Below are 121,896 nucleotides of genomic sequence, written 5' to 3' on the forward strand. Positions count from 1 at the left end.
TAATACCCTTATAATATATCAGTAATACATTTGCAATATATATATGTATATGTGTGTGTGTGTGTATGTGTATATATATATATATATATATATATATATATATATATATATATATATATATATATATATATATATGATTTTGGTGGTTTTTCCAGTTACAGTTGATATACATAAATATAAATCTTAAACTTTTTTTTTACTAAATATGTAATAAATAAAACTTAATAGACACATAAATCTTAAAATGAGAGAATAATCTAACTTTTTTTTAATGTTAACAGATTTTGGTGGGCTTAAAGGCACTTGCTGTTTCAGAAAGACCGTAGAGGTTTACATGCATTAAATGCACAACACTCTCTTAACATTAATTCTCATTACTGTTGCACATTTGCTTTCATCCTCTTGCTTCCATCCTTCCTTGGGGTTTAGGCAACATCAGCGATCTTGAGACGGTTGAGTTCAGAAAACTCTGTGCTCAAAAAACTGTCACTTTACCTTGCTCTCTTGACTGAGATAGAACTAAACTAATTGAAGTTATCTGTGTGATCCCAATTAACCTTGTACAAATAATCTTTTAACTCAAGAAAGGATTGACCCCTGGTTAGGTGGTGATGCATTTAAGCATCGGCTCCCTATCAAGGGCTCGTGGGAGTTTGTCAAAGGAGTAAGACACAGTAGAGTAATGCACTAATTGGATCATTAGGACCGCGGCTTCATGGGTATAGTAGCACCCGGGGAACTTGGACTTATTTTTGATTAAAACTAGTGTGTCCGCTGACATATATAGTGTGTTCTTTCCTCTCAGTCTCTTATGTACTGCTGTCAGCTCGATGTGTTTTGGCTGATCGGGCTCAATTAGATGGCCTCTGTAATGAGCTGATAGCACTGGGCTCTTTAGTAGTCTAGTTCTGGATCCGTAATGACTTGCATCTCCCTTCCCAAGTCAGACCATTCAGAGATCTAAATCGCTACAGACAAAAAAAACCCTCCTCATTAAAAAGAGCCGAAGCCTCTTTCTGTCTAGAATCTGCGATCCCCGTTTTGCAGAAACAGGAGCATTTCAGCTCCAAATTGGTTCCAGGTTTCACTGAATGCCTCCTTTCAGTTTAAGCACTCCAACACCTGGATTTTATGCTACACGTATGCTTAATTGCAGGCTGTCTGAAAAATGTTTTATTTGAGGCCACGGTGGCCAGACATCCATGTTGCGGAAGGTTCAATCTTGAGAATTATTCAACAAAACAAGACAGTGGAGAGGGGACATTGTCTGTGGAATGATGCAAATGTTGATTAGTGCCCACCCACTTTTTCAGTGGTGTTGATTCCGTAAGTATTTATTTTTCCATTCATTTTTCCCATAGGGATTTTTAAAAAGTCTTTGGTTCATGGCTTATAACGCTTTAACAATGAACCAGGTACAAGGTGAAAAAGTATTTAAAACTTAGACAAAAAAAGTACAAGATTACAAGGTACAAGACTTTAGTGAGGGGAAAGAACTACAATCCCATGAAGCATTAAAAATGGACAAAATATAAAATGTTGTTGATAAATCATTGTTTATTGCAAAATATACACACAACATTTCTGTAGAGGATCATGGTTAATGTAGTTTCTCACCACAAATTCAGCTTTTAAACTTGATTATTTTAAAAGTAAGTTGAAGTAATGCAAACGGATGACTTCAACAAAAGCGTATAGCATCGATTAACAACCTCGCAACTCAAAATAGGTTTGTCTGTAAAGGTTTATAAGTTATACTGTCTGTTTCTTTCAGATAAACAATAAACAATTAACAAATAAACAGAACTTCCAGAACCTGACCTCTGCACTCTAATCCGTGTTGAGCACTGTTGCGCCAGTATTCTGATATTACCTCGAGATGTTTTGGGTACGTTTTTTTTGGGCTGATAAAGGATGAATTCAGTCGACTCGAGTGTAAAAAGAAAAATTAAAAAAACTTGTTGATGGAATGCTCGCCTGTTGTTTCGTCCAGAAAATATTGTGTTTGGAAGGTAAAACGACTAAAGCTTGTGTTTAAAAGGACTATAATCTCTGTGAGAATGAACTCCAGCATGATTGAAGTGGTGAGTGGGAGTTGAGGTTCTTGCCAAGGCCGTGTCTTGATGAGTCCTCCCACAGCTAAAGCACGGAGCGTGGGGAATCAAGGATTGCAGCGGCACTTTTCTACTCCGCACTCATCAGCCGAGCCATGCTTGGAACAATACGACGGAGGCGGAGGAAAGATGAGGTTAAGTGCCTTTAAAAGCTTTGATTAGTTGCTAGACATTTCCATGCAACTCTTTTCTCACTTTCCCCTGCTGAGAACGGCAGACAGTGCAGCACTTGTTGTGCTGTGTATTTAAACATGGATCAGCAGTCAGTTGAAAGCTTGAAAGGTTAGCATGAAAGAGAAATTCAAGTTGGGTTGCTGTTTTTGTAGTATTTTTTGATGGTTGACACTAGGGATGCACAATCATGATTTCTCATGGCTAAGCAAATGGACCATTTCTGATACCGGTTGCTGAAATGTATTTGTCTATTTGCTCTATTACAGGTTAAACTGGCCTTAAAAAATCTCTTTAGCCATTTGAAATAAGAGGCAACCACTGCATTTTAATCATGATCCAAACAAAGATGCCATATGTAGAATGAGCAGTTTAAAAAAAAAAAAAAAGTAATTGCATTGTATCATTTCTAGATTCAAAGCAAAAACATAATGATATAACTTAAGTTTTATGTAGCATAATTTCACAAAACTAAACTGCAGAAAACAAAAACAGCAGACGGACTGAATGAAAATGCAAATTCACTCTCTGGCAGTAGATGGCGCTTACACCTTGTCCTAACCAGACGCGATGAAATAAGATTTCGGCGACAAGCAATTTGTCTGTCCACACCATATGTGACATGACTACGAGATGCAACAAAATCAATCAAAGACCACAGCCAATCAGAACAGCAGGTGGGCGGGCTCTCGCGCAAGTGCACGGCACCACTCGCAAGGAAATGGATGAGTACATAATCAAATTCATGAATGTTACACCATTATTAAAAATACATACTGAGTTACTGAAATAATATTTGTCATAGAATACATTTGTGTGTTCACAATGAGTTGACAGTTTAAACGTTCTTTCCTGTTATTTATTTTGCAGATCTGAGGTGAATTGTCCATTGTTGCTTTCAGTACGCCTATAAAAGACACACAAAATGATATTCAAACTCACATTAGATGTTTTTAACATTAAATAAAGCACATAAACAGCACCTGAGGTTATCATTATCATACTTGGTTGTGTTGTTCCAGCTGCGTTGTCACAGAAGAATAGAAACATTTTCTAAAATGGAATCTTCGTGTGACTGCGTTGTGGCTAGTTAGGGCAAAATCTCAGATTAACATGGAAAAGATACCTTTTATTCCGTGTCATGGCGTTGCGTCGTTTCCTTGGTTACGGCTGTACACAGCAGCGCTGCGCTTATAAACACTACTTTAGGTAAGAGGAAAAGAAAGTGCCATCAAAACAGTCATTTCCCTTCAGAGATACATTCAGTTTGTTTTCAGTGAGATTTGCGAACAGTGTGAGCTTGCTTTGCCAGGTACGGTATTTTCTCTCCTGGCACGTCTGTGCTCTCCTCTCCTCTTTGCGTCTGATTTAAGCATGTCCCGTCTCTGGCCTGTGTTAATGTACAAACTTTAATGTTTCCACACAAATGACATTTTAGGAAATGATTTTAATGCAGTTTGTGTACAAGTTCGGAACAGAGATTGGCCAAAATAAAAAAAAAATAAAAAAAAACGGTCATCAATTTGAACTTTTTTTTTTAATTTGGCAAACTCTGACTGATGGCCGGACGACCGGTGCATCTCTAATCAACACCCTGAAATCCTATCACCATCTAATGCATGTCGTCTGGAAATGAGTTATGCAGCTGTTGCTATAAAGTTTTGGACCCCTGTCAGGATGCTGGTGAATTTGATGTTTTGACCTTTTGGCTTATTTACAGATAGAAACTAGATCTGTCAGGGTCAACGTCACCCTGCTTGTGTAATTATTCTGTCCTCATGCATGATTAACGGACCTCGGGCCCGTCTCTCACCACGGCCTCTCTCTAGGTTTGCTTCTACCGCCCAAGATAGCTCTCATCATCCTTGCCCAGAACAAGTCCATGAGATTTCTTACCTAAAATGTTCTCTAATATCAGACAAAAAAAAAAAAAAAAAAAAAAAAAGACAGTTGGTGTGATAAAACCACAGATCAGGCCGACACAGGAAGTTACGCCTTTTCTAGCTTCCTTATTAATATACATGCAGTCTGGTCCAAATGACTCTTAAAGGGATAGTCCATCCAAAAATAAAAATTCTGTTATTTACCAACTAACTTGCTTAGAAGAATGTTTTCAAGAATATTTCAAATCTTTTTGTCAATGAGGTCCAAAACAATCACGTTGGACCCCACTGACTTCCATTATGTGAACAAAAAGTTTGGGGAGATTTTTCAAAATGTTATGTTCTACAAAAAGTTAGTCAACAACAGAAAGTTAGTGGAACAATATGAGGGTGAGTAAATGATCTATGAACTATCCCTTTTATGTTTACAGAAACAAATCAATTTTGTTTCTAATGCATCTTTGAAGGCATAACACTCTTTTCATGGTTGGACAGCTATGAAGTGACCAAGTGCTAAAGCACTGTGTTTTTGTTCTTGAAAACTAACCTCCTTTTAAGTGGGCCTTCATTGGGTTGGGTTTTGAGTTCATGCATACAGTATTTTGGTACTTTGATAGTAAAATCCCCCTCCCGTCCTGAGTGCTTCATTTTCACATGCAAATCCACCACACTGAGAGGTTACACATTTTCGCTGCCATTGCTGCAGAAGGGTGTACTCAACCCTCGAGCCAGATAATAGCCCTGTTACTGCTTTAGTTAATACAGGCAAATGAGCAGGTGTTCTTCCTTTATTCTGTCAAGCATGAAAGATTCAGTGTCTTTCTCTTCCTCATTCTGACATACGACAAGACCAACACCCCCTGATGGTTTCTGCCTGAGCAGACTCTGAAGTCATCGAAAAAGTTGATATTGTAAACCCAAATCGATCCTTTACTCCTAATTCAACTATTTTAGAGCCTGGAAGGGTTCTAGTCATCTGAGCTTGAAGCTTTCTTGTGGTCTATCATGCCTGTGGTCCCAGCGCTGAAAGCCGTGGCCGTCGGCCAGACCCACATTCTTCTGGAGAGCGAGTCGTGCCAACCTGGCCTGTGACCCTAGAAGAGAGGATTCCATATCAATGCCAACAGCTGGCCTTCTACCCCACCCTAACTTCAGGACGTAACTTCCCCACTCCTCTTAAACTGGTTTGAATGTTGTGGAATTCCTGCAACTGAAAATAGCTTAAGGCTCGGGGGGTTGCAGAGCAATTCCAGCAGGCATTTGTTTGCATGCCGCCTGCCTCTGCGCTCGCCCATGCGCACGGTGTCTGAATGTAAAATCCCAGCCCCCAGGTTGTCGAGGGTTTGTTTAAGCTGTCTTCTCCACAACGGCAAGGGCTTCATGTCTTCTTAACGAGGCCTGTGCGTGCTGGTTGGGGGAAGGGATGGGACCAGCTGTGGCCATATGTGTTCTGATAACCCACATAGCTTTGTGGGAGAGTCCCAAATTCTGACCAATAACGGTAACTGTTATTACCGTGCATATGTTTCACTTTTAGTTTCTGGCAGGCAGCTTGGCATTGCGTCTTTCAGACAACCTTATTGCAAACTATATGTTTTCAGTTAGCGTCATGAATTGAGTAATAGCTTGTCGTCTTGCAACCATGAAGTTTCACACATCACTTTAATTTGCCTGTATTCAGGGAAAGAAGTTAAAGTGAAGCAATGCTAATTAGTGGTGTTGCATCATGTGTAAGTATCGTTTTAGTTTAGTAATTAGTCCCCCCCCCCCCCCCCAAACCAGTTAAGTGCAAATCATGCCCTGCAGCCGATGTCAATGGTCAACTCATTCACACAGTCACCTACAAAGACTTCATAATTAGAGTTCAGAAAAATCACGTATTGGCTAAAAGTAGCTCCTAACTTGTCGATTTAGGAGAAACTCTTAAAAATAATGGGCGTGTCAGTCCTAATTTTAGGACTCCTATATTTTTGCTCTAAGAGCATTTCACAAAGCATTTTAGTGCTAAAACTAGCTCCTAAATCTGTGAAACGTTAGGAGTAGTCAAGAGGACTCCTAAGTCACTAAGACCAAATCACAAACAATCCTAATCCATCCAAAGACACTGTACACCATTGAGGCAATAGCGATAGAGCCTTGGGTGCTGAACCTTTTCTTCATAAATGCAATACATATTACATATAGATTTGAATCTATGATAAAACGCCAAAAATAAATCTTTAATAAATAAATAAATAAATAATGCCTGATTGCCTGTGGAAGTTGTTTTAATTAGTTCACACTTACAAATGATACAACAGAACATGTACTAGTTTAATTAGTGACACTTAGCCTACATTTTAAAACCTTTAATTGAATATGGCAACATTTTTATTTTAAAACCTTTATTTTAATATAGAAACATGATACCTCATTCTACAATATTTCTATGATTAAATCGCTGACAGAGACTCCTCCCCCATCAGCCAATCACTGTGGGCATAGTCCATAGCAACAAGGTCAACCCCGCCCTTACTCTTAGCTTAAGACTTCAGTCTATTCCTTGGTAAAAGTTTGTCTCAGCAGCTTTGTGAATAGGTTTTAAGAGAAAACTCTTAGCTAAGAACTTTTACTGCTATTTAGGAGAACTCTTAGTGGTAAGATAAAATGTTTTGTGAATACGGCCCCTGATTTTTAAAGGGTTAGTTCACTCAAAAATGAAAATTATGTCATTTATTACTCACCCTCATGTCGTTCCACACCTGTAAGACTTTCGTTCATCTTCGGAACACAAATTAAGATATTTTTGATAAAATCCGATGACTTAGTAAGGCCAGCATCGCCAGCAATAACACTCCCTTTTTCAATGCCCATAAAGCTACTAAAAACATTCAAAACAAATGATTCGTAAAGCTTTGAAGCTTCATGAAGCATAGTTTGAAAATCACCCAATCACTAGATATTGTTGAATAAAGTCACTATTTTGTTATTTTTGGCACACAAAAAGTATTCTGATCAATTTATAATATTAAGGTTAAAGGGATAGTTCACCCAAAAATGAAAATTTGATGTTTATCTGCTTACCCCCAGAGCATCCAAGATGTAGGTGTCTTTGTTTCTTCAGTAGAACACAAATGATGATTTTTAACTGCAACCGCTGCCGTCTGTCAGTGGTATAATGCAAGTCAGCGGGAACTTGGACTATAAGAGTAAATAAAACACGACAGACAAATCCAAATTAAACCCTGAGGCTCGTGACGACACATTGATGTCTTAAGACACGAAACGATCGGTTTGTGCGAGAAACCAAACAGTATTTATATCATTTGTTACCTCTAAAACACCACTGTCCAACGGCATTCATCACTCGATTCGTCAGGTCTGATCGTGCTCTGACAACGGCAGTGATCTCTCGCGCTCATTCATTGAAGTATATGCGCGAGACATCACTGCCGTTGTCAGAGCGCGATCAGACCTGACGAATCGAGTGATGAATGCCGTTGGACATAGTGGTGTATTAGAGGTAAAACATGATATAAATACTGTCATCCAAACCCTTTTTTTTTTTTTTGGTCTGAACCAAACAAGTGTGAACACACCCTTAAACTCATCCTGCACCACTTGTGCTACGGACAGGGATGATACTTCAAAATTGTGTGGCTTATTGTACAATTTTGTCTAGTGGATGATAAAACAGAAGAAAAAAAAAATTAAACTAAAAAGGGATTTTGGAGTGGGCACTTTTCGGCAGCCACCTAGCAGCAATTTAGAACACTTTAGCAACCATATAGCAATGGCATGGCAGCCACCCAGAACACCCTTGCATCATGACATTTTTAGGGTGTGGTGTTTTCAAAGTCCATAATTAAACATTAGCATGTTTAATCATGTGCTGTGGCCATGAATGATCATGTGGCTTATTGTTATTGCTTGTACGTTTTTTTTTGGCTGGTGGACGATAAAACAGAGAAAGCAAATCATATCGACTTGTTCAAAAGACCTTAGCATCTACTCAGAACAGCAGTGCCATGGCAACTACCCAGAACATCCCAGCATCATTGTGGTGAGATTTGCACAGGCAAGCACTAGTGATGTACAAAACTGCATATTTTTCCAACAATTAGTCTTAAAATCTTGAATAATTAGGCTGGTTCAGGTTCTGAAAATGTAAAAAATCTAGTTATTTATATAAGCTTTGATTTACTTTGGATGGAAGCCTGAAAGTGGCATGTTCAGAAAATCTTGGGATGAGATATTTTTATTTGGAGTAACACCCTTCTGCTTATGGCTCAGTACTTTTATCACACACCGTCTGGCTTTGAATTTGTGGAGGAGCTGCACTTCCTTAACTTGGAGACACCGCAGTCAGCAGATGCTATGAGAGACTGTGAGACATCACCACACTGTTATCAACTCTGCATGGTCGTGACTGTAAACATGCTGCTTTAAATTTAGACATTTGTTGCAATGTTCTAACAGGTAGCTCCAAATCAATATGGGGTCTGAATTGCTCTGGCACAAAGCTGTAATCTATTTTGTACAGTCAAAACTGCTAAAAAACACGCATATTGCTTAGTATTTTTCAAATGTTTCAAATGCTTGCCAGCAGGGTTTCCCTGTGACTAACAAGAGTAAAGGATTGGTCTTCCTTTCTCCTCTTTCCCGCAGCGGTGCCGTACCCTCCCACGACGCGGCTCACCATGAAAGAGCTGTACGAGGACGGCAAGCCCAAGGTGGAGCTTTTGAAGAGCCACCTGGTGAAAGAGGGCCGCCTGGAGGAGGACGTAGCCCTACGTATCATCAACGACGGCGCCAACATCCTCCGCCATGAGAAGTGCATGCTGGAAGTGGAGGCCCCCATCACAGGTAGGCTATTGCGCACTCAGCCGTGTGCTGGTTGTTCTGATGACTCATTGCGTGGCGACACTACAAACCTGTCGTGATTCACAATCAGCATTTACATCCAGGATGTGGTTCTCTCAGGATATTCACTACACCTAATGCCGTACGATCACAGACAAGCGTGATGCCCACTGCTGACGATACTCGCCCACATGCCTGCTTCCTCAGAAACAACATGATCAGAGTTAGTTTGCTGGTTCACAGTGATATGGTTCTTATCGTGAAGAATGTTATAAAAGTAGCCTCTAGGTTCTGCGGTTACTTGATCGGGCATCTCTGATATCATCTTTAATCTTTAAGGTTTAATCTTGACCCCGACATAATCCTCAAGCCAGCGAGAAGAGCATGATTATTTTCATATGGAGATAGTCTTCCCCAGCAACCTAATGTGGTTGCTCTATAAAGGTCAGAGAAACAGTTGCATCCTAGACTCTCTCTCTCACACACCCCCACACTTTAATTCCCCAGTGGAGGCCACAGGAAACCCCCAACACTCGCCATACACTCGAGCAAACACACAAACAGGTGTGTGGATATAAATGGGCACGTCTATCCACATCTATCCCCCCTCAACCCCCCTTTGCACACTCTCATGTTTTTCATAACACACGCTATGCGCGTAATAATTGGCCTACAAGAAAAAACGGAAAAATTGTGGCGTGGATAATAAAGATGGTGCCTGCTGTTTTGTACAACTTTTTACCTTGTGGAGGTTTAAGCGGAAATGATGTTGGTTTGGCCACATCCTGTTTGTGGTGGCCACTATTGATATTTTTCACTCTGCTATTTTGAGTGGGCCTGTGCGCTTCTGTTTAGTGGTTTTAAGATTAGTGCACCCTTAGTTACTAAAATCTTAGCATTTATGCTACCAATTTTTTTCCTGCCATCTTCAGATGACCTCTTTGACCTCCTTGCATGTACATAATGTCTGATATTTCTTTGTTTCTTTCCACAAAGCTTTCAGTTTGGCCACATCCTTTCAATGATATCACCCTGTTGTTGTTGTTGTTTCAACTTCAAGTTTTTGTCTTACTGTGTTTTGTCTCCATCTTCAGTGTGTGGAGATGTCCATGGGCAGTTCTTCGATCTGATGAAGCTTTTTGAGGTGGGGGGTTCCCCTCACAACACACGCTATCTATTTTTGGGAGACTATGTGGATCGAGGCTATTTCAGTATTGAGGTGAGTGTTACTCTGTAATGGTCGCAAGTTATTTAAAATAGGGTTAAGTGGTCAACAACTTATATAATAAACCCATATAAGCATATTTAAAGGAATGGTACGGGTTCAATACATATTAAAGGTGCAGTAGGTGTTCTAGGAAAATGCTAGCTTTATCCTGCTAGCATTGAAATCACCATCCGCCACGCCTCCTCCAAAACACATGAACGCACACAGACCAGAAGCGAGACGACCAGAGACAACGTTATTATATTACATCATTTGTCATTCACCGGTGAGAAAACTTTACAGTACAGTAAGTAACAGCAGAGTTTCCGCTAGAAAAAAATTGTGTCGGTCAAAGTGAGAGGTTTCGTTTTCCGGACATTTTGATGATATGCCGGTCAAATATCGCCTCTTAATTAGTCAAGTTGAGGAAAACTGAAAGCAGTTTATGTAACTTAAAAAATGACATAATCAGGCCGTATATGCAACATGTTTATTAGCCTAACTTTCAAATAGACGGAAAAAAAAACATGAACGTCCGATTGGCGTCAATCAACCAATTGTTTTTTACTATGGTTTCACATTTCATAGTTTAACAAACCAACCCCCCTTCCCCACATAAAATATCCGAATATAGCATTGTTTTTACTCAAGCAAACTTAATTATAAACTCAGTATGTCTCATTTAGCTGGTAACATTTAAATTGACCACCGTGTGAAATGACTCCTTGTCAAATGAACTTGAACAAACAAATGACTAGGCCTATAACATTGTCTCGCGTCATTTTTGGCTACTTTTTACGCTTTTTTGCAGTGCTGAATTGTGCAGCTGCTGACTTAAAATCAAAACTTCCCAGTGTCTCTCCACAACTTGCAATGCGCATAAGCCGCGTAACCTTGTTCTCCGCAAGGCGACTTCGCTGCTTCGTCTTGATCCGATTCTGCAGCGAGAACCCCCTCTCTGCAGGAACACTCAAGACAGGGATTACACAGGCTATCTTGGCGAGCTTGGTCCACTCTGGATACATTTTTTCGTTACCATCAACTACCTCACATCTTAGCCATGGGAACTTGTCACTCCATTCCGACCCTACACTTCGGCTTTTTCTCCGGTGGTGGCGGAGCTGTCTGGCTCTGGACATCTGAGGCTTCAGGCGTTCCTGATTCAGTATCCTCCTTCGTGTCTGGCCTCTGAAAAAAACTTTTAAGGCTAGTCTGCCTGGGCCTGGCCATATTTGAAACGTCTCTCAATAGTTCGTGGTTTAGGTCTATATTATAGCCGTTAGGCGTGCGCTTTATTTGAAATGCAACATGCGATGTTGTTTAAAAACTTTCAAACGGTCGATTCAGATTGTGTTAGGGGGGCGGGGCCGGGATTATTAGGCAGTTTTAATCTGACAATTTGACCGGAGAGATTTAATTTTGTCGGACATTTAATTTTTTTCCCGGCCAATGTCCGGTAATTACCGGACAACGGAAACCCTGAGTAACAGTACTTAAATAACAAACGTAAAAAATGAATTGGATGCAGAAAATGGATTTGAACATGTCTAACGTGACAGCGGATGGACAAAATGGCAGCATTGAGCACAAAATAAACCACATCCCTGTCTTTATAACCAGAAAGGTGATAGTATTTCTGGAAAAATACACATTTACACAATGTAAACATTGTCAGAATATCAAGTGATGGAACAACACAAAACTATCTTTCATGCTAAGGACTGCATTCACAATACCCGCAGGGACGCTGAGGGTATTTTTCACTGAAGGAGGAAACGAGACGTTTCCATTGTTTGTAGCAAGACTCATGACTCAACAAATGGTCGAAACATCTGGTGGTGGTGGTGGCCTTACAAATCCATGCACCAAAGGTGTGGATGTTGTAGTTTGCTCGTAACTTTGAAAACATAAAAATAAAAATTTCAACCAGCATAACAAGAAAAATGTTTCTGAAGAGAATTACCTATTGCACCTTTAAGCTCTATCAGCAGCATCAGTGGCATGCTGTTGATTACCATAGAAAATTATTTAAACTTGCCCCTCAGTTCGCAAAAAAATGCATTTACAGTAATGAAGCCTATTTGCCAAGGCATTGTTCAGCTGAAATATTGAGAGGCGGAACATAAAAAGTATTCAAACAACTTTACTTTTTAATTTATCACTTGAAAACACAACACCCTTAACAGCATGCTCAGTTCAGTTACCCAAATTTAACTACCTAAACTTTATTTGGTTTTGGATTTTGGCTAAATGAAAAATTTACTTTTGATAATTAATTTTGGTGCATGCCACAAATATTGTCAATAGCCAAATCTATATTAAAGGGTTAGTTCACTCCAAAATGAAAATTCTGTAATTAAATACTCACCCTCGTGTCGTTCCACATCCGTAAGACTTTCGTTCATCTTCGGAACACAAATTAAGATCTTTTTGCTGACAGAATGCTGTCAGATTTCCTTCTATAGACTCCCTTTGTAACTACCACTTTGAAGCTTCAAAAACTTCATAAAGAGGTCAGAAAAAGTTGTCAGAAAGAGGTCAGAAAGGAGTTGGCGCCAACTCCTGCGAAGACTTCAGAAGACGCAATCATCTGGATCAACATGCACGTTGCCCAATTTCTATAACCTAATTATTGTTAATGTAATTCATTTTTTGCAGGAGCTCATTGCTTCTACCTTCAGTTAAACTGCTAACAGTGATTGTAAATTAATTGCCTAAATTATTACATTATTTGCTAACTGCATTCTTTAAATTATAATGTTGACATGCATTCTCTGTGAAGCTACTTTGAAATATGTATCGTGAAAAGCGCTATACAAATAAATGTGAATTGAATTGAATTGAATTGAAAGAAAACTAATCCATATGTATTGAGTGGTTTAGGCCAAATTTTCTGAAGAGAATCAATCACTTATGATGAAAAGATTTAATTTAGGCTTTTCCTCACATGTAAACATTGATCAGCGAACATAAGCAGAAGCTCAACCGAACCTGAATAATGCACAAGAACAAACCTCTTCAGGAAGCTCAAACATGCGCCGTAACATACAAGAATGAGCCTCATTGATTACACAGCACATTTAAGCTTCCGGAAGAGGTTTGTTCTTGTGCATTATTCAGGTTAGGTTGAGCTTCTGTGAAAGTCTTATGGTGTAGAACGACATGAGGGTGAGAAATTTTCATTTTGGGGTGAACTAACCCTTTAAAGGTGCTCTAAGTGATCCTGGCCAGAGTAACTTCCTGTTGACGTTCGAAGAGTTGTCAAACAAAACAGAGGCTAGCTAGACCCTCCCTCCTCTTCCTCCTCCTCACCCTCCCCTCCGTGCTTCCTGAAACAGTCATGTACGCGCATTTAAAATCATTCTTGTCGGTTATTGGCTGGAGCATGTTTATTATGTTTTGTGGTCCAGGCTGCACCAGTTTGTTTTTATTACTGTTTTCGGAGCTTGTAGCGACTACAGAGACCACTTTTTTTTTTTTTTTTTTTTTTTTTACAGTGTGTTCAGGGGACAGGCAGCTAGCGGATAGTGAGGAGATGTTTGCTGTATGTGACAAAAAATGTTTTGGCCTAAAAATGTGTGACATCACTTAGAGCACCTTTAAATCCAGAATAACTTTTTAAATAAAAAGGCTAATTTTGTGTTTTAAACCACTTTGTAATCACTATAAAAATCTTTGTGAACACATCTTTGCTGAAAGAAGTTACATCTTGCAAACACTTAAGACGATTACATTTAACTTGGCCCTCAGAAGATGCCATGTGGCTGTGCTTTTCAAACAGCCTCTGTTGTACCAGGATGCATTGTGATGATGCAATCAGCATGTCGCCTCTGCCTGTAACACTGTATCATCATTGTAAAGCAACCACAATGATGAAGCAGATGGCTTTAAAGGATTATTGATCCTGCCATCCTGCAGGCCAGAGAAAGCATTTCTCAACATCGAGGTTACGTGTAAATTGTTTCTTGTTTGAGAAAAATTTTGGTCCAGTTTATCAGCTGCAGTCTTTTATATATCGTTGGCCTTGATGTCTGATGTCATTCTGAATCGGCCGGCAAGCGTGAGTCCTCAAAAAGCTTCCACCTCTGCATCACGCTTTGGTTGCAAAGTTCAGGGACGGGAGAAATGTCAGGGTTAAAAGAGGCGGCGTAAGAGAGCAGACATACCGCTGCTCAATACATCAAACACAGCTGAGGGTTCAGGGCCGCGGGCCACCTGAGATGCATAGAAAGGGAGCGTGTGTTTCACAATAAAGGCCACGCTAGGTTCCTACTCCCTCCCTGGACATCACAGACCACAAAGGACTGAACTTCAGTCATCCGCCACACCACCTGCTAATGCCCTCTGACTGGGCCACTGCAGTCATCAAACGTTTCGTAGGTTATGCCACCAGACTTCGCCCCACCCTGACACCCAGAGCTGTGTGGAGAACGCTTTATTTTCACTATTCTTTCAGTTTAATGAAACATCAACTGCTACTGGGCCTTTTTAAAGATAACCGCAACCTAAATGCAGCGTATCCTTCCTGAGAGGATAGAAAAATAAATGTGTATTCTGCAGATTAACACTGCAATCCTGTCCACTGTTATGCAGCGGTGTTCTGTGGTTAATCTACCGAAAGCGAACCAAAAAGCCTTGCAGGTGTTTAATGGGATAGCATGCCTATGACAGACAGGGCAAGTTTTTCAAGAAAACCGTATTGATAACTTGAGACATTTCAGTGCTTTGAGTTGAGAGATGATATCAGAAGCAAATGTGAAAAGATTGAAATCATAGTCTTGCCTAATATAGCAAAATGTTTTTTGTCTGCTCAGATGTGTTAGTGGCTCAGGGTGTTTGGAGTGTACGTGAGCTTCAGTTTCTGAAGTTATCGGTCTAATCTAAGGTCTTAAGTTTGGGGATACTATTATGTTAACTGTATCCTTACTATAAACAGTTACTAAAAAAATACTACACTACCATTTAAAAGTTTGAGGTAAGATTTCTTTGAAAGAAGAAATGTTTTTGATTTTAAGATGTTTTTGAAAGAAGTTCCTGTGATCCAAAGCTGAACTTTTAGCATCATTACTCCAGTCTTCAGTGTCACATGATCATTCGGAAATCATTCTAATATGCTGATTTGCTGCTCAGGAAACAATTATTATAATTATCAATGTTAAAAACGGTTGTGAAATAGAAATCTTTTGTGGCATTAGACATGCCTTTATTGTCCATTTTAATCTTTGCTGAATATGATTAATTTATTTTAAAAAAAATGTACTGACTCCAAACTTTAGTTTTGTGGATTTTTTTCTTACTCCTACTTTACTAACCCATATGTTATATGTAATAATTTACATTGGTGACAAGTGGCCAGTTTACAAAAATGTTTAGTAGATCACAGAAAAAAAAGAGTAGTGGTCCAGTTACCATCTTGAAAATAAATATAAAATAAAATTAATTTATGGGGAAAAAAGTTTTGCGTAAAAATGTAACTCATTTGATTGAAGTACTAAGTTAAGAAATGTTAGAAATTCATTTGTTGATGGTACTATTTGTAAAGGAAGGATGTGTCAACCCAATTGCATTGTGGGATATAGTATTCCTCCCAGTATACTAGCCTTAGTGACAACTGAAGTCAGTCATCTAGGTATTCTTTGCATAAAGGAACTTTGCATACTGTGAATGCTAGTGGTCTGTTATGATAGAATGATTTTCATTTGTGGGTAATCTATTCCTGTAATAAAATATCAGGAGTAATGGAGGTATAATCCTCTTAAATGCTGAACCTGCTTTGTCGTGGTCTTCCAGCATATTAGTTTGAGCTACATCAGAACGCTAATGATTAGAGATGCAGATACCCAAGTATTCAGAATGATATCTGCCGATACCGACAGTTTGGTTTTAAGGAAAAAAATCTCCCCCAAGTAATGTTTAAGCTATTCAGGGAACCCTCTCATTTGGTATGTTACTATAATATTGGAGATTAAAATAACAACACAGCCCTAACTATTATATTCAACTGTTGTTTATTTTCAGATATAATAATTACACTGGAATGTAATTAATAAAAACTGGAATGTTTGTTTACAACTCAGTTGCACATAAGGTAGTTTTCTTAAACACTTGTCTTCATGACAAATTTCTATAAACATATATAATATAATTAACATTTAAATAAGCTCCTCTCTAGTTTTTTTTTTATTGCTAACTAACAAACAGTGAACATTGGATAACTTTCCTGAGGTAAATGCAACATTAAGTGACATAAGCTGAGAAGCTGTTTTATTGACATCTTTAAGTAGTTGAGTACACAAGACATGATATATTTCGGTAAGTGGTACTGTATCTTTAAACATACCTTTTGATGTTCATACATGTTCTTTCGTGCTATAACATGTATTTAAGGGCAAGAGATGACTTGCGCTCTGCGCTGCTGCATGAACTAATCAAAATTAATGGTGACAACCCACACATTGCGAACTGCATGCTTTCAATCACAATTCGTTATCGATTAGTGAAGGCGGGATAGGCGGAATCGCGCTGAATGACACAGACCAGAAGCGCTTTCTCTTTCTTGTGCACAATCCCAGTTCTCTCAGACAGCACGCGATCAGTTCTCCTTGCGCCTGAATGGTCAAATGCATACATAGTTGTCAAAATGTCCATCATGTGGTGTATCACATGTAAATACAGTCGGTTATGGCTTAAGTGGGCATAAACATTTGGGGGAAAACAGGATGTGTGTTAGTATCCATGGATTCAGTCTTAAAGGGACCATAGCCTAATTAAATATTTGTCATTAATGTTAATAAAACAACAAAAGATATTAAATAAATTTATACATGGTATATAAACCTACTGTATCTGAAAACAAGTTTATTTAATTTGTATCTCTATAGTGTTTGTTGTATTGTTTGAAATTTGTAAATTTCTTTTTATATAACAACAATTTTATATATATATATGTAATTATGCTCTTTGAAGGTTATTGGACAGTGACATTTTTGTTCTTTAAGTTTGTGACAAGCACATAAAAATGTATTACTTTTTTCATTAGAGTAATAATAAAGAAGCTGTCCTACATTAGTCTCACTGTGCTTGGAAAACTGCAACATCACCAAAAAAAAAGAGAAATTAATAAATGTGTAGGCATCGGTATCGGTGAGTACCAGAAAAAAAATATCGATACTCGTACTCGGTCCTTAAAAAATGGTATCGGTGCATCCCTAGTGAATATAATTGCTTTTATCGGCTGATACCGATTATTGGCCAGTACATCAGTGCATCCCTACTAATGATTGTTTTCACCTGTATAGTGTGTGTTTATATTTGAAGCAACATTTTTTCCATTTCCACTTGGATATCAATCTCTTTAACTCATGGTCCATCTTGATGTTTAGGGCTGGGTAACTGCAACTACCTTATAATGTGAAGTACGTTGCGATGCGTATGTCACAGTTCAATACAGTGTGATTCATCACATTTTCATAGCTGTATCGCTATTGAAATGGCACCAAATGCACGAGAGACCCAGTCTGCAGGATATCTAGTTTGTCACCTATAGAAATAACTCTGACCACATTGAGAAATAAGAGTTTCAAAGTTTCAGTGACCTATATTTTCATTGTTTGAATTGTAGGAAATGATATACATAAACTGAAGTATCAAAAGTATCAATGCAATTGTGATTAAACAACATCATATATTAAAGCATTGCTAGTGTATGTGGTTAATTTTGGTGATTTGCTTTTTCTTTTTGCATCTGCAGTGTGTGCTCTATCTGTGGGCCCTGAAGATCAACCACCCAACCACCCTCTTCCTCCTCAGAGGCAACCACGAGTGTCGGCATCTCACAGAGTACTTCACCTTTAAACAAGAATGTAAGCTCAGCTCTTTAGAAACTCCGAGCATGTGTGTGTGTGTGTGTGTATAAACGTTATCAAGAGAGCAAAATGAGATTTTACCACATCCTATCATTCAACTCTGTCATGGATATTTTTTCCATGGCATCCTGAGAGAGATCATGTCTTGAGAGTAATGGATGACGGGCCGCGGGCACAGAGCTCAATCACAATCCCTCAGCTCTTGTCAGGGCTCTTCATTCCCCACTTAGATTTACATCAACCATCATCCCAGTCATGACAAACTCTGACAGCTAACTGAAACCCTCACACCGAACGGCTGCCTGCTTTCCACCAGCAGCTGATGATCATAAGCAGACCCACACAGAATCTGTGCAAAATTGTAACACCTGTCATTTATGCAATTTTATAAAGCTCTTGTCCTGTATGTGTTCATTAAATATTTTGGCTAATATAATTATGCTTCCAGCTGGCACTGTGTAGCTTTCTCAGCCCTCTTTTTTACAGTGTTAAAAAACCTATATATGGAGCAGAAAGCCAAATTATTTCATTTTGCCTCAGACCTTGTGTGCATTTGTGAGAACGCACACAAGGTTCAGAGAAATGTCCACTCAGAAGACAGTTAGGGTAATGGAGTATTTTGACCGGAAAGATAACAGAAATGTTTTGCATAGTATTGCATGTTATGTAAAACTGGAATATTACAATCAGGCTTGCTCTTATAGGCTTGTTATACTACTGGCTATGATGTATAATACCAGTATGAAATATTATACCGCTTTAAAGCAGAACAATTATTAATGAAACTAACACAGTGTCCTAACATCACGTGACGCGACACGCAACGAAAGGTATCTTTTCCGTATTAAAGGATTAGTTCACTTTCAAATGAAAATTAGCCCAAGATTTACTCATCCTCAAGCCATCCTAGACCACATATGACTTTCTTCTTTCTGATAAACACAATCAGAGAAATATTAATAATCAGAATCCGAGCTTTATAATGGCATTGATCAGGGTTCACAAGTATGAGCTGAAGAAAGTGCTTCCATCCACATCCATCCATCATAAACGTATACTCCACACGGCTCCGTGTGGTTAATAAAGGCCTTCTGAAGTGAAGTGATGCTTTGTTTTTTAAAAAAAATGTCCATATTTAACAAGTTTTGAAGTAAAATATCTAGCTTTCGCCAGACGGCCTTCCGTATTCAAGTTACGAAGAAAGTCTAAAACTCTTACAGTTCAAAAAGCTTACGCTACATCCTATGCCTTCCCTATTTAACTTACGGAAAAGGTGTAACTGACGTGATGCCAGTTTACTTTCTTCGTAACTTGAACACGGAAGGGGGAAGCTAGATATTTTACTTTATAGCTTAAGTATGGATTTTTTTTTTAAACAAACGCATCACTTCGCTTCAGAAGACCTTTATTAACCCCCCAGAGCCGTGTGGAGTATACGTTTATGATGGATGGATGTGCATGGAGGCACTTTCTGCAGCTCATACTCGTGACCCCTGTTCACTGCCATTATAAAGCTCAAATGTGTCAGGATATTTATTAAAATATCTCCGATTGTTCATCAGAAAGGAGAAAGCCATATACACCTAGGATGGCTTGAGGGTGAGTAAAGCTTGGGCTTATTTTCATTTGAAAGTGAACTAATCCTTTAATCAGTTTTTGTCCTAACCAACGACGCGACGGCAACACGGCTGGAAAAACACCACAAAGTTTGGCAATGATAATCTCAAGTGCTTTTTATCTGTTTTATGTATTTTTAAAAGCGTCTAATGTCCATTTGAATATCATTTTGTGTTCTCAACTTTGTAGCTGTACTAAAAATAACCATGGATAATTCACCTCAGATCGTGAAAATAAATAAATGGGCACAAGAACGTTGAAACTGTCAACTCATTGTGAACAAACAAGTGTATTCTATGACAAAGATCATTTCAGTCACTCAGGATGTACTTTAAAAAATGTTTAAATTGTGTAATATTTATGAATGTCATTGTGACTGCTGTTCACTTCCCAAGAGAGCCCGCCCTCACGCTCTTATGATTGGCTGTGGTTTTTGATTGATTTTTGTCGTGTCTCGTAGTCGCGTCTGGTATGGACAGATAAACTGGTTGTCACTAGAATCTTATTGTATCACGTTTGGTTAGGACACGGTGTTACTTGATAACAACAGATCCTATATCAATATCTTAACAAATAGAATACCCTTAAATAATGTATAGTGCTGGTACACATCAGGCTTTACTTTTTCTTTACTTTTTTTTTTCCTCCTCCTCCATACATGAGAAGAACATTCAAACACGGACCCACAAGCATTGGCCATGGTAACCAACAATGATAACTTGACGTGCTGACTTAATAGTATGTACTAACTTTTGAGGAATTTTGTTTATAATATTTAGTTTGTACTTACTGCTCCTGCACTGCCTATCGATTCAGTTGATTTGTAATAAATAGGCCTTAACTATATCGCTATACGGATAATACAAGGTAAGCACAGCACATGTATATGGGATATACATATGGGATTTGTTGTTTTATTAATTAATAATAGTAGGCTATTTCAGATGGATCTCTTATACAATTTCTTTTTTTTTTTACTGTCTTCTGGGGATTTCTTACTAGTTGGTTACAAAATATCCATTTATACGTTATGGAAATCAAGTCATACTGCACATCCCTAGTTTGTATCAGCAGAATCCTGGCTGTTAATGCGTTCATTCAGCCTAGATCGAGCTTGGCTTTTTCTACAGCCAGTTAATCAAAGAGCCTTTGATAATGATGTGCTACTTCACCAATTGCCGGCGCGTTGCAATGTTGTTCTTTGCTCATCACGAGGCAGCCTGTTTCTCATCTGTCAGTGCTGCTGTTTACAATACGCTGCACGGTTGGCCCATTCTAAAATGTCAGGATTTAACAGCGGTATGCAGCCCTTGTTCCACGTGTAACCTGTCACTGGCCTCAGCCTCCTTTAATCAACCTCCCGCCACGCTGGTTTCTTCAGTTCTTCCCAATTAGCACGCGGATCTGCTGCAACATCACCTAACAAGGCATGCTACATCCTCCTCCTCCATCTATTCCTCCAGCCTTGGAAAGTTGGCAGGCCCCAGTCTGCCCTCACCCACCCAGCATTACTGCGATATGTCAAACGGACAGCGTGACAGCCTTGGCTTGAAAAGCTCATTCACCCCGCTTGCGCCTGTTCGGAGATACATGGGTGTTTTTATTGTGGTTCTCTCATTGCAGGCAAGATTAAGTACTCTGAGCTTGTGTATGATGCCTGCATGGAGGCCTTTGACTGCCTTCCCCTGGCCGCTCTGCTCAACCAGCAGTTCCTGTGCGTTCACGGAGGCCTGTCCCCCGAGGTCACCTGCCTCGACGACATCCGGAAAGTAAGTAAGATGTGGAGCATTGCTTTCTGGCCTGGTTTTACAGACGGGGCTTAGATCAAGCCAGGATTAGACCTTAGCTATTTTAAGATATGTCAGTGCAGTATTTAAGTTGCTGTTCAGTTAAAACGACTCAAACATGCATTTTAGTCTAGGACTAGCTTAAGCCTTGTATGTGTAACCAGGGGAATGTGTCCTGTGCTGTTCCATTGTGTATGCAACAGTCATGGTATGACAGTACCAGAAGATGGTGAATATGTTACAAAAGCAATGCTTTGATCAGTGTAGTGATGATGCTTTTAAAGGGGGTGAATGTAGACATGCAGTTTCTCAGTGGGAGTTGTGCCGTTAAATCTCAGCTAGCTGTCAACATGCTGAAACCCTGTCTGAGAAGTTGCATCTTTAAATGGATCCCCTGTAAATCACTGCCACTAAGAATATTCAAGCTAAAAATAAAACGACAACAAAAAAAAACAATATGAAATCTAGGTAAACTCAGTAGTATACCTCATCATTCGAAATGATGTTGGACAACCCTGACCCATCCCTAATAACAATAATAATAATAATAATAATAATAATAATAATAATAGTTATTGTTATTGTTATTGTTGTTATTATTAATAATAATAATAATAATTGTTATTGTTATTGTTGTTATTATTATTATTATTATTATTATTATTAATGATAGTAATATGTACTAATTTAAACGCTTCAATTTATTATAATTTATGACTTGTATTACTAAATATTCTTCTTCTTCTTCTTCTTCTTCTTATTCTTATTATTATTATTATTATTATTATTAATAATAAAAATGACACTTCAATTTATCACAAAATAATTACATTTTTTATTACTTATTATTATTAGTAGTAGTAGTAGTAGTAGTAGTAGTAGTAGTAGTATTATTTATAATTATTCTACAATTTTTTTTTATATTAATAATGTTATAATAATAAAAATGCTAAATTGAAATGTTTTAGAAGTTTCAAAACAAGTCAAACATCCTGACCCCTCTCTATTTTGTAGTAATAAAAATAATAGTAATAATATAATTAGTGCTGTCAATCGATTTAAATTATCACTTATACCACTACTGATACTGATGTCTCTATTAATTTTTTCTTCTTCTAAATTTTAGCCATCCAGTATTGCAGTATAATTGAAAGCTATCAGTTTTTATACATTTATTAGGCTTTAAAAAAATAACTTTTAATTTAAGTGAACGTAAAACAATCTTTACATAAACCCATTGTAATAAATGTCACATTTAGCTGTGCCTTAAATATGTCAGGGCTCAATTCGAAGTTTTTTCTTTTCTTTTGGCCACAGATTTTTACCTGCCCTGCTAAAATGCACAAAAGAAGTTACAGGTTTATTAGGCTGCTGTCACTTTGGCTGCGTTTACACTGGCACAAAAAATCTGACACATTTGAATTTGTTGCACACGTGTAAACACAAAGTCCACACGAGATCCCATCCGATCTGAGCCACTTCCAAATGTGGTTTTAAATCCGATACATATCCGATATCTGGACATGCGACCTATGTCTAAACATGCATATCTGATTCCCATTTGAATTCCATGCCACCACAAGGTGAGGGCGACACGTTTGCTTACTAAAAAGGTAGCTTTAATGTTGTATTATGAAGCAGACATGCCTGTATGCACTCGCAAAAATTTGCAGCTTAATTATTGAGGTAGAAACTTTATATGTCTATCTATGTTTTTCCTTGAAAGAAATCAGCAGCTGAATTTCAACCTCTGCCCGGTTCATTTAAAAGAGACCACTGTGTTTTTTTATTTTTTTATTTTTTTTATTTTTTTTTATTTTAATAAACCAAAAGCTTCACTGGGTAAGCTACTCTCTCCCTCCCTCCTTCACTCACTCTCTCGTTATCATTCATTCAAATAAATGTAATCTTACCTGCTACTTCATTTCCCTTCAGAATTCTAGATTAAACGACTGTAGATAAAATAACAAACGCAAATTACCTTTATTTTCCAGTCTATATTTGTTCAGTCAGAATTCGCGCTGCAAAACATCCATGACACTGACAGCTGTTAACTTATCCATTCTGGCAGGTAATCATGACCACCCGACATGAAATATATAATAATTTTAATAGCACGGCCATTCAAAACCCGAGGGTCCACCATGTGCATGCAAAGTTATCAATGACAATCATTTTGGGCGGTAATTAATGTAAACGCAGATATCGGATACCTGTCGCATCTAAAGTGAATGTAAACACACTGGCCAAAAAATCGGATATGGTCAAAAGATCGGATCTGTGCATTAAGACTTGCAGTGTAAATGTAGCCTTTAAGACCTGACGCACATGACGCAGATCTGACATGCATCCCATTTTCTCACAACTCCATTTGCTCATTGAACACTTTTTAACCCACTTAAGACTGTGCTTACGAGGATACTCAACAAAATGGGAATTTTGACAATGTTGTGTGTTTTTGTCCGTTCAAGTTTGAAAGAACTCAATGCGGCACTGGCTTGCTGTCTAAAACCGCTTTCGGTGTGCGCGTTATGGGTGTTTGTTCACAGGGAGCCACTACACAGACACCGCGCCAGTACAGATTGTAGCATGATCATATATTGTAGCACACCAAAGGATGCTTTTAAATGTTTTTAACGTGTTAAAAAAAAAAACGCATGCACAAACGTGTTAATTTTGACAGCCATAATAGTAATATAAAATGTAATTTATTTTGTGATACCACAACTACCACCACCACTACTACTACTACATTTATAATATTAATAATTAATAATTAGATATATGGATAAGTACATATATTTAACTAAAACACTTTTTGGTGAAGTTTTTTTCCCTCAGCACCACACCATAAAATGATGTTATTTCCTTTTATTTTAGTTAATTCCTTAATACATGCCTGAACAAGATGATGATTTGTGGATGATTTGTTCAGTGCTTTTGAGTAATCCCTCATCGATCACAAATTCAAACAGATTGAGTTTATATTGTTGCAGTGTTGGATAATATGGTCTGATTGTTTGCTTTGCTTTGCTCTGCAGTTAGACAGGTTTAAAGAGCCGCCAGCTTTCGGACCGATGTGCGACCTGCTGTGGTCTGACCCTGGTGAGGACTACGGCAGCGAAAAGAGCTCAGAGCACTTTTGTCACAACAGTGTGAGAGGATGTTCCTATTTCTACAGGTACTCCAGCTGACAGTCTACCCACATGCACATTTGTTTGATAGCTGCCTACTCAGTCCCTGTTCACAGTCGCACCTCTCAATGTTAGTCATGGCGTTTTGACTGATGGACTGCTGGAATCGCTAATTACACATCTCTCCGTCTCTAACAGCTACCCTGCAGTATGTGACTTTTTGATGAATAATAACTTGTTGTCAGTTATAAGAGCACACGAAGCCCAAGATGCAGGGTAAGTCCACTGCACACTCTTAAACCAGGCTACTTGCAGCAAGAGCTTCAGTTCAATTTTGACTGCTTTTTAAATTAACTGCTGACAATTTCTGTCCCATTTCACTGACCCCCTTAGGTATCGAATGTACAGAAAAAGTCAGACGACAGGCTTCCCCTCATTAATCACAATCTTCTCTGCACCAAACTACTTAGATGTGTATAACAATAAAGGTAAGAGCTCTCAAAAACCTTTTGAGCTTGTGCTATCATGTTGTGCAGTTTAATTTCTAGCCTTATGCTATTTCTCAACAAGGTTAGCCAGTTTTGCTGAAATTAAAAAAAATGTTCTCTTTCTCAAAATTAATTACAATTAAGTCTCACAAAATCAGAACAGACTTTCTAATTATTATTATTTTTTTTTGTCCTTTTACTCAAGCTGCTGTGTTGAAATACGAGAACAACGTCATGAACATCCGGCAGTTCAATTGCTCTCCTCACCCGTACTGGCTGCCCAACTTCATGGATGTGTTCACGTGGTCGCTGCCCTTTGTCGGGGAGAAAGGTAAAGAGAAAAAGGGAATGGCTTAGTCTTTTTCTTTTTTTACATTGATTTTGACACCTTTCTACGGAAGAGGATTAGGGCCAAGCAATAATAAAAAAAATAAAACCATCTCGAGATTAAAGTTGTTAAATTTCGAGAAAAAAGTCGAGATAAAATGTTGAGAATAAACTCGTTAAATTACAAAAAAAAACTCGGTAAATTTCAAGAAAAAAGTCGAGAAGAAATGTTGAGAATAAAGTCATTAAATTACGAGAAAAAAGTCGTTAAATTACGAGAACAAATTCGTTAAATTATGAGAAAAATGTTGTTACATTTCGAGAAAAAAGTCAAGATAAAATGTTGAGAATAAAGTCATTAAATTATGAGAAAAAAGTCGTTAAATTACGAGAACAAATTTGTTAAATTACGAATTTGTTCTCGTAATTTAATGAGTTTCTCAACATTTTATTTAGACTTTTTCTCAATTTAACAACAATTTTCTTGTAATTTAATGACTTTATTCTCATAATTTAATGAGTTTCTCAACATTTTATCTCGACTTTTTCTCTAAATTTAACGACATTTTTCTCATTTAACGAATTTGTTCTCGTAATTTAACGACTTTTTTCTCGTAATTTAATGACTTTATTCTCAACATTTTATCTCGACTTTTTTCTCGAAATTTAACAAGTTTTTTTTTCGTAATTTAATGAGTTTATTCACAACATTTTATTTGGACTTTTTTCTCGAAATTTAACAACTTTAATCTCAAGATGGTTTTAATTTTTTTTATTATTGCTTGGCCCTAATCCTCTTCCGTACCTATCAGATGTGCATTTCCAGGATGTAGTTTTAAAAATGAGTTTTGCAATTTATCAGTTCTGATTGTTTACTTTATTGATCCTCAAAGAAAAATTCTGACAAAATATCTGCAAACTAAAAGATGGGATAAGCAAATACAAATCCGTACAAAACATAGACCTTATGCTGAACACTATGAAGCATGTAATTTATGTAGTATTAAAGCCTAAGCATGTAATAAATAGTAGAAGTAGACCAATTTTTGGTTCAATGAGCATATGCTGGTGGTCTTTGTAAGCCGGTCTTCTCTTGTGTGCTCTCAGTTACAGAGATGCTGGTCAACGTGTTAAACATCTGCTCAGATGATGAGCTTATGTCAGAGGGAGATGACACATGTGAAGGTAAGAACATGTAAAGCTGTTTTACATTTTTATTTATTTTCCTCCAAATAAATTAAATTTGGCTTAAAGTTGAGTTGTTGTTTTTTTTTGTTTTTTTTTTTTAAAGAGGTGAGGGATCAGAGCTCAATACTAAGGATTTTTTTAATACTTGCCTAGTCGGGCCAGTGGTTTTTTTTACTTTGGATTTGATTTTTACTTGCCCCATCACAAAATAAATAAAAGATTATTTAAAATTTCAGATTCCAGTGCAGACCTGTCAACCTGTTTGCATTATGCGGGAACAAAATTTGACCTCAAAGTACAATTTGTCACTCTAAACTAAGCAAAAACCTGGTGACTCCTCTGTGCGAGCGCAGTACTCAAATCAAGCAATAGCAAAAGAAGAAGAGTTCGACCAATCATAGCGCTGGGTTCATAGCCCAAATATCAAGCGGGGATGATTGACAAATGCGTAAGGCCTATCATTAAAAAGAGACTACAGGTCGACAGCAACAAATCCCGCTCAATCTCCCTTCCACTCCCTGATTTGTGGATGACTGACAAGTGCGAGTCTGGAGAAACAGGCATTTATTTATTTATTTATTCTCAGTGTTGAGAAACGTAGCCTATATGTGTTAGGTTATTGTGTAAATAATAACTAAAATACTTAATTATGTTACATATTTATTTTGAATGAAAACCAGTGCGTTAGTTACTTATGGATTAACACGTACCGTTAACACGTACTCTCTCACAAACACAGAGAGAGAGAGAAGATAATTGTAAAATGAAGCTAGGTTTAAAATTTGTTTTCGCTTGTGGTTTATTTTCTGTCAAAATACAAAAGCATTTTGTATTATCCATCTGTGTTTTTACAATTTGCTTTACAGTTAAAACAACCCTTCATTATATGTTGGACTCAGCTAACTTATACTTGATATTCTTGATTAAAGGTCACCTATTATGCAAAAATCACTTTTGCATGGTGTTTGGCTATAAATGTGTGTTGGCAGTGTATGTACACAGCCACCCTATAGTGATAAAAATCCACACACTCCTTTTTTTTTAATCCCCATAAATCATAAGCAGTGTCTCAGAACAAGCCGTTTCCAGATCCCTGGCAGTGTGACGTCACATTAGCCACAGGCCCCACCCACGAATGTTGACAGACACTGCCGTTTTAACATAGAACCGCCCTGAGCGAGTTCACAGCAAGTTTACACAGTCTGCCATTGCTGCACTGACGAGAATGTCTCCCAAGCGTTTTAGGTGTTCTGTAGCTGGATGGATTAATCCACATAGCTCTCTTCATTTACTCCCTAAATCTGAGCTGCTGAAAACGAGGTGGATTAACTTGGTTTTCCAGGGAAATGCTCCCTCAGTTCTACCGAAATTCGTTTATGTCCGCGCAAATCATTTCACACCTAACTGCTTTGTGAATGAATGTCAATACAAAGGGACAATACAAAACAGAGACTGTGCTAATCACGGATATACAAGTAAAAACTGTTTGTGATCCAGCTTACAGTCTCCAGAGTGATACTATATGGCAGTAATGAAGGTAAGGGCACTTTAGTACGGTTCATCTGAGTTTATTTACGGGTATAAAGTTTATTAAGCACCACCCAAAAGGCATAAAGTCTTTATATATTCATTTAGTGTTAGTTGTAACGCTATGTACGTTATGTTGGTGATGATAATACAAGGGAGAGAGAGTTTATGGATAATATTTTAATGCACACTTGCACTGTGTTTTATTAAGCTCTTTCAGAGTTTTTCTAGAGTGAAAATGGATGCTTCATCTTTTGTGTGAAGTACAATAAATGTCATAAAACTCATCTGTATAGTTTTGGCCATCATTCGAACGGTTCAACAGGCTTGTACTAATATAGTGGATAAAAACAAGAAGACAATATAAGTTATAACCGTAATTTAACCAAACTATACTTGATCTATCTCCATGCAGCATATATTCGCAGTTTTTGACATTGTGCGTCCTGACTGAATCAGCTCTTGAAGCTCCGCCCTCTTAGGCCGATCACAGCAGCTCATTTGCATTTAAAGGGCACACACTGAAACGGCTCGTTTTTGCTCAACCACTAAAAGTGGCAATTTTAACATGCAATAAAAAAATATCTGTGAGGTATTTTGAGCTAAAACTTCACATACACACTCTGGGGACATCAGAGACTTATTTTACATCTTGTAAAATGGGGCATAATAGGTCCCCTTTAATCAGTTTATTTTGCTCTTATTGGTCCTGTTTATTCCTTGACATCTGTTTTCTATAAATATGTTTGTATTGGCTAACGTTTATTCAGCTAATGCTTGTCCTGTTTATAATGTGCAGTGATTAAATTTAAAGACAGCACGTCAAAAATATAAAACATTTTTCTGTGGGATTTAGTAAATGAATCACATGTACATACGTTTTTAATGTTTTCTTAGGGTTTCTTAATTTTAGAGCAGTTGTCATCACAGAACCTCCACTTAAACGACCGTCAAGTTGGTCATAGCGCACACCCCTAATTTAAATACTTGAAATTGCAAACAAAAAAATGTTCATTTATATTAAATAATTGAATGCGATTCACTTGTGGTTATCAGTTTGCATAAGCACACATTATGCAATGCAATATTAATCATGAATAAAAAATTGGTTTTGAGCAGGTGTATTGAAACTTTTGACTTTGACTGTATATTATAAAATAAGCCAGTGCAGTGCAAGTGAAATTTTTGAATTGGGTCAAACTGAAAACACTTTAACAGTCAAAATTGGAATTATTAAGATAGGCGTGTGTATGTGTGTGTCTTGCGTTCTCAAAAAATTGAGAATATATATTACCCCCCCCCCCCCCCTCAAACTTTGTGTCCCTTCCCGTCAAACTGGTACTCAAAAAAAATTCCAAGGTTGGCTGGTCTGCCAGTGAAATTTCGCAATTCTTGATTCCAATTTTGATACCACAGCAAAAACTACTAGCCTACCTAATGTTCAAACATTATGAAAAATAAGCTTATAAACAAGTTACAAGCAATAGCACAAAGAAATACAATAGAATTCAAAGATATACTCGAAATAAACAGTGCTTTAAGGTTTTCTTGTAGGTCTAACATTAGTATTGCTGTTCAGAAATAAAGTAATCTAATGTAAAATAACATTGCATATTATAAACATTGTATAAATGAAATATATATTAAAGGGGTCATGACAGATTTTTTTATTTTAATATTTTCTTTGAGGTTCCCTTATGTTAATAAAGTTTTTTGCACACAAAAACAAATATATATGTGGAAAAAATTATTTTCAATGCTCATTCTGTCCCTCTGTCTGAAATGATCTGTTTTTAAATGGCGGTTTCTTTAGGGCTCAGTAAATGGCCACTGTTATGATTGGCTAACATCATTGCATAACGAAAGTGTATCAAGGTCCACTCACTATTGAACATGAATAAATGTTTTGAAAACATCCATATAAAGCTGTTATTTACAGACAAAGCATTATGAAATCATTTACTTATGCTTTGTGTTGCTGCAGTCTATACAGAGACGCAAAAGAGCTGTTTAGACTAGACATGTCAAAGTGTGCGTTTTTCTCTTTTCCATTTGTCCTGTTGTTAACAGACTCAGGTGTGTGGAGTATATCAGTAACTGAACAAGCATCTGTGCACTGTATTCAGTATAGACCGCGTCAGTGATTATAATGGGTTCTAATTGCTTTTGACACAACGCTCACATTCAGTGTAGGCAAATGAAGCCTTTAAGAGTCTGAATGCCAGTGGACGGGGCCTATTGTGCGATGATGTATGACTATTCGTTGATGTCTTGCTCTGGAGGGAGTCATATGCAAATATATTTGCCCGTGTGACATCACAGATCCCGCAATATCAAAACAAGATGTTGTTTTGGCGCTTGATTAAATAAATTAAATTGAATTCTTATCCTCACCAAGGCTACGTTTCTTTGATCAAAAATAAACAAAAAACTGTCGTATTGTGAAATATTACTAAAGTTTAAAATAACTCTGCTATTTGAATATTCAGAGGGGGAGAGAGAAAATTATTCCTGTGATGTCAAAGCTGAACTTTCAGCATTATTACCCCAGTGTCACATGATCCTTCAGAAATCATTCTAATATGTTAATTTATTATCAATGTTGAAAACAGTTGTGCTGCTTAATATTTTTGTGGAAACCATACTTTTTTTTTAGGATTGTTTAATGAATAGAACGTTCAAAAGAGCAGCATTTATTTAAAGTACATTTTTGCAATATTAATAATGTCTCTTATAACTTTTAATCAATTTTAATGTGTTCTTACTAAATTAATTACTCACCCCAAACTCTTGAAACATTTCTGTATATCATAAAAATATTTAATGTTTTTTACTTCCCACTCAGGAATAATAATGTAATCAACATTTACTTGAATTTAAACGTAACAAAAAAGTGTGCTCCATTAGCCATGCTCGCTTAAATGTCTCCTTTCCTCCCTTTTTACTCGAAATGAATTTCAGCTCTGTTAAATATATACCAGCATGCCCCTCTTCTTGTCAAATAATAGTTCTCTGATTAGTGAGTATTAGTCCTCAGTGAATAACCCATATATTTCTATTTAGGACACTATATTCTTGTGTGCAAGTTGCTTTAAAGATGAACTCAGCGTTATGCGTTCAGCGTTGTGTGATTAAATGGGCATCCTGCTTTATTGTTTTATCTGTTTGATGCATATAACACTGCAGAGACAGGAAGTACATAGACAGTGCTTAGTTTGTACTTCATGAATGCCTTTAAAGCCTGTTCTTTTTGTTTCTTTTTAAATGATCAAATTTATTACAAATCTTCTGGCCAAACATGCATTGCCCTTAACGGTTTACCTAAGCTAAGACAAACTGGGTCTCCATTAAGTCACTTCAGTAATTCAAAATGAATTCCTTCTCTTAACGCAAGAGCCATGAAGTACAGTGATGCCTCTCTTGCTGTAATGAAACCAGATGAACCCGTTCTGAGCACCCCCACCCCACATCTGAGGAGCTGTCATGAAGGAATACAGTGTCCCATTTACTGTTCTTGATGCCCATTTGATTTGTCCTTCTTTTTTTTCAATGGTGCATAATTTTAACTTGGCCTGACACACTTCCACTGTGTGTCTGTGAGCCTTTGAGTTCTGAAATAGGGTTTATTTATTCCTTATGGGAGTTCAGGATGTAATGCCTCATTTGATCTGGAGTATGTATGACTCTAGCCATCAGATTAGGACTAGTTTCCAGGTAATGATGTTGATTATCTCTCTTTACTTTATCATTTTTTTTCTGGATAAAAGTAGTTCATAAAATATACGAGGGTTCAAGAAGATGGATGTATAGCAAAATTGTTCCAATGTACCATCGATGAAACTAGACCCTAATCTTCTTTCTCTCTATTTTTATTTTCCTCTGTCCCTCCCCATTTGTGCATGTTTGTGGCAGGTGGCACCCCGGCAGTCCGCAAGGAGGTGATCCGAAATAAGATTCGTGCCATTGGCAAGATGGCCAGAGTTTTCTCTGTTCTTAGGTGAACATACACACTTCACACACAAATCCCTCAAGGATTTTTTTTTCTCAAGGTCATACACTCCTTTCTGCACAACAGAGATGTTGACCACTATTAAAAAATCCTATTACACTTACGGTAAAAAATGTATACATGTTTTACAACTTATAACTGTAAATTTAATTAAATGATATAATGTTCATATACATACTTTAACTTCCAAAATCTGTCTTTTTACCTTAAAACTGATAACCACCAATATAATACAGGTGGCACAATAGAAAGCCACATGATGAATCAGAGTTCATTGTAAGCGGCCTGTCCATAAAAGCATGGTCAATACAATATATAGATGTTGTACAGGGTCATACACACAAAGATGAAACCCTATCAGGGTAAAACACAATAAAATAATGCAATATACATTAACTAAATAACATAAAATTTAACAAAGCACACTAATGTACATTACTGAAAAAATATATATTTATTAAAAAAGGTGTCACGTGATGTGTAATGCAGACTTTTTGGAATGTCCTTTTACTGTTTTTATATATATATATATATATATATATATATATATATATATATATATATATATATATATATATATATATATATATATAAAATATATATATATATATATATATATATATATATATATATATATATATATATATATATATACCGTAAAATTACTTGCAAAAACCAAAATTTACAGTATTTTATAGTAAAATTACATGTAATGTGATGTTAAACCATTTACAGTTTTATATGGTTTAGTTAACCAATTGACATGTTTTTACTGTAGCATTTTTGCAGTATTTTCTGTAAAAATTAAAAACATTTTTGCGGTGTATTCTTAAAAAGCATTAGATGCAAGTAGTATCAGAAGTCGGTAAGAGATTTATAAAATATGAATAATGAATTTTAGGTAGGTCAGTCTATTTTAAAAACTAATGACTGTCAAGGTCAATAAGTCTCTTAAAATATCAGATAATGTGACATTTTTATGAAGCATAGTTCAAGTTGTAATGTCATGTGCTATGACTCCCCAAAAACTTAATGATATTTATAAATTAAATATATATTTGTTAAAAAAAAAAAAAACTTAAAATATATTTTAAAGACTTTTTTGAAAATAAAATGATCACATGTTCAAAGTTTAAGGAAGATATTATTATTTTTACTGGTTGCATCATATGACAATTTAGAATCAATCAATTTATTTTTTTAAAAGATAAAAAAATTGTCCACATGAAGTCCACATGAAACCATTGTGAATACAATGAGTACATTTCTAAGAACTTGGCACATTTTAAAAAATGTTTTCTTTGTGAACCCTTTTATTTGTCATTGACGTAAATGGAGAAAATTATTACACTTCATTTGAAACCAAACCGTAGCTAATTTTGTAGCTATCTCTTAACCGTGCGTGTGGGTGTGTTTTCAGAGAGGAGAACGAGAGTGTGTTGCAGTTAAAGGGCTTGACCCCCACTGGGACGTTGCCTCTGGGTGTCCTGTCAGGAGGCAGACAGACCCTACAGAGCGGTAAGTCTTTCTCCCGGCCTTATTGAGTTGTGGTGGTGTGAGGGTGATACCAGCTCTCCACCAAACCCCTGCTCCTGTTACGCTGTTTCTTTCTGTCTATACTTCTCTCGCCCTTTTTCTGTCACCGCCTCGCCTGGCAGCTTTGCCTCTCACGGTGCAACACACCCATCATCGAAAGTGATATCATTTAGTGAGGGGGAAGATTTTAGAAGGGTTTGGTCATGAAGGGGATTTCAATCAACACGCTTCAGATTTCCTGCCCTGACAAGGACCTGATAAACTTCCAAGCAATGCTGAGATCGTAGCGAGTGCCAAGGAGCTGCTGCGGGTGATGCTTTCACAGTGAGAGGGGCTCCTGTGAGCTTATAACTATGACGCAATATGACCCAATTTAGCCAGCGCCTGTTGGTGTGCCATGCTTCCTCTCCCGGCCTTCAATGTAAAAATTCACCAGCCTGCTGCATCCTGCCACCCTCCTACTAGCAGCCACATTAACATGGTCAGGTTTGTTTTTGACAAAACTAGTTGCCCTTAAATTGGTATGATTCATATTGTTTTGTAAAATATATAGAAAATGCTAAATGTATTTTTTTTTATAAAAAAGAAAAAAAGTGTCACTTATAGCTATTACATATCGCATACTAGGGGTTTGAACAAATGTCTACCCCTAAACGTGCAGCCATATTGGTGAAATTTAAGTGAAAATTTGTGGACAAGTATAGTGATGCATGAAACACACAGCTCACATAATATATCATTTGTGTGACCAACTTCAAAATCTGCATGGCAAACTTTTTTGACCTTACATGAACTAACTGGAATTCGCCTGCAAAGTTTTGTTAAGCAATGGTAAATGTGACCACACCTCAAACTCTGTCTGTAGCATCCTACATTTTTGTGAAAGGTACATCAAAATGTGCTATTATTTTTCAGAGTGGCCAGACTTAAGGTTTCCAAGCCATATCTAGGGTATCATACAAACCTGAGGGGGTGGGCTTTTTTGGCTTGAGCCAGGAAACGGACAACGAGAACATACTAGAATCTTCATAGCACAGTGACTATTTTTCGCATGATCAAAACATTTTTTATTTTTTAGGGTGAATATATATATATGGGACACCATTTTGCCAGAACCGCTAAATTTATATGGTTTTAGTTTTCTAAAGCAGACTTTTAAGTTCTAAGCGAAAATTCTATTTCAAATAAATGCTGTCATGTCACAGGATATGCATAAGTAGGGATCGTAGTTGATCTGTGATCCATATGGACCAGACCCCATGGTTTGGAATGCATGTGATTTAAGGATTAATTGGAAAGTTTAACCATCATAAAGTGAAAGTTTATAATTTCCACATCTTTTTAAGGCTTCTTAGTTTATACATTCAAAGAAATTTAAAGCATTCAAGCACAAGAACACGCAAAAGAGAACTCAATTTGGAACTTGTGTGCTCTTCTTTTTTTTTTTTTTTTTTTTTTTTTTTTTTTGTGCACACGCAGACAGTCACTTGTGTCTTGGTGAACGTCAACAATTGAGAAAGAAGTTGGATGCATATAATTATGTTGGACCGAATCCAAATAAACCTGCTGCCGTCTGTCATTAATATTAATCAAACGACAGAAGACAAAGAGAGTCACATTTGTAGCTTTAACAAATATTTACCTGAAAACTTACCTGAAAAACATAAAGCAATTGCAACTTTGTTCTGTTGCATTTATCTGTGCTTCAATTTGATTTTCTATGCAGATTCACTCGCCTACAAAATCACCCAAATCATTCTAGAAGGATTCATTCTTTCCAAATAGAGCTATTCAAGTCATCTGGTGGAATTGTTTTCGTATATATCAAAGAAAAATAAAATATTGCAAAGTCTGTTTTTTTCCAGTATTGTGCAGCCCTAGTATAAAAGGATATTTATTAGTGGAAAATACACTGAAATGCACTTCTAAGGGAATCTTCATGTTTAGTGGTCTGTGGCATTAAACATTTTGAAAGGCCCTGCTCTTTTGGTCAAACGTCAAAGCACAATAAAATACGATACAGTCTTGTGATTGTAATGTGTCGACGGTGCACTGGGGGAGGGGATGTAAATAAAAGGATTCTTCAGAAGCTGAAAATAGAAATAAAACGACACATCACTCAAAGCTGTCTTGCCTCTCATCTTCCTGTGAAGGCCACAAATAAACTGTCATCATGTATATACAGTACATTGCATGGCGTTTTTACGGCGAAAGCCTCTCCTTGTTTGGCTATTGTATACCTTCAGCTGTAAAAATAGACTTGGTCCATGTCAAGAGTCATTCAGAAGGCCTTGCGTCTCAGGTTCAAAAGCATGGTTTCTCAAAAACAAACCTCACCAAGTAAAACCGAGTTTTGAAATCTGTTTATGTTCTGGATGAAGCAACTAAACTAACCTCTTTTAGGTTTCTTCCTGTGTGGCATGTCAAGCATTTGGGCTGATGGTGGGAGGGGAAGATGAATGAATGGGCAACAGGGAGGGGGTTTGAATGTACTTGTGATTGCATTGATAACTTGACTCACTTTCTTTCCCCGTTCGTTTTGGGCATGGCACTACTACTCATGCTTACACAGCCACCATAGAAGCAGAGGAAGCACGAGGTATGCAAGACATCTGTGAAACCTTCTCAGTGTTGTCTGTCTTTTACCCTCCCCCTGTGATTTTACTGTATGTTGTTTGTGTGCATTTTGTCCTTTTGTAGTCGCCGATGTTATTTATTTGTGTATGTAGTTCACATGCTTGTAAAACTAGCAATTTAGTTTGATTTGCACGTTGAGATATTTGTTTGTTGTTCCTTTGTGTTGTTTTGTTCTATTTTGTCTGTTTGCATTTAAAGGTGACGTAATTTCTGTGCCACTTAACAGATAAAAATTACACACTTGCACTCTTCTGTGGTAAACAAAAATATATTGTGTTTTTTTTTTTTTTTTTTTTTTTTTTCCCCTCTCCATCAAAAAAGTTTTGGCCCCCACTGACTTTAATTTAATGGACAAAAATAGCTTTTCAAAATAACTTGTGTTCCACCAAAAGTAAGTCATACAAGTTTGGAATGACATGAGGTAATGAGTAAATGATGACCATTTTTGAGTGAACTATCTCTTTAACTCAGGATGAACTTTTTGTTGATCTGGCTGTTGAGAAAGGACGTTTCAAAAAGTCTCTCAAACGTGAATGCGACCGCTTCAGTCACAGCTGTTTAAAGGGGGGAAGCCAGAGGCAGGGGTGTGAGCAGACCACAGCATGAGACTGAATCTTTGTTTTTATCAGTTTCACTTCCTGACCAAAGAGCACACAGATAAACTCAAATCTAGGCCTGTTTTTGCCTTTAATGTCAGGCTTGACGTGGGTACACCAGCGTTTCTGGTTAATGCTATCTAAACTAGTCGAAGCCTTACTGTACGCCCTCAACTTCTCTTTTTACTTATTTCAGCTGGATGATTGGTTTGTTTAGCTTTATTTCATCAACTTTTTTGGGGGGGTGCTATTGGGAAGAACAGCCCACCCTTAGTAGTCATGCTCTAAATGATAATATTGTAATAATAGTATTTATCCCTTAATTTCTCATTTTCAAACTTTAAAGCATCAAGCTTTTATTTTTTTTTATTTTTTGTTGACAGCCGGTTTATAAGCACTTCTCATTATTAATTTGGTAAGATGGTTGGCGCATGTTGCACGTTATAAGCAACCTAAACTCAGAGCACGAACAGAGGCGAATTTGTTTGGCATTTCCTGTGAACTGAACTGTTTGCACGTTAAAGACGCACTTCACTCTGAAACACTTAGTGCATGCATTTATTTAATTAAATCACAGCCTTTACATTTTAAAAATTTTGGTTTAATTTCTAATAACTGTGCAGCCCTATTGTGATGTTTTGAAAATAGTCACAAATTTTACGATGCATTCACCCATGTCGTAATTATGGTAATTACGAGATGGCGATTTGTAAAAAGCGTTCATGTCCTTGTAGAACTCGTAATTACAACTTGTAAACTCCGACCCTGCAGATTAATTTTGGCGTTGATAGTGTCCGAGGACATGAACGGCTCCAAGTAGAACGTCAAGTGTTGTCATCTCGTAATTACTGTAATTATGGTGTGAACGCAGCTTATTTCATGTTAAGGCTAATGTAATCTGTAAACTCCTGTCATGACAATGTAAAGACACAGTAATCTGCACAAGAATACCAGTAATGGCCAAAACGAAAGCAAACGTTGTCATTGCTGTATGTCACTTCATAAGCATTGGCTAACTTCCTGCTTCCATATTTCCAGCCATTCAAGGCTTCAACCCTCAACACAAGATCCAAAGCTTCGAAGAAGCACGTGGACTGGACCGGATAAACGAGCGAATGCCTCCGCGCAAGGACAGCGTGCAGCCAGACGGCACTGCCAACTCCATCAACGCAGCCAATTCCCCCGACAAGAACGGCACCAACGCACAGGCGTAGTAACCCAGCAGCTACCTAGCGCACTCCCTCATCCTTTCCTTTCTGTCTCTCTCTCTTTATTTTTATTTTTTTTCCTCTCTCTCCCTTGGTTTTCCTCTCATTCTCTCTCTTTTTGGTAGAGGTGATGCCCCCTACATGCAAAACTCTCCTGGACCATTTCGGGGAGAATCGCACAATACCATGAAGAGGGCGTAGTGAAAAACAAACCATGGTTCTTATTTATTTATTGATATAGATGATAAGAAATTTAAGATCTGTAACGGTGGAAAAATTGAGATGAATGAATACATACATGATGAATATTACATGTGTACATAAAATACAGAATATATATATATAGACATAGCATTGGGGTGGTGTAAGGTCATCTTAGATTCAGTAGTTAAAAAAAAAAAAAAAAAAAAAAAATCCATTTTGTAAATTTACGTTTATAAATTAGATTTATTTCTGACATTTTTCTTTTCTTTTTCTCTTTTTTTTTTTTTTTTTTAACCAAAACTTGCTCTGCAGAATTACTTTATCGTTGTTTGTGCGCTTGGCAAAGGAATTTTTTGCCTGGCATAATTATATAGAATGCTTATTTGTGATTACCCAAAGCAAGTATGATAATTGTTGACGCAAAACAAAAAACAAAGTTTTATTGAAACAATGTGAAAAATTACCTTCATAATGCCAATTATAGCTAAGGGGAGTGCATTAATAACAAGTGTTGACACATTTATATGTAAATGTACATTTTCAAGTGTTCCCTCAACCAAATGTAATGTTTACTTTGTTTCATTTTTTTTTTTTTTTTTCCTGTTCGTAACTCAAACTACTACACTGATTTGTAATCAATAAGGCGAAAAAGCAAAAGCCATCCCGCAAGATGGTTGGGAGCGATCGTGTCTGCTTGTTTTTTTACTTTCTCCTTTCATTTTGTAGTCAGTCACGCTTTTATCGGCCTCTGCCGTAATTTCGCAAACTTTTAGACCATTTAGCAAAAAACACAGTGGTAAAAGGCACAGTTTAACTGCCATGATTTTACATGGGCATTTTTCTTGCCGCCCATAATATATATGTTAAATATGATTGGATGAGGTGAACGTTAAACATCTCAGAAAATAAGCATACATGCCTTACATCTTGCGTCTCATCTCGGCTAAATGAAATTAGTTAAACCGAAAATTGTCTCGCTTGCCTTTTTTATTTTCTGTTTCTACAAAACAATTGTAGCCCACCACTTGGATGTTTTTAACATTAAAAACCCATTTGATTGTTTTTCAATTTGTCTAATTTTTGTACCTATAAAGGATTGCATCAACAAACTTGTAAGTATCTTCAGCGCTAGTATTTCTATAGCTGAGCAGTATGCTCTTCTAAACAGCTGTATTCTCTAGAGTGGACCATTTTCCACGCATATGATTGACTGAAGCCTCATCTTTGCTTTTACCTAAAGTAAAACAATGTTATCTTGATTGCTTTTACTGTACTGAGTGTTTTGAGAAGGACAGGATTTGCAAGAACTGTTTACCAAATCGTCTTTTCAGACCTTTTTGTTTTCTGTTTTTTTTTTTCTACACTGTACCGTTATCTTTGCATAAAATCCGGCGGCTGGAGATTTCGCTGCGCAAAGACTGACTTCCTGTACGTTACACATTTAAGGTCATGTGCCATGCTAATTATGATAGCAAGAGTTCTGTGTGCAGGCATCGAGACTGTTCCTTGCACATTTTTTTGCTTAATTTAACGCCGCAAGCAGTTCAGGTTCTGTATGTCTTGCATAATACTCCATTTTCATGGTGCACATCTTAATACGAGAAATGGCGAGGGTAAACCTACACATTATCATAACTGTATTTAAAGTGACTCTTTCATCCAAAGAAAAATCAGTGTTTTAATGTAATATATGGCTTGATCATTGACAAAAAAACAACAACTGCTGATTGTATATGATCGTTGCCTCTCCATTTGCTTGAGAAGAGGCGTGCGCTCAATTTGGAGATGCAGTCATGTAGACACTCTTTAAAGAAAAAAAAAAACACCTGTTAATGCTTGACCCTTTGCGATATAAAACATACATGAGGGAGGCCTACATCCTTAAACAGGTACCAGAAGTTGATGAGTGAATCATCATGACCCCATGACCACCTTTTCGTGTCCTCTTTTTAAGTGTTTGTCTCTTCAAGTCTTTGTTTTATGTAATGATTCTCTGCAAACTATTATTTTGTTTAGTTTTCTTCATGTTTAATTTAAAAGGGGATGTCTGGTGTGAGAGAGTCAGAGGTTTCGGATTGGGGGGGGAGGGGGGGGGTTGTTTGATTTGGGAGAGGTATTGGGGCTTACGGACCACTGACCTCGTTTTAGGAGGGCTTCTGTTACAAATTCCAAACATATCTTGCAAAATCTACTAAAAATGTTTAAGACCTTTTTTTCTTAATAGCTAATAAAAGAGGGTGAGGAGGAGTTTGTGTCAAGTACTTGTATTGCGAGGCCTCTATAAATCTCGAATTATGTTGATGTATCGCTCCATTAAAAATGAAAAATGAAAGTAAAATGAAATACAAAAAATGTTGGGAAAAAAACAAACAAACCTGGTGTTGTTTCTTTATTTGTCTGCTTTGAATTGTGTGTTTTTGGAAAATGGTTTCCAGATTCTCCATATTGCATCTGCTTTTACCATTTGAGTGGCTGATTGATGGCAGACTAGTGTTTTGTGAGACCGGCTTTGTCATTTTCTCTTCTTTATCCGTGTCTGTGCTCGTCAAGGTTTCCTATGATTGTGACGCTCACATTTTGAACATTCTGTGCTTGAAGGACAAGCGTATTGTTACCTGTCTGAACACAGCCCACACACACAAGCACATGCCGAGCAAGATTGTGAAACTTATGCTTGAGATAAAGAATGCACAGTAATACAGTGTTGTTGACGACAAATCCTTTTTGTTAATTGAAATAAAGCTTAAAATAAAAATGATGAAAGCACATCAAATTACTAAAACTAATATTAGAATGAGAACTGAATATAAATGCCAATTCAAAATATTTATAAATACTATCATGTATATGAATAGTTCTAAAGTAACACTCAGTAACACTGCACTGATTTAAATATTTAGTAGTATTATCAAGCTATTAGATATGTTAATAACTACATCTTTACTACATAATGTTTTCATGTTGTGTTATACCTTTAACATGAGTTTATCATTTGAAAAGCTCAGTTTTCAAATCCGAAGGTCTTGTTGAATGGTGTTTTTAGACTAGTTCACGCACATTTGTGTGAAGGACGCAGCTGAACACAAACTCGCGCTTTTGTTTTATTGAAGCAGGCCCTTGAAATAGCATTTGTTGCACCACAGAATATTTCACAAATGCCTATTCAATGCAATTTTAAAGCCTGCTCGTTTCCAACCAACCTGAATAATTCCAAGAAGTGCTGAAAGGATGAACGTCAGTTTCTTATTACCTGTCAGCAGATCACGTGGAACACATTGAAAGTGCTGCAGGAAAACAATCCACTCACATCATTTTAAAATATATTGGACAACTAGTTATTACTTGTAACTGCTCAACCAAATTATGATTGCAATTATATACAGTTTTTAATTAGTACGTAATAAGCTCTTTTCATGTGGAGTTGAAAACCAATATAATTAAATATGATAATGTATCATTTAAATTTAACTGAGCCTATAAAGTACTACCTCATCTTTCTGGATTGAAAATGTATGTAGACAGAGTATGCTGCTGAATGTGAGGAGGTTATTCATTTTTACTGGATTGCTTAAAGGGTTGGTTCACCCAAAAATGAAATTTCAGTCATCAATTATTTACTCTAATGATGTTGTTCCAAACCCGTAAGACATTCGTTCATCTTTGGAACACAAATTAAGATATTTTTGATGAAATCCGAGAGCTTTCTGACCTCCCTGTAGACGGCAACATCATAACCAATTTCAAGGCCCAGAAAGGTAGTAAAGACATTGTTAAAAGTTAATATGACAACAGAGCTTCAACCTTTGTTATGAAGCGACAAGAATGCCTCTTTGGCATTGTAAACACAGTGCAGCGCTTCTGAGTTCTACATCAAAACATATACTGAGCTTGCGTTCTAACATGAACGGCGTAAGAGACTGACAGGAAAGAGAAGGAATTGTTGAATGAAGTCATTATTTATTTATTTATTTATTTTTATATGCTTTAAGGTAAACCATATGCAAATTCCTCTGTCAACACAATTGCTGAGTTTTTTTCTCCTTAAAATTGCAGTGTACCAAAGATGGGGCAATTTCCAAACTGCATTTTTGCACCCTTGAAGGGCATTTCGACAAGGGGACACCATTTGTAGGGTGTTCCAAACAAAAGTGTACAACTGAATCCTGTGCTGTGTTGTCATGGGAACATCCCAGGTGAAGATAATGAAGAAATGACGTTGTCTTTCATAGAGTACCTCAGAGATGACGTGTTTTTGTAGGCCAACCCGGAAGTTGTCACATATAAAAAGCTAACAGTAGGCTATAAACGGACTACAGCACACCATAGTCGCGGATCAAAGTCACCACCACCAAGCTTCTTCAAACTTTATTTAAAAAACAACTTTATTTAAAAACATGCTCGCTGATTATGATCTGTGCTGTGTATGAATACTTATCCACTTTTTCATGAGAAATGCTGTCCAAATGTCCTGTTTGTCATGATGACGTATAAAGTCCCCACCAAAGGAAGTAGTCCTTTTTAGAAACTTGTTAGCAACCGCCGTTTTTAAGACACAATAAAGGTTTAAAAAATCACAAGCGGGTTATAACTGGTGTGTTTTGTCAAAACGTAAAAATATTTAGAGGCTTTGTTAACCACAGACCTTATTTGAGGCGATTTAGCAAAACCCAATTCAAAAAACTCATTGACTTTGAGGCGATGGAACCGGAAGTCCTAAAATGCTAACTCGCTTCCGGGTTTTGCCTACAAAAACACGTCATCCCTGAGGTACTCTATCTGGTTGTTAAGTCTGACGTCACGCGGCAGCGCTTCCGGGTCCTAACGCTCTATCTCATACCACAAGAAAACAACAAATGGTGCTAATATACATACACAATGTGGTGTAATACTACAAAAAATATATAATTATAACTTTTATCTCCATACCAAAATTCCAGATGGCCAGACAATGATTTATATGTAATTTTATAAATCGTTAAAATATTAATATCTGTGATGCTGTGAGCACGGAGACTGTTGTGTAGACTGTAAGTATTTAAAATGTTTAACTTTTTAAAATGATTGATGTTTAATATGAATAAATAGCACTCATAAACGGCCGTCGATGGCATTCTCAAGTGAAACGAGTCGAGGCTTGGACCCGGAAACGGCGTTCCTTACGTCACGACTTAACAAGCGGATTGCTCCTTTCGCCAAGTGCATTCCAAACGGCTACATAATGGCACACAAGTGTCCTGCTCCCTCAAAAGTCTCCACTTCAAGGTCTCTGCCCTTCGGAGTAGAGCATAGGGATGCTCCTTTCAGTTTGGAATTTGCCCTTGGTCTTAAAAACGCGGTTTATACCCGCCCGTTTCCTACCGTCACAAACATAACCAATCCTGTCAACGTGCAGGGCGGGGCTTTTCTCCACTTACGTTCTGTGATCTTCAAAGCGTTTTCAAGGATACTGATTTTTAGAAGGCAGCTGTCTGATGGCGAACGGGAACATGGTTTGTGTAACATTAGCAACACATTATTAGCCGTTTGATAATATATTCAAGCCAAAGGATAATCCGACGTTGTAGAGAGCGATAGGCCCTGCATAAAACTCATTACCATTTTGATACATCGACTTGTAGACGGACCTGTATAATTCGCTCTTCATCATCATCTTCTTAATCAGTTTCTGGTTCAAAAAAGATATACAGTACCTGAATTAAACCAATATTTCCACTTGCCAGGCATTGTGTAGAGTTTACTACATTTGACCGTGTCGTCCAAGCTAGTGTGATTGAGTGGATGAGGCCGGGGACTAATTTGCATATCCACGGTTCCTCAGTTACATTCAAGCTATTTTAAAGGTTAATATAATTATTTTTAAATATGTAATTTGGGCTATCAAAGATGAGTTTTCTGCAGTGATACTTTAAATAAACTCAAGCGAGTATTTCAAGTGGTGAGCGCCCTCTTGTTGAATAGTGAGGTGTTGCAGGTTCAGGGTCACACTTCACAGTGCAGCTAACATTGCTTTCTCTAGGTAAGGTGGATTGTAGCGGTTTATCAAGCTCGTTGCTGTCAGTGTTGCTGTGATTTGCTTCACAAGCTCATTTTTTATAATCTCCTGAAAGCACATTGTCCCTGCATAGATGTTATTGTACTAACAGCAAACTGGCTTATTTAATGTAAGCCAGTCTCATCCATTATGCTCAATGAGAAATGGGATTATCTAATCCAATAGATGAAAGACAGTCATCATGTCGAGTATTTAATCTGAGGGATCATTTATCTGTACCTGTAATAATGCTTTTGTAATCTGATAACAACGGATGCTTTTAAAAATCTATTTTTTCCCACTTTCATGTCTGATCTCAGTAGCATTGTGAAGGCGAGCGTCACTCATGTTTTCTTCAGTAAATGGAGAGAGAGAGAGAGAAAGAAAGAAAGAAAAGTAATGTGGTCACATTCAATATACTGCACACATCGGCTCCCCTGATGTACAGGAAGATGAGTATAAGAAATCAACCCACAGTCAAAAAAACATTGGTGGTGAGCTATTAGAAGAGCTGAATACAAGAAACATTTCAGGAAGTGAGAGAAGGCCTTCCACATGTAGGCTATAGGAGATTATTAAAAACTGTTTACATTAAATCTGAGCAGAATTGAATTGACAATGAATGTCATTCACCTGATATTTGTTCTCAAGATAATTAACTTAAACATCTTAAGTAATGCATACTGTGAGTGTACTTATAATAACGGCAGGAGGTTTATCATTTGAAAGCACTTAGCCGTTAACTGTTCAAAAGCTTGGCTCAATAATACTTTTTAATGTTTTTGAAAGAGTCTCATGCTCACCAATGCTGTATTCATTTACTGAAAATACTGTAAAATAGTAATATTGTGAAATATTACAATTTAAAAGAACTGTTCGTTTTAAAATGTGATTTATTCCTTTGATGCAACACTTTTCAGCATCATTACTCCAGTATTCAGTGTTTCACATGATCCTTCAGAAATCATTCTGTGTTGCTCAAGAAACATTTATGTTGAATTATTTATAAAAAAATAAAATAAAAAAAACGTACTGACCCCAAACTTTAGAGCTATAGTGTAAATAAATTTAATTTCCAGTTTTTTTTGAATGATCGAATTCTGTGCACATAACATTTTGTCAAAAAGAAGCTTGGTTTTTATTTACTTGAGATGCGTGTGTGCTTAATAGCAATAGCCGAACAGTTGGATTCTAGCAATTGTCCATTTTGGAATAAAGGGTTTGCGTGAGCATTATTGACCACCCACACATACTGGCATGGCTACTTTTGGCTGTTCTTTGTGATGTATTTCTCTTTAAATGGGACTGTCTTTGTCAAGGCTGTTGTCTAGTTGAGAATCCTTCTGAAAGCTCATCCCCCACATGGCCATGTACTGGTGTATCTTACAAGAGAACGAAATTATAAGAGTTTGACTTGTACACAGTAAGTGCAGCTTGCACTCTTGAGGCTGGATTGTGACTGCTAAAGGGTGTTTTTAGGCGAGACATGCACAACAATAGTTACGTGATCCTTCAGCTTCGATTAATGCTTTTAAAAATGTTTTCATTAAAACTATTAAATTCCACCCCTCTGCAAGATGACCTAGTCCCTGACTATTTTACTGTATTACTGAACAAATTATAAAGGATTTTTTAATTTGAAGACTGTTGCTTGATCCTGTTGGAGTTTTTAAAAATATTTTAAGAATGAGATCATGCTTTTTTTTGTGCCGATTTTTAGAATGTTACTACACTGTTGTGGGTTATACTGTGCACACAATTACATTTAATTAATAAAGTGTTCAAAAAATGCTTAGCAGAGAAATCATGTTATCATTTACAGTACAAGCCTGATCTGAGCATTTCATATGTTCAGAGAGAAATGTGTAAACAGCTCCACCTGCTGTCTCACTTGGTGTTTCACTTGCATTTGCTGATTTAGAGATTTTAAAGGTCCCGTTTTTCGTGGTTTTTTTGAATCTTTGATTGTGTTTATAGTGTGCAATATAACATGTGTTCATGTTTCGCGTGTAAAAAAACACAGTATTTTTCACATAATTTACTTATCTGTATACCGCTGTTTCCACTGTCATAAAAACGGGCTGATGACTTCCTTGTTCTATGAAGTCCCTCCTTCAGAAATCCGTAACGAGTTCTGATTGTGCCAGCGGTTCCTGTGTTGTGATTCGACAGCTCTGAGCGCTCCTTGCCCGGAAAGGTCACGCCTCTTACCATAACGTGGAGATGCACGCGCTCAGTGTTATTGTAAACATGTCTTTAATTTTACCCTATCAATTTGAGCCGGAATCAGACCCGGTGATTGGACTGCGGGATGAAAATAACAGCGTTTCGACGACATGGCGACAAACACACTCTACAAACGCAACTCTTGTGTATTCCTGTGGGCGGAGGTTAGTCAAAAAACTGTTTTAGTGACGTCATTAAAGAAGGAAGTAGAGGGATGTAGTCCAAACTGGTCGTTCGATGTAGGCGACTTCTGTTAAATAAAATATCTCGCTTGGCATTGAACTTTGAGCTTTAAAATTTTACAGATTTTATTTATACTCTAACAACAACATTACACACTACACTAACTAAAGTTTGAAACATGGGATCACGAAGAACGGGACCTTTAAAACTGCCAATTGAACAAATGTGGCCTCTTTTCCTACATGTACTTCACTGAGTTAGAAAAAAATTAGAACTGAGAGCCAGTATTTTCATAGATGAGGAAAATACTTCTTGAATCATATGGTAAATAGAATGTTTAATCACTCTTAACAACTTGTTAAAAGATGTTACAAAATCCAATTTAGATGTTAATTTCTGCTATTTGGCATCATGTTTTATAAATGTACGTTGTATTAAATCAAATCACACTGCTGTATCTTAAAGGGATAGTTCACCCAAAATTCTGCATTTACTCACCCCCATGTCATATCTGTCTTCTGTATATTGGCTAATACAACACCTAGCAAACATTATGGAATCACCACACTTAAAGGATGTTAATCAAGGAACATCAAGGATGTTTTGGAAGATCATTTTTGGTCCATCTCTGCAAGACATTTCAGGATAAGAGATGGATTAAAAGTGAACTCCCACACCTTACTGTCAGATTTTGGAAGATAAATTCTTCAAACAGTGGTACAAGAGGATGTGGTGCTGGTCCTTCAGGAGTCACTCTCAAGCTGTCTGTCTATAAGGCCTATAAAAACCCAGTCTTCATGTATTTTATAACACTTCAGCTTGTGATTCTTATTAAGAGCGGGCCATTTTTTAGGATTCTTTAGCTAACCTAAGTCTCTGAGATCCTGACACCTTGCACTTCTGGAGACTCCAGGTAGGTTGCAGTTCTGGAAAATGGTGACGCTGGAGACTAAAGGGTTCCTGATGGTTTCACACTTAATTCTTCACCTTAATTCTTAATTCTTTTGCGGTTAACGTGTCTTTTCTTTTCCACCTGTTTTTGTATGACCCCGCTGACCCAATGAGCATTTTGCTGTCCCTTGGTCATGCTTTAACTTTGCAGTTTCTAGTATTGCATTAGTATTGCATCCTTCTCATGAGTATTTAATCATTTTTGACTTTTCAGTCTGAGTTAAATCTCTTTTTTGGCTCATTTTGCCTGTAAAAGAAAACCTGCCTAATAATTCTGCACACCTGAATATAAGGCATTTTTCATTTCCAGCCTTCATGAACAATTAAATATCACTTATAAATGATTAAAAACAATATTAATTAAAGTATATTTAATATTAATATATACTGTACTCTATATATAGTGTATTAACATATAGGGCCCTATAATACACCCGGCGCAATGCGACGCAAAGCGCAGCGCAAGTGTGTTTGCTAGTTTGCGTCCGGCGCCGTTCGCGTTTTCCCGTTCAGCGCCACGTCCTTAAATTGGTAAATGCATTTGCGCCAGTTAGTGCGCCCATGGGCGTGCTGGTCTAAAAAAGAGGTGTGTTCAGGTGCATTGCCGGCGCATTGCTATTTTAAGGATCTGAAAATAGACTGTGCCATAGACCAACTCAAACCTGATCTAAAGTCTAAAGTCAATGGCGCAATATTTTTTTGTTAGAGCGCGTTGGTAGAAACTGCGCCTCTGGGCGCGTCCACAGTGCGTGTTGACTTTGTTTATTACACACAGGGATGCGCATCACACAAACATGCCAAATATTAAAAACAAAAGGATTACAGTGTAAAAGAATATTATTGTGTAGGCTACATAAATATAAAAATGTAATGATGAATAGTCATTGCGTGTATTAGAATTAGGCTACCTAGTTTCAATTCAGCCTATTACTACTTATAATGATGAACGAAATTGGCTAATTAATTGAACAATCGTGCCAATACACACACAAATATATTAACTGACTCATCGCGCGGAACTATTTGAAAGCCTGCATTTGCAAGCCCGCTTTAACTTCGCGCACGAGCAGATCAGTTTATTCGCTTGAAAATCGTTCAGCTTTTCCGCCAACAAATTCCGCCATGTAAATAGCAATCCGCCATGGCGCGAGCGCATCTCGCTCTTAAAGGGAATGGGAGATGACACTCTGATTGGTTTATTGAACGTTACGCCCATTACTCATTAAGAGAATAGGGACAACCCATTTCAAAAATGTGCCCCGGCGCACGGACCATTTTTCCGTTGTTAAAATAGCAAAAGTGGATTTGGACACGCCCTGAGTGCACCTGCGCCGTGCGCTTTACACTTTGCGTTTAGATCGTTAAAATAGGGCCCATAGTGTAATAATATTAATATATGTGTGTATATATAATATAGGCTATATAATGTATATACAGGTGCTGGTCATATAATTAGAATATCATCAAAAAGTTGATTTATTTCACTAATTCCATTCAAAAAGTGAAACTTGTATATTATATTCATTCATTACACACAGACTGATATATTTCAAATGTTTATTTCTTTTAATTTTGATAATTATAACTGACAACTAAGGAAAATCCCAAATTCAGTATCTCAGAAAATTAGAATATTACTTAAGACCAATACAAAGAAAGGATTTTTTTAGAAATCTTGGCCAACTGAAAAGTATGAACATGAATAGTATGAAAGTATGAGCATGTACAGCACTCAATACTTAGTTGGGGCTCCTTTTGCCTGAATTACTGAAGCAATGCAGCATGGCATGGAGTCTGTGGCACTGCTCAGGTGTTATAAGAGCCCTGGTTGCTCTGGTAGTGGCCTTCAACTCTTCTGCATTGTTGGGTCTGGCATATAGCATCTTCCTCTTCACAATACCCCATAGATTTTCTATGGGGTTAAGGTCAGGCGAGTTTGCTGGCCAATTAAGAACTGGGATACCATGATCCTTGAACCAGGTACTGGTAGCTTTGGCTTTGTGTGCAGGTGCCAAGTCCTGTTGGAAAATGAAATCTGCATCTCCATAAAGTTGGTCAGCAGCAGGAAGCATGAAGTGCTCTAAAACTTCCTGGTATACGGCTGCGTTGACCTTGGACCTCAGAAAACACAGTGGACCAACACCAGCAGATGACATGGCACCCCAAACCATCACTGACTGTGGAAACTTTACACTGGACCTCAAGCAACGTGGATTGTGTGCCTCTCCTCTCTTCCTCCAGACTCTGGGACCCTGATTTCCAAAGGAAATGCAAAATTTACTTTCATCAGAGAATATAACTTTGGACCACTCAACCGCAGTCCAGTCCTTTTTGTCTTTAGCCGCTTCTGACGCTGTCTGTTGTTCAAGAGTGGCTTGACACAAGGAATGCAACAGCTAAAACCCATGTCTTGCATATGTCTGTGTGTAGTGGTTCTTGAAGCACTGACTCCAGTTGCAGTCCACTCTTTGTGAATCTCCCCCACATTTTTGAATGGGTTTTGTTTCACAATCCTGTCCAGGGTGTGGTTATCCCTATTTCTTGTACACTTTTTTTTATACCACATCTTTTCCTTCCCTTCGTCTCTCTATTAATGTGCTTGGACACGGAGCTCTGTGAACAGCCAGACTCTTTTGCAATTACCTTTTATGTCTTGCCCTCCTTGTGCAAGGTGTCAATGGTTGTCTTTTGGACAACTGTCAAGTCAGCAGTCTTCCCCACACTCAAAAAAATGATTCTAGCTGCTTGTTCAGTTTATTTAAATAAAATAAGCTGAACCAACACAAATCTTTAGTTTTTTACTTAATTGGCATTTGCACTCAATTGTATTACGTTAAATGAAATTAAATTTGCAAAATGTTAGGTTAACCTAAACCATTTGTGTTGGGATGACATGAATCATTTATGTTGCATTGATTGAAACTGGGCAGTGGATTTCTAGTTCCCAGCATGCTTTGCGTAGGGAAAGATCAGGACAGTAAATGTTGAACTTAAGTGCTGTTTAATGTGTTTTTAGTAAAGGGAAATACCTTTTAAAGTTTGATGTTCAGTTATATTTGACATTTAAAAGAGTTTGTTATGTCGATTTTTTTGAGGTTACCATTATGCTGAAGTGTAGACCTTGTGGTTAGGCTATGGGTGGCTGCATGAAATAAATCTATGTTGTTCTCAACAAGCTTTAACTGTGCTAAAGCCAGTGATGAGAAGTTCTTTACCTGATCATTACTTGCATGCTATAAATGTTACTTAGCATATGAAAAAGTGATATTTTAGTTTAGTTTTTATAGAAATATAAATAAATTAGTTTGAGGGCCAGCACATAATTTACACAGTCTACATATGGTCATCAGCTTTATTCCTCTCAATGGTCATGAAACATGTATGTCTATGTACAACAGCTACTCACAACCTAAGCACAAGCGCACATCTTCACCATGATGGTAACAAAAAATTTTTTATATATATACGCTACAAACTCTTTTAAATGTTCAAAATAACTAAACATTAAACACTTAAACACTAACAGGTCTTTCCATTTCCTTAAAAGTGCAGAAAACTTGAGCAACACTGCACGAGGGCACCAGTCTGAATTGCAATAGCACTGGTTGGATCAACAAGAATGAATTATGTTCAGGAAACATTCACAGAATATGTCAAATGAAACTGGTGTGATCTCATTCAATTAGCATGAATTTTACTCATCAGTACAATTAACCTATCTTAAGTTCAAATAAATCAGTTCAACTGTGTGGAAATAGGTGTCATAATTGAATTAAGTTAGACCAACAAGTTATTTTTTTGAGTGCATGATTGTGTAGCCTACAGAACTAGACTGAGAGACCATTTAAAGGCCTTTGCAGGTGTTTTGAGTTAACTAGCTGATTAGAGTGTGGCACCAGGTGTCTTCAATATTGAACCTTTTCACGATATTCTAATTTTCTGAGATACTGAATTTGGGATTTTCCTTAGTTGTCAGTTATAATCATCCAAATTAAAAGAAATAAACATTTGAAATATATCAGTCTGTGTGTAATGAATGAATATAATATACAAGTTTCACTTTTTGAATGGAATTACTGAAATAAATCTACTTTTTGATGATATTCTAATTATATGACCAGCACCTGTATATGTGTGTGTGTGTGTGTGTGTATGTATGTATGTATGTATGTGTGTATGTATGTATGTATGTATATATATATATAATATATATATATATTATATTATTATTATTATTATTAATGGCATGTTTTTCTCCAGCTCAAGTATAAGAAAAAAGTATGGAATCACTCATTGTTGAGGAAAATTATGGAAGCATTAACAGAAAACATACATTGCTCCTCCACTGGCTTTTATGGCAGCCTGAATTCTTGGAGGCATGGACTTCACTAATGAAAAACAAAATAATGAATCTTTTTTTTTTCACCATACATTTTCAAATGGATTGAGATCCAGACTGTTCCATATGCCTTTGTCTTTCCTGAGGAAAAGCTTTAACACTCTGCGCTCTGTGGCAAGATCCATTATCATCCTGAAACATGACTTCTTCATCACCAAACCCATTTTCTATTGATGGAATGAGAAAAGTGTCCCAAATATCAATGTACACCTGCACATTGACTGTTGAGGTAATGATTGCCATCTCCCCTGGTCCTTTACCTGACATACAATCCCATATTATAAATTTTTGAGAGTTGGGAAATTTGATTGTTTTCTTCAGGCAGTCATCTTTACGTTTCATCTGAACGGCACCCTCCATGATTGCTTTTCTTTAGCCCACTGTATTCTTCTGTTAAGGTGTTAGTGCTGGTGTTCATTTGACTTTTCTGTATGTAAATCACATTTCATTCAGACAGTTTCTTACAGCTCTGACATATATGCTGACTTACGTTTCCAATTATTTGTTTTTCATTTGTTTTGCATTTTCTATTTTCAGGGCCTATTGCTTTGAGTTTTCTATCCTGACACTTTGGTGTCTTCCTTGGTCTGTTCTTCCTTCTGTTTTCCTTTTATAACCTTGAGTTTATACTATACACATTTTAGACACAGCTCACGGGAGCAACCAACTTCTTTGGCCACACTTCATGTTAAAATTTCTTGTTGAAGGAGTTGTATAATCTTTTCCATCGTTTTAAATGACAACTCATGTTGGGGCCATGTTTCCTTTTAATAAGCCAAGTCCAACAGCTATTCAGCTATTGAACAAAGCTTCTTTTGTGTCATATCTTTGATTTATTTGCTATAAGGTAAAAAAAAAAATAATAATAATTGGGGTGAACATCCTCTAGGGGTTGTAGATAAGACATAGTAGGATATATAAAGGGTTTAATTCTGACTTTTTGTGATGGAGTAACCTTGATTAGCACATCACCGTGTATTCCCTTTCCATTGTTTGCTCCTCTTATATTCAGGCCATAGCAGGAATCCATGGCAACCACAGCAGCTGAAAGAATCCAATCAAAAGTGTTCTTTTTTCTTTCGCGTATATTTTATAATTCAACTGTGAAGAAACTGTTATTCACTACACTGTTTTCATTTGTCAATTCAACTGAAGGCAAAAAAAAACCCCAACATAACCAACACATTTGTTGTTTATATACTTATATTCTTGTGTGTCCTCCAGAGTCAAAGCACCATGAGTTTCCAGTGACAAGTAATTTATCTGTCCACCTTGTGTCACATCCAATGTAGACTTCTTTTTTTAAAATGGCAATATCACAATAATAATAATAGGACATGATCAATCGAAATATCTCAGCTCTGTTTATTAATTTTATTCATTTTGAAGTGTGGGAGACAGTAGATGACAGTAGATGTTTGACCCAAGGTTATGACAGGGAGCTCTGGGACCGTAGTGGGTTCAGAAGAAACAGAAATGACATTTGTAGGAGCCTCAGGGCGACTATATGTCAGGGCGACTATATACATTTATTATACAGTGCTCAGCATAATTGAGTACACCCCCTTTGAAAAGTAACATTTTAAACAATATTTCAATGAACACAAAACAATTTCCAAAATGTTGAAAAGACTAAGTTTTATATAACATCTGTTTAACTTATAACATGAAAGAAAGGTTAATAATATAACTTAGAGAACAACATTTTCAGTTTTACTCAAATTAGGGTGATGCAAAAATGAGTACACCCCACTGAAAGTCTCTGGAGCAAAGCTAAATTTTAGACTACAAATGTCTAATTTAACAAGAATTCATCATCACAGGTGAGACTAATTATTCATTACACAGGTGTCCAGCAGACAGTTGACTATAAAAGGGTGTTAAAACCCCTTCCCATTTCATGCTGTCAGCAATGGCACCACATGGAAGAGAAATGTCACAAGACCTGAGAAAGAAAATCATTTCTTTACTCCAGAAAGGTGAAGGCTACAAGAAGATCAGCAAAGCTTTACTTATCAGTCAGAATACTGTAGCAAAAGTGATACAAAAATGTAAAAAAGATGGAACTGCAACCATCTCACAGAGACGTCCAGGTCGTCCACAGAAGTTAACACCTCGACAGGAGCATCTTCTGATGAGAAGGGTTGAAGAAAATCGGCAAGCAAGTTCACTGCAGTTATCTAAAGAAGTAGAAAGACAAACTGGGGTGACTATTTCCCGTGACACAATATGGCGTACACTGCAGAGGAATGGCATGCATGCAAAGAAGCCTCTCCTAAAGCCCAGGCACAAAAAAGCCACTTTAATGGCAATGAAAAGGACCTATTGCCATTAAAGTGGAATTACTGAAGGCTTTTGCATCTGAAGTCTTCAATACAGGCAGCACATAAAGTGAATTGCAGTTTCTCCAGACTGTCCTCCAAAAAAAACAAACAAACAAACAACCTTATAGGTCGTTTTTCAAGCACCTTATTGCTGGTGTAAAAATAATGACAGTGTCGTGTTACGTCTGTCATCAAGAAATGACATATGACTGTCGTTACCAATCAAAATGCGCGTTCATTTAAATGCAGTGTGTGGACTTTTTACACCTTTTGTCCTATTTCCATTTAGCAAAACTCTTTTTTTTAATTTTTATTAACGAGTACACCCACCCCACCCCTAAACCTAGCCTTAATGATTTATAGTGCATATACATTTTATGATGCAGATAAAAGGGTACAATGCATTAAAATGAAAGTGTCCTGTTGTCGATAGGGGCCGCAACTTTAGTAAACGCTCCTATGGGTCGTATTTCAGGGAAGTGACAAACAACCTATATAGGCATATAGGTTGGAGAACATGTTGCAATTCTCTATGTTTCAAGACGTGTGATTGGCTATTCGCTACTGATGGCACACTGTCACGTGCACACGCACCATGATCAAAGCCTGAGTTGACTGAGAAAGTTGATGATCAGTGTCAAGGTACCAACAAAACCTGATTGGATTGGTTTGCTTTTGTCAACTCAAAGTTAATCCCAAAACACAGAGTTTGTTTAAATACTATCATGGGGTTTACAATGACCCAGTGTTAACTAAAGGCTACTTCGAGTGTGAAAAGCCCTTTCACTTTCTTTCTATGGTCGAGGGTTGTAGGGTCAAAGCTAGCCAGAAAGGGAGGCAGATAACTGGGGAACAGGAGCACTTGGGAGCTTGTCATGCTCCATGCGGCTCCACTTGTGGGCTGAAGCCACCTCAGCTAGTGAGGCACTCGCAGCATAATCCTAAAAAAAAAAAAAACAGGTCACACACATCATTGCTTACTTGACATACACAACAGCAGGTGGTTCTTATCGAATAAATGCAGGCTTGAGTCAGAATCATAATTTATTCTTCCCACAGTGTAAACTAAAAATTCCCTTATCGCTAAAACCATAAAGAGTAGTTCACTAACAAGGGCTGCACTAGTTTCCATAACAACATCCATGGCAACACGTAAGCAACACATTTAACTTGTGTTTTTAACACAGGGTGAATTCAGGTTGATTGGGACACTTTTTCCAAGTCATCTCAATGGTAAAAAGTCTCCCAATCACCCAAATTCACCCCTAGTTATTAACAGATAGTATTAACATATTTGATGTTCAGACAAAAAGAACCTCAACAGAATTACTGACAGAAATTCTTTTAAAAAGTGAAAATCATCGAATAATTCACACATTGTCCTACATCATTTTCAAAATCAGTATATGACTATGCTTCTCAGTCAGCTCCCTAGCTCCTAAATCAGTATATTGTGTACACAAATTTGGGCACTGGTAAGGACAGTAAGGACCCTGGCCTGCTACACATTGGGACACTGATGGTAGCATGACAACAGGCTCCTTGTCAACATCACTACTGGTATTTATGAACAGCAGCAGAACTGATTTTTTTTTTTCTGGCATTTACGTTTTTAATGTAATTTAAAGCAGCCTACACTATGAAAAATACTTTGATTTACATATAGGCCTACCTGCAATATTTCAGCTATAAATTAATGATAAATGTTAGATTATGTTCAGTACCTGTCAAGTGATGTATTTTTATGTTGAAATATAATTAATTGTTTGTTTGTTTTTTTCAAAACATCTATGGCGTGTCATTAAGTGTAGTGAGCTGATGTGCATGTTTCTCTTTTCAGAACTTCCGTTAAAGGTGCCGTAGAACGTCTTTTTGTAATATAAGTTTAAGGTGTCCCGTGAATGTGTCTGTGAAGTTTCAGCTCAAAATACCCCATAGATTTTTTTTTATTCATTTTTTTAACTGCCTATTTTGGGGCATCATTAAATATGAGCCGATTCAGGCTGCTACCCCTTTAATTGCTCGTGCTCCCCCACCCACGGAGCTCGCGCTTGCCTTTAACAGCATAAACAAAGTTCACACAGCTAATATAACCCTCAAAATTGTTCTTTACAAAGTGTTCGTCATGCAGCATGTCTAATCGCGTAAGTATAGTATTTATTTGGATGTTTACATTTGATTCTGAATGAGTTTGAGGCTGTGCTCCATGGCTAAAGCTAACATTACACACTGTTGGAGAGATTTATAAAGAATGAAGTTGTTTATGAATTATACAGACTGCAAGTGTTTAAAAAATGAAAATAACGACAGTCTTGTCTCCGTGAATAAAGTAAGAATCGATGGTAACTTTAACCACATTTAACAGTACATTAGCAACATGTTAACGAAACATTTAGGAAGACAATTTACAAACATCACTAAAAATATCATGTTATCATGGATCATGTCAGTTATTATTGCTCCATCTGCCATTTTTCGCTATTGTCCTTGCTTGCTTACCTAGTCTGATGATTCAGCTGTACACATCCAGACGTTTTGCCCTTGTCTAATGCCTTGAACATGGGCTGGCATATGCAAATATTGGGGGTGTACATATTAATGATCCCGACTGTTACGTAACAGTCGAAGTTATGTTGAGATTCGCATGTTCTTCAGAGGTCTTTTAAACAAATGAGATTTATATAAGAAGGAGGAAACAATGGTGTTTGAGACTCACTGTATGTCATTTCCATGAACTCTTGTTATTTAACTATGCCAAGATAAATTCAATTTTTAATTCTAGGGCACCTTTAAAGGTACAGTGTGTACATTTTTAGCGGCATCTAGATGTGAGGTTGTGAATTGCAATATAGCGAAGCTACGGTAGCCAACACAGGACAAATATGTCATTGTCTGAGACAGAAGAGAGTAGCCAGTCAAGCAAACGCGCTCTGTAGAGCAGTTTGTCCATTTAGGGCTACTGTAGAAACATGCCGGAATAAAATGCCGACTTGACATGTAAGGTTGTTAATGTAGATAGAAATGACTCATTCTAAGGTAATAAAACATAATGGTTCATTAAGGTCTTTATACACCACTGAAAACATAGTTATGTATATAATATTGAATCTCTGTCAATATATCCTCCTAAAATTTACACATTGCTCCTTTAAGGGATCATAGTGAGCTTCGATGCTCCCTGTTTTTCACAGTGCATTGTGGGATTTTTTTTAGGGAGCAAATGTTTAGTGCACTGGAAGGATTTTGCAATTGAGACAGCCTTTAAAATGATCCTTGATCAGTGCCCTGACTTCTGAACTATGGACCTGATTGAGATGGACCCTAAATGTTTTGATGCTTCCTTCGAGTTTTTTCACGGTCAGAAACTGGATGATCACCTATAATTATCAGTAAATGTAACCCCTCTCTTTTCAGCCACTAGAGAGCGCTGTTCTCAAAGCATTAACTGTGTGCACATTGAGGAGTTTATATTTATTCAGTCTGAGTCAGATCAAGTTGTGACAAAGTGTTTAAATTTGCTAAACCAAGTGAGGTAGACAAAATGTAGGCTATTATTTCTAAGAGGAAATAAAAAATAAAATAATACCTAAAAAATAGAATGGCTGAGTGGTATGGGCATAGAAACAGATTTTCCAGCCAGGACTTCTTTTTCATTGTTGACTGTATAGGAAGGGCATGTGAAGGAAATAGAAATGTGGTCGGTACAAAAGAGTCACTGTTAGTTACTGTTGTCATGATTTCATAACAGTGTCCTCCTGTTGATGGTTGTCAGCCCACATTATAAGCAGTAAATAACTGAGACTGTTGTCAACAGAATTAGAGAGCCCTAACAATACAATCAGTAGCGTATGTGCAAATGGGAAGTCAATGTGACGTGATCCTTCCTTCTATTGAAGGAGCAGTACAATTTATATTCTTTTAATGGTGTAGTTTCGCTTTGAATATAAAACTTGAATTCACACAGCATTCCAGTGCCGGATGTTACACTACTGAAGCCCTATAGACTACATAAAGAACATTATGGCCTTCTTAGATCCCAGACAGTGTTCCCAGCTGTTCCCCTCTGACGATAACTCCACACTGCTGTAATAAAAATAGCATAATGTGTTTCCTAAGAAATGTTGAGTATCAGTGTAAGAGCACACATTTGCTATTGAAATATGTATTTATAGACCCTTCCCTTTCCCATCATAGAGAAAGGACTGGTGGCTTGTGGGAACTAAATATAAAGACATATTATGAAATTTGATTACACTAGCTGGCAAAGGTACAGTCTGTTTCTCAAGTGCTTTTAGATTCATAACTGGAATAATCTTGTGCAGTGAATCCCTTTTGTTGTTAATGTAGTACTGAACTACATTTAGACATTGAATGATATCTGTCTGTATTCTGTCATTTTAATCTTTTAAAACTGAAATTAAGATTAATTTAATGAATGTATTAACACACACACACACACACACACACACCGATCAGGCATAACATTATGAACACTGACAGTTGTGAATAACACTGATGATCTTTTCATCATGGCACCTGTTAGTGGGTGGGATATATTAGGCTTGCTGGAAGAAGGTGGTCTGGTCTGATGAATCATGTTTTCTTTTACATCTCGTGAATGCACGTCACTTATAGGGAACACATGGCATCAGAATGCACTATGGGAAGAAGACAAGCCGGCAGAGCCAGATCCATGTGGATGTTACTTTGACATGTACCACCTACCTAAGTGTTGTTGTAGACCATGTAAACCCTTTCATGGAAACAGTATTCCCTGGTGGCTGTGGCCTCTTTCCGCAGGATAATGCACCATGCCACAAAACAAAAATTGTTCAGGAATAGTTTGAGGAGCACAACAATGAGTGTGAGGTGTTGACTTGGCCTCCAAATTCCCCAGACTGAGCATATGTGAGATGTGCTGAACAAACAAGTCTGATCATGGAGGCCCCACCTCGCAACTTACAGGATTTAAAGGGTTAGTTCACCCAAAAATGAAAATAAAGTCATTTATTACTCACCCTCATGCCGTTCCACACCCGTAAGATCTTCATTACTCTTCGGAACTCAAATTAAGATATTTTTGATGAAATCCGATGGCTCAGTGAGGCCTGCATAGCCAGCAATGACATTTCCTCTCTCAAGATCCATTAATGTACTAAAAAACATATTTAAATCAGTTCATGTGAGTACAGTGGTTCAATATTAATATTATAGAGATAAAAAATATTTTTGTAGACAAAAAAAATAGATATAAAATAAAACGACTTATATAGTGATGGCCGATTTCAAAACACACCTTCAGGAAGCTTCGGAGCATTGAATCAGCGGTTCGGAGCGCCAAAGTCACATGATTTCAGCAGTTTGGCATGCAATCCGAATCATGATTCAACACAAAAGATTCATAACGCTCCGAAGCTTCCTGAAGCAGTGTTTTGAAATCGACCATCACTATATAAGTCGCTATTTTGTTTTTTTGGAGCACCAAAAATATTCTCATTGCTTTATAATATTAATATTGAACCACTGTACTCACATGAATTGATTTAAATATGTTTTTTAGTATCTTTATGGATCTTGAGAGAGAAAATGTCATTGCTGGCTATGCAGGCCTCACTGAGCCATCAGATTTCAACAAAAATATCTATTAAATATCTTAATTTCACCAGCTCTCAAATGTAAGATTTAAAAAAAAATGTAATGATTAAGGGTTTGGTTTATAATGTAGATTGTCATTTTACTTATTATAAATATAATTCTGTTTTTTTTTTTTTTTACCATACAAGTCTTTTTTATATAACATTTTCATACTTTTATATACTCCATAATTGTTCATTGTAGGTATAATTGAAAAAAAGCATTTTTTCACTTACAATTAACAAGTTAACACTTTTTTTATAATGTCCTAAATTCATATAGGCTAAGCCTTTCTTATGGCTTTCATGGCATGGTACTCTTTGCACATGCACTATAATGCATGCATGGGACAAATACGGTCATGCGGAAAGAACAATCAGTGCTTCTAAACATTATCTCATAAAATGAGAGAGCTGCATGTTGTTCTTCATTCCCAAACCAACATCACCGATGAGATAGCATTCTGCCAATGAAACAGCTTGTTTACTACGTAATGTCCTACAGGAGGAAGACAACTGCTAAAATATTTAACATTTTCACTGAAATTTTAAATAACATTTTGTCATTTTCATAAAGTTTGAAGGTGAATGCCATGCAGGTACTTCCCAGGAGACATTAAACATTTAAACTTGTACAGATGAAATCATCTGAACTAAGCAAGTGGTCTCACCCTTTGTGTCTCCCACATCATCAATAAAAAAGATAGTATGACAAAATACACTGGAGAAACTCATTTACAACTTCTGTAAAGCAAGAAAACTCCAAAACTTGAGTTATGGCCATATTCCATAACCTATTCATAATTTAGATATGATTATAATAACGCTCCTTCTTTATAATGTAGACTTTATTATTAATATTTAATTATTTTATTTTATTTTTTGATGAACTGGTAACAAAAGCTAGCCTAGTAGCAAACTGTAAATGATTTTGAATAAATAGAATATCAAGTGCTCTCTAAACCCTTTGGTAATAGCCTATAGTTCCATTTTTTTTCCTAAATAGAATTAACAATCAATCGAGGTTTTAGGTGCAATTTATGTGAAATATAGGCCTATTGTTGTTGTTGTTGTTAGCCTATTATAATTATTAAACTAGCCTATAGATTAATTTGTACTTAGCTATAGGCTATAATACACAGTTATAGTATAGTAATATAAATTCTTGCAAATAAATAACTGCATAATATAGGCCTAACTGAAGAGAACATTATTGCTATATTCTATTTTGGAGCTGTAGCCCGCATTAGCCTACTGTCATCAGGCAATTAAGAAAAAGAAACTCTGTTAGACAAAGTTGAATTGAAACGAACCGAAAGATTTCGCTTAGTGAGCCAGTTACATCTTAATGAATTCTTCGCTAAGTTCATCTTTGCGTCAGCGCGTCCTGCTGAGAACAGCGGTTAAAGTTGGGCGTTCACTAACCGTGTATATGACGTCGCCTCAAAAGGGAATTCTCGCTCTGTCAGTCAGTCCCCTATAAAACCGGCTGTTATCTTCAAAGCTGGAGTCACTGAGAGCACAACCGCTACTACCAGACACAAGACATCTCGAAAACTATCTTTTCTGCCGCCATGTCTTCATACGTGTCTTCAGACTCGCGTCGCGTCCGTCCCGCAGTGAGCGGCGTCAAATTCGACACGGCGCACCGCAAGAAAGCGTCGCCGAACATCTTTGAGAACATCAACCAGGATGTGCTGGTGAAACTCTTCGAAAAAGCAGGAGACCTGAAGGCGGTGGAGAGAGCCAAGAGCATCCTCACGCTGTACCAGGATCCTGAGGGCATCTCCAAAGCGCTTATGGCTCTTCAGCAGGACAAGAAGGACAAATTTATGCTTATTACTGGACTGACGCGCCAGTCGCTGAAGTTTCGATGAGTGAAGTTTTCGTCGGGAAGCTTTGCAGATGTGTGCACAGATAAAAAGACCGTGATCACTCGGCACATGCTGGAGGCTGGTGTTCTACAAGACTTCGTGCTGAACTTGATGGTGTCCTGTCAGAGTCGTGTTGGTGTGCTGTGAAATAGAGAACTGATCCAGTGACTGAAATGATCCAAGAGCAACGAAGGCTGAGCTTGAAGACACCTGAGTGTTGATGCTTCTTGTGTTGACACACCATGCAGGACATTTGAAATATAGACTGATGCCACGGGCGAAATTTGATTAAGAAGAGACTCGATATCAGCAGTGTCTATTGCAATGTAACATCTACTTGGAAATTTTTTTTTTTTTTAATAAAATTGTTTTGATAATCTAATGATTATTCCTTTTCCTTGCCAATCACTCAATATGAGTAAACACTGTCAAATAAACAAATGTGTACATTTTTTATACTTCAGTGAATGAATGTCTAGTGTTTTCAAAGTAGTGTTCAGCTCCATCTGGTAAATTCAGTGTTGACAAAACAGCTTTATTTTAATTAGCCTATATGTTTACAGAAAATAGCACAATTAGCATATTAGAAGAAAAACTATTAATTAGACTATAATCAATTAGCTTATTGAAAGAAAAAAATATCTCAACAGAACTAGCACATAGAGAAATATAAATATAATATCTTCAGGATGAAGACTGTTTGTGACATTACATTAAATGTCAAAATTATCAAAAGCCTTAAAGTATGGCCTATATTTCAGTCTATGAAGTACTGAGTTATAATATTTGAGGTGTGGTCGCATTTACCGTTGCTCTGTTAAATTTTGCGGGCAAATCCAGTCATTTCAGGGTCATTCCTGGTATTCGGTAATCAGTGCCTTTTGGACATCATAAAATTTGGAAAATCAAACTCAGGTTTAAAAGATTTTTTTGGGTTGTGTAATAATGATAGGGTGATTTTGGACAAACTCTGGTAAATATAAATTTGTGTGGTAGGCTACGTGTGGACTTCCAAGACCTTAGAAACAAGCGTGCAGCCATCTTTAGAAGTTTGTTCTTTGAACTTCCACATTTGGGTAGCTCTGTATATTTCAAGAACTGTTAATGAAAGTTATCATGAGCATTGTAATGTTTGAAGCGGATGTACATGTCAGCAGACTGGGAAGATTCATATATCCGTAAGATTTTACCTTCATGCTGTGGAATGACACTGAAAAGGGGCGATGCTACATTAGGTCTATAGAATTAGAACAATTCTTAATTATATTTTATTGGTTCTTTATTAATGAATATAGCACAGTCAATGTGATATAAAACAACATTTTTTGCAATTAAAGTGAATATATTCCTGGCAGGAATAATATTTTTTCCTTCACACTTTTGGTAACATTTTACATTATGTCTACATTAGTTAATATGAACTAACAATGAACAACATTAGCCTAAATTTATTAATCTTAGTTAATGTTAATTTCAACATTTACTAATACATTTTTAATATTAAAAGTTTTATTTGTTAAAGGGATATAGTTCACCCAAAAATGAAAATTCTCTCAAGTCGTTCCAAACCTGTATAAATGTCTTTGTTCTGCTGAACACAAAGGAAGATATTTGGAAGAATGTTTGAAACCAAACAGATCCCATCCCCCATTGAATCCCCATTGATCTGCTTGGTTACAAACATTCTTCCAAATATCTATCTTTGTGTTCAGCAGAACAGAGACACAGGTTCAGAACAACTTGAGGGAGAGTAAATGATGACACAATTTTTGGATGAACTATCCCTTTAACATTAGTTAATGCCCTGCGAACTAACATGAACAAACAATAAATAATTCAAATCAACATTTCTTATGTATAAAATTCATATTGCCCCACCGACAAACGTCATGTGCTCATATAGGCCTACTGTTCAAAAGACTTCATATTCTCTTCATACACCATAGGCAAATGAAGTAGCCTAGAAAAAGTATGTTTCAGAACCACTTATTATAGCTTAAATCCAGATTAAATATTAACAATAGTCTTGTAGGCCTGAGAGATAGTATTGTTTTATGGTGAGTAAACTTTTTGATGCTAGAAATCTTTTCAGCCAATCATTCACGTTAAATCAGCAGAGTCACAGCAGATGTCATGGAACTAATTGTGTCTGTTCACTGAGATAAGGGTATTTTCTGATGTTGACAGTCTTAGCTGGCCGTTGAGTCAGTCTCTTCCAGTTGAATCCAGTTTGTGTGCTCTTAAAGGCGGATGTCATTACAGGTCAGAAATATGAAGTTGTTTTTTGCAAAGGGATAAATATCAGATGACCTATATTACCAGTTTTAACCTGGTTTCAAGAAGTCTATATACAGTGAACAGACACTTCTCACAGCACAATTGTGCTTTATTTTATGACACTAAGGCAAAAGTGTTTTACCATAACTATGTTTAAGGACCAAAACTATTGTTTACTGAAGTGCTGACTCAATGAAATTAAAAGCTCATATTTGTCTCTAGAGGTATTATTACAACAATGGCAGTTTATTTACCGTCAAACAGAGGATCGCAACTGTCTCATTTATTCTGACTCAAAATGCTTTTTTTTCTTTTTCTTTTTTCTTTTTTTTTTTTTTACAGACTCAACAACATTGAAGTGTTTTTAAGCTAAGAAAGCAGTCTTTTCAGGTAGGCTATATTCTCAAAAACACCAGTGACTGAGGCAGTAAGGTCTTGTGTAAACAATAATAAAAGTTTATTATTATTGTTATAATATTAATGTATTTAAAGTACACTTACTGTATTGCAAATATTTTATTATATCTTTCATGTGACAACACTGAAGAAATCACACTTTGCTACAATGTAAAGTAGTAAGTGTACAGCTTGTATAACAGTGTAAATTTGCTGTCCCCTCAAAATAACTCAACAAAGCCATTATTGTCTAAACCGTGAAAATGTCAAAATTGGGCCCAAAGTGTCAATATTTTGTGTGGCCATGCACCATTATTTTCCAGCACTGCCTTAACCCTCTTAGGCATGGAGTTCACCAGAGCTTCAGAGGTTGCCACTGGAGTCCTCTTCCACTCCTCCATGAAGACATCACGGAGCTGGTGGATGTTAGAGACCTTGCGCTCCTCCACCTTCCGTTTGAGGATGCCCCACGGATGCTCAGTAGGGTTTAGGTCTGGAGACATGCTTGGCCAGTCCTTCACCTTTACCCTCAGCTTCTTTAGCAAGGCAGTGGTCGTCTTGAAGATGTGTTTGGGGTCGTTATCATGTTGGAATACGGCCCTGCGGCCCAGTCTCCGAAGGGAGGGGATCATGCTCTGCTCATTCATGGTTCCCTCAATGAACTGTAGCTCCCCAGTGCGGCAGCACTCATGCAGCCCCAGACCATGACACTCCCACCACCATGCTTGACTGTAGGCAAGACACACTTGTCATTGTACTCCTCACCTGGTTGCCGCCACACACGCTTGACACCATCTGAACCAAATACGTTTATCTTGGTCTCATCAGACCACAGGACTTGGTTCCAGTAATCCATGTCCTTAGTCTGCTTGTCTTCAGCAAACTGTTTGCGGGCTTTCTTGTGAATTATCTTTAGAAGAGGCTTCCTTCTGGGACGACAGCCATGCAGACCAATTTGATGCAGTGTGCGGCGTATGGTCTGAACACTGACAGGCTGACCCCCCACCCCTTCAACCTCTGCAGCAATGCTGGCAGCACTCATATGTCTATTTCCCAAACACAACCTCTGGATATGACGCTGAGCACATGCACTCAACTTCTTTGGTCGACCATGGCGAGGCCTGTTCTGAGTGGAACCTGTCCTGTTAAACCGCTGTATGGTCTTGGCCACCATGCTACAGCTCAGTTTCAGGGTCTTGGCAATCTTCTTATAGCCTATGCCATCTTTATGTAGAGCAACAATTCTTTTTTTTCAGATCCTCAGAGAGTTCTTTGCCATGAGGTGCCATGTTGAACTTCCAGTGACCAGTATGAGAGAGTGAGAGCGATAACACCAAATTTAACACACCTGCTCCACATTCACACCTGAGACTTTGTAACACTAAAGAGTCACATGACACCGGGGAGAGAAAATGGCTAATTGGGCCCAATTTGGACATTCTCACTTAGGGGTGTACTCACTTTTTCTGGCCAGCGGTTTACACATTAATGGCTGTGTGTTGAGTTATTTTGAGGGGACAGCAAATTTACACTGTTATACAAGCTTTACACTCTACTTTACATTGTAGCAAAGTGTCATTTCTTCAGTGTTGTCACATGAAAAGATATAATAAAATATTTACAAAAATGTGAGGGGTGTACTCACTTCTGTGAGATACTGTATATCGACACATTTAATATATATTTAATAATAATATATAAAATACAAAAAAATCAAATATAATATATATTTAATAATACACTCTAAAAAATGCTGGGTTTAACCCAAATTTGGGTCAAATATGGACAAATCCAGCTGCTGGGTTAAATTTTTAAATTAAATTTTTAAATTTTTTAGTGTATTATTATTAATATTAGAAAGTTGCTTATTTTTGTTAAAATTATTATTATTATTCATCTAATGTATTAATATTATATAATTTATATTTACACATTTAATACATGTATATTGAACAGTAATTTATTAAATATAATCAATTAAGTAATATACTACACTCTAAAAAATGCTGGGTTAAAAACAGCGGTCCCAGCGGTTGGGTTAAATGTTTGCCCAATGTGCTGGATAGTTTTATTAACTATTTAACAACTATTGTTTAAAAATTACTAAATGGCTGGCTTAGAATGAACCCAAAATAGGTTGGAAATTAAACATCAAACAAACAATTACTAGGCAACAATTATAATCAAAAGGTGAACATTTATTAATAATCAATTTAATAAATGTTTAATTAATATTCATTAAAATTATTAAAAATTATTTATTAAACATGAATAAATGTTAATTTCCAACATATTTTGGGTTCATTTTAAGCAAGCAATACAGTAATTTTTAAATAATAGTTGAGGTTAATAAAACTGCCCAGCACTTTAGGCAAACATATAACCCAACTGCTGGGTTAAAACAACCCAATCACTGGGTTTGTCCATTTTCAACCCAACTTGAGTTGTTTTTAACCCAGCATTTTTTAGGGTGTATGGTGGGTATTTTTCAATTTGTTGCTTGCTGGAAAAAAATCCTAGTACAGACTTTTGCCAGTTGTATTTTATGTTTATCTTTTAATAATATTGTGTCAGTCTGAAAATGTGATTAACCAGAACAGTTATTTTAAATGAATTGGTCACACTTTATATTAGGTGTCTTTAACTATATGTCAGGGGTGGCGAACTCTGGTCCGGAGAGCTTTAGTCCTGCAGAGTTTAGTTCCAACCCTGATAAAAACTCACCTGCCTCAGAAATTGTATATTATAGGGAGATGAGAAGGTCTGTATCTCTTACCATTGGAGAAAGCGTAACTTAATCACGTGCGGCACCTCTCAGCCTACTGTGTAATGGCCTCTGCTCTCCTTTCCTGTGTACCGCCACAGCAAGAACGTTAGCATTAGCCGTTATGCTTTTTTGGCTAAGGTTGCAGGCTTGCCTTCCAGGGGCTTTGCCAGCCTATAGCCTTCTAGCAACCCTTCAGACCTTGATTAGCTTGTTCAGGTGTGTTTGATCAGGGTTGCAAGGTAGCTGAACCCTGCAGGACTGCGGCTTTTCAGGATCGTCACTAGCCACCCCTGCTATATGTGCTTACATAAAAATGATTACATTAAATCATTAGATACAATGTACTTATTGTGTTTTTCTTTTGTAATTTAAAACACTTTTACTGCTATGGAAGTGGGATATAAAGGATAGGACAGGTTTATGGGTACACTCTAAAAAATGTTTGGTTAAAAACAACCCAAGTTGGGTTGAAAATGGACAAACCCAGCAATTGGGTTGTTTTAACCCAGTGGTTGGGTTAAATGTTTGCCCAACCTGCTGGGTAGTTTTATTTAACCCAACTACTGATTAAAAATGACTATATGGCTGGCTTAAAATGAATCCAAAATAGGTGAGAAATTAAAAATCAGACACATAATTACTAGAGGCAACAATAACAATCAAAAGGTGTTCATTTATTAATTAGCAATTTAATAAATGTTTATTGTTTATTATTCATTATCTTATTAATAAATGCTCATTTATTAAACATATTAATGATAATTTCCAGCATATTTTGGGTTCATTTTAAGCAAGCAATACAGTAATTTTTATACAACAGTTGAGTTAAATAAAACTACCCAGCACGTTGGGCAAACATTTAACCCAACCGCTGGGTTAAAACAACCCAATTGCTGGGTTTGTCCATTTTCAACCCAACTTGGGTTGTTTTTAACCCAGCATTTTTTAGAGTGTAGGTTTAAGGGTGGGTTGAGGTGTAAGGGAAGGGACAACAGTGTAATGATGTAGTTACAGCTGCAATTACATGCAGGATTTCTTTTAAAAATGTAAGTAGAATGTAAAAAAACATGTATGTACACAATAAGTGCATTGTACAAAATGATTAAATGCTAGTACACTAAAAAATGCTGGGTTAAAAACAACCCAAGTTGGGTAAAATATGGACAAACCCAGCAGGTTGGGTTAAAGGGCACCTATTATGCCCTCTGTCACAAGATGTAATTTAAGTCTCTGGTCTGGTCAAGTTTCAGCTTAAAATACCCCACAAATTTGCCCCTATTTGGGGGTGAGCAAAAACTTGCCTTTTACTATATTAATATATTGCTGGCTAAAAAAATAAATCCAAAATTGTTTGAAAAAAATGGTTGGGTGAAAACAACCCAATCCCTGGTTTTGTCCATATTTAACCCAGAATTTTTTCGAGTGTACATAGTAGTTAAAGATGGGAGCAATGAATTTGACTGTGCAAAGTGTTTGTGGGGAGTGTTTGTGTCCTTGTATATACTTCAGATGCTCTGGAAGGGTCACTGTCCGGAGTGACTCACTGAAAAGCAGCACTGCCCACAGATTGATAAAAGGAACTATGACACAACACTTGGTTGAACTTCAAGTTCCCCTCTCTTATAAATCCATAACTGGTTTAATCTGGAATGAAGATGAAAGCTATACTGAATACAATATTATACATTCGATCCTTTCATTGGGTCAGACTGTCCTGAATCCCCACGAGGACTAAATTCTTCCTTGGAAATCAAACGTCAGACCAAATGTGGATGTCTTTCGGTATAAGATGGAAAAAATGCCCCAGAGACAGACTTTGTGGGAATATTATTCATACTCTTAGTCCCGTCTGATTTACTGAGTTCTGCTTTTATGGAGTTCAATGGCAGAAAATAATATATTTAGGCTACATGATAACTAGTCAACTACAAAGATTGGCATGTGTTACCCGTATTCTTTAGAAAATCACAACCTCTTCATTATATTTGCAATATAATGTTTTCTTTCAAACTGCAATTTAGAGCTTCTTAAAAAAGGCGTCTTGTGGTAAAAGTGTCCCTCCCTTGTGTTTACTCTCAGCGTTGATCTCTAGGTCAAAGCAGGCTGTGATAAACACTGAAAACTGTGTCATGCATTCTGCTGATTAAAGTTCAGTCTCAAGACATTCCCTGTGAGCTCATTTAACTGGTAGCTGGTGTGCTGTCCTGTTGGTTATGTGATCAGTGTGTCATATTTATCTAGTTCTTCTGTATACAAACTTACTTTTCACTTTATAATGATCTTCAGCATTTCTGAAAATATAAAGCCATGCACACTCAGATGTGTGCCCTTGACACTACATATAAAAAAAGGGTCAAAATCACAATAAATATTCCAGAGACAATATGAAATTAGTCCTGGGGACTAATTGCCTTCAAGTATATTCTCATAGGTAGATATAATTTAATTCCAAATGCAGCTGAAGTTGGACTATGTTCAGTCATCCTGAAGCATTTCAATATATCTGTTTTGATATACCCGTGTTCATTTATAAATGATTAGTACAGTTGGTAGTACAGTCTAGTAAAACAGATGTGACTGGTTCATCCAGCAGGGTTGACTTTATTGTACATTCTGTTCAAAATTATGCAGATGACTCCACCTTCTGGACAATAAAGGGTTTGCACCTTTTGTACCAAATCCACTTTATTTCATGGGAATACTACATGAAGGGTGGATTCTGGAATCCACTGCAACTTCAATATATATATTGAAGTTATTTCTAATCAAGTTATTAATCAACATTTATCTTTCTAAATGTTAAATTATTTGAATGGCTTCTTCAAATTATTTTAAAACATTTATTATCTGTAGCTCTCACTGAGAGAAAATAACAACTTATCAGTATGTTTTGGGAATCTTTCCTGTTATAGTTAAAGCCTGGGCCAACTTCAGCCTTGAAGAAGCTGTGAATCATGTGTATCTGTGTATGTGCACTAGTGTTCTGTGTGTAGGTCCTGTATTGGTATCAGTGGACAGATGGCATTTGGCTGGAGACCTGAAGATGACCCAAAAGGACATCCAGTACCTAAATCCAGGGTCCCCTCATGAGCATCCTGATGAATGGAGATATGCTTCTGACTATCTGTCCATGTGTGGAAGATAATTTTGTCTTTTTTTCTTAGCCAATCAGAATCATTCAACCTGAAGTAATGACGTAGTTAGTGGACTCTGTTAGAGTATAATTGTTGTGGAAATGTGAATGTAGGCAGAGCGGCCTACGAACTCCTTGTGAGACTTGAAACTGCAAACTATTCTTCATTAAAATTTTCTTCAATTTATTTATTTTTTTTAAACTCTGACTCAAGGTCTTCATTCATCATATCTGGTCTTTTGGGTATTTAACTGTAAAATTCCCCTACACACTTTATTGATAGATTTAGATCGATCTATCTATCTATCTATCTATCTATCTATCTATCTATCTATCTATCTATCTATCTATCTATCTATCTATCTATCTATCTATCTATCTATCTATCTATCTATCTATCTGTCTGTCTGTCATCTATCTGTCTGTCTGCGTCAGTCTATCTATCTATCTATCTATCTATCTATCTATCTGTCTGTCTGTCTGTCTGTCTGTCGTCTATCTATCTATCTATCTATCTATCTATCTATCTATCTATCTATCTATCTATCTGTCATCTATCTGTCTGTCTGTCTTATCTATCTATCTATCTATCTATCTATCTATCTGTCATCTATCTGTCTGTCTGTCTTATCTATCTATCTATCTATCTATCTATCTATCTATCTATCTGTCTGTCTGTCTCTATCTATCTATCTATCTATCTATCTATCTATCTATCTATCTGTCTGTCTGTCTGTCTGTCTGTCTCTATCTATCTATCTATCTATCTATCTGTCTATTTATCTATCTGTCTATCTGTCTGTATCTATCTATCTATCTATCTATCTATCTATCTGTCTGTATCTATCTGTCTGTCTGTCGTCTGTCTGTCTCTATCTATCTGTCTGTATCTGTCTGTCTGTCTGTCTGTCTGTATCTATCTATCTATCTATCTATCTATCTATCTATCTATCTGTCTGTCTGTCTGTCTGTCATCTGTATCTATCTATCTATCTATCTGTCTATTTATCTATCTGTCTATCTGTCTGTATCTATCTATCTATCTATCTATCTATCTGTCTGTATCTATCTGTCTGTCTGTCGTCTATCTATCTATCTATCTATCTATCTGTCATCTATCTGTCTGTCTGTCTTATCTATCTATCTATCTATCTATCTATCTATCTATCTGTCATCTATCTGTCTGTCTGTCTTATCTATCTATCTATCTATCTATCTATCTATCTATCTGTCTGTCTGTATCTATCTGTCTGTCTGTCGTCTGTCTGTCTCTATCTATCTGTCTGTATCTATCTGTCTGTCTGTCTCTATCTATCTATCTATCTATCTATCTATCTATCTATCTGTCTGTCTGTCTGTCTGTCTGTCATCTGTATCTATCTATCTATCTATCTATCTATCTATCTATCTGTCTGTCTGTCTGTCTGTCTGTCTGTCTCTATCTATCTATCTATCTATCTGTCTATCTGTCTGTATCTATCTATCTATCTATCTATCTATCTATCTATCTATCTGTCTGTATCTATCTGTCTGTCTGTCGTCTGTCTGTCTCTATCTATCTGTCTGTATCTGTCTGTCTGTCTCTATCTATCTGTCTGTATCTATCTGTCTGTCTGTCTCTATCTATCTATCTATCTATCTATCTATCTATCTATCTATCTATCTGTCTGTCTGTCTGTCTGTCTGTCATCTCTATCTATCTATCTATCTATCTATCTATCTATCTGTCTATTTATCTATCTGTCTATCTGTCTGTATCTATCTATCTATCTATCTATCTATCTATCTATCTATCTGTCTGTATCTATCTGTCTGTCTGTCGTCTGTCTGTCTCTATCTATCTGTCTGTATCTGTCTGTCTGTCTGTCTCTATCTATCTATCTATCTATCTATCTATCTGTCTGTCTGTCTGTCTGTCGTCTGTATCTATCTATCTATCTATCTATCTATCTGTCTGTCTGTCTATCTATCTGTCTGTCTGTCTGTCTGTCTGTTGAATTGTAATTCTTTCAAATATGACTGTGATTAAATTGATAGTTCACTCACAATTAAAATTCTTCATTTACTAATGCTCATGTTGTACGGAACCTAACTTTCTTTCTTCAGTGGAACACAAAAGATATTTGTTTGTAATAAGATTTTTTTTTTTCATCTGCTTGAAATATCCTCATCATATAAACATTATCAATGTATGTTCCACAGAAAAAAGAAAGCCAGACAGGTTTGGAACAACACAAGGGTGAGTAAACTATTTTTGTGTGAACTATCCCTTTAACTATGTGAAAACGTCATCCATCCATCCATCCATCCGTCTGTCCATCAGTACTAATGAGCAAATTGTTTCAGTACAGTCTTCAGTCTAGTTCAGCGTTTGAATTGACTCAGAGCCAATGAATACAAAGTAAACACAGCCCTCAACCGACGTAATAGTCCAGCTTACAGCTGCCAACATATGGAAGAATTTTATCCTCAAAGAACTCTGGGATTCTCTGGGAATAAGTAAAAACAAACAAGTTTATAAGCGTGCTCTCTGATCTTCGTAACAAATGACACTGGATGACTAGCACGGTCTATTTAGTGGCCTGTTTTTACCAGCACAATTTTCAATGGTGAAATTGAAGGAGACAGCCAGTTCATCTCAAGAAATAAAAGCTAGACAGCCTTGAAAAAGCAGCTAGAAGAACATACAAAATGAATCCTTTGGGTTTATCTGGTAGAAATTTATCATGAAAAATCGTGCGTGTTGGTGCTTGAGGATGTTGGACTTGCTGTCAGTGAGAGTAAAGACATTACATGCTGAAGCTGAACAAACAATTTACATCACCACCAGAACAAAAGAGCTCAAATCAGCAAGATTACTGTACTTAATCGAGATTTAGTACAGAAAACTTTCTGAAAATGTGCTCCACAGCAAAATGATACAATATGACAGAACAATGTTGGCTTCTGGCACATTTTTCTCTTCCAAAATCTTTCTATAAGCTATTATTTAAAGGTAAATGTTAAGAATACATTATCAGTGGCCCTTGCTGTGCTATTTGCATATATTTGAATAATCAATCATGGCAGTGCAGCGATGCATAATGAGCTGAGCCCACAGAAATGGAAACTCACAACTACAGTTGTGCTGTATATCTTTGCAACAGAACAACTTAATTAAACTGCAATGTTTAAACTGGCTTATTCTGCATTTTGATATCAGGACACTTTAAATCTGGTTTAATATTTAAGTAACTGTATGACTTATAGCATGACGAAACCTGCCAAAATGGGGATTTTGAGATACTTTTTGATAGTTTGCGTCACCAGTAGTACATCAGGGAACAGTCATCAGATCTGTAGTACAAAGGAAACCCTCTGGGCTCTTCAGAGATCCAGCCACTGTCTGTTGGGAATCACTTGCAATCCATTTCATTTTGAAAGATTGTCTTACGTCGGTCCTTTTATCTTTAAAGCCCTATGGGTCTTCTTACCAAACACATCATTTGCAGAATGAAAAACATTGTAAGGAAACGGCCTTTGGGAGAGACTGAGCTGTGATTTATAGGAGTAGCATTGCTTCTGTTGTTTGCCTTTCATTCCAGTACAAAAACAACAGCACACTTCACACTAAATAAGTGTGAATTAGCATCACGACACTCTAAGTCAAGCATTCAACTTGATAATGTAACATAAAAAACAGAACTACTAATCATATTTGTGTCAGAATGGTTTTATTCTCTTGGATGCCATATTTTAATAAATAATGCTAGCATGTTGTTGTCATTTTGGGAATAATCTGATTATTTTGGCTCTTTTAATTAGAACGATGCACAAATGGAAATCAGTCCTTTGTGAAAAGCACTAAAATCTCAGCAAAGTACAGCATGATATAACCATTTTTATCTCAATAATGTCTCCCTATAGTGATCTCTTGGGTTTATTTCTTCACTGCAAGAGATAGTAAATAGTTCATTTTTATACAATCATACTGCAGCTAATGTCGAAAAAGCTTTTGCTGAACATTTAGAGCGCAACAAATCACTGGAAAGTCTTGTTGAAATAATGAAGATTTCAAAGATGTTTTAAAGTGGATTTAAAACACTGTACTTCGGTCCATTACTTTTGTGAGTATGCTGATTAAATTCAGCTTCATTTTAATATCATTAAAGAACAATTCCCTCAGGCTTCATGTACAAAATAAAACAAGGAAATTTAATACATCTTCAGTGAATTGAGAACTATGATGTTTGATTGGCATTTCACTCTAGTTCTTACACATACATTTAAATTAAAATATAAACAATTTTACAATGAAAATATTTTTTTAATCACACCACATTAAAATGAGATGGACAAAACTGTGCCCATTCTACATGCCTTAAATACATTAAAGTGTTCAGGATGTGAATGTTTTTGTTTGTTTGTTTGTTTTGTTTGTTTGAATTTACAAATTTGGTAAAATCCATTATGACCATCCCATGTCTCTATCTGCGCTGGTAGTGTCCATATCACTATCATAAACACAATGGATCAAGAGAACATGAACTGATATCACTGCCATGTGGTGTCATTCATCAGACACGGAGGCGCAGAAGCTGCCTTGACTTCCACAGAAAGATCCTCAGTTTCAGGAGTAAAGATGCTCCATCAAACTTCATTTGTTCTTCAAGCTGAGATGGAAAGAAAAACAGATTTCATGACTTTGCAACATGAAAATCACCTTTACATTTAGTACATTTTTCATCATCATTATTTTTAGTCCAATTTACTGGCTAAAATGCTATCTAAAGTCACTTTTCCTAAATCGGGTCAAACCGTTCTTAGCCGACTATGCTGAGAATTCTTGGCCGAGAGTGCCGGTTTGTAATCGTGCCATGCTGAACCAAGCTCAAGTGGAAGTATAACTGGAACCATTCCTTACCGTTTACCGTTCTTAGAACCGTTCGGCTCAACGGTGGAAAAACAGCTTAATTTTAGCAAACGAAAATAAAATTTTAGTGTACAAGAAAGTTTAAAATTAACCCAAATATTTAAATATTATAGGCTATATAAATGTAAATATTCATCAACATTTATTTATTTATCATTGACAAATTGTGGTATAAATCCTAGAATTACACATACTAAGTGTGCATATGTGTTAGTGGATACATGTAATGCGTTGTTGACCTGATGTAAAGACACAGGTGTCTTTACATCAGGAACGTAAACAGACATTTTGGGGGGCTCAAATGGAAAAAAAGGGCACTTATCATAATTATTTATTTAACAAAATAACTGATGGTGACAAACACTTAGTTTCACATTTGAGGCAGGTCTGTCTGTATCATGTAAAGATCTATCAGCATACAACACACTAATAGAATGGATAGTTATTAGATGAGGAGACTACGATCAAAATTATGAAGTTACTGTTTAAAGCAGAAAACTTTTTTCATGTAGTGGTCAATTTCGAGGTTTGGTCTATTTTGCATTCTTGTCTTCTTTTACTGTAATGGAAAGAAAACTTCCAAAATACACATTTAGATGGTGTTTGTTTTAAGCATATTACCCTCCGTCTTTTTGCATCTGTAGATTTCTAATAAATTAACCAAAACAAGCTAATCTGCTTATTTAAACACATCATTTCAGGGGAAAAGACTCTTGACATAAGTCATTAACTGGGGAAGTTCTGTGGTGATATGCTTTAGTTATTTTGTTTATCCTATTCACCTGCAGTGCCTTGGCAAATGTATGCAAATTAGCGCATTTTAATTAGCTAACGTCTAATTTGCATATCAATGTGGCAATTGTGATGACGTTATACATGGGTTTCAAAGACGTCACTTCCGCTATGCCCGCCGCCATATTTGGGACCGGTCACAGCTGCGCGCCCTGTTTAAGTCTATGGTGACAGCAGCTACAACTACCAGAGGAAGGCCAACAAAACGCTCTCAGAAGGTTCACAACAAGTTTATAATAGATCTTGGATATGTGGTGCTGTTAGCCGTTTCAACAGTCGTCAGAACTTCAAATTTATTTGATTTATTTGAAAATATTATGAATTCTAGTTGCTGTGTTTCGGCGTGTTACAGGATGAACAAATTCACGACACCAGCTGACTACATTACTTAGTTCAAGTACATGCGTGCATGATTTTGTGCAAATATAAGTTGTAATTTTATGTATAGCTTGTATAAATATATATGAATTACCATAGGATGTGTCCTGTTGAGTTAATTAACCTTCTAGCAAAGCGCTTCAGTTTACGGGTGTTCATTCAGTGCGCGCAGCTCAAATAATACTGTTATCAAAATGAATCTGTTATTGATGTTATTGTATACAAAAAAAATCTGTTATTGTTCATGATCCTTATTATTAATCAAACTATGTGTTGATGAAAATAATACTAGAATATAAGAGCTAGTTATTAAAAATAATGCATTCGTTTTCTAAAAGAAATATTAAAGTTTTAATAATACTGTGTAGTAACGTTAAACATTTTAATGACTTAATCATTGCTGTTTGAGCTGCGCACGCTGAAGCTGAAGAGAATAAAAAAACCCATAAACTGAAAGTTAATTAACTTTCAACTTTTTAATTAATCAACGGAACACATCCTATATAAAATAATCCAGATATTAATACAAAATAAAAATAATATTACAACTAGTATTTGCACAAAATCACGCACAGATGAACTTGAAGTAACCTCATTGAAACTCCGAAACACAGCAAATAAGCCCAAATAATTCACAACGTTATTTTACAAGTATATACGATTATAATATCATGTATAAGAAGAAGACAGTCCCAATCATATTAATGTTTTGTCTTTTTGAGCGCTCGCACTGAAGCTATAGATGATCATCAGCTCTGTGGGTTATTTACCTCAACGAAACACATCCTTTATGAGAATAATCAGATATTTATACTTAATAAAATTAATAAGTTTTATCTGTACAAAATGACGCGAATGCACAAGTGAAGTTTGAACAAGTTATGTAATCAATGTTTAACTCAGTCGACGCGCTCTTACCACAACAACACGCTGAAACAACAACACAGAGAATTCACAACATTTTATTACAATAGTGTCCTCGTTATAATGTTACGTAAATGACAGTCCCAGCAGTTATTAATGTTGTGCATTGCTGTTTGGCTGCCAGTGGTGTGGTCCCTTCTGAATGAAGCCAATAATTCTGCCGATCTAACTACTTTGGGATCAAATAAATTTGTAGTTCTGACGACTGTTGAAACGGCTAACAGCACCACATATCCAAGATATATTATAAACTTGTTGTGAACCTTCTGAAAGCGTTTCGTTGGCCTTCCTCTGGTAGTTGTAGCTGCTGTCACCATAGACTTAAACAGGGCGCGCAGCTGTGACCGGTCCCAAATATGGCGGCGATAGAATACAGTGACGTCACATGAAACCCATGTATAGACACAAATTTTACTGTATTCACCTGTAGTGTCTCCATTATTAAGTACAGTACATTATCCTGTAAGGCCATGATTAATTGCCTTATTGCCATGATTTATTGCGTCCGAATTCACTCACTTCATTTCGTTCACTCTTTGCACATATAGTGCACTCAAATGACATACACTATATAGGGATTAGTGAATCAGTGAACCAGTGAGCGGTTTCAGACACAGCTTAAACATTCCTTGCTGTGTGTAGTATGTATGTGTGTGGTAGCTTAACTGTGTTTATGTTTGTATGTAACTGCATTAAAGACAGGAAAAAATAGCTGAAAACATTTATAATAACATTTTAAAACAGTATTGTTCAGAAGTTACCTTCCCTCCCAATCCTGAACAAAAATCCAATCTAGCTTGTTTAGGCGAGGTTGGACCGCTCTCGTCTTGGGCGCGTGTTTCCTCCTCCACGAGTTCTCCGGTGATTCATAATGACGCATCCGTGCCAAACGTGATTTCTTTTAGAAATGCACTTTACCTAATTTTTTTTTTTTCTTGTAATGCAAGTAACGTAATTTTATTGACATCAGTAATTGTAATTAAATTACATAAATTTAAAATGTAATGCGTTACATTACTGTGTTATCAGGAAAAGTAATTAGAATACAGTAACACTTACTTTGTAACGCATTATACCCAACTCTGGAGGTAACGCAGCTCTGTTTATCATATTAGATACATTTGAGAGTGTTGAAAATGATGTTATAACGTTACTCTGAGCGTTTGCTCGGCAGCTGCTGTGAGACACTTGATGCACACTGCAGTAAGCTAGATCGATTTTAGAATATCATATTAATAAATGCTGGATGGCTTGTGTTGATAAATGGCATGCAATTCATTTTAAAACATTGTATGATGGAGAAAATTCTGTATTACTGTTACTAAAAACAAAGCTGCATCTGATTATGCTATGTTAGCTCAAAATAGTGTTTTTCTCTGAGGCATGGTAAAGCATGGTAAAATTAGATTTAAACAATAAGACTAAACGTGTTGAGCTATATAACAATACTTAGTTTTCTGTCTATAAATATATAAAAACAGTTGTTCCCTTGTCTATTAAAACATGTAATATATTAAAGCGTCTTTGGTGTTTCCATGGTTTCTACAAAATAAAACCGGAAACCGAGGGTAACGCGGGTATGATGCAATTGACAATCGACTCCTCACACGTCCCGGAGCCTTGGTTAAAACTGCAATTTTCTCATGATTTACAAATAGTTGGAAACATTTGGGATATTGTAAGTACTCAAGTGAACAAAATATATAACACTGGCCTAGTGGTTTTTGGATATTTAACTGTAAAAATCTTACATATTGCACCTTTGAGTGAATCATTGTCCAGTAAAGATTAGGCAAGTTGAAACGCAATAGTATATCATCCAGTACTCAAAAAAATATCTTGTACCATGCTTATACCATCTATGAACTCAAAAAAAAACACTTTATTTCATTAGTAATTTCATTAACACTGAGTGGAAGGGTGTGTGATTAGTGACCCAAACAGAACTCTAGCAGTGACACTCATTGCTCTCGGATTGATCCATCATTGAATTTCCAAATCCGGCGTTCGGCACAAAACTGGCAGGAAACGCTCAATTGAGCTGAGTTCCAGAGATTCGAACACTGGCCTCCGGACAGATTTGTGACTTCTTGCACTCAGTCAAATGATTAGTTTAAATGTGTTTTTTAAGGTCAATGGAATGGGGATTCAAAGATGAACAACACAAAAAGCATGAAATGTTGGTGGCTAGCGACCAAATCCCCTGCTCTGTTTGGCAGTGTTTACTGAGGTGAGTAGTTCAAAGGGAGGGTCTATGCACCAAGGACTAACAGGCTTACTGAACATAGGCATAAGCTTTCATTTCAAGCCCTGAGTGCATGAGTGCTCGACTTCCTATCTGTAGTCACATATAAGAGATATAAACATAAGAGGATAAATCTAATGCTTAAAAAGTAATATCTGTGATCTTAATTCCTCTATCCATTAATAAAATATTGTTCACATTCGAGGTGTTTTGTTAGTGAATGAATCTTATACGTGAACCAATCGTTCTTGTTTAGGACTCCTGTTTTCAAAGCACAAGCTCTGATTTGGTGCTTAATTATTATCATCAATTATTGGTGCTCAGTTATTTTCAATTATCATTGGTGCTTAATTATATTATAATGGTTCTTATCAATTTTGAAAACAGTTTTTGCTGCTTAATATTTTCGTGGAAAGATGTCTCTCGAGCACCAAATCATGATATAAGAATGTTTTCTGAAGGATCATGTGACACTGAAGACTGGAGTAATGATACAAAAAAATTCAGCTTTCATCACAGGAATAAATTACATTTTAAATATATTAAAATACTACTTCTTTTACTGTATTTTTAAACAAATTATTGCAGTCTTGTTGAGCATAAGTGGCTTTTAAAACATGAAAAAAAAATCTAAACTTTTGACCAATGTTGTAAGTCGGTTTCAACAAATCGGCTGAATCGTTTCAATGACTCACTCATAACATGGAAAAACAGTCACTTGTCACCCACTATGAACTGACGTAACTGTATAACCTGCCGAAAGATCACTGAACCAATTAATTATTTTTTAGTGAATAGATTCAGAAGATTTGACGTGATTGTTTTTGTTTAGTTATGATTTTAGTTACAATGGATCAATGATTAAGTGCACTGTAACCGAATATTCAAGACTGAAACTACGTACAAAAGTTTAGATATATTAATAAAGTGTTGATGATTAGTATTCTTTTCAACTGAAGCCTCTCTCTCTCTCTCTCTCTCTCAAGATTCAACTGCATTAAAACATCAGCTCCGGTAATGTGTGAGCCTCAGGGTCCCATATGTTGAGGGCCGTCCTTGTGTACACTCATCACAGCTTCTTCTGGTGCAGGCATATGAACACATCATGCGGGGCGAGAAGGTGGAATAATGCCACTGCGTGCCACTCTGTGACAGCTTGGACACGCCTACCGATTCCCACCATGCATCTCACGTTCCTTCTCCTTCATCTCTACCTAATTAAGATTCTACGCAGCTCAGAATGCTATGCTCTGACCTTGCCTGCTCCAATGCAGCCTCTGCATGGAAACCGTGGCCCGTACGGTATCGTGAGGACATGGTCCAGTCAGGCACAATATTGATTCAGAGCAGATATTGATCGCGTATACAACACTCCATTAACTTCTCTCGCATGAACACAATGCAAGTTAACACCTTGTGCCTGCTGTTATGAGTACTGCTCTGCAGTTCCATATAGTAGCACTTTAACATTACATTGATTACATGTCAGTATAATTAATAACAATAGTAACTAGATTTGAATTTACTGAAGGAAATACTAGTGCTTGTACAATAAAATAACAGTATTATAAATAGTTACATATATACAAGTATGACAAGATCACAATTCAGTATGCAAATATTATGACGCCTTTGAATGCTACTTTTTGAGATTTTGCTACTCAACGACTTAAAGAGGACCTATCATGCCCTTTTACAAAGTCTTGATTTTGTTTTTGGGGTATACTAGAATAGGTTTTAAAATGCTGTTTAGTTCTCATCTCAATGAAGCTCCTCCTTCTGAAAAGCGCAATGCGCTCAGATTGGTCGGCTGGACCAATGTGTTGTGATTGGTCAAATGCGTCAAGCGTGTTTCAGAAATTTCCCCTAGCATAAGTGTGTTCGACATCGGCTGCGGCTGGATGCAACCGATCGGCAAGAGTAGCCACGTGCAATCAGGATGGTGCTGAAAACGGAGATGAGATGTTGGACACTTTCTGCTTCCCGTAGTGACATTCGCGCTGCATTTGCATACTTTATCACAGCTGAAGCGAAATAAATGCAATATTTGACTAATACAAATATGTTTCAGAGACATTTTCATTCAATACTTTATGTACTCCTTACAGCGTCTGTTCTTACAAGAATAAAGTTCAACATAAGCATACAGGTGCTGGTCATATAATTAGAATATCGTGAAAAAATTCATTTTTTTATTGTCAATTATTTAAAAAAATGAAACTTTAATTTATGCTAGATTCCCTACATGTAAAGTAAAACATTTCAAAAGTTTTTTTTTTTTTTTTTTTTTTTTTTTTAATTTGTTGATTAGAGCGTACAGCTAATGAAAGTCCAAAATCCAGTATCTCAAACTATTAGAATATTTACATTTGAGTTTCATTAAATGACCATCCCTACAGTATAAATTCCGGGTATCTCTTGTTCTTTGAAACCACACTAATGGGGAAGACTGCTGACTTGGCAATGGTCCAGGAGACAATCACTGACACTCTCCACAAAGAGAGTAAGTCACAGATGGTCATTACTGAATGTGATGGCTGCTTACAGAGTGATGTATCAAAGCATATTAAATGCAAAGTTGACTAGAAGGAAGAAATTGGGTAGGCAAAGGTGCACAAGCAACAGGGATGACCGCAAGCTTGAGAATACTGTCAAGTAAAGCTGATTCAAACACTTGGGAGAGCTTCACAATGAGTAGAATGAAGCCGGAGTCAGCGCATCAAGAGTCACCACACTCAGACATCTTCAGGAAAAAGACTACCAAGCCACTTCTGAAACAGAAACAACGTCAGAAGCATCTTACCTGGGCTAAGGAGAAAAAGATCTGGACAGTGAACAGTGGTCGAAAGTCCTCTTTTCAGATAAAAGTAAATTTTGCATTTCATGTTGAAATCATGGTCCCAGAGTCTGAAGGAAGACTGGAGAGGCACAGAATCCAAGCTGCTTGAAGTCTAGTGGGAAGTTTCTGAAGTCAGTAATGATTTGGGGGCCGTGACGTCTGCTGGTGTTGGTCCATTGTGTTTTATCAAGTGCAAAGTCAATGCAGCCATCTTCCAGGAGATTTTGGAGCACTTTATGCTTCCATCTGCTGACAAGCTTTATGGAGATGCTGATTTCCTTTTCCAGCAGGACTTTAGCACCTGCCCACAGTGCAAAAACCACTTCCAAGTGGTTTGCTGACCATGATATTACTGTGTTTTATTGGCCAACCAACATGCCTAACCCCTGAATCTATGGGATATTTTCAAGAGAAAGATGAGAAACAGTCGATCCAACAATATACAGATGATCTGAAGGCTCAATAGTGTCTCAGCAGTGCCACAGGCTGATCACTTCCATGCCACACTTCACTGATGCTGTAATTTGTGCTAGGAGCAAGTCATTTGCTGTAATATGTGCTGCCGACCAAGTACTGAGTGTACAAATGAACATACTTTAAAGAACTTGAACTTTTCTGTTTTGAAAATCCATTTTTTGATTGATCTTAGGAAATATTCTAATATTTTGAGATACTGGATTTTGGACTTTCATGAGCTGTACGCTCTAATCATCAAAATTTAAAAAAAAAAAAAACTTTTGAAATGTTTTACTTTACATGTAGGGAATCTAGAATATATGAAAGTTTAATTTTTAAAAATAATTTACAATAAAAAAAATGAACTTTTTCACGATATTCTAATTATATGACCAGCACCTGTATATTATTTAAATACCAATGTAGTGGGGTCTACGTTTTTCATCAGTTTTATTTTGATAAACATGACACAATACAACATCGCGACTACATGAAAAGAGCTTTAACTGTTATAAAAATACAGATTTTTGAGCATTGGTGGAACTGAAGGTGTGAGAATAAACACGAAACACGTTATCGTGCAGTGAATCCGTCCAATCGTGAAACAGCTGTGTTGTCATCAGAGCCTGTGCAGCTGCTCTCAACCAGCCGGCTGCTCTCGAATCGCTCTCATGGTACTTTTATGCCTTACGTCACAGTCACATGGAGTCAGCACTGTCTCAAGTCAGACAAAATTTCTAACCGGCATGCACTGCTTCAAGTCAGCCGCCGATCGGTCTGTGCAGCGCTGCATGAAGTCGAACAAGCCTACTACTAACACAACTGGACCAGGCTTCGCCCCTTTTTTGTGTGTGTCTTGGGTGGGAATTATTTAAATTGGGGAATATTGAGACTACTGAGGAATGAGGAATATTGAGGATGTTCAATCCTGGAAGTAAACTCAAGGCATTTCAGGAGTTCAGAAACAGTGCTTACTGATATAGAGAATAACTCCCTTTGGAGTGGAATTTGTGCTTTGTCATTTTTCGTGCTTTGTCAGACCTTTTTCATGCTCAAACATCAACACTACACACTTACCTAGTTGAAAATATAAAAAGCATAATAGGTCCTCTTTAAATCTTTTGAAACTGTTCACCAAAGAGATCTGTTCAGATTAATTTACTAATTGTTACATCAGTGAGTGTCTTTTTGTGTTATGAGTGAGTCACTGAATCATTCGCCAACCACATCAATTATGACTGTAACCAGTCTTATTATGCTTTATTAAAAAAAAAGGATTTTGATGTTGCTGAAGAGATGTATTTTCTGCCACATTATCATTATGTGATTCAGGTTTACCTTTGATTCTTGTCTTTTTTGTTGTTGTTGTTCAAGATGAGATGCAGTGGCTGAAACTCACTTGTTCTGGTGTTTGGAGCCCTGCAGATGTGCGTGGTATTGTGCCACGGAGTTGAGCGTAACACTGCAAACCTCACATGTGTGACTCCGCTTCAGGCCTAAGAGCAAACAAAAAATATGTACACCTATTAGACTAGAACTATGTTGTTTCATATAAACCAACAGCAAATGACCTCAAATCTTCTCTCAGGCTAAATATAATGTCTTATTTAGGCAAACACCTTCAGACAGCTAGAATCATGAGCATTTGACCATCTCTTCACCCTACATGAATCACGGTGGGGTAAATTAGCATACAGTCTGTATAAAGCACATTGGTATTCTTTCTAAAAAAAAAAAAACAAATGGTGAAATTTGACTGCATCAATGGACCATAATGGTAAATTTGTATATATATATATATATATATATATATATATATATATATATATATATATATATATATATATATAAAATTAAGCCTGGGAGCTAGCAAATAAGTCATAATGATAAAATGTGAAATGTATATATATTACAAAAAAAAACAAAAAACAAGCTTAATTATCAAAGTAATAATGTCAGAATACAAAAAAAATCCTAATGGTCCTACAAATAAATATATTTTTCTTTATGCAAAATATAATAATGTAATAATAAAATATATAACCATTTCTTTTTTCTTTTTTTTTTTTTGTGGTAAAATATAACCAGGACTTGTTTCCGTGACATTCATATAACGGCCTGAAATGCAGCATCCATGCTCCAGTAAACAGATTATGCATGAAACCAAATATATATATATATATATATATATATACATATGCCTCCTTCACACATGAACATAAGCTTATGTCCAAACATGGTGTGTCTGTATACGTTGAATCATCTAGCACGTGATGAGATTTACTACAAGGAGATGTGTGGTGTTAAATGACCCTTGCCATATGACCCTTGCATATGCCACAAAGCAAGCATCTCCTCTGTTTAAACAAGAGGAATCTTTTGTTATACGAGTATCTGAGCGATCAGGCCAGATAATGAATGGAGGCTCATCTAGGAGCCTCATCAATACCATTTACCACGGATCTATATTCAATCAAAGCCGTAGATTACGTTGGCCTCATCTTTGCAACTGCACTGCCTCAGCTTTTCTTTGGCATTGTGCACATTTGCAATGATTAAAAACATAACAGAAGGGGCCATGAAATACACTGATAAGTCGTATCCTCCCACAGATCTGTCTTCCTACACCAAATCTGTTCTCCGTCTCTAACTAGGACAGACCAGTAAATTATAAGCTTGTGTGAAGCTTGGAAAATCAGTCACTGGCTTCCTGTGAGGTGGGAAGTCCGGCTATAAAATGAGATTCATTTATTGTGGAGCATTGATTCGGCCCCCTGCTGTTAGCTCTACTAACTTTTGTAATTTAACAACAGAACAGCACTAGACAATTGCTAGTGATTAGAAATAGCATATCAAATACTATTCTAGTCTGTAGAAGACTAATTTTTTAAACTCACCACGCTATAACAAGCACGCCACAAAAATAGTGTTTTCAATCCCAAGTGTGCTTGTACTATCACTGCAGAGTGCAGTACTGGGAAGCCTTAATGAAAACTGCAGCAATGAGTCATATTTATGAGTCACAAGCATGACGTGAGGGACAGGACACTGAATCTAAATCCAACATTTGGCCAAACGGCAGCTGGTAAACACCTCCCACGAAATCGTTTCTGTCCCTCCATACGTCAAAACTTACAAACGAGGTGGCTTTGCTGTCCGCAACCTCTGCCATTGTCGGTTTGTTTGGAAAGCAAAGATCCTGAGCTTGGGGAGTCTCTTTGTCGCACCATTAATTACCTATTGATAACTGCCTCAAATGAAAACTCTTTAGCTAGCTGCTGAATAATGCAAATCTTTAATGAAATGCCTGCTTGTAAAAAGACTCTAAGACCATTAAAATTCCTCTACTGAGGCCTGTAAAACAGTGGATGGTCAATGCTAAAATGATATCTGTGGTTAAACGGTGGCATTTACGACGGAATTATTCGTGAGCCATTACTACAAACTGATGAAAACAAACATTGTTACAGTTGAATGTACTTTTTTAAAGGGACAGTTCAGCCAAAATCCTTTAAACTGGTGCATACGACGTGTGCACTATTCCAAGAACATACTTGTGCTCATTTATTGTAATTGCTGCGAAAAGAGCAAGCAGCTCATTATTTACAAAAATCTACTTTTGTGTTCCACAAAAGAAAGGAACAACATGAGGGTGAATAAATGATGACAGAATTTTCACTTTTGCGTGAACTATCCCTTTTAATCCTTGTTTTGTCTGTTCTTCTCAGAACATACCGTTCAGTTCATCTCCATCCTCCAGACTTTTACCCAGCTGTATGAGGAGGTTAGCTTGGGCTGCATTTTTTTTGTGCTTTTTGCCTTCATAGTGCTGTCTAGCCATGCCGGGGTTGTTGAACCAGGCCTTGCACATCTGGCAGTAGCGGTGTGAGAGCCTCCCATGTATGGAAGGACTTCCCGGGGAACCTTCAGACACCATATGCTCTGAACTGGCTGACACCTCTGCAAGAAGGCAAAACAGACTTAGTATACTTGTTGCACTGTACATTAATTACCAAACAAGCTACAGATGGAGACTATTATGTTAACAAAACAACATAGGTGCGTTCCATTCAACCGTAAGTGGACTGCAAAGTGGACTTCACAGGGTATTTCGCCATCTTAAGTGAGATTCCATTCCGAAGGGAGCGAACATGTTCAGTTCGAAGGGCACTGCGAACGGCATAGGGAACAAGGGAACATCGATACATCACTTCACAGGAAGTAGAGAGGTAAAATTACCCAACTGTCATTGCGCTCCACATCAGCAGTCAGAACTACGATGAAGCAGAGCCGTTGAAAGAGTTTAACGGCTCTCTGGTTTTGAGTATTCATACATTTTATACGAACGAAAGTATGAATGGTTATGGCGATGAGTGATACATTTGCATATTTTATTGTATGAATAGGCATGACAAAGTAAAAGTGTTGAAAAGCAGCTAAGGCTCTATCATTTATTTTATTTTACCTCAGGAGTGTTTATGCGGCTGCGCGTGGAAAAGAGCGCACGAGACCATGGATTAAGAATACATTTATACAGTTAATTAAATGAGAATTTATTTTCATATGGCATGACAGTTACAGCTTCAAATCTGTTAAGAGTCAATTTTAAATTCGAAAGTAAATTAAAATATCTAAAAATCGGCGGTTGCTAACAAATTGCTAAAAGGGACTACTTCCTTTGGCAAGGACTTTAGACGTCATCATTAAAAACGGGACATTTGGACAGCATTTCTCATGAAAAAGTGGATAAGTATTCATACACAGCACAGATCATAATCAGCGAGCATGTTTTTAAATAAAGTTGTTTTCTAAATAAAGTTTGAGGAAGCTTTCTGGTGGTGACGTTGATCCGCGACCATGGTGTGCTGTAGCAAAGCAAAGTCCCTTTAAGACAAGACATTTCACTCGGCGACCATCTTTGAAATGCCTCTCGGGCATCCTGGGCATCATGCAATCTCTTTGAATGGGGAAACATCAAATTCTCTAAAACTGTTCGCCAACCTTACGATTAAATTTCATATTTGAAATCACCAATGAAATCTAACAACAACCAGCTCATAAATTTAGTTTCTAAACGCTCGAATCATGACAAAAAAAAAAAAACTGTATTTTTCAGGCTGGATCAAGCTAATGCGCATGCGCAGACCTAAATGCGCGTCTCTTCGGAGGCGCGCGTCTGACTGTTTCTATAGAAACCGGTGATTCTAACCATAGACATATATTATATGTCTATGATTCTAACGGCCGCTGAAGTGACGCAATGACTTTACCAGTTGGTGATTGGCTCTTATTTAGAAGGCGGGACTTATTCCGCCATATTGCGCGTTACACTTTCTCCCATTCAAAACAATACGAGTGACACGTCTTGTGTTATTCTATAGTCTTTGGCTGTAGTCATTGTTTTGAATGGGAGAACGTGTAATTTAGGTCTGCGCATGCGCATTAGCTTGATCCAGCCTGAAAAATACATTTTTTTTTGTGTCATGATTCGAGCGTTTAGAAACTAAATTTATGAGCCGGTTGTTGTTAGATTTCATTGAGTTTTTGAAATGAGCGCATGGGTAAGAACAACCCCCCTCCTTCACAGCTCATTTAGAGGGAATGCCTCCCAAAACTCGTGCACGAGTATCGGAACACGAGTGTTTACCACCGGCATTCGCTGTGTTATTAAGCCGGGCACACATTTAACGACTAGCTAAAACATTCTAACTATGCTCAACATACAGCGATTGTTTCCTGCTCCTGAAGCAGATTTATATATTTTCACATGGAATTTGAACACTGACTGTAATCGCAGACTGAAAGCAACTGGCTCTGACTGGACGCGTTTGAGCACGATCAGTCATAAGTATCAATTTACATTCATAATCGGCCTTACAATCGTTAAGTGTGTGCGCGACTTAAAGCCGTGGATTCATTATGTCGGACTCACCGCAGGTAACTCATAATCTGCAGTTGTTACTCCTGTCTCCTGACAAAAACATTGCATGCAGCGCCTGTAGAGTGTGGAAAGTTACTGGAGCGCGCAGCCGCGCTCGTCTCTCACATGGATCGTCATGGCAGTGATTGACAAGCCAGAGGGCCAATCGTTTTTAACGATTGACTGAAGTTTTTAAGGCCCTACCTTGTGCACAGATGATGTATATTAATATTATTCCTTTCAGTGCACCTAATAAATAGTCTTTTATCAGTTAGTAAAGACAGTTTCAAGTAATATTGCAAAAATGTATAAAACAAAACATCCTCTTTAGCACCTTTAAAGGGACTTTGCTGTAGTCTGTATAGCCTACTGTTAGCCTTTTATATCTGACGACTTTATTTAGTCTTCAAAATGTATAAATGTTGTGTTAACTTGTAAAGATTATCTTGATAGACAAAACATGAAAGTGTCATAACCCTTTGTTAAACACAGAGCTTATTTTCTGCGATTTTCCAAAAGTCTATGGGAAAAATGCGTAGGCTTTCAACCGAGGGAACCCGTGCGCCGCTAACTTCCGGGTTGGCCTACAAAAACACGTCATCCCTGGGGTACTCTATACCTGTTTATTGATTTTTTTTTAAAAAAACTTTTACTTGTCAAGTGGCTAAATGGAACTTGTTGGGGACATTAAACGTCATCACACCAAACAGAAAAAATCATCTACTGTTTAGTCCAAAATCTCGTATTTCTATTCTAACTCAAACTTTCAGGGAAAATGTTTTTAAATAAAGACTGAAAAAGTTGGAATAGTAATGATGGTAATGTTGAAGTCATGCTACCATGGTGTAGTTTGTTTTTAGCTTTTGACTTCTGCCGATTGTACTTAGGCATCAAAATTCATAAAAGTTGTGTTTATTTGTAACGATTATCATGATGTTTTTCTGCAATAATCCAAAAGCCAACGGGTTTTTGTCGAGGGAACCAGGGTGATGCTAACTTCCAGGTTGGCCTACAAAAATATGTCATCACTGCAGCACTATATAAATGTGATCAAAATAATAATAAATGAATAAACTAAAAATGCAACATCTGCAACAAAAGAAAAATAATACAAAACATACCAACACAAGTTAACAGCCAGCCTTAAAGTTAAAATGGCATATCCATTTCTCATTTTATTTACCAATATCGGGGCAACAACAGCAGGTGTGTGACACCATTAATAACACATATTAGAATTTCGGAGACATGCGTACATGATTCAATTGACATTTTTTTGCTTGCGGTCTGTCTCACCTGTCAAGGCATGGGGCACAGTCTTGTGTCAGTTTGAAGTATTTCATGGGTAAAGGGCGCAAATTAGGAACATAGAAAGTCCCCTGTGGCTGCAACTTAATAAGGTGCATTCTGAATCTCATGACACTAATATGATGAATATGTTTCATATACAGACGTGAGGCAATTTGTCTCGCACAAGCAGGTATAAGCTTCCCTGTTTCTTTTTAAGAAGTGAATTTTTATCACAAAGTTGAGAAGAACCTAATTACACTCAGTCATAGTAAACGGCAAACGAGACTACACTGACAGCTATCCCACGTCATAACATGTATAAAATAGGAACGGTGGATGGCACAAATGGGGCATCTCTTGGCTCTTCTGCTGTTTTTCAGATGGAACATATCTGGGTAGATACTGGCAGCTCTACAGGTGTATTTATAGAACGTATCAAAATAACTAGAAGATAATAGAAGCGTTCTTTTTCCTTTTTTTTTCTTCTTCCTTCTGTCTCAATTTTCATCCAATTCCCTGAGGTGTTTGAATGGAAGGTTGTTTTCATTATAACACATAATCAGAGTGTGATATGAAACACTACCGTGACAAACACAATGGGCTGAGACCACAGGTGAAAATGTTCATGTTTTGCTTTGTTTATGCTTTTTCTCCACAATTTTATATACAAATGTCTTGGTATTTCATCTATATAACATGTATCTGCTATTTAAATGTTTACTGGATGTACTAATCAAAAGTTGCTGTTTTTTTTAAAGAAATTAACATTTTTATTCAGCAAGGATACAATTAATTCACAGTAAAGACATTTATATTGTTACAAAATATTTCAATTTCAGATAAATGCAGTTCTTTTGAAAATTCTATTAATCAAAGAATTCTGAAAAAAAAAAAAAAAATGTATAACGGTTTCCACAAAAATATGAAGCTGCACAACTGTTCTCAACATTGATAATAATAGTAAATGCTTCTTGAGCATCAAATCAACATGAATTTTGAAGGATCATGTGACATGGAAGACTGGAGTAATGATGCTGAAAATTCAGCTTTGCATCACAGGAATAAATTGCATTTTAAAATATATTCATTTAGTATAGTATTATAAAATGGAATAATATTTCACAATTTTATTGTATTTTGATCAAGTAAATGCATTAAAGACTTCTTTCAAAAACATAAAAAATTCTTACAGACGGTATTTTACCTGTTCCTTCCGACTCTATTTATGTGAAATGGGTGCAGTTGCTAAGGATCAACATAATTTTATGTGTTATCATTTGGAGCTTGCATAATATCTTGTTCAAACTAGCATTACAATAATTGTGTAGATCTGCAGTGGACCAGTTTGGTCAATTACTTGATAATGGCAATGACACTCAAGGGTAATTTAATAAAATTATATCCTCATCTGTATTCCAGCCTCTCAGACCATTTCGATTACACCTTATCATTAGAGTGGTGCAGGGATGACATCAATATCAAAAACTAATTCGCCACCGGTTCCCTCAAGAGTTTTCAATGGGGTTTTTCAATATGAGTAAAATAAGGTCTGTGGTAAACACAACTTGTCAATACTTAGACGTTTTGTTCTACAATGTAAATTACACACACTCACACCACAAACATTCTTATCTAGTTACATATGAGAAACATATGTTTTCAAAAATAAACAGAACTGCATCAAAATTCGCATTTTCAGTATGGGTGTGTGTAACTGACGTATCGTCAAGTTATGTATCAAATATCGTCAAGTTATGTTTACCACAGGCTTTATTTTACACATAAATTGTAAAACCCCATAGGAAAATCTTAAGGGGACCAGTGGCAAATTGATTTATTATTATAAATATTAAAGAGTTATTTAAAGGGATAGTTCACCCCAAAATGAAAATTTAGTAAAAAAAAACAAAAACAAAAAAACAAGTCACTTTTTTATTCTTTATTTTAGGGTGAACTATCTCTATAAGGTCTCAGTAGAAACAAGAACCTTCTCATCTCTTCCTCAAAACATAGAAAATAATTCTGACCAGAACAATCACCATCTTGTAAGATCTTTATGACGACGGAAGCAGCCGCATAGCAACCATCCAATTGTAACTGAATAATGCTGAGCCTCTACTATTACTGCTGAACAAACAACAAAAGGACAGTTTCTTGAACCCTATTATGGTTACTAATAGTTTTTAATGGTGTTGCTTAGTGACGCTTGCTATTTGAACAAACACTTTAAAAAGTCAGCATGTAACTCGTCCCGCACCATTTGTGCTGTGGACATAAAGACACATTAAATCATGTGGCTTGTTGATGAGAGGTGCGCTATTACTTTCCAAGTGATTGGATATACGATTGCCTGGTGGATGACAAAACAGACAAAACTCACTTTTTTGCAAAAACTGTAAAAATCTAGTCTTGCGAATGGATTTCATCTGATATACCGCATGTTGCATGGGATGGACACGTTGGATAATACACAACTCCATCAAGAAGTAGCTATCTTTTGTTAATGAGAAATGGCGGTACATTCCTACTTTGTCTGTTTCTGAATATACCAGCAGCAGTCATTCTGGATTGTTTTCTGAGCTCTTTCCATTTTTTTCTTTTTTGGGTCATTTCACACCCTCAGGTATCTCAGCCACGTGAAATTATGCATGCTAAGTGAGTCAGTGATGTGTTGTTCCTGCTAAAGGCCCTGCTCTTATCATAAACATGCTACAAGCGACAGTCTTGAGAACACAAAGCTCTGATATGCCTAATGCACTCACATTTGAATGAATGAAAAACAGGACATCTAGCTGCAGTTGCAAGTCCTGATATGTGATATATGATTGATACTGCAAACTTGAGAAACTCAGTTTGCACAATGTGCGCGTTCGTGAAACTCTATTAGCACTAGAAACTCTATTAACTCGATTGATCGCCCCCTGGTGGCTGGATGCAGTACAGGTCATAAACCTCGCCCTCTCCATTCAAACGAACGGGACTTGAGTCAATACAAAAAAATAAATTACGCTTCAAATAAAATTTTTCGAAAGATGGTTTTGGTCATTTAAGGTAGTTGTTATCATGCTGATATATATTCAATTGTTCGCTTTTGTGATAAGTTTGATTTTAGCTAGCAATTTGATGATATAGAAATGGGGCATGTCGTCATGATTGACAGTTGTGATCAACAGCTTCTCTGAGGACTGTCGGAGCTTCGAGGGGAAATTGAAGATATAACTAACTATTAATTTTCGATTTCTGTGTTATTTCACACAGACAAAATAAGTTGTCTGTGTGAAATAAGTTGTCTGCAGTTGCAAGTCCTGGTATGTGATATATGATTGATACTGCAAACTTGAGAAACTCAGTTTGCAGAATGTGCACGTTCGTGAAACTCTATTAGCACCGAAGTTCTAATTAAAAAAAAAAAAAACTTTATATATACTGTGTACATGTGTATATATACATATATTACATTTTCTGAAAATGTGAGTGGTGCTTGTCCATGCAGAAGTTACTGTCATGATGCTAGGGTGTTGTAGGTGGTTACCAGGGCATTTCTATGCATTTGCTAAGATGAGTACTTTTTAGTAAGCTGCTATGTAGTTGCGATGGTATTTTTGGAGATTTTTATACAGTTGCTAAGGTCTTCTAATGCTACGTTCAGACTGCAGGTAAATGTGGCCCAAATCTTTTTTTTTTTTTGCTCATATGTGACTCAGATCTGTTTTTGTCATGACAGTCTGAACAGCACAAACCACATGGAATTTGTTTTCGATTTCAAGAATTCTGAAAAAATTCTGAATTGGGCCACTTACATATGTGGTCTTAAATCCAATACAGGTCTGATGTTTTGCAATGCGACCTCAGTCTGAACAGTCGTATCGGAATTCATGCGACTTTTACATCACTCTAGATCAACATTTGTCAAAATTCTGCGCTCATGGGAGTCACGTCAAAGATTTTACATACCCGAAGTTATCAAGACAGTTGCGAAGGGTAGTCAGTGGAAGGGCAGTGATGTGTCAGAACTTATAAGTATTACAGTGACAGCTCGATATAAAAGCAAAACATCATAAATGTTTAAAAACTCTTTTTTTGCATCCTCGTCTCTGTTTTTAATATTGCCTGCGCATAAATTCGCTGGGTTCCGCTGCAGATCACACTTTAAATCCTGTGTGTTTACTTCCGTATGACAGCGTGCTGTGTCTTTTTATCATTCTTTTGTGGACTGGAATCTGAAATTGGCCACATTTTAAAACAATGTGAACAGCTATACAAAAAAAAATCAATATGAGCAATAAGTTGGAACTGAGCACTAAGGCTCGCAGTGTGAACGTAGTCTAAGTAGCTTTTAGTGCACTGTTGCGATTACAAGGGTGTTTTGAATGGTTCCTATTTGGTTGCTAAAGGGTTAGTTCACCCAAAGATGAAAATTATTCCATGATTTACTCACCCTCAAGCCATCCTAGGTGTATATGACTATCTTCTTTCAGACAAACACAATCAGAGATATATTTAAAAAATATCCTTAGTCCTCTGAGGTTTATAATGGTTGTGAATGGGGGCCCAAATTCTGAAGACAAAAAAATGCATCCATCCATAAAAAAATGAATCCATACGACTCCAGGGGGTTAATAAAGGCCATTATAAATCTTGGAGGACTAAGGATATTTTTAAATATATCTCCGATTGTGTTCATCTGAAAGAAGACCTAGGATGGCTTGAGGGTGAGTAAATCATGGGATAATTTTAATTTTGGGTCAACTAGCCCTTAAAGGGTTAGTTCACCCAAAAATGAAAATTCTGTCATTTATTACTCACCCTCATGCCGTTCCACACCCGTAAGACCTTTGTTAATCTTCGGAACACAAATTAAGATATTTTAGTTGAAATCCGATGGCTCCGTGAGGCCTCCATAGGGAGCAATGACACTTCCTCTCTCAAGATCCATAAAGGTACTAAAAACATATTTAAATGAGTTCATGTGAGTACAGTGGTTCAATATTAATATTATAAAGCGACGAGAATATTTTCGGTGCGCCAAAAAAACCCAAATAACGACTTATTTAGTGATGGCCGATTTCAAAACACTGCTTCAGGAAGCTTCGGAGCATAAATGAATCAGTGTGTCGAATCTGCTGTTCGGAGCGCCAAAGTCACGTGATTTCAGCCGTTGGCAGTTTGGCACGCGATCTGAATCATGATTCGATACACTGATTCATTTATGCTCCGATGCTTCATGAAGCAGTGTTTTGAAATCGGCCATCACTAAATAAGTTGTTATTTTGTTTTTTTGGCGCTCCAAAAATATTCTCGTCGCTTTATAATATTAATATTGAACCACTGTACTCACATGAACCGATTTAAATATGATTTTAGTACCTTTATGGATCTTGAGAGAAGAAGTGTCATTGCTCCCTATGGAGGCCTCACAGAGCCATCGGATTTCAACTTAAATATCTTAATTTGTGTTCCGAAGATGAACAAAGGTCTTATGGGTGTGGAATGGCATGAGGGTGAGTAATAAATGACAGAATTTTCATTTTTGGGTGAACTAACCCTTTAAGGTCTTCTGAGTATTTTTTACACATTGCAGGGCATGTTAAGCACTTATGTTTAAAATGTAGGTTTAGGGTTTTAAAAAAGACCATAACTCTAACTGTGAACAGCAATCATATCATATCTCATATCATACCTCATCAAACATCAATAATATTGAGCATTAATAATAATGAACTCATTCTCAAGAATAAATTGCCTCATTATCTCATATTCAGAGTCCGTCTATGGCTAAACAGATCACTTCCCCACTGGCTGCTTAAGACGTCATATGCATGTAAAAACTCATTTAAATATGAATACTGATCCAGAAACAGTTTGGCCTTCATATACGGTGATCTAGTCAGTGTGGAGCTGATCTTAGATCCCCACCTCCTACCTTTAGATGTGATGGCAGGTGGTTCCCCCAGCAGTAGCCTCAGTCTCTTGGCATGGATCTTGCCCTGGTAGTGCGACTGGGCCACCACCGCTGAAGTGAACGACATATTGCACAGTGTGCAGCACTTGTTCTTGTCCACGTCTCCCTCCGCACTGCCCTAGGACGACACAGAGACAGACACATACTCTGATATCCTTTAACCAAGACCGTTTATTACCTTCAGCTAATAGTACTAGAGAACAGAATGATTTATGAAGCAAATGTGTTATCATTACTTTAAGACAAAGATATGAAATTCGGCTGTCAAATTGGCAGATGTGGGTCGCGCTGTGGAGAAGTAATTTACAAACTTCTAAAAATGGTGTAGCATATTTTCTACTTCCTGCTCTGATGCAACCACTCTCATATTGACTAAACCAAACCATGTTCTAAACACTGTTGGGAAAGTCAAATCAAAACTTTCACTAAAAGCTAATTGTTATTTAAAGTGCAGTCAAAATATTATTTGAAAAAGTAGTTACACTACTAAGCTAATTCTATACTATTAATAGTATATTATTAAACTAATAACAAAACATAGATAGGTAAATTGAAGCTACTTGATTGGGCAATATATTCAGTGTAAAAATATATTTCAAATACATGCTAAAAAGAGCAAAATCTAAAACTGAAAATATGTATTTTTGTTTGGACTCTTTCACAAGTTGAAAACATAGCAATAGACAGCAGCTAAATGTTTTGTTATAAAAACATCTAAAATGCTATTTATTTCCTTCATGGTGATTTGATTTCTTTTTAATTTTGTTTCTTAGTTTAATTTACATGAACCATGAATGAATCAGAATGAATCAGACTTTCTTTCTACCAGAAAAGCTAAGTTTAGCTACTCTCTAGCATTACTGCTGAGCTATTGCTTCAGTTTAATCACAGTTTACAGGAACATCTGCTCTTCAGATCGATATATAAATCAATGGTCAATATCCTGAGCACTAAGAAAGTGGCATTGCAAGGTCAATGTCATGCAAAAAACTATAAATAAAAAATGCAGAGCTAAGAGCAGAGGTTAGTCGTTAAGGAATAGTCATTTTTACTTATAATCATGTCATTCCAAACCTGTATGCTGTTATTTTTTTGTAACACAAAAGTAGTGTTTGAAGAACCATTATGCAATTTTAGTTAGTGAATGTCTGTCAAACTCCAAAAAGAAGCCTAAATACAACATATACCAAAAGCACCATAAAAGTATCTTTATACAATCTATGAACTGTCATTTGTGGCAAGAAATCTAAATTTCTCCTTTCTTCATGGAAAAACATAATGATGGATGAATTACATTTTTTTTTCCATTAAACATTATATAATGAGACACTGGTTGACTTTCTGAACTTTAATGGTTCTGTAACATTTGAGCTTGAACTGAGTTCTGTCTTCCTTCCGCAGGGCATCGATCTGTGTCCACTCATTCTGCTTCTTGTTATTCCTCTCCTGACATGCCATAATGTCTTTATTTACTCTCCCGAGGGGAAAGACCTCACCAATCTCCAGCTAAACTGTGAATGTCCTTTTAGACATTGACCTTGACTGGAAACAATCATCACGTCCACACAGGAGAGAAGCATCTCTCCTGTGATTTCAGATGTTTTAATATTGCTGGCTGTGACAAGAGATAACAAACGTATATCTTAAACTGACACAAGTTTACATTATGAGTTAGAGTGAGATAAACCGTAGAAATACATGAGGAGTCAAATGTTTATAGATGCTTTATACTGTAAGTGTGTCTGTGGGGGTTACTTTACTTTGATATTTTGAAAATAGTCAAGTCTTTCTTATCTAATGCTGATTCAGTGTAATCAAGGTTAGAAAACTGTTTATATATCAAAAGAAAAGGTCAACACAAAGGTTTTCAAGAGCTTCGCAGTTAAGCTTGAGCTTGAGACAACCACAGTGGATGTGTCAAAGGATCGAGCAAAGTACATGAAAAAGCCGAAAGAACTAGGGTAAAACACAGGTGCAAGCAACAACTACATTTAACTGAACAAAAAACAACACTCTGTCTTGCCATCTGCACCCCACAACACCCCTTGTTCCCTGTGGAACAGCTTCCTACATCCTCAAAATGCTTGTAATATTCAATTCCTGGACTAACATTTTCTGAACTGAGATCCATGACTGTGTTTCTTGAATATAACTCTCAACCATATGACAAATCCAAACACCATAACAGTGGTTTGATATTAGTGGTTCTCCAATCATGACTGACTGTATGACATATATACAAGGGCAGCCAGTATTAACGTCTGGATCTGTGCACAGCTGAATCATCAGACTAGGTAAGCAAGCAAGAAAAATGGCTGACGGAGCGATAAAAACTGACATGATCCATGATATCATGATATTTTTAGTGGTATTTGTAAACTGTCTTTCTAAATGTTTCATTAGCATGTTGCTAATGTACTGTTAAATGTGGTTAAAGTTACCATCGTTTCTTACTGTATTCATGGAGACAAGAGCCATCGCTATTTTCATTTTTAAACACTTGAAGTCTGTATAATTCACAAACACAACTTCATTCTTTATAAATCTCTCCAACAGTGTGTAATGTTAGCTTTAGCCAGTTAGCCACGGAGCACTATCAGGGAGCACGCGATTTAAAGGAGCCGCACGCTGAATCGGTGCATAGTTAATGATGCCCAAAATAGGCAGTTAAAAAATTAATTTAAAAAAATCTATGGGGTATTTTGAGCTGAAACTTCACACACATTCAGGGGACACCTTAGACTTATATTACATCTTGTAAAAACTGGTTGTATGGCACCTTTAAACAATGTTCAGATCAATATAATATAATATAATATAATATAATATAATATAATATAATATAATATAATATAATATAATATAATATAATATAATATAATATAATATAATATATAACAATGACCTAAATTATTGTTTAATATATTATATTATATTATATTATATTTATAATGGTATGCGCAGGTCGCAGGTTATATTATATTGTATTTGCACATGCGCATTACATTTTTTTTGCAGTAATTATTTTATCCACAAGGAGGCAACCGTGCCCTGGGGCCGTTGAATTCACAAGGTAGTCGAAAAAAAACTGCATAAACAGAACAGACTGGAATCAAGTAGGGCTCGCTGCAGCCTGCGGTGGACATCCAACTCCGCCCATATCCAAGTATGACATCAAAAGCCACGCCCGTGCCCAATACGTAACCTTGTGTCTCCCAATAAATAAATATATATGGTGACTCCCCATCCCCGTGTCATCCCGGAAACCTGATTTATTTTATGTTGGTTTCCGATTGAAAGGATTTAGGCATAAGGGTAGGTTTTGAGTGTGTTTCAGATAGGTTTTAGGTGGGTTCACTCTGTCATAAAAAGACGAATATAAGAAGTATGATGTTTTTTTCCCCCAAACCATTTCACCAGAAATCCTGCCCTGCAGATTATTTCATTGGTTACAGTGACGGGTCGGTTTAGGGATCAGTGTTTGGTGTAGGCAGTAAGTACTTTGATTGACATGACCAATAAAACCTTAAGAATTGGCTGCAGGGTGGAATTGGCCTGGCTTTTGACGTCACACTTGGATGTCCACCGCAGGGTGCAGCGAGACACCTCACCAGAATGCGTGCAAGCTACAGCAACAATGGAGGCCTACACAGACATGAGATTATGCAAAGAGGTTAGAAAGTACAACTCTAGCATGAAAGAATACAAAGATGTTTGTAATGGGTTGTAACTCGTAGAGGGATTGCAATTTGTCGCAATGTGCTTGCGTGAAGTATACTAGTACACGTAATTAAAAAAACAAAGTATATTTTCTGCTTAAGTGGCCAGTAACCTAGAACAGGCTTTGTGCTACAAGCAAAAGTTCCTGTCAACATATAAATAAAATATTGAACAAGATTTTATTGTAGAGGAAACAAACCATGCAAGTCTGTCACAGATTTGTGCATGTTTTTTTTTTTATATAATTTGCTTTGGTAAGAAAGAGTCATCTAAGAACAAAAATGTTTGCAAAAATTTGCCAAATACATCCATTCAAAGTAAGAAAAACCTCAACTATACTTTGTACCAGTCATAAAACCTCTAGACCTTCAGCAGTCCAAACCACAGACATTCACAAGCCATGTGTGACATGAAGTGACAGCTTGTCATGTGAAAGTTGTAACAAAATGGATCGGTTCATTCTTCGTATTTCTAAAAGATCCACTTCATCACCACACCCCAATGATAGCCTGAAATGTGAGAGATGCGGGACTGGGCAGAAGTAATAAGCTTAGACGAGCAGGTCATCCATGTCAATCAATATGTTGTGGACATAAAACCGTTTTCCTGGGGTAGCTACATCTGGGTTCCTCAATGGAGTAATGAAACTGCCAGCTTCAATCTTTTAGAAGAAAAGTGACTTGAAATTGGTGCTAGTATTTTTTTCTGCAATCTAACAAATCCAAATTGTATAACTAGCAACAAATTCTCTATCAGTGCCAATGCATGTACATTAAATGGCCATACGCAGGTATATTTCTTCACTTACATTGTCTGTCCGAAGCTTCTTCGCAGGGCAGCCACCATCCACTGGGTGTAACATGTAATACAGGCGAACTTTGTTTGCATGCTTTCGACTCTGAAAGAAAATAAGATAGAGATTGTGTTTTACAAGCAGCCAGCTCCATTCCAGAGTTGACAGAAAAACAGCTCACCATTGATTATGAAACCAAGTAATGTCTGATCCGACCCAAACAATTCTCATCAGAGCTACAGGAACAAGATTATAGACCACTGCTTTCATTTCTCAAAGCTTGATATGCCCCACTGTAGCCTCTGAATGATCGCTCTGGTGGGTGGATAAAGGTCCTTATTGATTGTTGTGTAGCAGACGAATGCCCAGCCATACGAGCAGTGAAAAGGCACCAGAGGAGTAATTCTCACAGAGGGTTCTTCAATCCATTATCAAGCAGGGAGATATCTGCCCCAAAATAGTAAATCTCCATAAAAACCAATGTAAACTAAAACGATCCGTAGTAATGTTATGATGCCTGCAAGACAAAGGATTTTTGAAATCTAAAAGGCAGTAAGATGAATCATCAGACATTAAAGGAATAGTTTACACAATAATGAAACCTCAAAGCGTCCCAAATCTGTATTGCTTTCTTTTTTATCTGGAGCACATTTTACAGAATGTCCTGGTAGGTCTTTTCATGAATGTAAATGACAAAAATAGCAACATAAAAGTAGTCCAATTGACTCATACACTGTATCTTCTGAAGCTATATGAAAGCTTTGTGTAAGCAACAGAATATGTTAAAAAGAGGTGCTCTACCAATAAAAGAGGAGGTGCAACCAAAAAAATCAAAATGCAATTAAGCTGAACAAAGGCGCAACACACACTCTTACAGAGCTCAAACTTTATTAATTAAAAAACATGACGTTTCAGCCGAAACGTGAGCAACAGAATGAAATTTAAATTTTAGTCAATGAAAAACTTCCACTTCATAAAATAAAATTCACTGCATGTTTTCATGTATAAGGACCCACTTACAGTATACTGTGGGTGTTGTTAAATTAAATATAATTGTCTTTTATATTGACACAGTACTTAATGTCAAGATAAATTATTAAAATACTACCTGAGAATATTTACTTTGTATTAAGTTGACAGAGTATCTTCTATCCACTATTACAGTAATGTTAAATCAAAAGTTGCGTCCCAAATGACGCACTATACACTATGCACTTATACACTATGTACTTGTGCACTATGCACTCATCCATGTAGTGCGTGAATTGTATAAGGATATTTTGTCATTTAACAATGGAGTCCGATCCTCCCTTCCCCTCCACTACGTATTTAAAGCTGCGACAGTTGAGTGCACAAAGTGTCCAACATTCCACACTTTGTTTTTCCCGTTAATTTAGTGCATCATCCGGGTATTTAAAGTGCACTTTTTCTTTTTGGAATTTTCTGTGTGAACGCACTACTCGCACTATTTATACTTAAAAATGTCATAGAATAGTGCACAAATACGCGAATTGGGACGCACCTAAAGACTATAGAATAACACAAGATGCGTAGAAAGTGCAACGCACAATATGGCGGAATAAGTCCCGCCTTCTAAATAAGAGCCAATCAACGATTGGTAAAGCCATCGCGTCACTGCAGTGGCCGTTAGAAGCTCCGGTTTCTATAGAAACAGTCAGACTCGCGCCTCCGAAATGAGGCACAAGAGACGCGCATTTAGGGTTGTGCATGCGCATTAGCTTGATCCAGCCTGGAAAATACCTTTTTTTTTGGTCATGATTCGAGCGTTTACAAACAAAATGTATGAGACAGTTGTTGTCAGATTTCATTGGTGATTTCAAATATGAAATTTAATTGAAAGCTTGGCAAACAGCTTTGGAGAATTTGATGTTTCCCCATTCAAAGAGATAGGAGCTGCACTTGCATGCCCGAGGGGCGTTTCAAAGATGGCCGCCAAGTGAAATGACTTGTCTTAAAGGGACTTTGGTTAAATATATAAAACTTTCAAATAAAAACAGAGTTGGTAGTTATCTCTTACTGTTCAAGGCTGTTAATCTCATGATTTCCTATTTTTATAAAGCAGAATGAAACAGTATTTATATCAAAATCAGTAAATGTACTTTTTTTTTTTAAAGCTACAGTCCGTGATTTTTGGCCCTCTAGCGGTTAATAAACAGAAATGCACATGTCTTGCGGAAGAACATTCTAGCCGGAGCTACTTTTCTCCGTGTATGTCTATGGCGAGTCACGCAGTTACTGTGATACTCTGCGACGAGTCCTACCAGTCCGGTCCGAATATAAACACTTATTATAAGTGTACCATAATGATTCAGGATAAGACAAAAACACGGTTTGGAAAATGGATTCATGTTGTACATTCTAATTATATAATTTTTTTGTACATTTTGAACACAAATATGCTACGGACAGCAGCTTTAAACATTTAAAGGGATAGTTCACCCAAAAATGAAAATTTGATGTTTATCTGCTTACCCCCAATGCATCCAAGATGTAGGTTACTTTTATTCTTCAGTAGAACACAAATGATGATTTTTAACTCCAACCGCTGCCGTCTGTCAGTCAAATAATGGAAGTGATTGGGAACTTGAATCAATAAGAGTCGAAAAATCTTGCATAGACAAATCCAAATTAAACCCTGCGGCTCGTGACGGCACACTGATGTCCTAAGACACGAAACGATCGGTTTGTGCGAGAAACTGAACAGTATTTATATCATTTTTTACCTCTAAAACACCACTATATCTAACTGAGTTCAGCACTCGGTTAGTGAGGTCTGACAATGGCAGTGATGTCTCGCGCGTATACTTCAATGAGAGCTAGACATCAGTTCCGCTGTCAGAGCACAATCAGACCTCACTAAGCGAATGCTGAACGCAGTTGGACATAGTGGTGTTTTAGAGGTAAAAAATGATATAAATACTGTTCGGTTTATCGCACAAACCGATCGTTTCGTGTCTTAGGACATCAATGTGCCGTCACGAGCCGCAGGGATTAATTTGGATTTGTCTATGCAAGGTTTTTCGACTCTTATTGATCCAAGTTCCCATTCACTCCCATTATTTGACTGACAGACGGCAGCGGTTGCAGTTAAAAATCATCATTTGTGTTCAATTGAAGAAACAAAGTCATCTACATCTTGGATGCGCTGGGGGTAAGCAGATAAACATCAAATTTTCATTTTTGGGTGAACTATCCCTTTAATTAAACAAATTTGATTTAATTAAAAACCGTGAGCCCCACTTTGTCTTTTTATATCCCTCAAATTTTATCCAGATCCCAGTTTGAAAAACCCTAGTATGAACTACTTTATTATGCTTTTTTGCCCCAAATTCATCTTTATTGATGGAAAACAGCAGCACAAACATTCTGCTAAATATTTTCTTTTCCCTTAAATTTTTTAAGCTGTATATGTGAATATTGTGAATACAACTATATGATGTTTTGTACTTATAATAAGAAACTTTTAGAGTAAATTTAGTAACGTTTTCAATTTTTATTATCATTCTTGTAATTTTACATTTGAAATGGGTCATTTCTTCAAGACACAACATACTTTTATGGCACTTTTTTAGGCTCATATTAATTTTCATTGTATGGACAAGTCAGCTTGAATATTCTACTAACTTATGTTCGACAGAAGAAAGTCACACAGGTTTAAAATGACATGAGGGGGAGTAAATGATGACTTTTTAGGTTGCACTGTTCCTTTTAAACATCAGAGTAACGGTCTCATTCATTATGCAAATGCTATTAATAAAGTACGTATTTAGTCAAGCAGACCTTGTGTCTGATCTATTGATAATCCACTGTGTTCTCATTCACTAGAGTACACTTTCACCACTGTGAGCTGCTTCAAAACAGAGCAGCGAGGTGCTAATTGACCCGGGACACTCTGGATCCCATCAAGCCGTGTTCACTCAGCCCTGAGTCATTCCCTCACCTGTTCCTTCTCCTCTTGCTTATTTGATCATTTCAGTCCATTGATGCAATATCAGGCCTATGCTTTAGGTATCTGACACTGAATATGTCACCTGAATCACTTGCACTGTGGCTGCATTTACCCAAGGTCCATAAAGATGCCACAACATCCCAGTTAGACGGTTCTGACAAATGTTTGGCATTGATCCTAACTGTCTGCTCTCTTATAATAAGCGAAGTGGCTAAGGCTAGCGCTGACTTTGTTCGTTCTTGTAACTAGGCACTCCTCAGCGGGGTGGTGGCACTGGGATCGGTCTCATTAAATGCATGACCACACAGCCTCATCGCTCTGTATCCAGCAAACTTCTACCATCCTCATTATAGCACCAGCCAGCTGACAATAACAAGCCTACAACTCAGGGCTTTGTTTTCTGAATTCTGTGAGGAAAAAGAAAGAAAATCAAAAGTTGTTGAGCAGATGTGTCACTCTGTTGTATGGGGAACATGCAGTACATTTTGCGATACATTTGATGGCTATTAGAGCACAACTGGAGGGTTTTGTAAGTGTAATTTTTGGTAGTTTAGGGTCCATTTCTCACTATTAACTAGTTGCTTATTAGCATGCATATTACTAGGACATTGGCTGTTTATTAGTACTTATAAATGACCATATTCCCTTAATCCTACCCATTACCTATACTTAATGTAATGATTGAGACAAATCAGACACGATTATTTGCTAGTTAACCAATGGTTTTAACCTCATTCTGGGGCCTGGCTTCCATCCCCCGAGAAGTTCTGTTACAAACTTTATTGCACCAATAAATGCCGCAAGGAGAGCAGAAAAGAGACACACAGAACTCTGCATTTTCCCTGCATGTTCCACACAGAACACAGATGTTACTGCACTAACTTATAGACAGACTGTTCTATAAAAGAAATGGTAATCTCAGGAAATGGTATCCATTATTACTGTTGTTGTATTGTACTCATTGTATTTACATGTTTTATGATTGTTAAGTGGTATGACATGCAAGGTAACTTCAATCATGCCATGTTTAGTGTCTACGGGTTCCCAGCGGGAAGATTTGAATGTTTGTGTATGCGGTATGTCCATACCTGCGCAACACATAAGTATTACAAGGATCTTTTAATAGTCCTTCTTCAAATCTCAGCCAGTTTAATCTTAATCGGTCATAAAAGCCCCAACAAGGGGAGGTGTGTGTCACCCGGAAATACAACATCCTCATTGGCCCCCATCATTCCTAAGAGGTTGGCTTTGACCAGAGGTTAAAAGTCAGTGGATAGTGCCACTCCCTCTCTTTCTCCTTGCTCCTGAACGACCGAACGGACTGTCCTTGCGGCCGGCCTAGGCGAGGCCTGCAAGGCCTGTAGGCCTCGGCCTACAAACGAGCCATGTGCTCCTCATCCAACATGGAAAAGAAAAGGGAATCTTGCAAGTATTGTACATTTTAACACTAAATAGCGAGTTAGTATTAATTTGTAAGACTTACCTTTGCTATTGCTGAAGAAACTGATGATTTCTTTCCAGATTGTCTTTGACATTTCATGTAGCTCTAGTAACAGCATCTCTTCCGGTTCAACTCTATCATTACTCATTCTGACTTGCGTGTGTGTGTGTGTGTGTGTGTGTGTGTGACCCTTTATGTATGTTATGTTATGTGTTTGTTAGTTTAGTTATGTGTTTGTGAGTTAGTTAATAAAGATTGTGCACAATACACGTTTGGTTCTGACTTCTTCTGCTAATGAATTGCCTCTTAAGTTATAGATCCGGACTACGTGCTCTGAGTAGTACAGTACAATAAGAAATATTATTTTTCCATAACTTGGAAATTGACATTTCTTAGAATTAATAAACAATCAACACTGAACGTTCACTGGACGAACAGGTTAACTGATTGTAATGTTAATTTTAATGTAGCTACGTCCAGTTAATCTGATTAACGGATTTGCATATTCATAATTAATCATAATTAATAATCATAATGAGTTATGAATAATTATTAATATTTCCCCTTTGAGTTAATTTTCGCTACATTAACAACTACTTTACTAACTATTAATAAGCAGTAATTAGGAGTTTATTGAGGCAAAAGTCATCGTTAATAATTAGTTAATAGTGATAATTGTACCCTAATCTAAAGTGTGACCCAATTTTCATAAATAACATACAAACCTTTCAATACAGACCTAACATGAGCTCTGAGATTGTTAGGGCTTTTGTAGTTGTTGTTTAATTGAAAAACTACACTATAATCATAAAGACATGGACCAATCAGAAAAGTCGCTGTTACAAAGGAATTACAAGGAATAAATTCCTGCAGTGACTATACACAAAAAAACATTGCTAATGATATAATCAAGTTTCCTTACAGCTTAACAATGTAACAATGTAAAAACTTGTTTGTTTCTTTTTCCTTTCCTTTTTTTGTGTGTTAAATGTAAGTAAAAAATGCTGTAAAAAAGTGATGATTTTACAGACTTTACATTTTGGTCACTACATTTTGCAGTATAGCTAACTGTTTATGCCATTAAATTGTATAAAGTTTATATATCAACTTATTTGAGCTATTAAAATCTTGACTTATTTGATTTATCAACCTATTTGAGCTTTTATTTGTTTATTTATTTATTTTTTGTTAACTGATCATTTTTTAAACCATTCCCCTAAAATTTATAACAAACTTTTTATTGTTATAATTTTAACAATATTTTACCATAAAAATATGCATATTGCCTTGTTAAATAAAATAATTTTGCCTTGTTAAATAAAATAATTTCTATAAATAATAAAGAAATTTAAACATTTTGCTGTTATTTTATACAGTTTTCTGTAAAATTATAATATAATATAATATAATATAATATACGTGGAGTCATATAAGTCCTATGAATACAATTTAATACAATTTGTTGATGATAAGTTTTTCTAGACGAATAAACCAACGGGCTTTAAGATAATTATCACAACAGGATGACGTCTGGGATTCGTATATATCGGGGTATTCATCTAGAAAATCAACATGTTCTTCACCCAATACGCCTATATAGGTCATTTGTCACTTCCCTGAAATACGACCCATAGGAGCGTTTACTAAAGTTGCGCCCCTATCGACAACAGGACACTTTCATTTTAATGCATTGTTCCCTTTTATCTGCATCATATCTCGGGTTTCGCGTAGCTCAATTGGCAGAGCATTGCAATAACAATATGCAATCCTGTGATCATGTGATTGTGGGTCCGATCCCAGGGAACGCATGTGCTCATAAAGTGTATAAGCACTATAAATCACTAAGGTTAGGTTTAGGGGTGGGGTGGGTGTAGTTGTTAATAAAAAAATGATTTTTGCTAAATGGAAATAGGAGAAATGGTGTAAAAAGTCCACACATTGCATTTAAATGAACATGCATTTTGATTGATAACGACAGTCATACGTCATTTCATGATGACAGACGTAACAACGACACTGTCATTTTTTTTTTACGCCAACTAGAGGCCGCATGACGTCTCTAGAAAATGTATGGCTTTAAACTCTTTAAAGAAATCCCTAATGAATGGAAAAAGATACTTCCAGAACCAAAGTCGCATAAAAAATAAGCGGTCACTGCTGTCACGTCCTGTTAATCATGCTGATGATAAGTAATAATCCCAAACTCTTTGTCTGGTGGTGAAACATATTTAATCCATATCTACCTGTACAACTGTGACCCACTGTGATAGCAATCTCTAAATACGATCTTTCATTCGGAAACACTGTCAAGAACATAGACGATCCATGTATCAGCAGTTATCCTGCATGACCATGCCAAGCAACAAGAGGGTCAGATAAAATCTGAACTTCTCATGTTGAAAGCCTCATCATTTAAACATGAGAGACGTGATATTGCAGACGAGACCAGACTCTAGATTGGGTTAACAAGCTAACAGCTGGTTCTCAGCCAGCCCAAGTGTCGACCACATGGTTCCATTCCCTCTGGAGACGAGAGCGACAGGCAAATTTAAGAGCCAATAATTAAGACATCTCCATTCATGGCTGAGGTAATGATATATGATGCAAGAAGCTGTCATCTGAATCAACCACTCTCTGCATGAGTTTCCAATCAGGCCAATGCACCAGATAAGACTGCAAAGACAAAAACCAAGCAGACAAAAACCGCTGTGCTATTCAAGCAGAATAGTCTCAATTTTGAGCAAACAACTATTTCATATCTAATATCATGATTAGGGAGCCCCAGCTGGTCCGGGGACCTGGATGATTGGTGTGCAATATAAAGACCAGCACATCTAATTTCTCTGGTTGTTTGGTGAAATGGTGTGGGGTGAAAGGAGCAAATGAGGAACAGGTGGGTGTTTCTGTCAACCACTGACCTTTTGAACCAGAGATTTTGGCCCGACAAATCACAAATGCAGATATCCAATTCTATGTAATTATCTGACTTGGAAACAGCTCTGAAATTGCCAGCAATAATGTGAATATAGCGAGCTGCTGGGAAAAACTTGTGAGAGTTTTAAAAAGACAGAAAGCTGACAATGCGCTGCTAGTGATGCATCTGTGTCCCGATACTAGCTTATCCCGCTAGGGTTTATGCATCAGTGAACCGTTAACTGATGCAAATAAACACAAGCAATTTTTTTAAATGTACTAAAATGCTTATGCAAAGAGGGCAATTTGTGTAATCATGTGACTTGCATCTGTACTGATTCAAGTGGGTTTATTGGGCTGTCAAAGCACCGTTGATCTAGAACAAATTTAAATGTGCTTTAGTTTAGACAGCCAAACAAATATATAATGACCTCAAAATGTATTTTTCTGTAAAAAGTGGAAGTATACACTACTATTGAATAGTTTACCATTAAGAAATTATTACTTTTATTCATCAAGGGTGCAATAAATTGATCAAAATTGACAGTAAAGACATGCTACAAAAGAATTCTATTTCAAATAAATGCTTTTCTTTTGAACTTTCTATTTGTCAAAGAATCCTGAAAAAATGTATTGCGGTTTCCACAAAAATATTAAGCTGCACAACTGTTTTATTGATAATAATAATAAATGTTTCTTGAGCAGCAAATCAGCATATTAGAATGATTTCTGAAGGATCATGTGACACTGAAGACTGGAGTAATGATGCTGAAAATACAGCTTTGACATCACAGGAATAAATCAAAATTTTAATTATATTTAGATTAAAAAAACTGTTATTTTAAATGGTAATAATATTTCATAATATCATTGTTTTTACTGTATTTCAGATCAAATAAATGCAGGCTTAGTGAGTAAAAGAGACTTCTTTCAAACCCATTATGAATTCTTTCCGACCCCAAACTTTTAACCACTTTCAGCCACCGAATCGTACCCACCCGAATGGGAAAGTTTATTTTTCACAGACATTGCTCTTCATCTATGTATCAACAAATGTATCAAGTGAGACAGCTGTTGATATACAGCAGCAGTGCAGATATATGAATAATGTGGATAACATAGATCGATCTTAAAAGAATTTGATGAGAAATGTATACTGAAATCTCTGCCTTTTGATTGACTTTAGTATCTTGGCAAATATGAGCAGTTTAAGACATTGAGATCATTTATGAAACTCTAAAGGAGACTTACTGTATCTAAGACTACCATAGTCTACTTCTCAAGAGAAAAAATCAAGACGAGACTTACACCAAAATCTCCAATCATTTAATCTCATTGTTATCTGTGAGAAATAACTGAGATATAGATGCACTTATGATCTCATTTATAATTTTTCTTTCCTATGGGCAGGATTGTGGGGCATCACTCTAGGCTGTATATCAATCCGATCTGATTTCTAGCTTGATATTATCAGAAATAAATGTATTTGCATACCGTGATTGATGGCGGGTGAAATTCATGCTTCTTTTTTAATTGCATATGAATATTAGCAGCAAAAATCTAATTAACCTACTTATCTGCCCTCATTTAAGAAAGTGCGCAGCAGACCGTAGAAAATTATTGACAGCGGATCAAATTTAGGGGTATCAGTAAATGTTTATGCTTTGTGTGAATATGTGTGTGTGTGTGTTACTCACCTCATAGTGGGCGACTCTCTGTGACTCAGAGATAAGCTGAGCGCTGCACACTTTGCAGTAGCTGTCAGTGAATAACCCCGGATCCACTTCCGTAGACTTCATCTGAAGAGGAATCAGTGCGAGTATTTTTATTGGTTTGAATACTTCAAACTAGATGGACTCTGAAGTCTTGCGAGACTATCTCTGCTTTCCTAAACTCATTATCACAAACTTTTTAAAGGGTTAGTTCACCCCAAAATGAAAAATCTGACATTAATTATCCTCATGTCGTTCCAAACCCATAAGACTTTCGTTCGTCTTCGGAACACAAATGAATATCTTTTTGATGAAATCTGAGAGCTTTCTGTTCCTCCGTTGACAGCTACGCACCTACCACTACCACTTTGAGGCTTCAAAAAGTTCATAAAGAGACCGTAAAACTAATCCATATGAATTGAGTGGTTGAGTCCAAATCTTCTCAAGAGATTCGATCACTTTATACGATGAACATATTTAATTTAGGCTTTTATTCACATACAGTGGGTACGGAAAGTATTCAGACCCCCTTAAATTTTTCACTCTTTGTTATATTGCAGTCATTTGCTAAAATCATTTAAGTTCATTTTTCCCCTCATTAATGTACACACAGCACCCCATATTGACAGAAAAACACAAATTTTTGCAGATTTATTAAAAAAGAAAAACTGAAATATAACAGGGTCCTAAGTATTCAGACCCTTTGCTCAGTATTTAGTAGAAGCACCCTTTTGATCTAATACAGCCATGAGTCTTTTTGGGAGTTTTTCACACCTGGATTTTATTTGGGGATCCTCTGCCATTCCTCCTTGCAGATCCTCTCCAGTTCTGTCAGGTTGGATGGTAAACGTTGGTGGACAGCCATTTTTAGGTCTCTCCAGAGATGCTCAATTGGGTTTAAGTCAGGGCTCTGGCTGGGCCATTCAAGAACAGTCACGGAATTGTTGTGAAGCCACTCCTTTGTTATTTTAGCTGTGTGCTTAGGGTCATTGTCTTTTTGGAAGGTAAACCTTCGGCCCAGTCTGAGGTCCTGAGCACTCTGGAGAAGGTTTTCGTCCAGGATACCCCTGTACTTGGCCGCATTCACCTTTCCCTCGATTGCAACCAGTCGTCCTGTCCCTGCAGCTGAAAAACACCCCCACAGCATGATGCTGCCACCACCATGCTTCACTGTTGGGACTGTATTGGACAGGTGATGAGCAGTGCCTGGTTTTCTCCACACATATCGCTTAGAATTAAGGCCAAAAATGTCTATCTTGGTCAGACCAGAGAATCTTATTTCTCACCATCTTGGAGTCCTTGAGGTGTTTTTTAGCAAACTCCATGCGGGCTTTCGTGTGTCTTGCACTGAGGAGAGGCTTCCGTCGGGCCACTCTGCCATAAAGCCCCGACTGGTGGAGGGCTGCAGTGATGGTTGACTTTCTACAACTTTCTCCCATCTCCCGACTGCATCTCTGGAGCTCAGCCACAGCGATCTTTGGGTTCTTCTTTACCTCTCTCACCAAGGCTCTTCTCCCCTGATAGCTCAGTTTGGCCGGACGGCCAGCTCTAGGAAGGGTTCTGGTCATCCCAAACGTCTTTCATTTAAGGATTATGGAGGCCACTGTGCTCTTAGGAATCTTAAGTGCAGCAGAAATTTTTTTGTAACCTTGGCCAGATCTGTGCCTTGCCACAATTCTGTCTCTGAGCTCTTCAGGCAGTTCCTTTGACCTCATGATTCTCATTTGCTCTGACATGCACTGTGAGCTGTAAGGTCTTATATAGGCAGGTGTGTGGCTAATCTCAACCGAACCTGCGTGATGCGTGAGAACAAACCTCATTGGTTCTTGCAGAAGCTCAAACATGCTATGTAACACATGAGAATGAACCTCATTGGTTCTCACACGTCAAGCGAACAAGCTTAAGCTTCTGTTTACCACAACTGATGTGTGCGTTGATGAATGTTTATATGTGAATAAATACCAAAATAAAACTGTTCAGCGTATAAAGCGATCATGTCTCTTCAGAAAATTTGGACTAAACCACTCAATTCATATGGATCAGTTTTACAATCTCTTTATGAACTTTTTGAAGCATCAAAGTGGTAGTTGCGTAGCTGTCTATGGAGGGAGAAAGCTCTCAGATTTCATCAAAAAATGTTCATTTGTGTTCCGAAGATGAACGACATGAGGGTGAGTAAATGATGACAGAATTTTCATTTTTGGGTGAACTAACCCTTTAATTGGTATAACAGTTAATAAATAAAACAAATGAACACTAATTGGCTAATCAAACAATATTCAGTGTATTTGTACAGTCATAACCTCGCCAACATCAATCATGTAAGATTTCATCGCTGTGACATTTTGGGTTTATCATACAGTGACATTCTTTGCGCAAACTGATGAATTCTGTGACATTTGGATTTTGGAAAAAGGAGAGGTTGGAGAGGAGGGGGTATAATGAGACAGACAAGAGGAGAGATAAATCTGGCACCGGTCCGTGTCAAAAGAGGCAACAACTTGCAACTATGCCTGGAGGAGAAAGCAGTGGCATACTGTAGAAGACATCTTTTTAGTGCTCATATGGGACCATCTGACGCCAACCTATACTGACCTTTAATAATCTAGACACTACAAAATGATTCTAGGTCATAATAAAGAGAGATATCTAATGACAGAAGGAGGTGAGGTCATCCATTTGGACCATACTCTCGTTTGGAAAGCTCCTGGCACCTGACAGGGATCTTAAAGGGATAGTTCATCCAAAAAAATAATATTCTTTCATCATTTACTCACCCTCATGTCATTTCAAATTCAAATCAGTGCGACTTTCTGTTTTCCGTGAAACATTGCACATCGGACCCCAATGACTTTCACTGAGTGAACAAAAAACACTGAGACATTTTTCTTTTGTGTTGAGCAGAAGAAAGAAGAAAGAGTCATACAGGTTTAGAGGGTGAGTGAATGATGATCAAATTTTGGATGAACTAACAAATTTATCAGGTGTATTTTTTGTAAATCTGAAAGTAATTTACACTCTTAAGAATAAAGGTTCAGAAAGAGTGTTTTTTTTTTCCTCTCTCAGCAATGCCTTAGAAGATGTTCCAATCTGAAGAACCTTTTGTGCAATGAAAAGTTTCCATGTATGTTAAAGTCCCCAAAACTATCTTGTAACCAATCACGTCAACGTATCTGGCGGGATTTAGCATATCATTAAAGGATTAGTTCACTTTCAAATAAAATTTTCCTGATAATTTACTCACCGCCATGTCATCCAAGATGTTCATGTCTTTCTTTCTTCAGTTGAAAAGAAATTAAGGTTTTTGATGACAACATTCCAGGATTATTCTCCTTATAGTGGACTTCAATGGCCTCCAAACGGTTGAAGGTCAAAATTACAGTTTCAGTGCAGCTTCAAAGGACTTTAAACGATACCAGACGAGGAATAAGGGTCTTATCTAGCGAAACGATTGGTCAATGTAAATGTATATACTTTATATAAACAAATGATCGCCTTAAGTGCTTCCACCAAAACCGCACTAAAAATTAGAAAAAGTATGGACACGGACAACAAGACTATTAAAGGTGCTTTATGTAAGAATGACAGCTAGAGTTTGAAATGGGTACTGCAATCCAAATTCAAAATATTGTTCACTCCGCCCCCTCCTCCTCAGACTCTACGCTCTCGCGGGTTGCCAGTTTGAAAACACAACAGGAGCGAGCTCAATTAACATTGGAAGGCGAGGAGACTTACACACTGATAAGATAATTAGTTGATTTATTGATTTATGATGAGTTGATATCGCGTTTTAAAATGCTCCCGTTCATAGAGATTTTTAGATGGACGATGAGGCTTTTTAGGTTGGGTAGAATCTGCAATCTCTGACCCAGTTTGTTCACTGGCTTCCATGGCTGCAATTCGCTGCATGTGTTTTCCTCCAACTGGCAACCCGGGGTGGCGAAAGACCATTGGGTAAGTTGGCAACGTGCGGTCTTGCACAGACCAAAACAAAATCAGAAATTCCGAGACGGAATGCAAATTTCAAAGTAAAATAACTGGCTGTAGCAATGGTTTTCAGAGAAATGAGTATGTGAACTCAGCATGTTTAATGAATATCTACAAATATATTATGGTATTTTTATGCTTTAGTACAATCAAAAACTTACATAGAGCACCTTTAAACAGCCTACAAAATGGCCTACTTTAAAATCAGCAAGGTTACTTCAAAAAACAAACAAACCTATAATTCTGCACTTTACCTGTTTTTCGCATGCTTTCATGACTCTTTCATTACTCATTCACAACCATTTTGAGATTGTCATGGGATATATTATGGTGCTCTAGATTCGACTAAGGAGGGCCAGATCTATGGAAACAACTGCTTAGGGCTCATTTGTGATTCAAGGGCATTGCCAACAGAAATTTGAATAATGATAAAAGAGTTTTATATAAATATAAAATTATGGTTGTTTTCAAACCCATTCTTCTCCCCCTAAGGGGTAACATTAAACCAACAATGTATCCCATAACTGTTCCAGACAAATTGTTTGCAGGCAGAAAGAATGTCTGTGACCCTCTGATGCCCCCCAAAAACTAAACACCCCGCAGTGACTTTACACTCAATAATCCAAAATCATTACTTCCAAAAAAGCCATCTATCCTCTATCAAAAGCAAAAAAAATGCATTTTCACTTATGCATTGAACTTTTGTAGTAAAGATTTGTAGAATCAGCTTCCTCAAAAAGAAATAACTGAATTATGGGTTTAATTGAAGTAACTGCCACTACAAAGCCCTTCTAAATGATAATCAATGGCTCAAATAGGTTTCTGAATAGCAACTGACCCTGCCAATTTCTCAGAAATGTAACCATTAATTTAGAAATGTAGGATTACAACAGCTTGAGAAATCAATTGGCAATTACACCATGATTAATCAGACACTGTATTTGAGACTTTAATTAGAACTGTGAAAGGTGTCACTCCAAAGACAGTCTAGAAATCCAAATATCTGCTCTCTAACAAATGACCCTAAAATAACTCTAATCCTACATTTAAAAAATCAGAGAGGAAAATAGTAGGAAAGAAGGAAAGAATTGGGCAGAAATGGTTTCCTGAAGACATGGATCTGATCAGAGTCTCTCCTGTCAAAGTTAATCACGTCAATAAAAGCTCTGGCTGACAAAGGCCTGAGCAGATGAGCATAACGCTCTTCTTTCATATGTGGAAAAGTGATTGCTTGCCTCGCATAAAACCCCAGAACCACATATTGATTTCCCTTAAGTTGGGGGGGGGGAAATGCAATTTCCATTATTTCAATGAACATTATAATGAAGTGAGGAGAAAAAAAAATATCACTGGAGAGACACAGGAGAGCAGTTGCTTTCTTTTTATTCCTACAAAACCCAGCATTTCCGAGATGAGAAGACTGCAGCTGATGTGTCTAAGTTACCAGCATCATGATACTATTGTAAATGACACTGACTGTACTTGCATGCACAAGAATATTCTGATATTAATGAACATATATGGTCATATTCTGATTATGCAAGTGCCATAACTATATTAAACCAATATTCCAGTTTGATATCTTAATAGGATAGCTGACATATTCCTGTATTATTCAGAACTTTTGGTAATGTAACCTAAATGTCTAAGAAATAACTTAAATATGAAATTACTCTAAAAATATGATAAACTGTATACCCAAAAATTTTATGTAGCTATATTTGTTTATAAAATTACAATTTTACACTTATAGATTAAGATCCATCAGTCTCTTGAAATTTAAGGTGTTTAAATAATGCTCAGATTCATAAGAATATTCGAGATATACGAGCACTTAAAAAGCCTTTTATAATAGTAGTAGTAATAGTAATTATGGCAGTTGTAGTAGTAATAATCTAGTTGTAATAGTAGTAGTACGACAAATAAAGAAAGTTGCACCAATGTGCAAGTTAATGTATTATGATGAATGAGAAACAATGGACATTCGCGTAAAAGTGAAAACAAAAGCTTACTTTTAATTCCAAACTGTATCCCCGGTGCAGGTGATGGGAACAGACGGTTAGATGAGGGCTGATCATAGAGTGTGTGGAGTGATGCTGCGCGTGCTGTTTATGACGGTGTCCTCAGTGAGCTCCATGTTCTTCGACTGCTCTCCGCCCCCCGCTGCGCTTATTGGTTGCTCCCATCCACACATCGGCAACGTGCAAATCAATAAATAATTGATTTAAAGAAAATTAAATGTCATGTATTTAATCCGTGAGCTGCTGCTCAATAACTTAAATAACGCGTGAGTGAATTAAAATTAATTAAAAATGAATTAAAGCAAGTTATTTATTTTCATTCAATTGATTTGTCAACAGCAAAACGTCAATGCTGCTTGTTACGCGTAATCATTTGTTAATAGAAAAGGTAGGCTATAGCAAAAGTAGCTATGCAATACAAATCTAGGAAGGTGTTCACAGGCTTTCTTGTTTTATTTGTGATTTATATTTTCATGCGCATAGGCTACTGGTGTTGAAGTCATTTTAAATTATTTTGTTACAATCCGTTGCGCAGCTTCTGAACACAAGAAAACGCCCCTGTGAACGATTCCAGAGGCTTAAAGGGTTAGTTCACCCAAAAATGAAAATTCTGTCATTTATTACTCACCCTCATGTCGTTCCACACCCGAAAGTCCTTCGTTCATCTTCGGAACACAATATTTTTGATGAAATCCGTGAGCTTTATTTAATGTTATTACCACTTTCATGATCCAGAAAGGTTGTGAAGACATCGTTAAAATAGTTCATGTGACTACAGTGGTCCAACCTTAATGTTATGAAGTGACGAGAATATTTTTTTGTGCGCAAAAAAAATAAAATAAATAAAAACAACTTTATTCGATTTCCTCTCTTCCATGTCAGTCTCTTACGCTGTTTATATAGTAAACACAGTGCAGTGTTTCTGGGTTGTATTGGCTGAGGCTGTTCACGTGAGCACCACGACCCTGATCTAAATAATGTTAAACACTGGCATATTGAGAAAAAAAAAAAAAAAGACATATATATATATATATATATTTTTTATTTTTTTTTTTTTTTTTTTTTTTAATTGACGTGATCAGATGTTCAGACGTGTTTACTTCATGTATGTTTTAGCCCAATGGCCTTGACTATAAACAGACTCATTCCTCCTATGCAGCATCTTCATGTTTCCATCAAATATGTATATATAAATACATTGAAATAAACTATACGATAGATCAATTTTAGCTCTTTATTTTCACCCTGTTTGGGATTCCTGTTACAATAATCAATTTATATAGCCTAAATAGTACAGGTAAAGTCCATAAGCCTGAACAGAGCATGTTTCCCAAAGTCTGGTATATCCTTTCATAAAAATACTTCCTTACATTTGACACAAGCATCTTTTAAAGTCACAGAGTTCAACAGGTTCTGTATAAAAAGGAATGACCCATCAAGTAAAGTAGGTGCTGCCCTCTATTGGGAATCTGGTGTAAGTGCATGGATGGAGATGATGGACGCAGCTGTGGAGTAGGCTACTTCACGAATCAGTTGATTTTATTACATATACCTGTTATTGGATATAAACATGCCGCTGTCATTCAATACGTCATAAGATGCTTTTGGGACATGTGACTGACTGTCTCAGTATAAAGGTCAGATCCTGATTACGGAAATAAAAGACAGAGAATCGCTTGAGCCAATATATCTGCCTATAGAGGGAAATAAAAAATAATAGTGCAGTCATAAATTTGATCAAACTGTATTTTTATATTTTTCTTGTGGTGAAAGAACGAACTTGAGATTTAGAGCCAGATTTTTTCTCTCAATCATCAGGGGGTTTGCAGTGCCAAAACTGTACTGTGGGTAAATCAAGAGAGGGGAAAAAAAATCTGTGAGGAAAATTTTTCTCAGACAGAGTCTCCAAACCAAATGTAATAATACAAGAAATAAAATAATAGATGAAGTAAAGATTATTCAACTGAAAATATTTACTTCTCTTGTTAGTGTCTCAATGTGATACAACTTCAGCTTCGGCTTTACCCCATTTTCAATTTGTCAATGTCATAAATGAAACATATGAAAAAAGATATGTTTATATCCCGGAGGTATGAGAGACCATCAGCTGATTTATGAAATCCTTCCCTCCTGCCAAAATCTGCTTTCACTTCACAGTAGGGATCAGGTCTGTATCTCAAGACTTGCAAGAGCAAATCAAGTCCAGTGTGTGTGTTCAACTCCCATCTCTGCCAAATCCATGATCCACGACACCCAAGACAGTTATCAACTGTCCTGGTTATGTTAAAACTGAAATGCATGCTGTCCGGATTTAAATACATCTGATTCAACAATGAATTTGTGCCTAAAAAGAGTGGCAAGTGGCCGCCTTCAAGGGTTAGTTCACCCAAAGATGAAAATTCAGTTACTCTTTACTCTATGCTATCCTGTATGATCTGTATGTGTTTCTACATGTAACACAAAAGGAGATATTTTGCAGAATGTCCAAGCTGCTCTTTTATAATGAAAGTGAATTGTGACCATGACTGTCAAGTTCCAAAATAGACAAAAAGCACTGAAAGTATGACAAAACTGAACCTATATAATAGCTTTTGAGTAAGAAAAATAACTAAATCAAACTAAAGTTTATCATAAGAAATTTTAGCCATATCTAAATATACATAATCATGATCTGTGAGCTGTAGCAGACTTATAGGTAGGGTAGACAATTTTTTTTATAACACATTTTGTGATTCTGGTTGAAACTCTCTTCATATCCTGCAGCAATTAATAGAAGTGGTCTAAATATTAAAACATGTATATCTTCTGTGGAAGTCTCATGACCAAAAAATGTTTGACCAATCATTGCATTCGATCCGATGTCCTACCTGCCTGTCAACCTATGTATTTCCATACCTCCACGCACCCTGCCCACACAGACATCACACACGTTCCATAAGGCTATGTGGAGTTGTAACGCCACAGACAAACAGCAGCCACTTTTTACAGTTCCTCCTGAACCAAAACAACAAACTTATTGCTGTGTTTACACCATGTCGTAACCGTATTTACTAGATGGCTGTTCAAGTGCTCAGACTCTGATTTATGCTTTTCTATGTCAACGCCGAAATGAATCTGCAGCAGTCAGGTGGTACAAGAGCTCTGTAAGTTGTTTACAATCATTATTATTGTAATGTTATATGCTTTGAGACATGAGATAATTTAATGCCGTCTCTCATCTTGTGACGCTTTGCAGATTCTGCTGTGTGTGTTCATGTGTTTTGGAGGAGGCGTGGCTTTGGATGCTCTGAAGGGAGGGTGGGATGTAATGCTTTCAAAGCTAGCTTGCTATTGCTAGCCTCTCTGAAACTGCCTACCCTACCTTTACCTTTAAAAAAAAGTTCATTTTGACTTGTTTATTTGCAACAGTAAATTGCATGATTTCAGAATATTTGGACTGTAGTGTGAGTCATATGGACCAATTTTAGGATGCTTTTTGTTTTTTTTGGAGCTTGTCAATTCTGGTCACCATTCAGTTTCACTGTATGGAAAAGAGCCGTTCAGGCATTCAGGGAAAGTAGAGCAGAATTTTGCTTTTGGATGAACTATCCCTTGAAGTTATCAGATATTGATACACAGTATTGGTGGGTTACAAATTGTAATCAGTTACTGATTCCAAATTACATAACAAAAAATTGTAGTTAGTAATGTAATCCATTACATTACACATTAAAGGTAATGTAATCTGACTACCTTTGATTACTTTTAGATTACTTTTGACCAAACTCATTTATCACATTGATTTGAATAGGATAATCTTATACCATATTGATATAAAAATACAGAAAATATATGCTATTCTTTATCAACAACATGAAGTGCATTAAATATTACATTATGTCAGGGTTCCCAGATGGGTTCAAGATGGAACTGCAGGGGTTCAAGAATTGAATGAAAAACTATTTAGTAATTAACATTAAAATAAATAATAAAAATAAAACACTTACTAATAAAATTAAAAATATATATTTTATTTGTTTACCTGCATGTCATGTGACCATTAAACGGCATCAGAGAACCGTTAACTTAATTTTATTATTTATTATTATTATTATTTTTGACTTAATTTCATTATTGGCCTAACTTATTAAATTAAAATCTCAGTAGGTTCAGTGGACAAAAAGTTGGGGAATCCCTGCGTTGCATGTAAATATGAAATGATGTTAATTTATACATTTTAATGTTTGAAAGACAAAAGCCTTCCAAAGTAATACATGGTCAAATGACTCAGTGAGTGATAATTAAAATAATAATTAATGTGTCCATTAGGAGTTGATTAGATATGCAATGCTGCAAAGTTTTGTCTTGTTAAAAGTGAAATGATTTCTGTAAATCCAGTGATCAAATACTTTGTGGGTCTCAGTTTTCAGTGATAGGCACATGAGTGGATGTGTGTGCAAATATACAAACCTATATACAAGCAGTAGGCTTTATTTTAGAAAGGAAAATGTAAAAGAAGTAGTGTGGATAAACAATGAATTATGAATAATTTACTGCCATTGTGAGAATAACATGTAATCATGTAATCAACAAAAAAGTAACTGTCTGATTACAAGTATTTTTAAAATGTAATGTAATCAAATTACATGTACTTAATTTTTGGTATCTGACTACGTAATTCAGATTACATGTAATTAATTACTACCCTGCACTGTCGATACATCATATTCTTGAATATGTCTAAATAAACCATTCTTGTGTCATTGAGTTCGATTACACATTTCTTGGACCCAAAGTTTGAGAAGTACTTCACCAGACAGCATTCCTTAACTCCCACCCGCAGAAGTCGAGAAGGCCATTTGTTTGATAAAATTGTAAGATGTTGAACAAAGTGAGTCAGATTTATCTAGGCTTTATCTAGACCAGAATTATAGCACAAACAGACCTCTTTTTGGATAATTTTGTGCTAATGTTCTATCTTAAAATAAACATAACACTGGCAGACAAAACCCTCGTCGTTGAATTGGGAACAGTGATGGCACCATCTTCAGAGTCTGCACAGCCCATCTGGCAGAATCCGCAGTTGGCATGTGTGAGAACTTCACTCC

At 36.8% G+C, this 121,896-nt stretch overlaps 3 protein-coding genes across 7 annotated transcripts in view; 2 read left to right on the forward strand and 1 right to left on the reverse strand.

Moving 5' to 3' along the window:
- ppp3ccb (protein phosphatase 3, catalytic subunit, gamma isozyme, b) overlaps nucleotides 1-40,710 on the forward strand; it is a 41,590-nt gene extending 880 nt beyond the window's left edge. The window contains exons 2-14 of one of the 2 annotated variants that reach the window (XM_048176628.1): nucleotides 8,816-9,013; nucleotides 10,105-10,229; nucleotides 17,968-18,079; nucleotides 21,323-21,468; nucleotides 24,528-24,667; nucleotides 24,819-24,896; nucleotides 25,014-25,108; nucleotides 25,314-25,439; nucleotides 26,543-26,620; nucleotides 32,063-32,147; nucleotides 33,580-33,677; nucleotides 36,268-36,294; nucleotides 37,967-40,710. In XM_048176628.1, the coding sequence (XP_048032585.1) occupies nucleotides 8,816-9,013; nucleotides 10,105-10,229; nucleotides 17,968-18,079; nucleotides 21,323-21,468; nucleotides 24,528-24,667; nucleotides 24,819-24,896; nucleotides 25,014-25,108; nucleotides 25,314-25,439; nucleotides 26,543-26,620; nucleotides 32,063-32,147; nucleotides 33,580-33,677; nucleotides 36,268-36,294; nucleotides 37,967-38,142 (1,484 nt within the window). In that variant the 3' untranslated portion in view covers nucleotides 38,143-40,710. The remainder of the gene's footprint in view (nucleotides 1-8,815; nucleotides 9,014-10,104; nucleotides 10,230-17,967; nucleotides 18,080-21,322; nucleotides 21,469-24,527; nucleotides 24,668-24,818; nucleotides 24,897-25,013; nucleotides 25,109-25,313; nucleotides 25,440-26,542; nucleotides 26,621-32,062; nucleotides 32,148-33,579; nucleotides 33,678-36,267; nucleotides 36,295-37,966) is intronic. The other variant, XM_048176634.1, reaches the window with a different exon arrangement.
- A 20,812-nt stretch (nucleotides 40,711-61,522) lies between these two features.
- LOC125259191 (transcriptional and immune response regulator-like) lies at nucleotides 61,523-62,419 on the forward strand. The gene has a single exon (XM_048176646.1). The coding sequence runs from the start codon at nucleotides 61,662-61,664 to the stop codon at nucleotides 61,962-61,964; it is 303 nt and encodes a 100-aa protein (XP_048032603.1). The 5' UTR covers nucleotides 61,523-61,661; the 3' UTR covers nucleotides 61,965-62,419.
- An 11,811-nt stretch (nucleotides 62,420-74,230) lies between these two features.
- LOC125259198 (zinc finger matrin-type protein 4-like) lies at nucleotides 74,231-120,537 on the reverse strand. 4 transcript variants are annotated; one of them, XR_007182751.1, is made up of 7 exons: nucleotides 116,801-117,860; nucleotides 110,787-110,888; nucleotides 100,781-100,870; nucleotides 96,214-96,370; nucleotides 86,816-87,040; nucleotides 84,419-84,576; nucleotides 74,231-75,186 (listed from the first exon to the last, which is right to left on the reverse strand). XR_007182751.1 is itself a non-coding variant. In XM_048176658.1 (7 exons), the coding sequence occupies exons 1-7, from the start codon at nucleotides 116,864-116,866 to the stop codon at nucleotides 75,171-75,173; spliced, it is 753 nt and encodes a 250-aa protein (XP_048032615.1). In that variant the 5' UTR covers nucleotides 116,867-117,815; the 3' UTR covers nucleotides 74,231-75,170. The 4 variants fall into 4 exon arrangements, 3 of the variants coding, with proteins under 3 accessions (XP_048032615.1, XP_048032634.1, XP_048032623.1); XM_048176658.1 differs by having other exon boundaries at nucleotides 84,480-84,576; nucleotides 116,801-117,815; XM_048176677.1 differs by lacking the exon at nucleotides 86,816-87,040 and having other exon boundaries at nucleotides 84,480-84,576; nucleotides 116,801-120,537.
- Nucleotides 120,538-121,896: the final 1,359 nt, after the last annotated feature.

This window comes from Megalobrama amblycephala, linkage group LG2 (assembly GCF_018812025.1).
Source record: "Megalobrama amblycephala isolate DHTTF-2021 linkage group LG2, ASM1881202v1, whole genome shotgun sequence".
NCBI classification, from domain to species: domain Eukaryota; kingdom Metazoa; phylum Chordata; class Actinopteri; order Cypriniformes; family Xenocyprididae; genus Megalobrama; species Megalobrama amblycephala.

What these genes read in the sequence shown, in the direction of transcription:
- LOC125259191 (XM_048176646.1), top strand. Translation starts at nt 61,662, where the DNA reads ATGTCTTCATACGTGTCTTCAGACTCGCGTCGCGTCCGTCCCGCAGTG.
- LOC125259198 (XM_048176658.1), bottom strand. Translation starts at nt 116,866, where the DNA reads ATGATCAGCCCTCATCTAACCGTCTGTTCCCATCACCTGCACCGGGGA. An exon ending in GATACAGTTTGGAATTAAAA is followed by an intron (nt 110,889 to 116,800) that starts GTAAGCTTTTGT and finishes ATTCCTCTTCAG; the next exon opens with ATGAAGTCTACGGAAGTGGA. An exon ending in GGATGGAGATGAACTGAACG is followed by an intron (nt 84,577 to 86,815) that starts GTATGTTCTGAG and finishes GTTTGCTCTTAG; the next exon opens with GCCTGAAGCGGAGTCACACA.